The sequence below is a fragment of the Cololabis saira genome, chromosome 5, assembly GCF_033807715.1.
Source record: "Cololabis saira isolate AMF1-May2022 chromosome 5, fColSai1.1, whole genome shotgun sequence".
NCBI classification, from domain to species: domain Eukaryota; kingdom Metazoa; phylum Chordata; class Actinopteri; order Beloniformes; family Belonidae; genus Cololabis; species Cololabis saira.
Window position 1 is genome coordinate 13,058,383 of NC_084591.1, and position 144,179 is coordinate 13,202,561.

The following is a 144,179-nucleotide window of genomic DNA, read 5'->3' on the forward strand; positions in this document are numbered from 1 at the left end:
AACCAAAGGCATATATATGTGCATTATTACTATATTTAATATATATACATATATATACGCATACATATGCGTACACATACATAAATATACACATACAAACCCAGTGATATTTTTTTTTTTTTTTTGGGGGGGTGGGGGGGTGACGACATCTAGTGCCAATCCAGGAAGCAGGAACACACGGAGACACACGTCAAGCACTGGAAATCTGCAACAAAAAACCACAAACAAGACACAAAACCGACACGGAGCCAACCAAAACACACATATTAATAGTTAATACCATGCTGGTGCATATATATATATATATATATATATATATATATATATATATATATATATATATATACGCACACATATACATATATATACACATACGAAGCCAAATTCTTTATTTATTTATTTATTTATTTATTTATGTAAACTAGTCCCTACTTATGAACAAGTGCACAATAGTTCAATAAAGTGCAAAACATGATGCTGTGTAATAATAAAAAAAAAGTAAATATTCTTAACCACATTTTCTAGTCAAGTAAGTAAAAAATATTAAATGTTTTTTTTTAAAACTGGCTTCAAAAACAGTTGTAGATGAGCATTTTACCACTGCCCTGCGTCCCCTATTCTGTCAACAATAATTAAAGTCTGAGGTGTGACGAGAGCTGCTGAGATAGTTTTGGGAATGAAACGCTTCCCTCAAACCTTGAAGAAGAGTTTCAGTCTCTCAAGAGTTTGCCGCCTCCTTTACCAGACTCTTTTTACTTCACGGTTGTCCATATGTATCCAGGGGGCTGACAGGTCAGTCTAACAGTTATGCTCTTTAATCAAGGAGACTCCAGAACTTGTAGATATCATACAGCATTAACGTCGTCTTCACGGACGTGAAAATGCCATGTGCACTAATCCGCTTTGGCATCGTCAGGCTTGCTGGCTGATAACAAGCTGGATGGTTTTACCCCAGAGGACACGGCATCAATAATACATCTCGAGATGTTGTTTACACATTCTATGCTTTTCATTTCCATCTTACAGTTTTAACTTCCTGTTTCCAATCCAGTAACAAGTCCTCCTGAGCACATGCGGGTGTTTCCACTGTCATATCTGTTTTCAGTGAAATGCAGCCTGAGGGCCTGCAGTGTCGTGTTTCATGCTGTTTCGTGGGTATTGTTGTGCTCCTTGCTTCTCTGTGTTGCAGTTTGACCTCGTCTTTTGGGTCTGTATGTTCTGTTTTAGTTTACCCACCGTTTTATTTTGGAAAAGCTTGTTCTGTTTGGTCTCCTGCCTTTGTTTAACACCAGAATCCAGGTACGGATTGCCCCAAAGCTTGTTTGCTGGCCACCATCTCCCCGAGCATTCATACTTCTTGGTTTTCATTTTTCATCAGTTTGTTTGTAATTGTCCCCAGCTACGATCCTGCCCTGGTTCTCCGCCTGTTTGTCTTTAGTTTTTATTTTTTTGTCTTCTTATCAGTAGAGTAACACTGGACCCAGCGTAACTCCAAAAGTCTTTATTTACTTCAGGAAGACAAAGACATAGAATCACAAGAATAAACCTCCTGACGACAAGCAGATTTGGTCTGTGATTGGTTGAATTCCTGGAGGCTTGATATGCTGTAGTTAGAGCTCATCTAGAAGCATTAGTGCTTTTTTTGTTTTATTTTCCAGTTTTTTTTAATAAATTTTAAAAAAAGCAGTTTTTCCGCATTATTTGCTTCACTACCAGTTTCTGTGCTCTCTTCAAATATCTTTACTTCTGAAAGGCTTTGATTTTCTTTTTTTATACTAATTCACATCACTATCAGAAACACTACTAGGTGTTTTATCAGGTGTTTTAACAAAGCTTTTAATAGACCTCTTAGACCTAACTTGTGATGGCTTGAAATTACTTGAAATGAGGTGTTATCATCAAATTCAAAATTAGCACAATAAATGGATCTTATTAGAATATGGGCTGACTCAACCGACTCTGACATCATCATTCTTACTGAAACATGGCTTAAGGAATCAATTGCAAATGATATGATTAATATAGAATGATTTTTAGAACAGACCATGCTGGAAAAGAAGGATGAGTCACAGTTTGGCCGCGTTCAGACTGCAGGCAAATCTGATATATATCTGATTCCTTCTCATATCCGATTTTCAGGGCTGACTGTCCACACTGTTTTTAGCAAGTGTCCATATCGGATCTGGCTCTGTTCAGACTGCGCCACATCATTGACTGATCTGACGGGTTGCCGTAGCAACGACGTCGGAGCGGAGGCGTCACCCAGCGCGTGTATTGTGTGAAGTCATGTATTTTTTATATATAAAAAAAATCCCAAAATATCTGTACCGTTTCTGATTGGGTCGGCACTGCGCATCATTTTTAGACATAACAATGAACGCATACCGCAAAAGTTGTGTCTCGGTGGAGGGACCCGGCGTCCCAGCAAAATGAGAAACAGAGAAAAGTGTTCAGAACAAAACCACCAGCAAACTAACAAACCAACCAACAAAGCTCAAAGTTAACAAAACAAACCAGTAAATTAATAACTGGCAGCCCCGCTCCATAACCTCTCCTCCTAGGAGGAGAGGGGCTGACGGGCTGCAGGTTCAGGCTCACAGCGCGACTGAAGGCTGATTTATGGTGCCGCGTTACACCAACGCAGAGCCTACGGCGTAGGGTACGCGGCGACCCGCACCTACGTGGAAATGCAGTCTTTTTTTCTGCTATTAAAACATGACTTGTAATGTGAATTTGCAACACTTAAACTACAAATAATAGTTTTTGACGTGACATCAGAGATTGTACATGCTCTCTGTGAAAGGATGAGTAGCTCCACAACTGGAAATGGGCGGGTGGTTTGGAGCGTCTGGGACAGTCATATCCGATCTGAGTGTTTGGAGCTGTTCAGACTGACACGCATCTGCCCAAATGAGATAATGATCGGATATGAAACTACCTCCTGGAGGTGGTTTCCATCTGGTTTGCAAAAATCGGATATCATGCGGTTTGGGACTGTTCAGACTTCAAAAGAGTCATCCAGTTTCAATCTGGATGGGCTAAAAATCGGATATTTGCCTGCAGTCTGAACGCGGCCTTTATGTAACAACTTAAATAGCACTTCCATCCAGTCTATAACAAAGCCAAAGGGCTTTGAAATCACTGTGATTAAAGTATATCTTCCAAACGGTTCTGATATTGTGGTCAGATGCTATCGAAGCCACGTCTCTACTCTCCAATCTTCTCCACATCTGAACTAAATGTGAGATGGTTTTACTCTGAGACCTGAACTGAAACTGGCTACCGGACTTGTCAAATTATTTTATTCTTTGTTTGCAGATAATTAATTCACCAACCCAGTTAAATCAAAAAAACCTGAATAAGTCCACCTTGATAGACATTATTTAAAAAAAACGCACCCCACAGATTCTCTGCAGTTGGAACGTTCTGTATCGATGTTAGTGATCACGGTTTATTTATAAAAGGCAGTTTAAACGCTTCGATGAGCAAGCTTTTTTACATGATGTGTTTGATAGCGACTTATACATTGTCTCACAGATGACAGATGTTGTTTTAGCATGGGATTATTCTTTCAAATCCACCTTCTTAGCTACAGTATATGTGACAAGCATGCCCCTTTTAGAAAATGTAGGATAAGCGGTTAAAATAACCTTCTCTTATACCCTTATCCGGCACAGAAATGTCACATGGCCAAAAGCAAAGAAATCAAATACTCCCTTAGAGTGGGTTTTTTTTATAGAACACCAAGAAATAAATGCAGTAAATTAATTAGAAATGCTAAATGTGATTATTATCTTAATACAATAAATGAAAACATGAATAATTCTGCTAATTTTTGGAAGCTAGTTAAATCATCTTCTGGTTCTATTACATCAAAATAGTCTCACTGACCTTTTACGGGTGAACCAAAACGAAATGAAGAGTAAAATAAAAATTGTAAACAACTTTAATAATCATTTTATTTCTGCTGGCTCCAATTTTAAACTTTAGTACAGCTGGGGGGCATGATGGAGGGCCTGACCCTGACCCATGTGACCCTGACCAACAGTTGCACCCATTTTGACCTCTCAAGTTCAGATAGCTCTTATAAGCCTAGATGTAAAAAGAATTCCTCAGGTCCAGATAAGATAGAGCCGTTTTTCTTGCTGCAAGTATTATTGCAGAGCCTATTTATTATTGCAGAGCCTATTTCCTCCATTTTCAACCTCAGTCTCTGCACCAATGGAATACCCAGCTCATGGAAATCGGCTTTGCTCCTCCCTTTGTTAAAGGGTGGAAACCCTTCTGACCTAAATAATTACCGCCCTGTCTGAATCACTTATAAATAAGCAACTGAAGATATTTTTAACTGATAAACATTCTCAGTGAGTCTCAGTCCGGCTTCAGATCAGGCCACAGTAGTACAACAGCAGCGATGCTAGTCACAGATGATATTATCAGATGTCTAGACAGTAAGAAACAATGTGCAGCATTGTTTGTTGATCTGTCGAAAGAATTTGACTCTGTGGACCATGAACTTTTACTGCTTTTACTGCAGAGACTTCACTGCTTAGGCCTTAGTGAAATGGCTCTGAACTGGTTTAAAAAACTACCTATCCGAAAGAACTCAGTGACTGTGTTTACATGCACTCAATAACCCTTTTAAAACCCGAATATTGGCAATAACCCGAATTTGCACGGCCATGTAAACACCAATAACCCCTTTGAATAACCCGAATTTGCTCATATTCCGGTTTTTAAAATCCTGAATATGACCCCTGGGTTACTCCTTTTAAAACCCGAATATTCGGTCATATAAACACCAAACGGTATATCCCGATCAAACGGAACATGAATTTGTTTTCTGGGCATGCTCTGTTCGCAAGGAATCCTGGTCTTTTGAGTCCAGGAAGTTCTTCTAAACATGGAGAAACACAAGACCACGCCACACTTTTGGAGTGAGGAGGAGACTAATCACTTCATAAATGTAATGAAGGATATGAACATTTTGGCATTTGTAGACGGTAGAAAGTACGGGGTTGGCGAGATTTACAAGAAGGTGAGCGAAAAGTTGCGCGAAGCAGCATTTGTTTTGAATTTGGATACAGGAAGGAGAAGCGGAAATGACGCTAATTGCGTCATGATGTTCTCCGCGCGTCACTGGTTTGATCGTGATATCCCGAATGATTAATTACCATGTAAACAGGGATAACCCTGTTTGCTCACGCATGTAAACGGAATATTCCGAATGTGTCAGCAACTGGAATATTAGCAATAACCCGAATTTTGACTGCATGTAAACGTAGTCACTGTGTATCAGTAGAAAACTACACCTCAACCCTTCTTAATGTAAACAAAGGTGTCCCTCAAGGTTCTATTTTGGCCCCTATCTTACTTTTAAAATGTATTAATGATTTTGGTAATGGAATAAGTCCAGCACATTTTCATGTATATGCTGACGACACAATTATTTATACAATGGCACTTTTTGTAAATCAGGCCATAGAGCTCCTGCAGAATGCCTTTCAAACACTACAGTGATTCCTGCTGGAGTTAAAATTAGCTCTAAATTCAAAGCAGACCAAATTTATGACCTTCAATTGCTCTCGTCTTAATATAGTTGTCCCCACGATCTCGACATTAGATGGTACGTGTCTTGAACGAGTTACTTCTTACAAATATTTGGTATGGCTTGAGGACAGGACATCTTTTAACGTACACATTGACAGACTGCTGAGAAAGCTTTCGCCAAAACTGGGTTTTTTCTTTTATCTGAAGAAAAGTTTTTCATTGGAACTTGTGCAAAGCTCGTTCTTATCTGTTCTGGATTATGGAGATGTGATATATATGCATGCAGCATCTTCCCTGCTTAAAAAGCTGGACTCCGGTTATCACACAACTCGTTTTGTAATGAGTGCAGGCTCACGCACACACCACTGCACCTTATATGGAGTGCTAGGATGGCCTTCCCTACACCAGAGGAGACAAGCACACATGTTGACATTTACTTTTAAAGCATTAGTTGGTAAATTGCCATCTTACATCTCCACACTTCTGTATTTTTATACAAACACCTAGAGCACGAGACAAGCAGCAAAAGGGATGCTTTTAAATGTCCCCAGTCAGATCTTGATCAAACCTAATTTTCCTTCCTCTTATATGTATGTTTTATTGTCTTATATATGAATGTGTGCTGTCTTGACCGGGACTCAGTGGAAAAAGAGATGTTGTATCTCAATGGGTTATTTCCTGGATAAGGCTAAATAAATAAAGTAAAGTAAAAGCTTAAAGCAGCTCAAAAAGACATTGCATTGCAGTTCCTGCAGCTGATCTGTTGTCTCCTGACTCCATCTGGACATAGGGCTGCATGACTGCATAAGAACCAAATAAAGTTTTATTTGGATGAAAATTTTGAAATATTTTTACACTACAAACTTTAAATTTCCTCCACGAACATCCACAACATTAATATTTCAAATGTTAGTGGTGAAACATGGTTTAGGAAACCTTCAACTGAAATAGTTTCAGGAACCTCTATCTTTTGGTTCATCTGTCCATCCATCCCTCCATCCATCTTCTTCCACTCATCCCGGGCCGGGTCGTGAGGTCAGTAACCTAAGCAGAGAAGCCCAGATTTCCTTCTCCCCGCCACTTCGTCCTGCTCATCTGGGCGTATCCCGGGGCGATCCCCAGGCCAGTCAAGAGATTAGGTCCCTCCAGCATGTCCCGGGTCTTCCCCGGGGTCTCCTCCCCGTGGGCCATGCCCGGAAGACCTCACCAGCGAGGCGTCCAGGAGACATCCTCACCAGATGCCCGAACCACCTCATTTGGGACCTCTCAATGCAGAGAAATAGTGGCTCTACTCTGAACTCCTTCCGGATGACCGATCTTCTCACTCCATCTCTAAGGGAGAGTTTGGACACCCTGCAGAGGAAACTCACTTGTATCTGTGATCGCATTCTTTCGGTGACTACCCACAGGTCATGGCCATAGGTGAGGTGAGGGTAGGAACATAAACTGATGGGTAAATTGAGAGCTTCACCTTTAGACTCAGCTCCTTCATTACCACGACAGACCGGTGCAGAGTCCCAACCCCGACCTGGAGATGGCGCTTCACCCTTTTCAGAATCAGAAAAGGGTTTATTGCCAAGTTTTCACACGAGGAATTTGTTTTGGGGATTGGTGCAACACAATACAAATATAAAAACAAATATATAAGAGATGAAATAAAATGAAATGTATAAACAATAAAAAGTATAAACAGTAAAATAAAATGTAGACCAGAAATGTACAAAATGAGGTTTTAAAGTGCCGGGTGAGTCTGTACAAAAGTGACTTAGGAACTTAGGATAGGTCCGACTGAGGACCATGGTTTTGGATTTAAAGGTTCAGATTTTCATCCCAATTGCTTCACATTCAGCTGCAAACTACTCCAAGAGTTATGGTAATTACCCGATGAAGCCAACAGAACCACATCATCTGCAAAAGGCTGAGGTCACCAAACCAGGCCCCCTCCACTCTTCGGCTGTCGATAGAAATTCTGTCCATGAAAATAACGGACAGAACCGGTGACAAAAGGCAGGCTTGGCAGCCTTCAATGGTTTGTGTGACTCAATATTTGTGTTTAAACATTCTTCTCATTCCAGGACGTGCTAGAATATCATCTGCTGACCAGAAGGAGAAATCAGACGTACACCCGGCAGCAAATGAGTTGAAGTGGAAGGTTTGCCGTCTGAAAGTTTGTGGAGTTCATACACTAAGGCAGCGATGAAAGCTGGAACAGTCGATCCCGTATCAGCTGTGCTCCCCGTAGGTTAGCCAACGCCGGTCCAATTAAAAAGTGTAACTGCTGCTGCAGTCAGTGGAGTGGGGATCCACAGCAGAACTGACCTCCATCTGCTGTGGTCAGTTCTGGCGCAGAGTTGGCAAGACTCTCCAGAGGGCAGAGCTTAATTTGTGATAAAGCCCGAGTACAGAGACTACAGAGAGAGGGGGAGAAAACAGGTGAATGCAGCAGGAAGGAAAGTGAGACAAAGAAGAGCAGCAGGGCGAAGAAGTGAGAACAAACCTCTGCAACAAATAGGCTGCTCGGCTTTCGTTTCAGGGTGACAGGTGCATTACCGTAGGTTAATGAGAAGCCCAATGCTGCCTGTGGGGAAGCTTTTTACCTCCGCTTCCAGCTGCATCAATCAGACCAGACAGAAACCCTCATTCAGGTGCACAGACACGCAAACACATAGGTAGATAGTGTATTCCAAAACATCTAACACAGACTCCCTTGCAAACCCTCCGAGAGATCATCGTAGCTTGTGGGCTACACTGATGGAACAATATTATGGCTGCAATTTGGTGCAGGAGATTACGCTGTGATTAGGAGGTATTTATGGATACAATGAGGGATAATTAGCACTTCAAGCACAGCCCACAGGTGTGATCAAACTGTTGCTTCCACTGCAGTCTGCCAACTCTGTATGGAAAATGGTGCTGGATGTATTGAGATCCTGTAATTAGATGTAATCAAAGATCGAACAACAGCTTTTCATGTGTATGTTGTTCTGCTTTGTAGTAGCTCTTTTCCCAGGTGTGAAGTAGGTGCAGCCCCAATTGAAGTAAGTTAAGGACAATTTGCTTTTACTCCTGTTTACCGGAAAATTCTTCTGGCAGTCAAAGTGAATCAAAGTGCAACTGCACTGTTTTGACGATGCAGAACTGGTGATGTTTTTTTTTAAGTTCACAGAAATACACTGCTCTAAAAAAATAATGAAGGGAAGTTGGCTATCCTTCTAGCATTTTTAGACTGATCATAATTTCTGAATGATCATTCTGGTTGGTTTTAAGCAGAGGTGGCAAATCCGGCTTCAGAAAGTAAAAGTCCTACCATGTATTTGTTCTGCACATTCACTCAACCAGCTGATTCTAATCAGCACAGCTCTTCAGCCAGGTAGATGAGCTAATTAGTGAACTCACCTGGTTTTAGTGAATGGACAGAACAAATATATGGCAGGACTTTTACTTTCTGAAGCCGGATTTGCCACCTCTGGTTTTAAGAATACTGTGACATCACAGACCCAGATCAACTTCACACCATGTTTCGTTGCTGTTCCTCTTTAATTAGGTAATGGAAGACTACAACACCAGTTTTGATTGGAGTCCGGTAAAGTGGTGGACCTTAATTGACAACCAGTAGCTACAGTGAAGTAGTTTTTTAGACCCAGAAGGAACACCTGGTTTATCAAGTCTGGTACTTAAAACTTAACTCAGTTATCACAACCTACCTATGCCAGCTTAAAGCTCACGTTACACCGATTATGATTGGCTCTGTCCTCATTTCTACTGGCTACTCAACTCAACTGTATTCATGATGCACTTTAAAAACATGGTGATGTAGCATCACATTTTATAGTTTTAGTTTTATTCCATTTAAAATTTTTTAAAGGTATCTGTTTTATTTATTTATCTATCTCTTATAATGTTTTTACTATTTTTATTGTTGTGGACTGATTATTTTTTTTAGCCTTAATCCTTGAACCTTTATCTCTTTATAAATTTTATATATTTTATATTGTATGTCAGGGTGCATTGGTCTCCCAGTTTTTATTTGTTTATTATGCTTATTTTTCAATCAAAATGTCAAAGCACCTTGTATTTCATGTACTTGGACGAAAGGTGCTATATAAATAAAATTTGATTGATTTGATTGATTGAAAAACAACATAGTTGGCCAAAGTGCTAAACACAGACACGGGGGTCAAAGAAAAATTTAGAATTACAGAATTAAAACATGTCAAAAAAAGATAAAACATCAAATGCATAAAACAGTAAGGCCAACATCTCAAACTGAATTAAAAGCCAAAGTGAAAAAAAGTATTTTGAGAGAGTATTTACAAATGGGAAGTGTTTCCGTCTTCCAGATGTAAAAGAAATTAGTTCCACAATTTTCCGTCAGCAAATCAAAAGGGCGGTAACCTCTAATTGTCCTCTTTGTCTTAGAGGACTAACATGAACTGCTCTGCTGACCTTAGGGAGCGTGAAGGAGCTCACAGCTGAAGCACGTCAGACAGACCATGAAGATATTAAAAAACATAAAATAATTTTGTAATCAATGCAAAAGCAAATTGGGATCCAATGAAGTGGTGCAAACATTAATTTACCGGTATCTCATTTACAGCCTTCTTGTGCTGTTTGAGACTGCACTATGTTCATCTAACAACACCAGTTATGATATTATTAGTGATTCTTCTCAGTTCAGATATCAAATTCACAGAAAACAGCGAGTGCACTTTCCCATATTTCCGGATCAAGTGGGTTTATCCCCTCGAGTCAAAGCAAACCGTGAAAACATGTTTAATAAAAAGGCTGTTGTAATGCCCGTTTTTGGTGTTTGAACTAAAATGCATCACAGATTTGACGTTAAAAGCCCTCAGAAAACGTGTTAAGATTTTTGCAAAGTGGTAAAACATGTTTCCTTTCAACTTGTGTGACTGCATTTGGTAATTTTCAATTAATGGAATTAAACTTGTTTTTATCTACAATTAGTTGTCAGGTTTGAGTTATGTTTGTTTGAGGATAGGCTATACATTTAAAATATATATAATATATTATGATATAATATTTAAAAAAAATTGTAACAATGATTTATGAAATGTTGCTGTTTTTCTTCCTCCTTATTTTTCCTTAAAAATAGAAACTCCATAATAGATTGTGATAGAAAGCTTCTCTCTCTCCCCAACATGGGGCACACAGTGCATTACTGCATTGTTTGCCTACTATTGTTATTCATGTTCTTGCTCTAGTACGAGGAGTGCTGTTGGGTCTGGTGGAAACATTATACACACTGAGCTCACCTGGGAGCTGCAGGAGTTTCTCTGTGCACACAGGCAGAACCCCAAACACAATTCCCTCTGCTGATTTTGAAGTAAAAAAAAAAGCTGCAGTTATTACGAAATGCAAATGTAAACAGATAAAAGTTTGTTTTATGTGAAAGTTCAGGATTTCTGCAGACCTTTTGACCACTGTGCTCCAGGCACAGAACACACTGTGTTGCCTTTCGTTATAAATAACATATCATCAGTGGCCTGCTGTTTGAAGCCTGTAATGTATACAGACCTATTATGTGCACACACGAAGTGATATGTGGAAAAATATATACAAAGTTGTATAAAATGGCCTCAAAATATATATTCTTTTCTATTTGCGGCCACTCTGTGCAAGGCAGGTGACTATGCTCTCCTGCTGGGCTTTCTTACTCTGTCACTCCTAATTTGGTGTTGATGCTTTCACACCAAGCCCCCTCCTTCTTCCCACCTCCATCTATGTGAGCTGGAGTGGAAACCATGTGTTTTCACAGACTCTGCTGATGCTCCCCAGTGTTTGGGGAGGCGGTGGAGCTGTGCCAGAGTGATTTCAGCAGCATTTTACTCTGCACGGGCCAGAGAGGCCACATGGAAAGGAGAGCCTGCCCTTATCACAGCGGAGTTGCCCACAAGGGAAATGGAGAGGTAAAAGGAGCCGAGGCTAGAGAAAGGAAGGAGGTACGGAGTGTGAGTCACTCCATCATTCTTCTCCATTCCACAAGCCGCTGGGCAGGAAATGAGGCGGAGGACACCCACTGACCTGAAGCCACTTGCCGCCTCTCTGCCTATCTCCGAAACAATTTAAACAGCTAATGGAAGTGGGTTGATCCTCTTTCTATCTCACACGGGGGAGCTGGGACTCTTGCAGCTCATTTCTGATTAGAGCTCCTAATCTGGCCCAGACAGAGGAGAAACCCAGGCAGTTATGTTATTATACGTATCTATCAGGCACGCGTGTCTGTGTGTGTGTAACAGACAGAGCACTCATGCTTTGTTTATGCATGATGCCTGAGAGAGATTGCAAACAGGAAGGACAGTGAGGGTCCGTGCAGGGGGGAAGGACCCGTGCAGGGGTCAGTCTGCAGGTGGAGGTGGTGGGTGGAAGGTGCTGATGGGACATGTCCGTGACACAGCGTGAACAGGATGTGGGGAAGAGGAGCGTTGGCAGCTGGGGAAAGACCTCCACCATCATCTGTGCTGGATTGAGCACCACCGGAGCACCGAGCTCGTGAAAAACATGCTTTGATATGAAGACAAATGGTTACTGAGGGAATACTCTGGTAAACATTCATCTTGTTTCCATGCTGAGGTGTCAGAAGATGCCTCAAATTATATTAACATTTGAATAAAAGAAAGCTTCAAGTTGTACTTGCCAAACAAACCTTCCCAAGACATGCACTTCTTATGTACTAATTATTGTTCCTCTTAATCAGCCACAGTTGTGTGTTGCTCACTGAGCACAAACATGTGCAAAAGTTACTACTACCTCTTTGTAAGGCTATGGGGGTTTTTGTTTGTTTGTTATGCGTCAGTCTACATAGTAAAAATGATCTAATCATACTGAATATCTTTTTTTAATTATGTCATAATGTATTTAACAAAAATTAGCCAAAAACAAATATGTGGGCAATACTAAGTACCTCATGAGTTACCAGCTCGTAGATCCAGATTTAGCAACAATAATCTTTAAGTACTTGTTTCTGTATGGCTTTAACATTCCCTCACATCGTTGTAGAGGATTGTTGGTCCAGTTTTCTTTAAAACTTTATTTGATTCATTGAGGATTTTAGACATTTGCACAGCATCTCTCTGGAGGTCCCACCACAATGAATTAATGAATGAAAAACCTTTATTGTCCGCGTAGGGAGATTCGGTTTGTCAGCCAGCAACAGAACAGTTTAAGAAGAGTTAAAATAAGTTAAAAAGAGTTAAGTTAAAAAAGCAGAGTAGATTAGTTGTTAAAAAAAACTGTTAAAAAGAATAAAAGTCCAGTATATGTGCAAGAGCAAGTAGTGTGCAAAAAGTGCAAGTGTGCAAAGTCCTCAGGTCCCCCACCCCTGTCCGCGACAACAACAACATTCAACATTTCATTGAGGTCTGTACTTCGACTATGTCATTCCAAAACTATGATTCTTTTATTTTCCCGTCATTTGTTCATTGTCCTGTTGCATGACAAACTTGGGATCAATCCTCACATTTGTCCTTAGGTTAGTCAGAGAGTACAGATGATACCTAGAAAACAACCCCAAATCATCACCCTCCACCACCGTGTTTGAGGCCTTTCTGCTGAAATATATTGTTTGGTTTTTGCTAAATATGGCGTCAGACATTGAGGCCAAACAACTCCCCACTGGTTTCATCTGTCCATAAGAGACTGTTCTAGATGTCTTGTTGTTTGTTAAGATGAAGTTTGGGAAATCCTATTATTGCTTTTGAGTCTGAAGAGGCTTCTTCATGGTAACCCTCACGAACAAATGGTACCTGTAGGGTCTGGGGTTATGTTTATTATTTATTTACTACCTCTCTTATAGCATTGTGGGGTCTGATCTCAGTGTAAATTTGCTGGGATGATGTTTCCATGCACTAATCTTTCTTACTGTAAAATGTTCAATTCCATATTTTTTTGGTATATTTCTATAACCTTTTCCACATGGCTGCGCAGCAACAGATACTTGTTTACAAGCCTCGCTTATATCCTTCCCTCTTGGCATTGTGTTAGACACCTGAATTCCCCAGACCAGCAAACAGACAAAATCAATACTTTTGCAGAGGTGTACACACCTGCTGAGGATTAGTTCATGAAGGGTTGACGATTAGCGGCGCCTGGCAACAAGTTATCCTCCTAAATCCCGTGGAAGCTGCCAGGGCATATTTATTGCTCACTTCCTTTTTCCTTTATGCTTCATTTTTGTCAAATAAATAGCGGCATGTTGGGGAAAAACAGTTATATGTTGCGTTTTGTCTGATGTTTTATTTGCCTAATACCAAGACACACTAGGATCAGATCATTTTTATTAGCTTTTCACACGCGCAGGAATAAAAGAGGGAGTAACTTTTACTAACGCTAGTGTAAGTCATATCCTCATCATTCATTCTTTCATTTCAGTGTCACTGGGATCATGATGTGTCTCACTTCCTCTGCCCTTGACTCAATAACTGACAATTGTGCAGAAAAACAGATAGAGGAAGCTTCTTTGTTCGTTGCATTTGACATAAATAAACGGTGTGTGTGTGTTTTACAGTATTATGAATCCAATGTCAGCAGCCGCACACTCACGATACAAACTGCATGTCCTTGTACTAGAGTTTTTCTCTGAATCTATTCATGTTGAACTTCTTCCCTTGATTAATTCACTGACAGTTTAGTCCGTCAGATTTTAGCTTCGTCTCATCTGCAGTCTGGTGAATATTTAAATGGTAGCCATCAATTATATTATTGAAACAGCTTCGTGTTTTTGTTACTCTATAATTTGCTGTTTTCTTTTAAATAGATTAGATAGTGTTTCATACTTAATCTAAAATGGGACAAAAGGGAAAATAAAATCCACAAAACTTGCAACTTAAAAGGAAGAAAATGGTTAAAAAATATCAGCTTGATAATTATGTACAATTCATCAAATAACATTCTTAATCAATTGGATTTTGCGCAGCACCAAAGACATTTCACTGGCACCCAGCGTGAAACCATGATGCACTCAGAGTAGCTGATTTTAAACAAACATGAGGGCAAGTTGGTCATCTCTCAGCATGGTTCTTCCCTCCTTTCATGCCTGATGGATTTCAAGAGTTTTTGAGGTTTGAATTCAATGTTTTCCCTCTTCTTCTTGCTATTGCCCTCGGCTGTTGGCCAAGGTCAAAGCCAGAGTCTTCGTGAAGAGCCCTCTGACTAGTTCTGCATCGTTGCTGTGTCATTTTACTTAAATCAGTGTTGAGATATAAGCTTCTGGCTTGATAACATGGGGGTCTTTTCCTTTAAAAATAGCTGTTCTTATATTTTATAAGAGGGGCTATTTTGTACTTACTGCAAAGGAACAATCTTGTTATAGCAGTGAAATTTATGTATGTGGAGCTCTTTGTTCTGTGGAGCCACGGGGTAGTCGGGCTAAATCAACGGAAAACAGAGATGGGGGGGGAAGAAGGAGAGAAAAAAAGAGAAATGAATGTGCTTAGACACACAGAACTGGGGAGGTGGTGAAATGATTTCTGAAGGAATCTGGATGGAGCATATTATTACAAGTGCATCTTTTATACATTTTTTTTTAGAACATAATTAATACAGTCTTGAGGAATCTTGTGCTCTTTACTTGAAGCCAGAAACACAATTTGTTCTCATGTGAAGTAAATTCAGTTTCTCAAAGGCCGAAACAGTCAGGTATATACTGCCATCTTCTGGCAGCTTTGGGTACTGACCCCGTCAAATTAGTAGTAGTAGTAGTAAATATTTATTTCGGTCAATCACAAACAAAAATCAACAAACAAGATAACACAGGTTTTTCCCTGGTCAACATCGTGATTATTTGACCGAAAAGGTCTGGGCTTGAAGCATAAAGCTTATCTTGCCCACCTTTTAACAGAATAGAATATACAAAAAAAAAAACAAATGAAGTATCATAAGTCTACACAAAATAATAATAATAATAATAATAATAATAATAATAATAATAATAATAATAATAATAATAATAATAATAATAATAATAATAATAATAATAACAATAATGATGATGATGATAATAATAATAATAATAATAATAATAATAATAATAATAATAATAGCAATAATATAAAAATAATAATAATAATGATAGCTCTGAAAACAGAAAGTGAAAAGATGCTAAGGAAACCGGCAAAACAAATTTAAGTTGTCATTTTATCTCGTGCATGTGTACATTCTTCTTTGTTTGCTTATTGTGTTTCTATATATGTGTCCATTACCTTTGCTTTGAATAATATCTTGTATGCTTTTATTGAATTTGCGAGTTTAAGGTCATTTTCTAATGAGTTCCACAGTTTTACTCCTAACTACTCCTAAACCTAAACTCCTAATTAGACTAACTCTTTCAAAATAAGAGACATTCAAAGAGAGGTAAACCGATTTTCATGGGTTCAGGTTTATTTATAGTTCTTAATTACCAAAAAGACATGAACATAAGTTCTAAACATGGCTTACAGGTCCACATTTCTTTCTTCTAATAAACATCACCTGTGTAAAAAATATTTTAAACAATGAAAAAACCCTTCATTTGATCACGCTAAGTGACTGTGTGCCTTTGATAGGCCACACAGAGTGACTAACTGCTGCTGACGCTCCGTTTCCTTCTCTCAGCGTATTCGCTGAATACGATGAAATGAAAAAACAGTCGATCTACTAAATTTGTCACAATTTCAACTATTATAGTGTATTTAAAATGAAGCGGAAAGACTCAGGATAACACGGCAGCTAATACGTGAGAGGAAGTGTAAACATTTTTGTAAAATCTTTTTAGAGAGGAAAAGGATCATTGAGTTGATAAAGAGTCATTTTAGGTCAAAGTTGCCTGTAAAAACATGAAACCACTGCTCACATTTAAGGTTTTTCTCTTCTCTCTGTACCAGGAGGAATGATTTCTCTGGAAGCAAACAATGAAAATGGGAGAAAAATAATTTAAAATAGTAATAAGAAAAGGCGCTTAAATAAAGTTATTTGTGGCAGGAGCTGGTGTATGTTCTTCCCAAACACATTCCACATTGAAGTAAAGACAATATGGCTTTAAGAGTGATGACAGATGTGTAAGGGTTCCAATTTCTCAGATTCAGACCATAATAGTGCTGACAAGCTGCTCTGGCAGCTCGGCTTTGCACTTCATAAACAATAGAGAGGAGACAAAGAACAACATGACTTTTCAAACGAGAGCGTGTGGCTGAAACTTTCCCATATAAAACGCTGACTGAACACTCGAGTGCCCCAATCCCCTTGGAAGACATTTTTACATCTTAAAAAACAACAATGACATGAAGACATAAACTATAAAAATGAAACAAAACATTATCTCAGCACATCATACACACTTACTTCATGCAGAGCTGGCTGATTTGAAGGTTGCCAGTCGTGCACACCCAACAGGAAGACAAAGATAGGGACAGACGATGATGGAGGGGTGGAGGATGAGGTGGGTGTCAGCGGAGGTTAATATCAGGGTTCGTGGGTTCAGAGCTGATGACAGAAAAACCAAAACCCTCCACCGCAGCAGCCCTGCCCTGGGCTTTTCCCCCACCCTCGGCTACCAAAAATACCAGCTGCAGGATCACAGGGTGGCAATAATCTTCCAGAGGGTCTACCACGCCCCCGCGCACACCCTACAGTTTCTCTCTCATCTCTCTGCCTTGGAGTCAGAAGATCTGGCTCTCAGATCAAGCAAACGTCCCTAAAGTGCTCACTCTTACATCTCGGAAAGGCCTTCATTTAAGTCAGCCAAGACCAAAAAAAAAAAGAAAAAGACATGTAAATGAACATCTGCATAGTATCAAATGGGGACATTTTCAGGCATTCAATAAAATCCTTATAAAAAACTAAAAAACACTAACTGTAAGACATCAAATTCATGTCCAACAAGTGTGTCAAGCTTGATAGAGAAGATTGTGTGGGACATACTACAGTATGTTGGGGAGTGAAAACTCTGCACAGCCACGAGGACATGGGAGGCTGAAATGTTGGAGATCCCTGTGTGTGTGTGTGTGTGTGTGTGTGTGTGTGTGTGTGTGTGTGTGTGTGTGTGTGTGTGTGTGTTTGTCTGTGTACAATGTTGTGAGGGGAGGAGAAGGCGAGACAGTCCATCCATCTGTGTGGGACGCGAGGCTAGCCCCGTCTCCGGCTCAGTACTTGGGTACTTTGGTGTAATCCTCCTGGACGACGCTCTTGCACAGACACATGGAGAGGATCATCCCCAGGAGCTGCAGCAAACGGAGTCGGCAACTTAGTTTATGAGAGGTGAAACTGACCAACACCTACTCAGCATTCACTCAAACATGCGGCTACTTTAGCTGAAGACGTGCACATATTTACACTAGATACAAGCAGATGTGTCAAGTAAAGAAGTACAAATACTTTGTTACCTTACTTAAGTAGAAATTTTGGTTATCTATACTTCACTGGAGTAATTATTTTTCAGACGACTTTTTACTTTTACTCCTTACATTTTCACACAATTATCTGTACTTTTTACTGCTTACATTTTAAAAACAGCCTTGTTACTCTATTTCATTTCAGCCTTTAAAAAAAAAACTATCCAGTTAAATTGCTCCATCTGGATAGAGTGAATTTGGTTGTGGTTGTTTCAGATGTTCTTGTCCAGTTTTGTTCTTACATCCGTTCCCTCAGATTCCTGCAACTAAACTTGGATGTACATTCCAATAAAGGTTAGGATAAATGATAACATGCCTCTGAAGTTTGACTTTTTGCACCATTACAATACTTATAGGCAACTAGTCATCATATCTCCTGCTCTCTGAAACACATGTTAATGCTCAATAGTACACATATATGGTTCTTTAATATATTTGCATTATACTAAGATACATTCATTTTCAATGGCTTTTGTCCTTAATGGCTTTTCCCCCTTACATTACTTTTACTTTTATACTTTAAGTAGTTTTGAAACCAGTACTTTTATACTTTTACTTGAGTAAAAAACTTGAGTTGATACTTCAACTTCTACAGGAGTATTTTTAAACTCTAGTATCTATACTTCTACCTGAGTAATGAATGTGAATACTTTTGACACCTCTGGATACAAGATACTTTATTTCATTTATTCCCCCCCAAAAAGTTCATGAAGCAAAGGTTCACAAACTCTATGTGCAGCGTATCCGCTGTGGGGCTGAGAGACCTGATGGACGGGACTAACGATACTTTCATCTCATCAACATTTAAATCCCAGCCATTGCAAACTTTGTTCATCTGGAAGATTTAAAAGTGTGGTGCAACCAGCAGGGGGCAGGTTAGAGCCCCCTCCAACTCTTACACCAACATGGACTATCTTCCCTGTGCATGTTCACTTTTGCAGAGAACTTTCTTAAATTATGGTTCAGGATCCTGTTGGATGTGTAGCTTTAGCTTCTTTTGCATGTAAATTTTATATTCCAGGGCACGCAGAAAAGCTTACAAACATGTCATGAAGAAAAGGACACCAAGAAAATCCCGTACCTCCACGACTGCCACACCGACACAGATCCCGAGAATGATTCCACAGTTGTCCAACAGCCACTTCTCCACAGAGGTTATACAACCCTGCAGGAGAGCATGAGAAAAATAGGGTTAAGGAAGAGGAGGAGGAGGAGGAGGAGGAGGAGGAGGAGGAGGAGGAGGAGGAGGAGGAGGAGGAGGAGGAGGAGGAGGAGGAGGGGGGTGACCAGGGTGACGGGAGTGAGATGAATGAGTGTGTGATCCCAGCCGGACATGCTCAGAGCCTTTACAAAGCACAACTGTTGGCTTTGGACCGAGCCCGAGAGGGAAAGAATAACAGGGTTTTAGCTGAGCTGAGAGACTGTAAAGTTTCTGCAACACGCAGACCAAACAGCAGACCAGTGGACTTTTTTACTCTCTTTTCTTTTTAAATCTAATGTTATCTGGTGTTAACAAATTGCACAAACTTGCTTCTGCTGTCACTGATCACTGTGCTGATTGTTCTGGACCGCGGCGCTGCACAATTCAGTCACAGCAAGATATGGAACGATTAAAAGGCCAACGCTCGGTCAAAGCATCACCGAAGAAACACCAGCCGGTCCTGAATGTTCACACGACTGAACCATCAAACCATTTGAATGATGTGATCTGTTGTGGGGCTGGGTGGCAATAATCAGAGAACGATAAGGGTCGCTTCTGATCATTAATATAACAGAATCTCACCGAAAGTAAAAACGCTCAATTACTATCAAGTGAAGCTTCCTTTAGGGGTTATTTTCAAAAAACTTATTCAAGATGGAAAAATATGGAACTCCTATTAAGATTTTAGACTTGACATGTGTCATTTCCTGTTGGCTTTGAAGAAGGCAACAGTTTAGGACCCACTTGTGTCAAACTAAGGGCTCTAGGACATGAAATGTCTGAATTATCACATTATCAAGGGTGAGGACCCTCTGGGAGATGTTTGGAATTTTAGATGACTATTCCTGACTAAATCTTTGGTTATATATCATTAAACAAGACATTTCTTGGCTTGGTTCTGCTACACTGCAAAAACTACTTTTAAGTAAGAAAATAAAATAGTTTCAAGAATATTAGAAAACCATTTTTAGACTACTTTGCTAATTGTAAGAATTCTAGTCAATAGAACTCACACCTACAGGCTTTCTTCTGTTCGAAGCAATTAGCAAAGTAGTCAAAAAAATGGTTTTCTAATATTCTTGAAACAAGTTTGTTTTCTTACTTAGAAATCAGTTTTTGCAGTGCAGCAGAACCAAGCCAACACATTTCTTGTTTAATGACATATATTGGTACCCAAGGATTTAGTCAGGAATAGTCATCTCAGGAATAGTTTGTTTTATCGCTTGGTGCAGTTTGCTGTTCCAGTTGGTTTGAACAAGGTAACCACACTCTGCTGCAGACACGACAGCTGGACCAGGAGGTGGTCTGAATCTCAATAAGATGCTGAACTCTGGTGAGCTCTTCTTGGTAGGAACATGTAACCGAACCAAAATAAGAGCAAAACCCTAGAATCATATGATTTGGGGCACTGAGTCCAGCAAAGATTTTTGTTTCTGCGGGATCATTTCTGTGACAGTAATGTATTCAACCCCAAAATGTACAGGACTGTCTCAGAAAATTAGAATATTGTGATTTTCTGTAATGCAATTACAAAAACAAAAATGTCATACATTCTGGATTCATTACAAATCAACTGAAATATTGCAAGCCTTTTATTATTTTAATATTTTTGATCATGGTTTACAGCTTAAGAAAACTCAAATATCCTATCTCAAAAAATGTGAATATTCTGGGAATCTTAATCTTAAACTGTAAGCCATAATCAGCAATATTAAAATAATAAAAGGCTTGCAATATTTCAGTTGATTTGTAATGAATCCAGAATGTATGACATTTTTGTTTTTTTAATTGCATTACAGAAAATAAAGAACTTTATCACAATATTTTAATTTTCCGAGACAGTCCTGTATATTTGTAGAAAGATCTTTTTCATACTGAATGTATTTTAACAATCAGGCATAAGCACGAACCTCAGACTTATATCCACCATGGTACTTCCCAAGAAGGGGTTGCCATGCCAACCTGACTCCTGATATAGACCTGTACACTCAACCTTTTTCAAAGAAATGGCATTGAATATTTGACAGCGTGTTACACACCGTTTCATAGATGGGCTTTTCTGGAGACAGGTGCTCGCACAGACCCACTTCCTTCACCTCGCTGCCGGGGAGGGACTCGTTGCGACAGGAGCAGGAGTACAGATGCAGGCTGCTGTTCCTGATCAGAAGGTTCTCCGTCCAGTTGCCTGGATCGGTCCATCCGCAGCATTTCATCTGGTGACATGAAAGAAAAGGAAGATGTGAGATGTTGAGAGGAAGGGAATAAATTGTTGGGCAAAGAAGGCACACAGAGAAATGGATAAAAAAAGGGGAGGGAGGGAGCACAAGACGGAGGGGAGAGACGAATCAATGTGGAAAAAAGATGAAGGGAAAAGACAATTTCTCATTAGGAGCTGGTCCCATTAAGATCAGAAGAAAAGAAGCGTGGCAAGGACAAGGCAGGAAATAGGTGTAAAGATAAGGACTATGAGCTGATTATAAAAGCTCTGCTGAATTTTATCCTCAGAGTTTACTCTCTCGCTACTGCAGCCACAGATAACCTACAGTATATCAGGTAATGCAAACTGAAAATCTAATTCTCCTGCTGCTTTTACTCAAGACATATTCAGTGGAAAGTCATGGGGGGGCTTTGGTTGTAAAGAGGTTACTGGCTCTAGATGTGGGGCTGAAACAGCCAATAGTTGATGCAGAGGAAGCAGCACAATGAGGTGTTAGATGAAAAACTGCATGTGACTGACAAAAATTATGCTCCCGCTACTTGGACCGCGTTCAGCTGAAAACCAGACTGCTGTTTTGATAATTAAAAAAGGAAAAAAAAAAGAATGCTGACTGAATCACTCCTGACAGACGAGAGACTAACCTTTTAAAATGTTAACACAAGCTTTTGGTGTATTTCTGCTAAATTACACCCCCATATTACAAAATTGTGGGGACTCTAAAAATGTAAACGAAAACATAATTCAATGATTTGCAAAATACACAAACCCACATTTCAGTCCCAAGAGAACATAAACAACATATCAGATGCTGAAACTGAGACATTTGGTGGAAAATATTATCTCATTAAAGTTGGAACAGGCTGATGTTTACCATCTTCTTTTAACAACTGTCTCTAAAGGTCTGGGAAGTGAAGAGGCCAGATTCTAGAGATTTAGGAGCATTGTCTCAAAAGTCCAGGGGCTTTGTTGCTGGATTTATGTGTTGGTGAAAGGTCGGGACTGCAGGCAGGTCAGGTAAGGTCAGCACCTGTTGTCTCCTCCCGGGAAGCAACGTTGTTGTGATGGAGGCAGCGTGTGTTTTACCACAGACAGAAAAGTCTTGCTGAAATAGGCAAGGCCTTCCCTAATAAAGGTTGTCTGGATGGAAGCATATGTTGATCTAAAACCTTGATGTACTTTGGTGGATCACACTGTATTCACAGACAGTTAAGTGTTCCTGACTCCATGCAGTGATTTCCAGTAGAGAATCATGCCTGTGTTTAATGCAGAACTGCCTAAGGGCCAGAATATCACAGCAGTTTTGACCGTCATCCTTCTCCCGAACACAGAGATTCCTCCTGATTCTTTCAATCTTTTGAGGATAGGGCTGTGCGATTTTGGACAAAAATAAAATCCAGATTTTTTTCTCTGAAAACACGATTTTCGATTTCAATTTTTTTGGTAAAACTACAAAAGACAATGGAATAAATTGTTTCAAATATTTTTTCTTCATTTTGAAAGAAAAATAGCAAACAAATTTCCCTATTGGGAATGAAGTGCAATTGAAAGATACTGTAAATCCTCCTTGAGTTTAGTAAAGTGACAACATCGATGTGCGATTTTCCGATTTTCCTTTTTTTAACTTCGTGTTGATTAATAAATCCGATTTAGATTTAAAATCGATTAATTGCACAGCCCTATTTGAGGATATTATACACTGCAGCCTTCACAATTTTACATTAAGGAGCATTTTCCTGATAGTGTTCCACCATTTATTTGATGCAGTTTATTGTGGATTGCAGCTGAGAGGATTGGTGAACCTCTAACCATCTTTACAGCTAAGAGGCTTTGCCCTGCTTAAATACTCCTTTTACACCCAGTCGTGTTACTCACCTATTGTCAATTAACCCAATTAGTTGTCAAACACTCCTCCAGTTGCTTTGGATTGGGGACAATTACTTTTCCAGCCTTTTTGCTGCTCCTGTTCCATCTTAATGAGTTGTGATGCTGCCATCAAATTCAAAATGAGCTTCTGTTTTCCATGAAATGGCAAACTGTTTCAGTGCGTACATCTAATATGTTGTTTATGCTCTTTTGGTAATAAAATGTGGATTTTTGAGATTTCCAAATCATTGCATACTGTTTTTATTTACATTGTGAACAACATCTTAACTTGTAGTTCCTAAAGAACTGACTGCTTGTCAGCTTTGACTGCTGAATTCACTAAGACATCAGAAAATGTTTTATATGTTATCAGTTAGTGCTGGGCGATATGGACCAAAAGTCATATCTCAATATTTTCTAGCTGAATGGCGATACTCGATATATATCGATATTTTTTCTGTGCCATAATTGGGGTTTCCCCCAAAGCATTATAGCATCATAGCATCTCTGTTAGCTTCATTTTTTTCTGAGGCAAACCCTTAAATTTTAATTAAAGTTTTAATACAAAGCCTCGTGCCAAATGTCACACAGGTTCCTTTATTAACAGAGGTCTGCACAATATCAAAATGTATAAAACAAATGAAATAAAAATAAACTGCCTGCATATATAGAATAAAATGCTTCTTGAATAAAATAAAACATAACAATTAAATTAAAATACACTGTGCAATTAATACAATGTAGACAGTAACAGGCAGACTTTACCACTGAGGTTGACAGTTGTGCAAATAACAAAACATTTGTGCAAATCTCAAATAAAACATTCAAGTCAATTTGTCACAAAATAAGCTATATAAAAATCTTAAAAAAAAAATAAATAATTAAAATCGATATAAACGATATTGTCTCGTACCATATCGCGTTTGAAAATATATCGATATATATTAAAATCTCGATATATCGCCCAGCCCTATTATCAGTTTAAGTGGGTTGTGTTAGTCTGCTACTGTTTTGTGACTTAAATGAAGATTATATCACATTCTATGGAAACTTAATGTAAAAAAAAAAAACTGTTAATACCTCAGTCTTCATATACTTTTTCATTGACTCACCGTCCTCTGAATGTAGTCCCAGGTGTGCTCTGTGGTGCTACTCTCCCCTGTGTAGTTGATTATCATGCGCCCGATGATGTTAGACATCTCGTGTTTCAGCTGGAGACGAGAAGAAAGTTCATTACGATCAAGTGTTGCAGCTCTGAGTGTTCATCTGTATGGATAAGGTGTCGAGTGCTCCAAACATCAGACGCACCTCTGGTGAAGGGCAGACAGGCAAAACAAAAACATCCACACTATATATTTTTTTTTTCATCATCCACGTTTGAACTTCATGTTTGTAAAGTGTAAGCTACGACCCAGCTCCACGCTGCTTTGAAACAGAGTAAAATACAGCTGAGAGAGAGAGTGACTGTGTTTATGTGCGCGAGACCACAAAGAAATGGCCGCGCTGCAGCTTCTGAGCGTGAGCCTCACCCTATTCTGGGAAAGGGCACCACCCTGCCCTGTGGTGAGCCCTAAACACAGGGACAGTGCACAAGGCGGCCAACTCACACGTGCTATCACAGATGCACAAAGATACACACACACACACATATATCCTGTACATATGTGTATTTGTGGAGCATGTACTGTATGTAACCGAAGCATATATATATATATAACAGCTGACACCGCCTCCATCTCTCCTGGGTGGTGAGTTGTATCACAGAAAAGCTTTTTATGTCCTGGGAGAAACTGTCATGTTCAGAGCGGAACAGGTCTGAGACGCTCACATGTTCAAACATGACACTCCTTTCTAAAGAAACACACAAGGCTGGCTCACTTTTAATTGACTTTACCTGAAGAAACGGTTTAATAGTGTTCTGCAGTCGTGGTGTATTTGGTAACTCAGGAAAAAAGACAACGGAAGAACAAAAGTCTTCCCAGTAAAATGGTGCAAGTTTATGAGGAGTTTTGTAAACAAAAGCTTACGTTCCTCATGCAACCAGGAAGTGTGACGTAGAGAAACACTGTCATACCAGAAACAACTTGTTTTAAGATGTAATGACATGGGAAGAAACACATATTTGGATATATGTTTTTTGTGATACAAAGTAGATTAAACTGAACTTGTTTTGTTTTTTTATTTTTACTAATTCTACTGTATATGGTCTATTTTTCACCAATATTCAATATTTTTTCATTTGAAATTTCGAGGCTCTTTGATGTTATTTTCAAAGATTAGTTAAAGAAACATTAACACAGTTGCTTCATAGAAGAAAATCCCCGGTCTGGGAGCATGCATTCCCCGTGCCTGCATGGGTTTTTTTTCAGAGCAATTCTAGTCGCCTAGTTACTCTAAAGACCACAGGATTAAGGGGCGATTTGTCGTGGCTGTGTCCGTGTGACCCTGTGATGGATTTGCCCAGGTTTGTCATCAAAGACTCATGAAAAAGGTCTATTTTCATTTGTTTTGTCACTGTATTGATAATCACTATCTTACATAGGGTACTGTTAGTCATGCTTCAGCAGCGTCTTCACCAATCATGAAGCAGAGATGTGTTTCTTTGCAACAAAAAATCAAAATCAAATGTAATCCCTTTATTTTTAATGTATAGAGCACAGCTGCCGTTGTGCGTAGTTGTAGACCCAGGTTTTTGCCACAGAACATACTTCAAATCCGAATTCCCACACAGATATCTTTTTATCTTTTTTGTTTCCCGCTAGCAGAAGTCATGGCTGATCCAAACAAGAATCCGGAGCCTGAAGACCCTCCCTTATATTTAAGGTGTCCTGTTCGGGAACCCTTCAGTTTCCCGGTGAAAAGCAACAACGGACAAAGACAAGTAGCCCAGACAAGAGCAGTGTGCCGTCGTTGTTCACCAGCAGTGGGGCATGTTTCTGGAAACAGGTCAGACCTCATAACGAATATGAAGCGGCATGACGTGAATGTGAATATTGCTGCTGCGAGGAAAGAAACCAGAACTGTGTCAATGCAGCTACCTTTGGCATCTAAACAGCCTTTTACCAGTAACTCAGATCGAGCTAAAGCTATAACTAATGCCATTAATGTTGTTATAGCTGCGGATCTGCTACCTGTCAGTTTTTGAGAACACAGGTTTTAAACACATGTTGAAGGTGATTCAGCCCCGGTATGAAATTCCTTTGCGTCCTTATTTCAGCCATAAAGTCATACCAGCCCTTTATGAACAAGCGAAAGTTGCTGTTGTCCACGAAAAAAACAAATATCAGTTATAATTTGTAACTGATAGTTATTTGGTTGTTTTTTTTATTATTTTACATTCTTTGTACCATATTTTGTTAAATTTGAGGATATTTTATTTATTGGAGGACTTGGTAATAGATTTAAGCAGTATTTTATTTTAATTATATATCATTTTATTTTATTTATTTTTTGTTTTAATATGAAAATGTTTAAACCATTGTTTGAAAAAGTTGAAAATTAAACGAAGAGCGACTTTTATGTTTTGTTTTTTTCTCCCCTTACTGTCCCGAAAATGAATCGTACCGCGATTTTTGTGCACAGTTACACCACTAGTGTTCATAGTTTCTGGGTAAGAACTGTTCGAATCAACAAAGAAGTTCAATTATAAAGGGCAGAAAAGTAAACTGATATAACAGATTGGAGCTGGTATCTTACCCGATCTCTCTGGAAGTAAATGAGAACTCCAGCAGTGACCTGGCCAATGAGGATGAGCAGGAGGCAGGTGAAGTACTGTAGAGGGTAAAGACAAATGTATGCATTATTCACCATTTACAGTCTAGAATATTTAAATAATGACAACACAGCTAACCACAAAGGAAAATATAGTGAGAAGAGAAAATCCCAGAAGAGCCTTTTACTTTTATCACACAAACCTAAAGGGGACCTTTTATGAAAAACATGTTTTCTCTTGCTTTAACATATATAAAGTGGTCTCCCCTCAGCCTGCCAACTCAGAGAAGGAGGAAAGCAACCAAATTCTGCAGTGTCTGTACAGCCGCCCGGATGAGCCGTCCAGTGTGATGTGGCTTCTATGAGCCAATAAGATTCTGCTCCTGTCGTGATGTCACGACAGGAGCGATGCGTGAAACTATGGCTGGGCGATATGGCAAAAAAAGTGATCACGTTTTTTTTTCCCATATTGAACGATCTCGATTTTTAATCACGATTTTTTTAAATCAGAAGATCCCCCCCTCCCTTCTGGAATAAAATAGAAAGAAACCAGAGATTAGTTGTTTTTTTTTATTAACAAATAAAGCAAATAGCATGTTTTAACAAGAATCCAGAATGCTACCAGTGGTACCCACCGAAAAAACTAGGGATGCACCAAAATGAAAATTTGAGGCCGAAACTGAAGCGGAATAAAATGTAAAGACTTGGCTGAATACTGAGTACTGAATAGCCTACAGAATGCGGTTGTTCACAGTTTTTCATTTATTTTGCCATTTTTTTCACAATTGCATAGATAAAATTGCAATGACATTATTAAAAACAAAAACAGTAAACTAATATGAGTTGAGCCACTGTCAAGCAGCTGGCGATGCGGTTGCTTAAATTGACCAACAGGTGGCTCTCTAACATCACTGTTTGTTTACTGTGCGTGACTCTGACGCTGGTTGGTAATTAAGGAGTTAAAACTCACTCGCCACTTACGGGACTCAGTAGCCAGCAGAAACGGCAGTTTTATTACATTTATTAACTGTAGTACCGCTATTATGAGAGGTTATTTCTCACAGTATTAGCCTAAAGGGACTTAAGGCTGATTTATGGTCCCGCGTTACACCAACGCAGAGCCTACGGCGTCATCTGGTGAGCTCTGCTTGTTGCCTCCGCGTTCCGACACAATCACTCCGCTGAGCGCGCACACACGCACGCACCCACACACACCCATGTCGGGGCCGCGGAGTTTCTGAAGTCGGCGGTGATCAGAGTAATTTGTGGTACAAGCAGGGCGAATCACAACTTTAATGAGTGCGGTTCGAATACACAATACATCCATCACGAAGGGCATTTTGTGAATCCATCACACCCTCCTCCTGTACGCTCGGAAGAAGTTGTCCGGCGAAATAAATAAATAAATAACCGCTAACCGTGAGTCCCGGTCGGCTCGAAGCTAAGCTAACGCTAGCCTGCGGTTGTTGTCTTGTAGTTTTATTCTCTCTGGTCACGCTTGCTCCCACCAGTGCAGGGGAGGCAGATGTGACTAGTTTATTGCCTATGGTATGCAACTTGCCGCGGCATGTCATGCATGATCAATTAATGCAGACAGCGCGGTGCCAGGAAAGCGGGTTGTGATTGGTTGTCGTGCACTTTGCTGCAGCATGTTTTGCATGTGATCGAGAAAGTAGACCCACAGCTGATCACCGTGATCGAGCTTAATTTGGTCGCGATCACAAATCGAGATCGTATAATCGCCCAGCCCTACGTGAAACCACGCCCACAACTAACTACGCCGGCCGGAGCGTCCGCCATTTTTTCGTAGCGGTGTATCGCATCATTCAGGCAGCCAATCAGCACAGAGCCTCATTATCATAGCCCCGCCCACTCAGAATCCAGCACAGAGAAGGAGGTTAGAAACGGGTAAGATAAAGACATGGCTAAGAGACTGAATTTCTAATCTTTTTAGCAAAAACAATCAAAAGCTTGTTTTTAAGACATTCAAGGCCTGTTTAAAATAGGTATTAGATGCCATAATAGGTCCCCTTTAAAGCACTCATCAGCTCTGCAGATAACTACTTTTAGACCCACAGCCTGAAAGTTTTGATTCATGAAGCTTCCAGTTATTGTAAACTGCAGCAGGCAGCAGATTTTAGAGAAAAAAATCTCCTCAGTGACCAACACCAAGTGGTGCTGTTAATTAGGGCTGGGGATCGATTCAAATGTCAAGAATCGATTCAATTCCGATTCTTAAGATTCAGAATCGATTATCAAGATTTGATCCGATCCGATTCGATTCCGATATTGATTTGGGTTACTGTTATTAAAACTGTTTTTTGAGTTGTTACATGAATTATATGACTGTAGTTATGCAAAATATTACTACTAGTATTATATTGAGATTCAACAGCAAGTATTGGCAGCTAATGATGCTGTAAGGACCAATCAGCTCCCAGAATGCTGATAGAACTGCTTTCAGAAACATCATGTGGGTCAGAATTACCAAACAGATCCAGGGCGGCAAAGAGAGACGGAGGAAATCGGTTTTCTTTTTTCCCACATTCCGTTTTTATTTGTTCCATTTTCGGTCTATTTTGGTTTTTAATTTTTGAGCATTTGGTTTTTAGCATTTTTTGCAAATGTAACCCCAAGACAGTATATAAAGTAATGAAATATAGACAATATATGCAATTATAACCTAACACTTTAATGTTTTCATACCTTTAAACATATTTAAAGGCAAAAACATGGCACCTGTTATTCTCGTGTCCAACAAAACATTCCTTTTTTGGGGATAAACAAAAAAATAACCAAAAGTTGTTATGAAATGATGAAAAAAAAAATACATAAATAAATAAAAGAGAGAAAAAAAAAAATCGATCTTTAGACATATGAATCGATTTTTAGGAATTAATATGAGAATCGATTTAGAATTGGGAAATCGATTTTTTCAACACAGGCCTACTGTTAATACAGTTTTAAACTCTCTTTACTTAAAGTACTACTACTACTACTACTACTACTGTCATTTAGCAGACGCTTTTATCCAAAGCGACTTACATATGAGAGAACACAACACAAAAATCGCATATAAAATATCCACGTGGATGTCTTCTCTGAGAAAGCCTCCTGCCAGCTGGCCACTGTCACTGGGAGAAGTAGGTCATAGCAGTTCTTTAGTTAACCCCTAGCAGGTAATCTGAAGGTCAGGCACCCATCCCCACGCTCGCCCCCTACATTTCAGCAGCTTTATCTCTGCCCCCCCTCCCTCAGTAAATCCACACTCCCTGTGAGCTCCCGGCCCAACGCGTTAGCAGAAGAGCTGAGGCGCTTTAACGTCAGCAGGAATCTATCATGTGTTATTAGCTGTGCTTAAGACCCCCAGGAGGTGCATTTAGACGAGGGAGTCGAGCGGAAAAACAAACAAACAAAAAGTTGAACTTTTCTGTGTTTTAAGTTACAGCACGGTTAAGTGCAGACTAGTGATGCACCGATTGTTCGGTAACCGAAATTGTTCGGCCGAAAATGGCAAAAAAACGGTGTTCGGTGGAATAAGTGGGAAAAAAAAATTAATAACGGCGTTGTAATATAAGGAAATAGACCGGCCGCTCCCGTCGGTTGCGCACCACAAACATAAATCGTTGGCCAACCAAAAAGTAACCACATAAGAATTTTACCTAACATTCACCAGGAGGTGGAACCAAAACAACATAATGCTGGGAAATTAAAAAATGTTCAGTTTTTTATGTTCAATAAATATTTTCTACCTTGTAATTTTGTAAAATATTTTTTTCTTTGAAAAGCATGCCTAAATCAAATTTATTTGATTTATGCAATGGTGAAAAAATTGGCAAAATAAATGAAAAACTGCGAAGAACCGTGTTCGGTATTGTTCGGTATTCGGCCAAGTGTTTATTATTATTTCGGTAGTTTCGGTTTCGGCCACAAATTTTCATTTCGGTGCATCACTAGTGCAGACGTATGGTAGGACGTCCCCTTCAGGCACAGAATATGTCAAGCCGTTTCCTTTACTGAGAAGCTGTAAAGACGACCATCGACTTTCACACAGGCCCGTGTCATTCTCCTGGAGAAATAAACAAAGCCGTAGACATGTGGCTTTAGAGCGTAATTCCTCACCAGACCCAGCAGGCATCGGACTTCGTAGATGGCTCCTATGCAGCCGAAGAAGCCCATGGCCATCGACAGCGAACCGACTCCGATCAGGATGTACGAAGCCACTTTCACTGTGTCTGACGACTCTTCTGGAGAAGATGTAAACAGACAGAAAACAGACATTTAAGGGGTCTGCCAACAAGAATCCTGCTGTTACACAGTAATATCAATCCCTTGTAGCTGGACTCAGTTTGTTGAATCAATTCTATCAGCTAAAAAGTACAGCCTCATGCTACACAGGATGCACATCTGCAAACAGACCATCGGACTTGTGATATATATAACTTTGCAAAAAAACAAACAAACATTGAGGCACAAATACTAATACAGAGCAGCCCAATAAGAGCATTCAAATCATTTCTCTGCTGAAATATATTTTAATGCAGCACTAGGCCACCAGAGGGACTTGGAGCAGGATCCGTCCTCTTGTGGAGGCATTAATTCATTTCTCTTTGGTGTGTGGAGTGGGAGAGATTTGGTGGATGAGGGGGCAGCCGAGGAAAATGATTGCAAGGTTGATTGCAAGGAGGATATAAACTGAAAGCATGCGTCTCCTCTCATCTAAGACACAGTTCTGTCTGCAGATGAAGCCAGAATCCGACCTTTATGAAATGGCTCCAAATTATAAAGACGCCTGGCCCAAATGAAGCTGGCAAGGCAAATGAGATCAGTCCAAACCACACCGTCTTGAAGCTGAGTGACACAGCGCCCACCCCCCACTACTCTAATACCTAAGATTATAATGCCATACTGCTTTTTGGCTTTCTAAGAAGAAAACTGAGTAGATATACTGTAGAGTATGTGCCCAGGTATGGATATTTAACAGGTTCTTATTACAAAAGCAACTTTATTATACTACTTTTATCTGCTACTAATTCATCCTTTACACTTCTCATCACAGGAAACAGCCTTCCTTGTTATCACAAGGATAAATAAGCTATTTTTAAGTCTACAGAACATTTTCCGACCAAGTCCCAAATATAAGTGACCCTTAACTCGGATTTTTGCACATGGATGAAAAGATTCATTGAAACATTCACACCCAGGTTATTTATCAGTAACGATGTTGAAACAAAAACCAAAAATATTTTCCAAATATGTAGTAGCTTAGTGAAAAACCTCTGAATAAATGTGCAGCGTGTGCACAGAAGTTATCAAATGCATGTTCACTGCTGACTCTACACGAGTTACCGCAGCAGGGCATGCCACGGTGGTTGAAGAATAATTGAAAGCTAGAAGAACTTGGCTCACCATAAGGCGAGTGTTTATGTGGCTATAAGGTAGCAATTAAAGGCAGGCTGACATGAACACTGCATGTTCTATATGCAGAACATGGCTGCAGCATGTTATTTTAGTCTCTAATACACGCACACGCACACACACACGCATCAGTAGTATCTGCAAAAGCAACAGATGTCCACAGGTTTCTTTAAACCACTAATTATGTGGGGGATTTGGGGACATGTGAGAAATACTTTAAGTAAAAGCCTGAAAACACGAACCGTCAGGAGACCAAGTGAGAGCTACTCCGAGCACATGTAATGTTGCAAAACCCAAGCATGTAACTGACGCTCTAGATACGGCTGTAAAAGATCAGTATCTCGCGCATAAGAGACATAACATTTGTTGATCTGATATAAGACACAGCTAGATGTCACAATTTCTTATGCAATGATTTGTCAAGGTTCCTGCACTCAAGGGACATTTATTCACACTGTCATCTAATTACTTTTCATATAGATGATGACTAAAATTATTTTATTGGAATTATTTTGGGGAAGTAATACATGAGGTATTAGTGTGGGAGATTAAGTGATCAAGAAAATGCCAGGTAAGATAAATATAAGTGTTTTTTAAAGGCTAAAACAAAAGTAACTTCTCTTGATTGCACTGAGACACAACCAAGGATTTTTCATAAGTCTAACAACAAAGAGCTGCTTGAAGGAGATCCCTTTGTCTTTGTTATCTGCCTTGAAGAAGGCCTACATGGCCGAAACATGTTGGCATTTTTTAAACTTTTACTAAGCCATGATCCAATAAAGGCTTTTTATATTTTTCTAACTTTTTGAGTGCTTTGGTTTTTCTAAATTGTTTTTCAAGTATTTTTCATATTTGCCAATTTGTATCAAATCTTCTCTAAAGACAGTCCTTTAAAACTAAAACTCTCTCTGCAGGTGAATCTAGCTTGTGCAGCAACATACTGTATATTTCCGGTTGCTCTGTGAGTTTCTTCGTGGTAGATGTTTTCATAAGAGATATTCTCAGCATGCATTTACTGCAATGTTCTGTCACAGTCTCAGAGGTCTCTGCTAGATACCCTGTAATAGTTCGTGGAGTGGTTTTCATGGAACTTTCCATTTATAGAGGAAAGAATCATGGTGCGCTTGCAGAAGGCCGCTGTGGGAGGAGGGAGACTGCTTGGCATCGCAGGTCCTACTGTAAACATGACCAGAGCCACACATTGAGCCTGCACACAGATGGTGAAAACCCACAGTTGACATTATGTCCAGATTTAAAAAGTAAACACAAGTGGATAAACTGTGTGCTGGATCTCAAGTTTGTACTGAGCATAAATGCTGCAAGGAAAAATAATTCTACAAACAAGAACTAGCTTTCTCTCTTGAAGACTTTGCAGAAGTTTCTGAATTAATATGAGGCATATTTGTGAGCTGGAAAACTCACTGGTTCATTTCAGGGCTGACTCTAATGTATAAACATGTAGCAAGCTGTCTTTTGGCAAGAGGCAGCAAGAGAAATCCACTGGAGTGAGCTATTAATAACCCTGGACTGATACAGAGGGGTACACATTGAGGGGAAACACGTTCTTTAACTGAAAAATTAAGGGGCCTTAAATCACAACATCCTCCAAAGTTTCTCTGCCTGAGGTCACGGGGACAGCTGCAAAAGGTCTCTGCTAGCACTTCTCATAAAGAATGGAAACTGAAAACACACAGATCCTGTTTATAACCAGGCAACAGTACGACTGAAGGGAACCCACAGAGTCAACAAACAGAGCTGCGTTCAGCCTTTGTTCCTCTATACATTTGCAAGACATTTTTAGTGCCGCCAGTATCTGGGGAAGAGCAGAGGAGCAGAGGAAGACTCAGATGAGTTACAGGCTACAAAAAATACATGCAGCAGAGACGGTCATCAAGTCATGCAGAGAAATTATCATTTTATGTTTGGAGATAAAAAGAGATACTGAATATGTGGTTACTAGGGCTGGGGATCGATTCAAATGTAAAGAATCGATTCGATTCCGATTCTTAAGATTCAGAATCGATTATCAAGATTTGATTCGATCCGATTCGATTCCGATATTGATTTGGGTTAGTGTTATTTAAAATGTTTTTTGAGCTGTTGCATGAATTATATGACTGTAGTTCTGCAACATATTACTACTAGTATTATATTGAGATTAAACAGCAAGTATTGGCAGCTAATGAGGCTGTAAGGACCAATCAGCTCCCAGAATGCTGATAGAACTGCTTTCAGAAACATCATGTGGGTCAGAATTACCAAACAGATCATGGGAGGAAACAGAGACGGATGAAAACGGTTTTATTTTTTTCCCACATTCCGTTTTTATTTGTTCCATTTTCGGTCTATTTTGGTTTTTAATTTTTGAGCATTTGGTTTTTAGCATTTTTTGCAAATGTAACCCCAAGACAGTATATAAAGTAATGAAATATAGACAATTTATGCAATTATAACCTAACACTTTAATGTTTTCATACCTTTAAACATATTTAAAGGCAAAAACATGGCACCAGTTATTCTCATGTCCAACAAAACATTCCTTTTTTGGGGATAAACAAAAAAATAACCAAAAGTTGTAATGTAATGATGAAAAAAAAAATACATAAATAAATACAAGAAAAAAAAAATCGATCTTTAGACATATGAATCGATTTTTAGGAATCAATATGAGAATCGATTTAGAATTGGGAAATCGATTTTTTCAACACAGGCCTAGTGGTTACATTGTAACCGTGGTTCTCTGAGACTATCTTTCAATCCATTGGATATTCCACTTTTGATCAGCTTTCCTGTCAGAGTGGACAGATATTAAGATATACCAGCTTAAGAAACCAGTTAACCAGGTAATACTTCCTGGTTAACCTCTAAAACACCTGTCCAAGGAAGAATCAGCAGACTTTCCTGTCTCTAGCTGGGACTTCAAAAAGAGTAGGATCGGCTGACCTGTCGCTGAATCAAGGCTGAAATATGCTTCTGCGTCACACACACGCAGAGCACACGGCGCAGTCGTGACGCCGTCACGAACCGTTCAGACTTCTCCGTCTCTCCATTTGGTCGCGGTGCAGTACCCCCCGCGGCCACTAGTTAGCGATCTTTTTCTGAATGGTTTATCCGACTATTTCCGGTCACAGTAAATCAAAGAAATAAGGACAACTATTGTGCAAAAAACAAAAACAAAAAAAATCACACATAAACGAAGAAAAAAGCCCTGGAAGTTCCCTACTGCTTCAAACCGGAAACCGGAAATGCTTCGCTTTCAAACGAACCAATCACAGCCCTCTCGGTCTGCGTGTGGTCGGCGTCTCCTCGACGCGTAGTTACAATTTTCGGGAGGTGCACGTCACTGACGGCGCATGTGACGGCGTGTCCTCTGCGTGTACAAAAACCACACGCCGTAGACACGGCGTCGTTTTGACGCAGAAGCATAATTCAGCCTTAAGGGTCTGGTGAATCCTACACCGGGCTTGCAGGCATGCGTTGGATGCATGTCAGAGAACACAGAACTATAACAAAAGGCAGGAGCTGGATTCTGAAAAGTCTGCCCTCGAGGCCAAACCTCTAAAAGTGCTAGTGCCCCTATCTGTGATGGTTCGCCTCTCTCTGGGAACAGTCTGCATTCTTCACTTCAGAGGGTGGAGCAACTTGATGAGGCCCCAGAGGTCCAGCGGGGGACAGGGTCCCCCTCTCACAGTTGGGAACCAGGAAGTATCGGGTTAAAAAAAAAAAAAGAAAAGCTGTGTGATTCCCAACCTCCATCTCCCTTATGAGCCCCTTCTTCAGATGGGTTGGCTAGTTCTATTAAAAATACTCCCTGACCCACATGCTGGGACCTCTGGGGTTTTTCTCTGGGGTTGTTGGAGGGTCGGATGCCCTGGTCTACTTGGAGCCCACGGTGCACGTTCACAGACTAGCAGACAATCCTTCTGCACGGCTGCAGTTTTCTCTGCAACAACATCTGGAGCAAACGTGGCTAAAGGATCTGTGGGCAGTTTGGCCAGACGAGGACAATCTCAACTATGGCCTAAAAAAACACCAGGCCTGCGCTGGTTTTTAGAAACATGAGAGATACTGAGCCGGTACCCACTTGTTCTTTGTCATATATGTTTCAAAGCCTATGGCATGAAGATGACCACGTATTTGTAGGTAACACTCAACAGACGAATCAGGTGATAGAGTCACCTGAGCTGGTGCTGGAGACACAGATACATACTCTTCAAACATAGAGAGGTCTGCAAGAAGAGCAACATCCACAGCTCTGGATAGCAATGATAGAATCAACTTCAAAACAGCAACCTAATCCTCTTTCGTCGAGCTAGTACCTGCCACGTCCCGTCCACAGGACAGACCATCATCCCCAGAGGAGGAGACACTTTCAATATCTATATTTCCATCGTCTTCCTCCTCCCTGCTTCTACTTCCAACACTGAGGCTGAGGAAAGGGGAGGGGAACTAGGAAGCATGATGGATGGAGGAGTTAATATGTTTCATTATGGATTCTAATTTTGTTTTTATTATTTTCAATTTGAGCTGTAAATATCAAAACCTTTTCAACCTGTAACATCAAGCTGCTTAGATTAACAACCATCATTGTCCTTTTCTTCATATGCATTTCTTCTTTTGTGAAGACTTACCAGACTCTCACCGAAAGAAAAATGAAAGTTGTCAGATGATAAAGTGAAAGAATTCTTTGTAAATGGGAAAAACTGCTTTTGGAAACACACCACATGGGATGGATACACTGAAGGCATTTATAAAAAGATTTATGGCAACTAACATTTTCCATCCGTAGCTCTCTTCTTTTTTTTCTCAGGCAGGGCTGGACCTGGGTTTAATTAGGATTTCTTTCAATGCTTCCACAAAAAAAAAAAAAGGCTAAGCGAGGCACATTGTTGTCTTTAAATAACGCTGATAACCCCGGCCACTTAAAGCATGCTATTTGGAGACTTTACTTTTTTCTCACTCAGGTCGACAAATCTAAATTTGTTAGAGTAAGAGGTGTCTGTGTGCCTCTGCCATCTAGGCAGGTTAAAAGCAGAACTCTGTGGAAACTAGGGGGAAATAAAACTGCTATTTTCCAACCTAAGATGAAGCAGCTTTGATAATCAAAAGCGTTCCACCTCCCACTGACTAACCTATTCTCCACAGATGTGCCTGCCGTTGCACGTCTGTACGTGAAGAAGACAGGGGTTTGCTTTTCCTAAGAGAGTCAGTAAGATAAATCAGAGTCACAGTTTTATGCAGAGTGTAGAAAATAGGTCAGGAATTTGAGGACTTCCTGGATTCTCCAATCTCTTGTTTTCACGTATACTGTTCTTAAATCCCCTCGATAAAAAAGTGCTCAGTGCTTGTGAGTTTTATCATAATTAGAAGCAGGAAAGCAGGTGTGCGTGACTGTTAATTCACTTACGGAGAACAGCAATGAAGCTCTGGTTATCAAAGAGAACCCACAGTCCAAAGCCCATGATTAACGCTCCAAATACCTGTGGAGGGAAAAGAGAAGAAATAATCAGGAACCAGATTTTTATAAGAAAGTAAAACACAGAATCAGTGCTGGTACGTATTAAACAGTTAAACAGAGAGGTTTCTTTTCACATCTGTTAGTAATCAGATCGCAACTCTTCTCTCTGTTGTTCTGTTTGCGTGTCTTTTCCTCTCATAGCAACACTTGGAAGGAGGGACAACGTTGACAGAATCAAGAAAAAAACCACTGCGGACTTTTCTCACAACTTAAAGTGTTGTGGGTGTGGGGATTCAGGGTTTGATAACTATAAAAGGTCAAGACTTTCAGGAAAAAAGGACTTTCCAACTCTATTTTAAGATAATAATAATAAAGTACCAGTTTAACAAAGTTTACAGGAATTACCATGAATAAGCACACAAATGCAGAATCCTAATAGCAAATAACAGAAAAACAAAAATAGCCATGACATTAAGTGCCTATATAGAATATTTATACAACAGAGCTACTGGAAACACTGATTGAGCATGGCACATAAGAATTATAACACACAAGAACAAAAAAAGGCAACAACTGGGGTTTGGTTTAGGTGGGTTGAGAAGTATATACCAGATTTCATTTCATTTCATTTCATTTATTCCATTCATGGTATATCTTCTTAACAATGTTGTACAAAATTCCAACAAGTACACATTATCACCATGAAAGAAAAGGAGCAGGAAGAAGAAAACTTATGATACCTGCCCCTCTCTGTTAATACAATTACATTGACTTGCTGAACACCAATCTATCTATACATATATAAACAAGAAAACAAACAAAAATACCACTCTTCTATCTATTTTTTTCTCTTTCTCCTTCTTCTTTTTTGTAGGCACTTATCTTTTCTTTTTTAAACATTTTCTTAAGCTGACACAAACTTGTGCAACTTTTCAGTTCCTTGCTTTGTCTATGCCATAATTTCACACCTGTAACAGAAATACACATTTGTTTTATGTTTAGCCTTGCAAAAGTATGTTTGAAATCAAATTTAAGTCTGTTATCCTCATCCTCCAATCTGAACAAATTTTGTAACTGTTCTGGTAATGATCTTTTTTTTTTGCTTTAAACATTATTTTACTTTAAACAGATCGTGCCAGGACGCAGCTCTTTTTACAGCTCGGCCTCAGACAACGATGGGCTTTACATTCAGTAATAATGAGGCTCAGGCTGTAAATGAAGCGGGTCCTTCATCAGAAGTGGTGGGGTGTCCTTAGATGAGAGGCTCTGTTGATCCACCAGCTTCCTGCTTGTATTGTTGCCCCCCACAGTCCCACAACAGTAATTAGTACCCTGGATAAGAACTGTTCATTTAGGGAGCCCACCGAGTGCCCGGCGGCCATCATTAGCCCACCACTTCCTGGTTCCCTCTCGTCTCCCCGAGCACAACTCGTCCAGATGGACAAACACTTGACGCAGACGCTTCCTATTAAACCAGCTGAGTGTTCACTTCAAAAGCACTGGGTCAGGTTTATAGCAGAGGTGTTGTGTTGGAAAGGCCTTTTTTTTTAAGGTGCCAAAGGTTTTATCAGCCACTGGACATTACCCCAATGTAAGAGAGGCAGAAACAAACACAAACCATCTGCTTGTGTTTAAAACTGGCTGCACTGTAGTCTCTTGTACCAGGAAGAGTCATACGTACTTATCAATATGCATCTCCACTAATCTCCAGGGTTATTTCAATAATGCAAATGTTTTAAAAAGAGACACATTCAGCTCAGATAATCCTACATTTCTTATGTTTCTGCCTCATGTCAGCAACGCTATTTTCAAATTCCGACAGTCCATGCAGTAGCTTCAACTAAACAGTCATTTAAAAAGTCATTACTCACAAAAAAGAGGAGGTTGAAGAGGAATAAAAAGTATTTGATGACTGTGATGCATCCTTTCCCCATGGTTGCAATTCTGGAGGCCAAAGGAGAAGAAGAGGAGATGACAATGCTGCGGAGTGAAGTGGGTCTGAAATGAAAAGAGAGAGAGAACAAACTTAAGAAGAAGAAAACAGTCAGCCTTGGCTGATTGTAGGAGCAACAGAACAAGGACACAGGAACATCTGCATTGCTGGATCACTGATTAAACACACAGTTATAACCTTTAAAGACAAAACATTGGCCTGAGTCATTCATAACAGCAGCATGTCTCTGGTCTTAAAAACAAGACCGCATCGATAATACCAGTGTTGATGGAACAATAGACGTTCTCTTCTCTTAGGACATTTGAGTTTTACAACTATTTTTACAACTATTATTGAGACCTTTACAACAAAGGATCCACCCTGGTTTAAAGGGGTCTATGAAATGAAGACCCATGAACTCATGATAACATCATATGTGGTTAAATATGTGATTGTCAACATAGGCAAAGAGAAATAAAGGCCATATACAACTATGTTTACTAGCAACAGCAAAATATGAATGATTTAGATGATGTTTGAAATAGGAATGGGTGATTGTTTACCGTTCACGATTTACCGTCAAAAGAAAGCCCCACGGTAAGAATTTGTCATCTCACGGTAAAAACGATAAATTCCCGTTGATGACGTTTTTGTGTAAAGCCTGAATTATGGAAGGAAGGAAGAAAGAAAGAAAGAAAGAAAGAAAGGAGGAAGGAGGAAAGGAAGGGAGGAAGGAAGGAAGGAAGGAAGGAAGGAGGAAAGAAAGAAAGAAAGAAAGAAAGAAAGAAAGAAAGAAAGAAAGAAAGAAAGAAAGAAAGAAAGAAAGAAAGAAAGAAAGAAAGAAAGAAAGAAAGAAAGAAAGAAAGAAAGAAAGAAAGAAAGAAAGAAAGAAAGAAAGAAAGGAAGGAGGGATGGAGGAAGGATGGAAGGAGGAAGAAAGAAAGAAAGAAAGAAAGAAAGAAAGAAAGGAAGAAAGAAAGAAAGAAAGAAAGAAAGAAAGAAAGGAAGGAGGGATGGAGGAAGGATGGAAGGAGGAAGAAAGAAAGAAAGAAAGAAAGAAAGAAAGAAAGAAAGGAAGAAAGAAAGAAAGAAAGAAAGAAAGAAAGAAAGAAAGGAAGGAGGGATGGAGGAAGGATGGAAGGAAGAAGAAAGAAAGAAAGGAAGAAAGGAGGGATGGAGGAAGGATGGAAGGAGGAAGAAAGAAAGAAAGAAAGAAAGAAAGAAAGAAAGAAAGAAAGGAGGGATGGAGGAAGGATGGAAGGAGGAAGAAAGAAAGAAAGAAAGAAAGAAAGAAAGAAAGAAAGAAAGAAAGAAAGAAAGAAAGAAAGAAAGAAAGGAGGGATGGAGGAAGGATGGAAGGAGGAAGAAAGAAAGAAAGAAAGAAAGAAAGAAAGAAAGAAAGAAAGAAAGAAAGAAAGAAAGAAAGAAAGAAAGAAAGAAAGAAAGAAAGAAAGAAAGAAAGAAAGAAAGAAAGAAAGAAAGAAAGAAAGAAAGAAAGAAAGAAAGAAAGATCAATTCAATTTAATTGGTGTAGTTTAGTAGTATTTAGTATCTTTTTGAGCAGTGTTTTGGAGGCTCCAAAGACTGAATGTGGTGATAGATTTATAGTTACAAAGGTGGAGTTGATTTGGTATTTTTTTTTATCGTCATTCTTATCGTTATCGGGATAAATGCCAGAAATTATCGTGATACATTTTTTAGTTTTTTAGTCCATGCCTAATTTGAAACCACAATCAGTATATTACCTGTTATGTAACCAAGTAACGCAAAACACAGTAATGTTGTTTATCAGATGGTCCGGATAAGTCTGTAACTGACATTACCCGTATGAGCATGCTGTGGGTTATCGTCAGTTTTCCTAGTAATACAGTGACATTGTGTTTCCTGTGAATATGATCACATCTGAGAACTTTTGTGCGAGTACGCATTTCCTTTCCAGAGCACACCTGCAGCCCTCGCAGCCATCACCGCGCAAGACTTCATGAAAGTGGCAACACAACTGAGTCAGAACTTTACAAGTCCAAAGAAAACATCCACTGCAGGACTTTCTGCTTTAGTGGAAGCACCAAAAATATAACCACCCATTGTGGTTATTTGAGGAGTCTGAAAATATCCCATGAAGACAACTACTGGTGGATCAGATGACAGCGGCTCCTTTCTCTTAGTCTAGTTTGCATGAAAAAAATTAAACAAAACTTAAAGTTCTTCCTAAGGTCTGCACATGTAATAGTTTGCATTTAGTTTTACTCTTACAAATCACACACAAAAACTATTTTCTGATGTTTATTGTCCCATTAAATCACAGTTACTGTACTTAGAAAGGTCCAATCCATTTCTTTCTCCAAAGGCTAATGTGACAATATGTGATGTTTAATGTAGATTGCCTTTAAACTTTCTTATCTAATTTCCCCAAACAAATTTTTCTTTTTTATGGCTCGTCTTATTCATATATAGATATCTTTCTGCCTCTTCAGCTGATTTATGGAGTGACTGAGAAGAGAGAACAGAAAAACATCACAGCTACTTTAAACATACGCAGATCATAACAGGAAGTAACTAATGGTTTAATTTCAATATGGAAAAAGGTAACACTTGTCTAAACTAATATTTAGATCAGCTTCTGTTTTATTTACAGTTATCTCGCCACTGACCCCCCCAACCTCACCCACCCCACCGTGTATAACTCTAGACAAATAAAGACAAGAAATGGCACAGGAAATACAAAACCAAGATGCTTTCATGCTGCGTAGCATACTGTAGATGTTTGTTTTACAAAAACAAAAACTTCCCACTTCCATGCTTGACCTAGTTTTCTTCAAGTAGATTTTGGAGTCAATAAGATGAATGAAACCTGAAGGCTGAGTTTTCCCTTGTAATGTAATTATTGAACTATTTGCTTTGAGTAGGTAAATGCAAATACAGCCAGCTGTTCTCACGAATGCTTTGACCCATATTAGTGCATTTAAGCTTTATGTAGCGCGTGCAATCTGCACAGCAGGCCTCTCAACAGGCAACCGACATTAAAATTACTATTACTAACCATCTATTAAATCTATCCTTATGACCTAAATACCAACAGAAATGTATGTTTACAAAACTGAAGACAATGCAAAGCCCAAAGCATTGCAGCAAAGTAGATAATCCTCAAAGACTGCTGTCTAGATGATGAGCAGCAGTGCGGATTAAAAAAGGCTTAGTTGTAATAATCACTGTTTGGTGGCTGAGCCCAATCACTTCCTGACACTCCGTGCCACCTATTACATTTTCTCAACAACACATTAGTGGAAAGTTGTACTCGTATTTTCTTAAACTGGGCTTCTTTTGCTAGATAGTTCATCTACTGTAGTTCTAATTCTCTGAACAATAAGAATGATGCCTTTGAGCATGCCATGAAGTGTAAAAAAACAGTACATTTACATGCACAGCTTGGTTGAGATACAGCTGTAGTTTGACTAGACCGTTTGACCGAAGTCATAAGTGTGCTGCAATATAAATGCACATAAATGTAATCGATGTATCCCCCAAAAGTATGTTGCAGCCACAGCGGATCATAGCCCGCTCAACGGTTTGGCCTGTCTGTCTCTCCTGGGGAGATAAAAAAAACAGCCATTCACGCCAACACAAACCTACAGGCAATTTAGGATTGACAATTTTAAATCTAAACATCCATGCTTTGGACCATGGAAGGAACCTGGATTACCCAAAAGAACCCACGCAGGTACTGGGAGAACATGCAAACTCCACACGGAGAGACTACTGCCAGGCCCAGGACCAGGAACCTTCTTGCTGTGAGGTAACAGTGCTAACCACTTAGCCATGTGGTACCCATTGTATTGATATGTAATAATAATAGTAATTAAAGCTGCATGCAGCGATGAACGGGCCCTCACGCGTGCAATTTTCACCAATAAAGGTCAAGGACTCAAAACTAAGTCTGATGACACCACCCATGACTCTTTATGTCAAACCATTCAAAAGTTATGGCAGAAAATAGGAACTATCACATATTGATCAATCAGATGAAGGGGTGGGGCTAATTCACACCAATTATGGTCAAGGATTCAAAACCATGTCCGATGACACCACCCATGACTCTTTATGTGAAACCATTTAAAAGTTATTGCAGAAAATAGGAACTATCACATATTGATCAATCAGAAGAAGGGGCAAATATGATAAGATAAGATAAGAAATCCTTTAATAGTCCCACAGAGGGGAAATTTGCAATGTGTAATAACTTCAGGGCGTGTCACTTATGAAGCATGAGAAATTTGGTGCAGATTGGACAAAGTATGCCAAAGTTATAGCAGCTTCCTTTTTCATGGTGAGACATGGAAATTTGCTGTGTCGTCACGGCAACCAGGAATAACGTAGGAAAACGAATTTGATAACTTTTCATCTCCAATGTCTGAAGATGATCCTGAGTGAATTTGAAGTCGGTGTGATAAAATCCCTAGGACTAGTTCGTTCAAATATGATGTGTGAAAATGGTGAACAATCGGTCATTTGATTCAAGATGGCCGACTTCCTGTTGGTGTTACAGTATTGGTCCAAGAGACTTTTTGGTGCGTCTTATCATGTTGTACAGTCTAGTGGAGCGAATTTTCGTTTTGATTACAGTATGTCAATCTGTGGCGACGGGCTCGATTGTATAATTGTATACATTTTCAAGGGGGCGCTGCAGAGTCATTTTGCCACGCCCATTAATGCCATTTTTCGCCAGACCTGGCTTGCGTGCAAAATTTGGTGACTTTTGGGGCACGTTTAGGGGGGCAAAAAGGCCCTCATTTTCGTCAGAAGAAGGAAAAAATAAAAAATAAAAATTTCCTACAGATACAATAGGTCCTTCGCACTGTCAGTGCTCAGACCCTAATAATAATGATAGTCATAAATTGCATTTATATTGCGCTTTCCTGGACACTCAAAGCGCTCACAATGGTTCCATTATTCATTCACTCCTCATTCAACGGCCTCCCCGACCATCACCAGCACATTCATACAACATTGACACACCAGCGATGCCCTGACTTGGAGGCAGAAGGTGAAGTGTCTTGGCCAAGGACACAACGACACATGACTGGTAGGAGCGGGTTTCAGACCGCCAACCCTTCAATCCTTGGACAACCTGCCTGAGCCACTGCTGCATTGTACTATGAATTTAATCATGTAAATCATAACTTATGACTCATTAACTTGTAGACAATCTTCCCAGATGGATGTTTTAGAAACTTCCTCACAAAGAACTTTACTTTAATGAAAGAATTGGCAGACAGTTCAAAAGCTGAAACTAAAGCTGAAAAATGACATTTTGGCCTTTTTAGATTACTTTTTTTTTTTTTTTTAAATTGTCAATTATAGTTAGTAATATTTTGTCTCAAATTTTTTAAAGTCATATTTAACAAATTGCACAGTATTTCATATGACATTTCACACAATCCATATATTTTCTATATCAATATCTTGTTTGAAGTGTTAGAGCAGCTTCACCTCACTTTATATTTCTGTTGATATAAGGTTAAAAAGAGGCTTCTGAAACAGTGGAAAAAACACCTCAGCTTTGCAGTATATTTCTGAATTTGCATGAAAGTAATTACTGTTATACTGATTAAGCAAAGCATCAGTTTCTCAAAAAGTGACCAGAAATGTCCTTTTGAGGGCTTTTTAAACGTATTTTAAGGGCTATATTCATTTTGATGACCTCTAATATATTCTAGTTTGCAAGTTTGCAAGTAAGTTTTGCTTGCTTCATATCCAGCTTCAACCACCAGCCACAAGGGAAGCAGAAGCAATCTCGAGTCATTAGCTTAAATAGTTTTGTCGATCTAGTCTCAGAGTTGACAAGAGCATGGCAACGGAATGGTAAAAACATTCACTTCATACTTTCGCACGGAAATTTGTTGCCTGAATTAAATGCAGCTGTTTTGAGGTTGTCGGTTGTACTGGTGTCAGTTAACCCCTGGATAAGTCACAGACATCTCTGCCCCTGTTCACTATATAACCCTGAAAGATACAGTAATAATAAAAATAGAAATAAAAAAAAAAAGTTAACTATTGTTTAAAGAGGTTAAAAGCCAACCTGAATCTTTGTAAATAAACTCAGTCACACTGGACTCCTTGAATAAAAGGAATCTGGTCTGAAGTAAAAATAAAGACCAGGAGGTACAGAGAGATGGAAATTCGAAACAGAGCCAAACTGCAATGCCAACATTATTATTATAACATTGTATAACAACTACTGTGTATTGCTGCTGTAATCAAAAGGAATTTAAAGAAGACTATGTTTATTTGAAAGAAAATGGCTGCACAAAAAACAAAACCAAAAAAAGAGGATATGTGCTGCACAGAAATGACTTACAATATTATAAATAAGTCACCTGAACTTACCAAACTCTGTGACCTTGGAGACACTTTTTATTTTTTTTCTCTCTGCAGCAAACATTTCCTGCTCGTGATTTGGCCTAGTGAACATTGTCAGAAAGCAGGGTTTGAAGTATGATAAAGTTCAACAAATATATCAGAGCTTGGTTAATGTACAGAGAGCCAGATCAAACTAAGTGAGAGGCAGATGGAAGATTTACTACACTGTAGCGTTGCTAAACGCAAAAAGGCAACCAGTGATCCCACATTCTGCCAACTGCTTTCTCCTAATATTCATATATGCCAGGTCATGCCGCTGGAAAAAAAAAAAAAAACAGCCTACATCATCCTCATACCACTAAAGCCTTTAATACCATGCAAGAGTCCTGTTTTAACATCTCCAACAATGCTGTTGATCCTTCTGTAAAATCAGGAGCCAGCTCCTTGTCTGCATGGCATTCTGGTGATGTTACTACTGTAGTTGAGCATTTACATCTCTAGTAACAGTTTTTCATTTATAGTCAGTTTTACAAATAAGTAACTTATTGTTGGATAATGTTTTCTGCGAGTGCTGACTCTTTTCTATGAAAGAGTGTTGTTTTCATACATAAATGCTTAAAGTTTTTTGGGCAGTGGGATATCTTTTGTCTAGACCAGTGTCTCCCAGCCTGGGGTCCGGGCCCCCCCTGGGGGGGTGCCAGAGATCTCTGGGGGGGGGCGCAAAACTTTGTCTGCTTTGAAATTATGCAGTTGTAAAAATTATATTTGCGAATGAGTCATTCATAAGACATTGTTAGGAATAATTTATGAATGTCTTGAATATTTTTTATGTTTTTTATACACTGGTGACAAACACAGGAAATGATTTAATTCCTTATTATTATATCATTACTCAACATTTAATCTACTCCGACAGGTTGTTAAAGGAAAAATGTTAAAAAATGTTGGTCTCATATTAAAAGAGAAATTTTTCAGAAATATTTTTATGTCCTTTTGTGCTTATTTTATACATTGGTGACTTTGGAGAAAACAAAAGTCATATGTATACAGAGTAAAACAAAGAGAAATGTATAAAAAAAAAAAACATAATTCATGTTCATTTTATCAATTAAAAGACTATTTTGGTCCTAGTACGTACGGGTCGGGGGGCCTGGCTAGTCTTAGACACAAGTAGGGGGGGCTCTAAGGAAAAAAGGTTGGGGACCACTGGTCTAGACAATACCTCTGTTGAGTCACCAGTTTACAAGGAGGAACTTCCCCCTTTGACATCCATGAGCTCTTGAGGTATATGACAAACGTGCTCAGAATCCCAAACGTGGTTAACTTGTACTGTTGTAAGCATGTGGCAACAAATTAGATGAAAAGATTTTTATCCCTTCACAACAGTGCTTTTTTCACAACAATGTTGCTCAAAAGTTTGCTGGAAATGCACGTGGACTGGAGGAGAACTGTTGTAAGTGGATGTGGATGTGGTGGTTGTGTACAGCTTATACACCACTTCCTCTAAATTAGTCTCTTAGCCACCGGTGGCTTTTAGTTCGATCTGCTGTAGTCAGGTTAACAGTTGCTGGCCTTATCAGTAGATTGAAGTGACGCAAGTCCTTCAGCAGTCAGTGAAAGTGGAAGTTATTTCAAGAGAAAGAAAATAATCCTAATATTATTCAACATTTTTGCACCTTCATATATATTCTTTATGTATCAATGCAACAAATGTCTGAAGCAATCAAAGCATTGTTCAATGGTAGTCACATTAACATGACTACATTACCGAAACTCTTTTAACTTATTTTTGATTAAATTAGAAGGTGAATGCAGGTTATCTTAAAGCCATCAGCTAAGATGCTGATTATAATCAGTTTATCACTGGATACAAGACCCCCCACCCCCCACCCCAGGGGCTGAGGATCCTTGATTTGAGACACTGGCTTAAATTCCTGCTGATGATGCATCTCCCAGCTTTGAAATACGCAAATGATTTGGATCATTGCTGCAGTGGTTAAGGAAAAAAAAGTCTCCAACCAAAGTGATGATGATGATAAAAAAAGAAAAGAGTAATGTGGACAGCAGCTGAGAAATACTGTGTTTTACAATGATATAGTATCATAAAATGAATAGAAAGATAAGATATTGATTAATAATGAACTGGCACTGAGAAACAGGCAGGCTGTGGACCACCTGAAGGGACTTCACTGGCTACTATAAATAATTTGAAGCAGCCATTTTTCTGGCACGTTGTGTCTTTTAATGTTCCCCATCAAAGCGAAAGCTTTGTGATTACATTTTTTTAAGAAGCTTTACAGATTGACTGTAAAGAAATAAAATAATCTAAGTCAGGTTGACTGATTACAACCTTTGTACTTGAATGGTGTGACGTGCCAGGAGGATTAATTCCTGCTTTATAGCCAGTGAGTTGGGTCTTTGCTGGAAAGTTTTGTGACATAATCATTTCCATGGAGGGAGATGCGTGGGACATCGCTACAAGGGAGGCCAGAGCATGGCCAAGCATCTGTAGGAAATGGAATTACAACACAGTTCACCGTATAAAAAAGTACAATACATGGTTTTATTTTATAATAAAAGGTGGGGGTCTGACTCTGAAGGACATTTTTTGGAGACAGTTTACCCTTTTCCAGAAATAACAAAAGTCTGATGGAGTCTGAAGTATACGGTTTGTTACTATAACTACCAATTTACACACACTTAAACTGCAAGTGTAGCATACACCCATGGGAATTTTACACCATTACTCATATAAGTACCATTTGGCAACCTATCAACTCCTGAAGTTATTTTGAATTAAACCCATATTCAGAACATGGGGACCAACTGTTAATCCAGCCATAAAGCTTTAACATTTTTAGATGTTCAAATCTAATTCATCACTGCAGCTGACTTTTGTTATATTGCCAGTAGGCCTATATAAATGTTTAACTTTATGGTAACTGTTGCCTTGGCCACACAATTTGATATAATATTAATATTAATAATAATAATAATAATACATTGTATTTATAACGCACTTTATATTTGCCAAAAGCTATAGTTATCCTCACCATACTCATCCTCATACGTCGTCATACAAATGTATCATCCTGTGTACTAAGAAAAAAAAAATGTGTGAGTAAAAGCTATAGTGAAACTAGAGAGTAGAATAAACACATTTCCGGCAGCTCAAACTACCCACAAGCACAGCATTCAGACTGAATGTTAAGGCTGATTTATGGTTCCGCGTTACACCAACGCAGAGCCTACTGCGTAGGGTACGCGGCGACGCTCACCGTACTTGGCGCGTCGCCGCGTAACCTACGCCGTACCCTACGGCGTACATTCTGCGTCGATTTAACGCAGAACCATAATTCAGGCTTAAAACGTGTGAACGTGGGACACTTTCATGAACCGGTTAACTCAAGTCTGAATTGTCCTCTTTTTTCTACTTCACGCCGAAAAACTCAGCAGTAAAAAAAATGACCAAGTGCATTGCTAATACAGAAGACCATTCACAACATTTCGGTCCATTATCAGCTACTAAAAGCCCCACAAGTTATTTCTTCTTGACTCCGTCACTTAAACGGCAGAAACAAACACACGTGTTAAACTTGACTTGGTGTAAGTCAGTAAACTTGGCAGAAACTTACCGTGAGTCGGAGTTCTGCGGCGCTGGCGCTTCAGAGTCGACAGTCCGCTCTTTACCTCTTTACCCTGAGACCTGAGAGTCCTCTGAGGAACAAAGTGTGAGCTACTCCGTGTTTCTGCGTGGTGGGTCTGTGGACAAGTGTGGTTCACTCCCCCACCATGTGGTGGAAAAAACATAAGCTGCTTTCTGCTTAACCCCTCCTTCCCTGCTAGTCACGGATGATATTACAGCACACTACTGGTGTGCTCTTATGACTTATTGGTTGAATCATATTACTACTGCTTTCTTTAATTAAATAAAGGGTATAAAGTTGCACAGAGTTGGTATACACTGTATAGTATACAGTGTATACCAACTCTGTGCAACTTTACTGTATACTATACAGTATGGATAGTACAGTAGTAACTACACTGCAAAAACTCAAAATCTTAACAAGAATATTTGTCTTATTTTTAGTTAAAATGACTCATTTTTAGTAAAAAAGAAATCTCATTACACTTAAAACAAGACTCATCACTGGAAAAAACAACAATTTCCACCTGTTTCAAGTAGATTTTCACTTAAAATAAGTAGAAAAATCTGCCAGTGGAACAAGATTTTTTTGCTTGTAATGAAAAGATAAATCCTGACCCACTGGCAGATTTTTCTACTTATTTCAAGTGAAAATTTACTTGAAACAGGTGAAAATTGTCAAATAAGTTATTTTTCTGGTAATGACTCTTGTTTTAAGTGTAATGAGATTTTTTGAATAAAAATGAGACATTTTAACTAGAAATAAGACAAATATTCCTGGTAAGATTTTGAGTTTTTGCAGTGTATTACTATAAAATACTGCTTTCTTTAATTAAACAAAGGGTATAAAGTTGCACAGAGTTGGTATACACGGTGAACTCTGTGCAACTTTACTGTATACTATACAGTATGTATAGTACAGTACAGTAGTAACTACAGTTGCAAGGAGAGGATACAGACTGGGATAAATCCCAGAGTGCCATTGAATTCAATTCAATTCAATTTATTTATATAGTGTCAAATCATAACAAAGGTCATCTCATGGCGAAAAACAGAGATAAAAGTGATCAGATATAACACATCATAAAATAATGTATAAAAACATAAGCATCAGAAAAAGATCAGCATCAGTGATAATAGTGATCATATATCACACTTCTTCCCTGCTACAGTCGTGGATGTTACAGCAGACTACTGATGTGCTCTTATGACCTAATGGTTGACACATACAGTATTACTTTAAAATACTGCTTTACTTAATTAAACAAAGGGTATGAAGTTGCAGAGAGTTGCTGTACAGTATGACTCTAGTAAATACAGTTGCGATGAGAGGATACAGACTGGGATAAGTCCCAGAGTTTCATTGAATTCAATTCAATTTATTTGTATAGCGTCAAATCATAACAAAGGTCATCTTATGGCAAAAAACAGAGATAAAAGTGATCAGATATAACACACCATGCTCACAGTAGCAACATGTGCAATATCTGTCTACCTCATAAACATCCTACCAGCTTTTTTTGCACTGTTTTTCTTTCTTTCTCGTACTGCACTCCTTTTATTTTCATTCCACTGTATATACTGTTTATATTTTGTAATTATATATTTTTTACTTTTTTATCCTTTCGCTGCATGTGTGTGTTGTGTGTACTGCTGCTGCACAAAGCGAATTTCCCCACTGAGGAAGGAATAAAGGACCATCTAATCTAATCTAATCATAAAATAATGTATAAAAACATAAGCATCAGAAAAAGATCAGCATCAGTGATAAAAGCGATCAGATATCACACATCATAAAATAAAACACAAGCATCAGAAAACATCAGCATTGGAGAAACAAAAGAACAGCAAAACATCTCCAAAACACAGTAACATCAGGCTAGCTGACTCTAAGCACAGGATTTTTCATAGAGGACGGTTTTAAGCCTACTCTTAAAGAAAGAGTGTGTCCACCTCTCATTACATATATTCACTATCTAAGCTCCCTGGTTGTTGAAGAGTAGATTTTTTCTTGTTATAATTATTATTTCTGTGTGGAGTTTCCATTTTCTCCATGTCCTTAGGTGGGTTTTCTGTTACTCAGCTTCCATGTGACCCCCGAATACGCGAGTATAGATAATGATGCATGGATGGATGCTGATGATCTTGCAAAAGCCATAACGAATCCTTAGATCAAATGAAAGCAGACATAACCCAACCAACATTAGCACATGGGGCCCATCTGTGACATGAATAGGCTGAAAAATGTGGGACATAGGATTGTGCATGGGTTTCATGTTGGCCACATGTGAATGGCTGGCAATGTTTATGCTCAGGGATCCAAATAGGTGTCTTATCTGGGTCCCACTTGGACCAAACACATAAATGACCACAATTTAGCAAACCACATGGGGCTGCAATTAAACCAGCAGATAATCACATATGGGGCTCCATTTTTCCAGCTCATTTATAACTATAATTTATAAGAGGGGCCCATCATACAAATGTTTGCTGGGTTAACACATGATACACAGTAATAAACGCTTCAGTACAATTGAAAGTCAGTTGGTGGAATCCAACCAGCAGCCACAGGATACAATTAATTATTTTCATTATCAGTTCATGTTCTGATGACTCTCTGTTCATTTTGAAAAAAAAAGTGAGAATCATAATACTGACTAAAATCCTTATAATCTAGTTATAAAATACATAAAAAACAGTAAATGAATCCATTTAAACACTGAAACTGTGGAAGCATTTTATGAAAAAATTATTTTATATTTAGCAAATGGTCATTTATACATCTATTTAATATATGACACAATATTACACTACAATTTATGAGCTTTTACTTGGTCAAAAACCAAAATGTGTCAGTTATCAAGGGAATAAAGTTGTCAACGAATTAAATATTTATAGGTATATTATCATCTGAAATTTAAAATGGGTATAAAAAAAATAGAAATACCCAAGTACCACAATTTAGTTTAGTATTTATGTAAAACTTGAACAACTGAATGAAAGTCCTATTTACATCTCAACACATAGTAGCCTAATAAAAAATGTTTCAGCTGTGTTGGCAGCGACACTTACGAATATAGAGACTGTTTTATCTACGGATAAATGATCAATGTATAGAAAATTCAATCACAGAAAGACTGTCTCTTGTGAGTTTTTTTTAGCATCATTTTTTTAAGTATCATTTCATAATTTAATAATTCTAAAAAGAAACGGCACAGCATAATATCTGGAACAATTGCCTATAATTCAATAACCGACATACCAGTTGATGATTGTGTTATTCATAAAACCATTCCTGGACAACCGTTAACAGATGTTTTACATCCTTAAAATGCTGTTCGCCAACATGCAATGAGAAGTTAACCAAGATCCAGTATACATGGTGAGAGCTATGGAGAGAACGCATACACACAGGGACTTGTGGAAGTTGTTTTGCACATAAACAATCCAGACACATTTCCTGAGCTACACAAAACCCCTTTTCATGCCGAGCTTAATGCGTCTGTGTTTGTGGAAGAGGAGGGCAGAATGCTGGCATCGGGCGGGAAAATGTCAGGTATGTTTACTTTTTTGTTTGAATGAAGAGATGATGCTCAAGTCAAGACATGCTCTTTCAAAATAGAAAACACGCAACAAGAGCACGATTGCATCAGAGTTCTTGAGTTTTTTTGTTGAGACACGTTGGAACAAATCTGTAGTGTCTGTTTTAGGAGAGATGTGTTTGCTTGCCATAAAACTTTGCTCCACACCCACACGCCCCCTGTAATGGCTATTTTAGGTAGGAGGAGGACATTTTGTAAGCTGTACACCATCATATTAATGAGTGTACACCTATGGTTAAATCTTCTAATTGCAGCTAAGCATCTGTTCATGGTTCACGACAGAAAACAGAGCTAAGCTCGGCCGGGTTTCAGTTTGAACATCGATGGTTTAATCCCCACCTTCTCCAGTCCACGTGTTGAAATCTTCTTGGGCAGGACTCAGCTTCATACATACCATCAATATTGCTCACTTGTAAGTTGCTTTCAATAAGTGTTGACTAAATTGATGTTTATAAAACAGGGAGTGGTTGTACTTGTTTTGGCTAAGGTGCAAGATCTTCTTAAATTTCCCAAATCAGAAAACGCTCAAATCAGAAAACGCAGATGGTATGGAAATTTTAAACAAAATGCTCCTCACATTTACTTTATTGGCATACAGTATGAGTGTTTATTGTGCCAACGTTTCAGTCATAGACCTTTTTCAAGGCAGGATGCCTTGAAAAAGGTCTATGACCGAAACGTTGGACCCATAAACACGAGTACGGTGAGAAGAAGGTGTGCAGGAGTTTTCTTTTTAAAATTGGCTGCAGCTTTCCTCCTCCGACGCACCTTTCTGCATATCCGGTGTGCTAAAAGTTTTCTACTTCGCATACAGTATGAGTAGAAGATACATTCTTGTAAACTTTGTTAATATACATCTGGAATAAAAATTCCGTATAGCCAGGAATCGAAGCAGAAACCTTCTAGCTGTAATGCAACAGAAACTGTCAAGGCATGATGATGCCTAAGGTGTCAACAAATATGAGAAAAAAAATCAATGTAATGTTTAAAAACTCTATTCTTTCAAGAAATATTTGAAATATGTTGCGTATTTACCTCTCTATGAGAATAATATTACTAAATTATTCTACTAAATTAATCTGGAGGAATTTGAGGATGTGTAGAAGGCAAGTTGCTATACCAGGCTGTAAACACCTGATATTACAGGTTCTGACCTCCTAATGATGATAATGACATCCGCTCCAATAAGGATAGTGGCAACATGTCAGTCTTGGTCTCACTGGACCTCAATGCTGGATCTGACACGGAGCTGGTGGGAACTGGGTGGGACTTTCTGGCACAGCACTTGCTTGGTTAGAGTCCTATCTAAAAGACAGGGACAATTTTGTAACTACAAATCAGACCCAACAAAAATAAGTCCCTTAAGGCTTAATCTTGGGGCCTCTGTTGTTTAACATCTTTATGCTCCCACTTGCTCAAATCATGAAAAAAACAATATGTGTTGCCACAACTACCCAGATGACACACACATCGATATAAGCATGAGAACCAGGAGACTATAATCCAATTCAAACAGGGATCAAATGCATTGATCAAATTAAAGAGTGGATGTGTCAGAATTTTTTTCAGTTAAATGAAGATAAAACAGAAATAATAGCATTTGGATTCAGGAAGAAATATTAAAAGTCACTCAGCTTCAAGCAGTAAAGTACAAACAAATAGTCAAATCAGAAAATCTGGGAGTGGTTATGGACTCAGACCTGCATTTGAACAGCCATATTAAGACAGTAGTGAAGTCAGCTTGTTATCACCTAAAGAACATATCAAGGATTAAAGGACTGACTTCTCAGCAGGATTTAAAAAAGCCTGTCCATGCTTTTATCTTCGGTAGACTGGACTACTGTAACGCTGCTCACGGGTCTCCTGAAAAAGTCCATCAAACAGCTGCAGTTAATTCAAAACACTGCTGCCTGAGTCCTCACTTAGTCAAACTTTTATTGCACTTCCACATCAATTTATCTAATCTAATACTAGAGTAATCTCTCCGAATTCAATGGTTTTCAAATCAGTCGTCAAGGCCCCCATACAATTAAATATTTTTGTTCGGTCTCCACGACTAAAGCTACTAATGGTCAAGAACTTAAACACTCTGATCAGGTAGATGTTCTTCATTCAATTAGGCCTTGATTGAATAAAATGTGCCAGAGTTGAGCTTGAATAAATTCTTGCATGACATAGGCTCAATAAAATCTTTCTCCTTTGTATGTCCACTGGTTAGGTTTTATAGGTTAACATATAAGACCAGGAGACCCGAGTCCTCACTAAGACCAGGAGAGTGGACCATGTAACTTCAGTTCTTAGACCTTTACACTGATTTCGTGTCTGTCATAGAATAGATTTTAAAACCCTGCTGCTGGTTTATAAATCTCTGGTCTCGGGCACAAACACATCTCTGATCTCCTGGTCCATTATGGACCAACCAGAACCCTCAGGTCGTCAGAGTCACGCCTACTTTCTGTTCCCAGAGTTAAAACCAAACACGGTGATGCAGCGTTCAGCTTTTATGCCTCTCACCTGTGGAACAAACTCCCAGAATGCATCAGGGCTGCTGAAACTCTCATTTACTCCAAGTCAAAGTTGAAAACCTTATTAACTGCTGCATTTCAGTGATCTCCCACAATGCACTGCAACCCTTTATTTCTTGCATCTCATTCATTTAAATTTTTTTTTAACTTTAATGTCTGCTTTTCTTTTACATTTTAATGCACTTAAAAATTATATGTTTATGTACTGTATAGCACTTTGAATTGTCTTGTACATGAAATGTGTTACACAACTAACTTTGCCTTGGAATGTTTTTCAGACCTTCGGACCTTTAACGGCGTAAACAATGTATAATTAAAATGAAGTTGAAAGAATGAAATACCTTGGTTTCATACATTATGCAATCAAATAAAAGCCTAAGTGGAACTCTTGCATCTAGAAGGATAAACAAAACAAAACATTCATTATATGCAATACCAGCTTTGTTGCTTTTCTTTTGCCTCATTAGCCAGTGCAAGATTATATAAAAACAAGCAATTTTAGGAAACCCCAATGTACTTGGATAAAAATAAATGTCTGCTCTATAGTTTATTGAGACAGCACGAAGAAAAGCGATTACATCAATCTTCAAGTAGTCAAATAATAAACAATAGTGCCTTTATTTCAAATTTAACAATGGGAATCCATAACAATCCATTATTGAGGTACAATATACCACATATATACATAAAAACACGTTGCTACCACTTGAAAGTTTGACAAAATATGCTAGTCATAACAGCATGACATATGTTGAATAAGGGAATGATTTTCCCGACTAAGATGTTGCTTCTTTTTCTTCTTTTGAATTTCCAGAACACTAGTTACCAGTATAACATCCTGTCTAATTTACGACGGAGAAGCAGCTCGATCAAAGAGTCTATACGCCTCCTTCATTCTGCCCCATCCCCCACCCTTCAAAATTGCTTCTCTCTCCAAAAATATCCTGCTTCAGAGACCTTTGAACATTTCGCAAGGCTGATCATTTGAGGCCTGCATTATTGACGGAAACGGAATGACATTTTGCTTGAACCATAATTATCATGCCAGTCAAGAGAGAGCAGTGCTGTAGTTTGGGGGCGCACAATGTTACTTGGGAGGGTTGCATCTAATTAAACACTGTAAAAAAAAAAGATAAGTACTACTTTCCAGGGGCACAGGAGACCTCACCCATGCTTCACGCTGCCTCTCTGAATTAAAAGCTCGCCCAAGTAACGAGCACATCTGCCTCAGTGCTGGAGTCGCAACTGCAAACTAAAAAAATCCCTCAGACCTCAGGACCTTTCCCTTCTCGGCCAGGATTCAATGTGGTCACTTCTAACAACGTAGACCACCTTTACAGATCTAAAATATGTTCCCTGTATATCTTCCCCTATGGTTATTGCCTGTTGGACTGACCTCAGGTGCTCAGATTGAGTTCACAGATGATAAACCAGCATTGCTGGCACCGCCTCAAAAACTGAGCCAGGACGTCTCGCCAGGTATTGAGAGGTAGAAAACTTGTTGAACAAACTGCCTGGGTAAAATCTGCAAAAAGGTTTTTTAGGTACACGTAGTTTGACTGCCTTACAAAATAACTTTTTCTTGTTTAGGAATCATGTTTACCGTTTTTTTGGTTGCTGCATCCATTCACTGTCATTAATTCTCATCTTTTTCCTCAGTTTTGCACTAATTGGTCACAGAATGCTACAAAGGCTGTGCCATTTTCATTGGTGGATTATATTGCATGCACAATGCTAAAACACAGTCATTTAAATAGGTACAAATAAGACAAGTCAAGAGAAAGATTAACCTTTGATAATCATGTAACTAATACTGAACATGTTCCCTGTTTGGTTCACAAGAACACCAGATAATAGTAAATCCTTTTATTTACATATGTACAAGAAGTAGGGTACAGTGTTGATGACTGTTTCTTTTGAGACGTTTTAAGGCAAGACTCCGAATATGGTGCAGGTATAAAAAAAGAAAGAAAGAAAGAAAAAGATCTACTTGTCTAAAATGGAGCCAGCTGAGGTTTGTTTATCCTGCACAGCTCGACTTGTCAAACTGGCTTTACTATAAGGTCATAAGCTGAAGTCTCTTGATTATTCACAGGCAGCAACATGTCTTTCTTGTGAAAATCCACTCAACTGTGCATTAACTAACATTACTTGTACTGTTTTTAGATATAAAATATTCCGTAAAAAATATACACTTCCACGCAATGTGCTCGAGCCGCTAGACTGAAAGTCTGATGGGGGAAAAAAATGACTGAAAATTCAGCCTGACCTTTTGGGAACTATGAATATGACTGATGACCGTAGTTGGGAAAGAATAAAAAAAGCGGGAAAGAATAAAAAAAGCAAAAAAGAAGCGTCTTAATTGTGTTGACCAAGAACGCACGTCGGCAGGGAAAAGGTTCATCGTCAGTCATCCAGCATTGTTCTGACCCGAATGGAAAGCTACTGTACTTTATGCACAAACAATGCTTTTTCTCTACCTGCTATGTTCAGTGGAAAGCTGTCCAAGAGTTCACAAATTACAAATTCACACCCAGAGCATCAAATGAACTAAACACTAGCACAAACTCTGGGTCATTGAGCATGATTAAGAAAACAGTGACAAGAAAGAGATTCATGTAACTATACATGAATAACAGCCTGGAGTTTGAAAGCCCTGTCTTGAACATCTAGCTAGCACACAAATGCACTGACTACATACTGCTAGCTCTGCACAAAAGAGCGCTGCACAAAAAAAACAATGTGTGCCAAAAGGAGCTCGACCTCACAGCCCAACTAAAGAGTATTTCAATGTCACTATGAAGGTTTCCCGTTCTTGTTACACAGTCTGCATCGTGACACTGTTCAATTATTAAATACTGGGGGGTGGGGGGTTTGTGAAGGTGTGTCCCGTGGCAGCGGGCAGGGGTTTTTACTGGCAAAGTAACGCTCCAAGCCCCATCAAATCATTTTCCAAATCCTCTGACCCTGTGTTTGTGCTCTGCGCTCTAACGTCCCCTCCCTGAAGCATCGCACGGCCGGCTCAGATCTTCTTGGGCTTGCGGCCCAGGTGGTAGTAGTAGGCCATGGTGACGGCCACGAACAGCAGTCGACTGAGGAGCAGGAGTACGGCGCCGTTGGGCAGGACGCCCATCTCCATCAGGGTGATGGACGTCACTGAAACAGCAGAGTGACATGTTTGGGGATTTTCATTTATTCTAAGCAGACACAGGCACAATGATCAACAATTTAACAGTGGTTAACTGAACAAAATAGATTTTTAAAACACCATTTTAAAATAATGTAGTCAAAGTGAGAAAATATGGGATCCTATATCTTTGCACAATGTTAAATTAGAAGTGAGGTTATTCAATTCAGTCAGATGAGGAAATCTTTAACAAAAAAGGTTGTAACCAACTGTTAAAGCCTTAAAACTAATCTTCCTTCAAAGAACATGATTCCCAAATTTATAATGAACACTTAAGTGACCAAACACAGTTTTATTGGACATTTGAGCATTAAAATGAAATACAGTACTTTTAATTTACGGTGAGGCTGTACCCTGCAAAAACTCAAAATCTTACCAGGAATATTTGTCTTATTTCTAGTTAAAATGTCTCATTTTTAGTCGAAAAATCTTATTACACTTAAAACAAGTCATCACCAGAAAAATAACTTTGACAATTTTCATCTGTCTGCCAGTGGGACAAGATTTATCTTCTCATTACAAGCAAAAGAATCTTGTTCCACTGGCAGATTTTTCTACTTATTTTAAGGGAAAATCTACTTGAAACAGGTGAAAATTGTTTTTTCCAGTGATGAGTCTTGTTTTAAGTGTAATGAGATTTTTTTTTGACTAAAAAAGACATTTTAACTAGAAATAAGACAAATATTCTTGTTAAGATTTGGAGTTTTTGCAGTGTAACTCCTCAAAGTGAACACAGGAGGGCACCAACAGCATGCAAGTAACTACCAGAAAGGCTTGTAAACATATGGTTCGTCTCCCCTCATTGACTAGCGCGGCGTTCTCTTGAAAACGTGAGGACACAGAGACGAAACCTTCACCGTAAAATTGTGTGGTAATCACCTAGAAACTGGACCGCAAAGTAGCATGCTTCGCTGAGGAGGGTCCACTGGATGATGACCTTTTCTAGTGTGTAGAGACCGTTCCACATAATGAGGGCAAGGCCTAGAAAAGGATATGATCAAAGGAAATGGATAGGTTAAAGGTTCAGGGGCATGGGAAAGAAAACAGGGCAAAAGACGATGCTCAAGGGGAAGACGACTACTAAATTTGAAGATCGGCTCACAAAAATACTGTACAACAAAAACAGCTGCAGTTTATTTGTAGCAGCAAAGCAGCTGTAATCCACAACCACATGTACACCGGGTGGTAACTGACCCACTGACTCGGCCAAATGCTCTGACTCGTTTATTTTTGTTAGATAAAAGCTTGCGTTCAACCACTTCATTCCCCACTTTCTTAAATTTTACTCCCACCGACACAGAAGAGGGAGGCAGTGGAAACAAGAAAGGGTGGGCAGAGAGGTGGGAGGGCTGATGGACTGTATCCCCTCCCTGCCAGGATCCATCTGTGTGGCAGATGAGGCTCCATCCTCCACACCCCCCCACTACTGCACCTAGTCTTGTAAGACATCACCTTTTCTCTTTGCTAATCCCTGAAGCTCTGCTGACATTTATAATAATGAAGCCCATTTTCTGTTGGCCTTTTGCAGCTTAAATAGAGCTCATTCATACCTCCGCTTACACTGCTCTGCTTAACACTTCATCCTTCCACAAGCAACATTTTAATACGTTTTTAGGCAAAACGTGTAAATGTGGAGCACAAGGACAAATAGGATGTAAGGGCTGCTCTTCTCACACATGTAGGTAGAATTTACTCAGTTATACTGTCATGCTTTTTCCCACCATTGCATCTTTGTTTTCGATGTTCGTGCTCAAGTCTTTAATAATGTAAGAATTTGTGTGTTATCAGTCCCTTGCTCACGAGTGCTCACCTGAATGACAGCCCCGTCTCTAATTAGGGTTGTTAAAATAACTGCTATTTCTAATAAGCATTATCTGTAAGAGGGAAGGAAAGCCCAAATTAGCCATAATTATAACCATTATCATTGTCTGTCACTTGTGACAGATGGGAAACAGAAGAGGCAGAAATATCCACTATCTCAAATATCTACTGACTTTTTTTGAGCGAGCACACTACAAAGCTGGACCTGAGTAAAGTACGTTTCCTCCCCTCTGAGTTTCAAACCAACACACACAAACAAGCACTTATACATGCACAGTCTTGCCATCCCCCACTAGGTTCCCACCAGATTTCAACTTGATATATGAAGCGGCGGGAGCAGAGGTGGACTGGGTCTCCGACATGCCTTCATAGGGAACAGCACGAGGTTGGAGACTACAGGAGCGACTCTGAAGCTGAAAAAGGGGCTCCAGGCTACAGAGTCTGAATTACTCTCTGCATGTGTTAAGTGGCAATGAATGCATGGAAAGGCTTTCATAACATCAGATTTCATGCAACTGAGCAGTGTATATTTTTATCATTTATATTAATAAATACTAAAATTGTGTGCCAACATTAGTGCTGCACAGTGAAAGCATTCTCTCTTGCAGAACATTAACTGTGCTGTGGCCGTGCGCGATGGGAGCATGAAAAGCTTTTTTGAATGCATTATCTGGGTGTCTTTCTTTGGACGCTGAAATGAGAACTTACTAAGCAACGCTCCTCCGTAAAGCCGAACAGAGATGCTAGTCTTGGAGAGCTCCTCCTCAAAAACAAGCTCATATAGCTGGTTGGGAAACACAAGAGCCTGTTTGGGAAAACAAAAGCACAACACAGCTCTGTCGTATCAGTACAACAGCATTCTGTCCTCCCCAAAGTCTTCGGGTTTGTGAGTCGGTAACACTGTATGTCCAGAACACAGAGGATATTGACAATTTAGATGGTATGGCTGACAAAGACGGAGCTGTTTCTCAAGATGACTGCGAGTGATTAGCAGGAAAAGGATCTACAGTAGCTGAGCAGCTCGGTTCGCTGGATTCCATTACCTAACGAGTCATTTTCCATCCCATAAATGTGCAATTTCAGCTGATGAAGGGAACTTAAACTTGATTGATGGGAAATATTTTAACTGGGTTTCTCAGGAATACTTACCATCAGAGCCATTACTGTGAAGCCCACGGCTGAAATGAGTATCCACACCCTAAAAAGGAGAGACATCACACATTTGTTTGCTTAGCGTTTCACAGATGTTGAAAGCGATACACAGATGAGCGTAAACAGTCCACTAAGTCAGCTATGAGCTGGCAGGGTGCAGTGAAGTCTCACCTCAGACCAATCGGCTCTCGTACTGTGAACTTCGTCTCATTTCCGAGCATCTGGCTGATCTATGAAGAAACGAGGTGAGAGAAAAGAAAAATATTTATCACGTGACTACATTCTGATGAGCACCTTCTAACTAAAGGCCCTGACACACCAAGCCGACTGTCGGCCGTCGGGCCGTCGATGAGAGTCGGTGTGCGTCTGTCGGCATAGTTTCCCCGGTGTGTCCCGCACGTCACCACAGGTCGGCCGCCCGTCGGCAGCTTTTCAGCCGATTCAACATGTCGAATTGGCGTCGGCCGTCGGTCAAACAGCTCACTCTGTGATTGGCTGTTCAGGTAGCGAATCGGTGCACGAGTTCGGGTAAGCTCCTTGAGCCTGTTACTGTTGTATCCATGATTTCACCCTTGTAGTGCGGTTTCTTCTTATTTTTCGCCTCCGCCTCCTCTTTTCTTCTGGCACAACGCCAGTGCCAATTCTTTATTCTTACGCATTGTGGTAGCGAGAGTGGTGTGGAAATGTGGTGTGAATATGAAGCCTATTTGTTTTATTTACAGCTTCCCAGAGCTTCTGGTTTTCCCTTGTTTTTGAGTGAATACAGACTAGCGCTGGCTGCGAATGCGCAGAACGTACATGCTAGTTGGCCGTCGGGTGTCGTCTTTGCGGTGTGTCCAAGTGCTTCTTTTTGAGCCCGACCCAGCCCGACACAGGCGACGCGAGGCGACACAGCAGTCGGCCGACAGCGGGCGACTGCTGTCATTGGTGTGTCCTCGGCTTAAGAAAGAAAATCACTCTCGATGTGTTTGTGATGTGGCTAAGATGTTGGAGAGAAGTGCATCAAACAAAGCTGATGACACGTAAGAGGCTGATTGATATGCTAAATACACCTCCTTAATCACCTCCGGAAGATTAAGACTAGTTGACACAACATCTAACAACTCTTTTACTTTAAATAGCCGCCTACTCCACCTCCACCAGAAGAAAAGCTAATTTTCTATCAAGTTGTGTAATGTAATAATCAAACTGTTCCTCCTGGAGGCCTGAAGCAGCTCGTGAGAGAAATGTTTGACAAATGACTCTTTGAGTTGTACAGTTGCTCCCAATTTTACACAATGTTTAATACAAAGACAGACCACAGATATTTTATGTAATGTGATGTGACTTTCATCATGCAGCAACAGCGAGAACGCAGAGTCAAACATTTCCAAGTTACCATGATGAGCATTTCCCATCACATCTGATGACGATACTGGAATGTTCAAACAATACCCCATTGTACACAACATTCATCTCCATCTATCCGAAAGCTGTAACGACTGACTTTCACCTAATTTCAATTCATTTTATTTGTATCAATCAGAGCAAATGCCATCCAGATTCAATCTAAATCTGATACAATCAGTAATTTGAAGAGAAGACTTATTTTAAATCAAAGTCATGATTCAATTAGGAATCAATTCTAAATTGGCTTTAATTCAAAAGGGATTTTTAATTCAAAAGGGATTTAAAAAAAAAGGTTCTCAATTAAAAAGCACAAAGGAGTGTTTTTTATGTTGAAATATCAGTTTTGAGTTGGTTTGAAGGATTACTAGTCCTCTTCCAGGTCCGCTCAATTATGGAGGATAAAAACTGTAAATATTCAAACCACGACTTTTAAAAAATGTTACATTTTATTTTTCACAATGTAAAAATGTTGGCTTTTCCCCCGTTACTTTCAATTGAGGACCACATAAAATTTCAGACTAAAAACTGATTCAGACCAACAGGTCAAATAGTGGTAGATAAATATCCCCGTAAATGTTTTTGGCCGCAAACACCAGCGTGACCTTGATATTACGTGCCAATCCCTCACCTACAGTATGGTCGGAGAGACAACCAGGGTTAGACATTTAGGAGATGACGTAAGAGACCAAAGTCAGTAAATTTGGGACATTATTCACATGGTAGAAGGACGTAGGAGATGGAGCTGCCAGTACAGAGAAAAGGAGGAAGACCATCCATTCAATCATGTTCTACACCCGCTCTTTCCTATTCAGGTTCAGGGGGATCTGCTGGGGCTAATCCCAGCTCTCTTGGGTGAAAGGCAGGGGCAAACCCTGGATAGGTCGTCACATCTGGACAAACACTCCACACTCAGCAATCAACTCAACTTTCATGTTTTTGGACTGCGGGGAAAAAGCCAGAGAACATCCAAACTCCAAGACTCCTGGCAAGAGTCAAACCAGGAACCTTCTTGCTGCAAGGCAACAGTGCTAACCACTAAGCTACTGTGCTGCCCTATTTACTATATTTAAAAACATTACTTACAAAAAAGGCAAATAGTGATGAATGACCCATTCAATACGGGTGTTACAACACTTTCCGCAGGAAAAAATAAAGTTTGGACTAAGTATTAATAAAGCTCCCTCCCTTACCATGTGATTAATGAATACTGAGGGATATTTTCTAAAAGTGTGATATTATTATATAAGTTAATGATGTAGGCCAAGTGTACTTATAAATGTGTGTGAGTCAGGTTCCTGCGTTTCTTTTTTAGCAATGACCGTCAATATAAGATATAGAATGAGTCATGTCTGGCTCCATCCTGCCTGAAGCATTGTATAAAAGTACACCCAAACACTTGCCTTCACTGATCACGAGACTGGTGGCTTTTCTTGCTCGAAAATACTGTTTAAAGGAGCATGAGGCTCCTTTTAAGAAATGAGACTCTCTAGCGCCACCCTTCACCAGGACTGCCGTCGGGGGTACTGCAGCCAACAGCGAAGCCGGCATGGGAGAACGTGCATGACGTCACATCTGCAGGACAGCGCGGGAAATTCGGGCCCAGAATTGCAGAACATTTTGCAGCACACAGCCTGTTCAAGGCAACGGACTGATACGCTAGAGGGCTCATTCTTTTTGGTTTGGAACGCTTCATCTGACATTATTACTAGAAAACTTAAAACGTATACGAATTTATTTTCATAAATCCTGCCTCAATCCTGCCTCATGCTCCTTTAAAATCTGTAGGCTAACTCAAAGACCACGTACAGAAACAGTTTAACAGTTCCTAATCAGCCTCTGGCTAATTTTAGCAGCATGTAATTTTAGCAGCATGTAACCAATGTCTCCAAAATGAAGACAGTTTGGAAAGCTGCACAAACATGCAATAAGTCAACACTGTTTAACGGGGGAAAAAAAAAGAGTTCAAACACAACCTGTCACAGTCTAACCACAATTGAGAGAAACTTGAATGACAATTTAACTTGCTGATTCTTTTCGTCGGACAAGAATATTTAGGTTTTTAATTACCCGACATGTTTCAGCGATTATTTCAGCCTTCATCAGAGTCCAAACTCTGATGAAATTGGAAAGCCATGGACAAAATTAACTTCATTAAAACTTAAATGACACTTCCCTCTCTCTCACCTAGACTTGGTCTCTCAGACAAACCAAAGTTGTTGACTGGCCAAAGGCCTTCACACATTGTTTCCAGGTCCAATCAGCTCTCTAACATTAATTGTATCAATAATATCCCTTTTAAATGTGGCATGTGGGTATAGTTAGACAGGAGTATAGAAACTAAAAATACACTGATGCATGAAAACCACCAAAGCAGAGAAGTTGAATCATTTTCTGGCAAGAAATATTTACAGCGTGTTAATTGCTGAACTGCTATCTGTTTCACAGTCCTGCAAAATGTCAAACTGGAACATCAAACTTGAATGTTCAAACCAGGGTTTTCATTCGGTTTGCTGTTTGACATTTCTCCCTATGCAAATGTTAGTAGGTATCTGTCTGGGTTGTTAAATAAACACCTATTCAACTTGTTGTGAGAAGTATTATCTCAGACACACTACAACAAAACCAATGATACAACAACTTATTTGGACAATGGCATTGGATACAATGTTGTTCTGGGCATTCATTTTAGACAGACAATACTGTACCTTAGAGCTTCAGAAAACTCAATAATGGATTGGTGCGCCACTGCTGTGCAGACTTTATATACAATCCACAATATCCAGAGCTCACAGGTGCACACATGCAAGGGTTATGGTTTTGCATATCAGGACATCATTTAAAAAAGTAAATACAACCTCAAATAACACACAGCATTTTACACCTTGTTCAAGAAGCTGCGTATGAATTATTGGGGTGCATTTTTCATCTACAGGGCCTAATTTTCCTTATTTTTGCAAGAAGAATACTATGGTATATAAACAGGATTATGGTTGACTTATTGACAGCAGTTCCTGCGGCTGCAAAACAATTCCAAATCATCACCCCTCCGCCAGCGGGCTTGACAGCGGGTATGAGTTATTTATGCACATCTGCTTGTTCTACACCGAATGTGGTGCTGTGCACTATGACATCTCTCTTTATCCACATGAAAATGCACTCTTTAAAGCCATGCTTTCAAGTAGTGCTGTTGGCCAACCTTTCGAACAAGCCATTATTGTGCATTCATTTTCTAACTGCACTCTCACTAACTAACATTTAACAAGGTAAGTGAGGCTGAGATGTAGCTCTTATGCAATTTCTCCAAGTATTGCACTTGGGCTGAACTTGCTGCCATGTTCCCTCCTGAGATGAGTAGGAACTGTGCTCACACTTGCTGATGATCAATTAACCAAATGCATGTCATTCGCAGCACCTGGCTGTGACTCACTCTCTTATTATTATTGGCGTGAGCTTAGTTTCACACAAACTGCTTTTAGATTTTGGGTTACATTAGTAATGAGAGTGTAATGACAGTTTGTCTTAATTCTGATACATATATAACCAGAGGTATGGGTGCGAATAAATCTTCTTTAAAAAAAAAATACTATATTACTATATATTATTAATGAATGTGTTTACACAGGACTTGATTATTTAATTTATTATTCATTTTTGTTCTAGTATTGATAGACATATGTTAAATGATTTTGAATGATGTAATCTATTGACCATATGAGGGAGGGAAGGGGAGAGGGTGTGCTGTTGTTTTTTACTTTTATGTACTTTTTTTTTTGTTTGTTTTTAATTATTATTATCATTTATTTATTTTGGTTTAATTAATGTTATGAAAAGTAAAAAAAAAAGGGGGGAAATATTGATAATTATATCAATCAAATAGTTATTGTAAATCTTATTTCTTTTTTTTAATGCCCTCAATAAAGACATCTATACAAAAAAAAAAAGAAGGTTTTTGTGGGTCTAGTGGCTTTATTTAGAAAGTGGGTAGACAGGAAACGGGTAAAGGGGTGGGGGACATTGCAGTATAGATCGACAGGCCGGGACTATAGCCTCTACAACCCACTCAACTCACTGAGCTATCCAGGGCCATGAGTGCTGGTAAACCTTAAACGCCCTTTTAATTAGCTTCATAGAAACAGCATTTTATCAAGTCAAAAACAGAAAAAGATGAGGAGATGGAATGGTATGTCTGAAATGTAAAGAAGATTTTTTTTTTGCCTTTCTCCGTTAGATTCTGAAGCCTTTGCCCCTGGTTGCTACTATCCGTTTAGAAGAACAGCACTGAAGCCAAACCCATCCTATGATGAAGATGAACAGTTGCCCACAGAAGCCATTCCAGTCCTGCTTGCATCGCAGCTGAAGTGTCTGTTTGTGAATTCATTGGCACCAGCTGCGACCACATGATCAGGTGAATCAGTCTGCCGGTGCCATGGTTCCAGCGGCTGGGTTTGACAGGAACACATAAATATTCATGACTGGCATGACAAATACACAAGAGGAACTGAGCATTAACTGCCGGAACTGGGTTGGCTTGGGGGCATGAGGGAGAAACAGGAAATGACACAAATACATAATATGAGCTATTTTTGTGAAAATATCATTTGAGTTGGGTTGAAAGTCAGATTTATTAGGACAATATTGGGCAACTTTTCAGTTACTGAGCATAGAAACCATCTCTCAGTTTATTAAAGAGTTAAAACAGTCTCAATATTCACTAATGCACAGAACAGGGTTCACAAATGTATTTCGGATGTACACACAAACGTAACCTGATTTACAAACGGCTTGTGGTCTGTGGATGTGGTAGTATTTCAGTGTAAATTTTGTCTCAACCCACAAATCTCTTTTTTCAAACACGGAAAGATCTGCAACCAATCAGATATCTTTGTTGTTTCAGCCACTCATGACAGAAAATGGTATATACCCATACTCTGGTGCATAAAGAGGATCATACTGCAACTCCTATTTAGCTGGATTTTATCCGTAATAAATCTTTCCCCCAAATCTAAACTTTTACATATACAGTGCCAATTTGGAGAAATTGTAGTTAAGTCATTTATAATCTGTGTTTTATTATTAAAACACAGTTACATTTTCAATCCAAACTAAATAATTGAAATACAATTATTTTGTATTCCATCAATTAGAGATCCTAGAAAGAAAACTGCAATCTGAATTTCAGAATTGTACAATAATTGCAAGGCTCATGTGGCCGAGGCCTTGGTATAAATCTACAACCTCTGGCAAAAAACTATGAAATAACCACTTTTGGAGGATGTTCATCCAGCTGTTTCATATTGTAGAAAAAAAACAGCAAACAGGCAAAATGACACACTTTCTCTGGGTAATTACATTTCATTTTGTAAAACATAAAACAATTCATTATTCTTAGATAATTAATGGCCTTCTTTCTCTTGTTTTTCTGTTCATGTAAAGAAAAAAAGAAAACAATGATATAATATAGCAGGTTAAATCACAATAAGTAGGCTATTTTGTTGTATTGTTTCATCTCCTGGCTTTAACGACAATTCATTTTCTTTTTAAAGTGGGTACGGTCACAAATGGAAAACAATATTTATTTATTTTTCAGATTTCCACTTTCCAATAAAGCATTTGACAGGTTGTCATGGACCATTTTTATATTTCAAAATTATTTTTTTATGAGGCTTTTTTTTTCTTCTTCACAAAATAAAATAATGAAAATCCTCCATGGGTGGTGCATCCATATTTGTTACTCATGTACACTAGTAGGTTAAAGCCGTCGACAGACGAGAGGCAGCATCTCTCGATGCAACTCGGCGTGCTCTGATATTAGGCAGCAGAAGCACAAATAACCACGCCGCCTCCATACGATTTGCAACAGGAACAGTATTTTTATCAGTAAAGGAGAGCAGGAAGAGATGGTCGTGCAGACGACAGGAGCACTTCCCTCTTTTGTTTACAACGACCACCAGGATAAAGTTAACCATTTCCTCCTCATACCAACTTGTGCAGCAACTTTACTTCAAGATTGGATCCCATGGGCCTCTTATCCGTAAAAAAATGTGGCAAGGTTGGAGGGAAGAGCAAGAGAAAGAAAACAATAGGCGCTTGGAGGGGTACATTGTGAAAAGAACAACAATTTTATTCTAAATTTGGGTCAATGTCACAAATAAGGAAGCCCACCTTCAAAAGCACAATTTTAATCTGTCAATTACTGTGAGCGGGTATTCAACCTCAGAAATCTCTCTTTAACCAAATAATTGTCATTAGCAAATATAATAAGGCATTAAATGTTTCACTTAATTGATATATTATTCTGTCTCCATGTATGCTCCGCGAAAGATTTATGTGGCAGATGTCTGGGTTAGGCTCCGTGCTAAAAAACAGAGTGAAAACAAACACTTGAGGAGGCTGAGAAAAAGGGGCTGACATCTCATCACAAGCTATCAGCCGCCACCGTATGCCTGCTCCCTTCTGTTCTGCCTCCTTCTCTAACTTGCATGATTAATATTTCAGTGTTGTGGTCTAGCAAAAGACAAAAATATGACAACAGACACAGAAATCTTGAAGTGTCCAGTGACAGAGAAGTATGTGATGGTGTTTCTCCATGAACGAACCAACAAGTGTGCTGCTGTGTGTTGTTACACCCGCGTCCATATCTATGTACAAATACATGTGAGGAAGGAATGCAACATATGAGATGAAAGAGGCAGTGGCTCTCAAAGGGGAGCCAGTCACGTCTCAGTGGAATTGCTGGAGCTTAGTGGATTATGTGATCTGCAGTCACCGAAGCAGAAGTAGCAAACGAACACTAAAGACCTGGTCCAATTAGTAGCCTACTGTGGCTTCAAAATTAAATCTGAAACTCTTTTCAGTGTTCGTTAATGCAACTGTGGATAAGTGGCATTTTTACTGATGCAGTGATGTAACATAATGCATTTGAACGATGACTGTTTCTCTCAAGTGGTTACATTTCAAAACCAAGCTGGTGGTTGGTGTGATGTCCTTGCCTGCGGAGTCTGTTGTCAACATTAGAGTCTATATTGTATAAATCAACTGCGATGTTCATCTTAAGTAATCTGACCTTTGAGCGGTGCACTTCGCCATCGTCATCCTCGCCACCGACTCCGAGGATCTTGCGGCTCTTCAGACGGCTTATCAAGTCTGTCTGGCTGTGCTTCTTCATTAGAGGGGGGTGACTTTTGGACGTCATGGTGCACACCTGACACAGAGAAGGAAATGGGAGCATATTGTTACTGTTAGAGGAAATAAAATAGTTAAATTTTTCAGAGCAAAATCAAAAATGCTCCCTGACCCAATACAGAGGTTCTTTTCAATTCAGGAAACTCCCTATAATCTTAGACGTGTCTGCAATTTCACAGTACAAGAAGCTAAAAAAGGTATGAAAAGGAGATGTGTCTCCATTGCTGGAGTTAAATTCTGGAATGATGCCAACATAAATTTAAAAACATGTCATTCTCTTTTTGTTTTTAAGAAAATGATTTGTAAAGCTATTTTTGAAGCTTATAAGTGCAATTGACTATCTGTAAATGTTTCTTTGCTTTTCTATTGTTTTTTTTGTCTTTTGTTATTTCTTTGCTTTTCTATTCTCTTTTTGGTTTTCTGGAGGTCGGTAGCCAAAAAAAGAAAGTTGGTACTATAGGATAGGCTTTTATAAGCAGTTTGCTTAAGCCTATGCCTTTTCAGTCATTGTTCAACACATTTTTGGTTTTGTATGAAATGTTAATGCTGTGCACAATGTTTTTTTTTTGTGTTGTTTTGTGTTGTCATGACTGAATAAACTTCATTCATTCATTCATTCATTCATTCATTCAAATATATCAGATGAAGTACAAAGAAAAACTATAAAACTATAAACATTTCAGAGCCAGGTCTGATTTCCAATTTTATCAAAACCTCTGACATTAGACGTTTGGCTCGTTTATTTTTTCCTAGAAAAACAATTAAAACATACGGTGACATCATCAACCAGTGAACGATAGCTGGTGTGTGTATGAGCACCGTTTACAGTCTCCTAGCCGTTGTTAGAATCAGAGTAATTAGTCATCAGGGTGACGGTCTTTTAACAGCTGCATTAAGTCTGTTGTCCCAGACCTTTAGGCTATTGTCCCTCCGTGGGATATTTTTACTTTGTAGGCTATTAAAATTTCTATCCTTGGATTTTTTCTATTGCCAGTGATAGTTATCAGTCACAGTGAAAAACCCCATCTGCTTCCATTCCCCAGCTGATCGGTCGGTGCATCCGTTGAGCATTTGTTTTTCCTCCCAGAGGCCATTAATATGAAAAGAAAAAAGAAAAGAAAAATACCAGCATCTCTACGGCACAGAGGAATTGGTGTTTGATAGTGTTGTTAATTACTATCAAATGCTTTCACTCAAATTAAACGATCTGAAGCTATACTTTAGAAAAAAAAGATAGTGTATTTTAATAAATGTAGCATTAGATTGATTTCAGTAGAGACATAGTGATGGATATGACTCCATGTTTCTATGTTTTAATGTCTGATAACTCTGACAGAAGGACACACTGCAGAATTGATGGCTACTCCATAGGTGGGTTTACTGGAGCAGGAAAACAAGAACAATTATTGAACAGCTTTCCCAAGGACAGGGACACAATTTCTCACAGGGGGAGGGGGGCTAGCCAGTTCTAACAGGAGACTCCTCAAAGTCTGATAACTGTTAGACACAGTAGGCGAGGGAACAAACTAATACTTTCAGTTTTCTCATGGAAGTCAGACTCCTCAGCTCCGCAATACTTGAGGAGAGAGATCATTAAATTAAAAGCTCCCCTAAACTCCCGAAAAGACGAAAAAAAGGAAAAATCAAGGCTAGTCTTGCTTATTTATTTGTTGCATCATTTTTTTTCCACCTTGTTGTGTGACAGTTTACGTCCTTACTTACTGATTTATTCAATTAAACTGCTTTTTCAAAATGAAAAAACCCTATAATACAGAAAGTGCATGTTCTTAGAGAAAATAAATAAATGATACCCCTCCACCAGTCTGTGCCTTTCCCAAATTAGAGCAAAATGAACATAAAATGTTAAATTATCCTTTCAGAATAATAAACTTAAATCTGTGCAAAGACAATATCACTGTCAATGAGGCTGAAAAGAGCCTATTTCCTACCACACATTTGTGCAAAAAGAAGAAAAAGTAATGCAAGTCTCAGTACATACATTTTATTTAAGCACTTTTCACAGACCTGAGTCACAATGTGCTTCACAAAGCACATACAAGACAATGCAATAGATTAAATAGAGTACATTTAAAGCACAGGATTACAACTATTAACAGTGACCCAGTAAAACCATTTGTCAACTAAACGTCTGTTTAAGAAGAAAAGTATTTAACTGCTTTTCAAAATCATCAAGAGAGTCCAGGCAAGGAATCAACAGAGGTAGAGTGTCCCATAGCCTTGTAGTAACCTCAGACCTGCTGACCTCAGAATGCAAATCAGGATGTAACGCTGCAGTAGGGCAGACATGTGCACGTCGGCTTATTTTCCACTGAAAATCATGTAGGGGTAGGTGAAAAGTAACCTACAACAATCAATCTAAAACTCATTTGCACTGTTTTCTGGGTGTTTCATGACATCCATCCATCAGTCCCCTCTTGTATCAGTCCCTTGGCAGCCGTAGCTCACACAGGTAGATAAGTGGAAAAGAGAAGCAAAATATTCCTTTTCCATCAGGGGATAGCGAGCTTCCAGCCCAGTCCCTCTGCCTCCTCACCTTGGAACGTATTTGTTTTGTGTAACCCAAAAATGAGTCTTAGTTTTAAAAAAATTTGTCCAATGTCTAAACATTGCAGGTCACACTAAAAGAGTGGTTGCTTTAGTCAATTATCTCGTAAAAATACCAGACTCGCCAATATCAAAGTTGCTTTTATAATGCTAGAGACGTTTAAACAAGATAATAACATAACATGTGGAAAAAGGAATTGGTTCTTCTAATTTTCCACTTTCTGTCACTACTTGCACGGTGTGAAGACTCTTAATTTAAGGCCATTTTTTTGAGTTAGACATGTATAATCAGAGAATTACCTTGTGTGTGTGTGTGCACACCAGGGTTATAATAGTTTTGAATTTTTCATTTTAGTTTAGTTTTATTTTGTTTTGACTTTTTCTTCTTCAATTCAGTTAGTTTTAATTTCGTTTTTAGTGTGGGTTTGCTAGTTTTTATTAGTTTTTATATTTTCAAAAATGCTTAGTTTTAGTTTAGTTTTTATTAGTTTTAGTTTTGTCGTCACGGACCGTGAGGCGTTAAGGTGCCGTAGCTGCCTGTTGGAGATAAACGGCCAGAGCGGAATAAATTGATCATACCAAGAGGCTTACAGTATATTGACAGGGACGAAAACGGAGGAAATCATATCTATAATTTCAGTTCGTTTTAGTTAGTTTTCTAAACAGGCAATATAGTTTCAGTTAGTTATCGTTTTTGTCTTTTAATTTTCGTTTTTATTTAGTTCAGTTAACGAAATTGTTTTTTCAATTTTAGTTTTCGTTATTTCGTTCGTTTTCGTGAACGATAATAACTCTGGTTTACACATGCAACCTTTTTTCTGATTTCAAATATTTCACCGAGACTTGGAAACCAAGTCCAAATCCCTTTCCTTTTACTAACCCAGCTCTCTCTTTTGTGCACTGCCACGTAAGATGGGGTGTCTCATTCATTTTTTGGGGATCAATTGGTAATCTAACTCTTCAAATGTTCAACTGACACGAGCGTCCTCAGACGTGGGGTCCAGACAGAGATGAGACAGAGTCTACAATCGCGTAACAAATTCAAAAATCAGTCCATATATAGAATAGAGCCAATGGTGGTTAGAGGGAATGAGATTTAGACTCAAACCACCAACAACAAAAAAGAAAAAAGGGAGTAAAAATAAAACAGAACCAAGCGCTCTAAGAATAACTGCAGAGATGCTAAATTGTGTGGCAAGATGAAATGAGCATTTGAAAAAACAATCACATGAAACAATCTTTTACTGGTTTTTCGTGATTTCAAGTCAAGGATAAAACAGCGGGCACAGATATTTACAAATTTCTTTATGAGAGCTACTGCCATAATGTTAAATAAACAAACAAATAAGTAAAACAAATACATAAATAAGGAATGTTGAGGTATTGCAAAAGAAAACCAAAGTAATGGTGAAATTAGGGCTGGGCGATATGGACCAAAAGTCACATCGATATTTTCTAGCTGAATGGCGATACTCGATATATATAGATATTTTTTCTGTGGCATAATTGGGGTTTCCCCCAAAGCATTATAGCATAGCATCTCTGTTAGCTTCATTTTTTTCTGAGGCAAACCCTTAAAAAAACAGTCAGTTTTAATACAAAGCCTCGTACCAAATGTCACACAGGTTCCTTTATTAACAGAGGTCTGCACAATATCAAAATGTATAAAACAAATGAAATAAAAATAAACTGCCTGCATATATAGAATAAAAATGCTTCTTGAATAAAATAAAACAAATATCCCTTTCCTGCATAACAATTAAATTAAAATACACTGTGCAATTAATACAATGTAGACAGTAACAGGCTTTTCCACTGAGGTTGACAGTTGTGCAAATAACAAAACATTTGTGCAAATCTCAAATAAAACATTCAAGTAAATTTGTCACAAAATAAGCTATATCAAAATCATTAAAAAAAAAATATATATTTATTTTTTTTAAATCGATATAAACGATATTGTCTCGTACCATATCGCGTTTGAAAATATATCGATATATATTAAAATCTCGATATATCGCCCAGCCCTAGGTGAAATGATCGATATGTTGCTTCAAACCTTTTCCCATTTCATGTGCTACATAACATATTGTATCCAGAATCCTTTTCAAGGAAAGGTAAACAGACACACCATCATGTCCTCTTTCATCACCATTTCAAACGGCTTTTCAGAGGCATGTGGGATGCATTATGTCCTCACAACTCAAGCAAAGCTCCAGCGATGACTCTACAAGCCTTTTTGTTGTTGATCAATACCTGGAGGAAAAAAACCCAACAACAACAACCCGCACACTCACACACACACACACACACTGGGAGATCCAACATTTCTTGCTAAATACCCTTGGATGTCTCTCGCTTTGAATGTCCCCACCAGTGCTCCTTGACTTGCATGAGTATTGCTGATACAGTTGCCTAGCAACTACCAATGGAAAAATCACTTCTTAACTGAAAGCACCTTTTAATGGTTGAAACCCTTTGACAATGGTGCTTAGTGGAGAGCCACTGCCGGCCCTGTTATCTCCTTGCAGTCAAAAGGACAGTTGGAGAGACTTGGATTTTTACTTAAATAGTCACTCAAGTACTTACTAGCACTCTATCTAATGTGGTATAAATAAAAAAAGGACAAATTATGGGGACAAAAAACCACAAATCAATTTCACCTACAATAGCGTGACATTTTTCTTACTGCCAGATGAAGCACTAATGAAATAATACAAAAATGTAAAAAGAAGTATAACAGAAAAGGCACTTTGGGCGGTCTGATGATGTCATCTGGTCTTTCTCCTGTTTTCAGACCTTAATGAGTGATTGGGAACACCTGGGTCTTCCCACAGTGGAGGCCCTGGATTTCTCCTCCCACCTTAGTTTGATTTAGGCTATACCAGGGGTCGGCAACCCGCGGCTCTAGAGCCGCATGCGGCTCTTTAGCGTCGCCCTAGTGGCTCCTGGAGCTTTTTCAAGAATGTCTGACTTTTTTTTTTCTTCTTCTTTTTCTCTTTTCCTTTTTTCCATTATTTCTCTTTTTTTCTTCTTTTCTTTCTTCTTTTTAATCTCGACATTTCGACTTCTTCACAAAATTTTGACTATTTCCTCGACATTTCAACTTTTTTACTTTTTTCTCGACATTTCGACTCTTCGACTTTTTTCTCGACATTGACTTTCTCAACATTGACTTTTTTCTCGACATTTCGACTTTTTTCTCGACATTGACTTTTTTCTCGACATTGACTTTTTACTCAACATTGACTTTTTTCTCGACATTGACTTTTTTCTCAACATTTTGACTTTTTTCTTGACATTTCGACTTTTTTCTCAAAATTTTGACTTTTTTCACGACATTTCGACTTCTTTTCAAAGGGCATAATGAAAAAAAATTTTTTGCCCCCAGTTATAACTAATATACAAACATGCAGCATGTGTTGCCTTCATTCTAAGGCTGATACAAGACTTTTCATTTTTTTCGGCTCCAGACATATTTGTTTTTTGTGTTTTTGGCTCTTTCAACATTTTGGGTTGCCGACCCCTGGGCTATATGATACGACATGCTCACTTCCATGTGTTCACTCATCCATAATTACCTTCACTCCTGATCTCACCGACTGCCACACCTCATAGTTGGTTTTGCTCTTTATGTTGTCTGGTTAAGTATTTGCTTATCCCCGTCTCCTGCGTACCTCTACCTCCCTCTTAGTTTGGCATGGCTTTTGAGTCGGACCTGACAGTGGATGTCGTAATTAACCAGAATATTAAATACTTCCCACATCACGAGTCCCAGACAAAAGTGCGTTTATTCCTTCTGCACGCTGTAAGACAGACCACATGCTGTGGAGATGAAAACCACTGAACACAGGAGGAAGTTCTTGTGAAACTCTTGAGAGATGTGGGGTTAGAGAATTAAAAAGACGTTGCGCAGGACTACTTGTATCACAGGAACAAAGCAATTTGTGGGTGTGCAGGAACAACTGATCAAACATGACACACCCAGGCTAAGCACTCATTTAGTCACTTCACCACCACAACTGCAATAAAAAGAGCATTGCATCACTACTCTAGGAGGATATTCATTCAATGGTTTTATTTTGAAGAACCTTAATATTCTGGCTTTTGTGAAACTTGGCTTAAAACTTTTAATCCAATTGGTTTAATTAATACCAGACTGTTTTCCAGATAGAACAGAGAGCAGAGAAAAAAAATTGAGTTTTGTAATCACCTTATAATTAGCACAACAATGTAGAAATGATTCTGCACTGGAGCCTGCAGACTCAAATGAGCTGTTGTAACTGGCTGATAGTCCAAACAAGACCCAAACAAGAGTCATCTGTTAAAACAATGCAACATGTTATAAAACCCCACCAAGTTTTACATAGAAGCCAAATGTAAAGTATAAATCAGCCCCTGAAGCCACATAAACAGTGAGGTAAAGAGAAGCAGTTCTGGACTATGAATAGATTAAAGTTATATTCAGTGATGAATCATCTGCTTTGAGTCGAAATTATATTGCAACTTGGGGCAGATTCAAATAATATATCATGATGACTCCCCAAAGAAAATAAATCCACTTTCCACAGTCAATATTGATAAAGTAGCATGTCTAGTAAAAGGACCAAGGGAAATGATATCCATTCACTCTACAGTAATTAGTGATGCACCGAAATGAAAATTTGTGGCCGAAACCGAAACCGAAAATAATAATAAACACTTGGCCGAATACCGAACAATACCGAACATGGTTCTTCGCAGTTTTTCATTTATTTTGCCAATTTTTTCATCATTGCATAAATCAAATAAATTTGATTTAGGCATGCTTTTAAAAGAAAAAAATCTTTTACAAAATTACAAGGTAGAAAACATTTGTTGAACATAAAAAACTGAACATTTTTTAATTTCCCAGCATTTCTTAAATATTCCAGCAGACATTATACCAGCAAAGAACAATAACTTAAAATAAATAAATTAGCAAAATAAATTTTTTGGCCATCTTTGAGCTTACGTTAGGCTTAACTGACTGAACATTGTAACATAGGCCTTAAAACAATAAAAATGCATTAAAGCGCTCAGGGTTTTTTATCATTTCAAATGATAAATCAAACTTGTAGTGCTGAAAGACTTTGCAGATGTGCCCCCTCTAGATATTTGAGCAGAACATTCATTGCAAACAGCCATTCTTGTATTATTCTTTGCCACTCTAAAATACTTCCACACTGCTGACATGTTTGCACCGCACCACTTCACTCCACGCTCTTCCACGTTTGATTTCCTCATCTAAACGCACCTGTAATAGATTGATTTATGTTGTTCCACCTGCTGGTGAATGTTAGGTAAAATTCTTATGTGGTTAGTTTTTGGTTGGCCAACGATTTATGTGGTGCGCAACAGTTACGGAGCGGCCAGTCTATTTCCTTATATTACAACGCCGTTATTAATTGTTCATTTTTTTCCCCCACTTATTCCACCGAACACCGAAAGTGTTTTTTTGGCATTTTCGGCCGAACAATTTCGGTTACCGAACTATCGGTGCATCACTAACAGTAATGCCCAAGTGAACATCAAAACTTTGATTACTTTTATCTTTTCTTCATTTGAAAGTTAGCTTATTGAAGATGACGCCATTCCTCAGTACGGTAATGTGCCTTGCCACACAGCAAAGATCGTCAGGAATTTTCTTTAGGTGGAATTTATCAGCTTACATGGATCTAGTTGAAATTCATGGCAGATGTTTGGGCATAGGGGGAAAACATGGTCCAAGGCAAAGCTCAGGCCTGCAATGCTGACCCGTCAGAACCCTGAATGATGAAGAATATCGTTTTCATTTGTGGCCATGCCTAAAAGATTTCATAAAAGGTCGTCCAATGATCGGAAGGTCGGCGGTTCAAATCCCGCTCCGTCCCAGTTTGCTGTCGTAGTGTCCTTGGGCAAGACACCTTGCCCCGTGTGAATGTGTATGAATGTTTGGTGGTGGTCGAAGGGGCCGTTTGGCGCGATATGGCAGCCACGCTTTCCTCTGTGGCTACAAAACGTAGCTACCACCACCAGTGAGAATGTGTATGAATGAATAATGATATCTGTAAAGCACTCTGGGTGCCTTGAAGGCTGCTATATAAAACAAAGTCATTATTATTATTATTATTATTATTATTATCATTATCATTATCATTATTATTATTATGCCAATTATCGTATAGTTTTATTGAATTGGTTTGCATTATTTATACAAACCCAGAGTGTTAAGCTATTAAAAATCGCTTTTCTGTCAAATCTGTTTTTTCCTTCCATAAATAAAAACAGATTAATAAAAATCTTCCACGATTGGCATTTCTACATATCTTGCCTGGGGTTGTTTATGGTGTATAGATTAAATAAGGCATAAAACCACATATTCTTTTACTCCAGAAAGTAGTAAGAGCATATCAACCCAAAGAAAATGTTTATTTCAGGCACCCGATTATAAATAGTTACTGACTGCAGTCAATGCATTACCCATTCCTCACAGCCTTGACGAATACTGTAGCTGCAGCAGAGCAAACGGCTACTTTAATGTGATGGACAGGTGTTCTGGTAGAACTAGATCAAGTATCCTTGACCTTGACAATATTCCAGATCCTTTATAAGTGTCAAAGGTGTTAGATCACCAAAATATCCATCTCCGGGGCAACAACTGTTATTCCTGCCAACTTCTGCTCTCAAATCAAAAACATAGTCAAGCACAGCCATGAAGGAGGTTTTCTTGTTTTCACAAAGCTCAAACTCAAAACTTTACCCCGGCAGTCAAGGTTCCTGCTTGACAACAAAAATGTCCTGCTGCATCTCTAAACCCTGTTTCCACTAGGGATGGGAGATATTTTACCGTTCACGATAAACCGTCCAAAAAATTCCTCACGATAAGAATTTGTCATCTCGCGGTAAAAACGATAAATTCCCGTTGATGATGTTTTTGTGTAAAGCTGATTTATGGTTCCGTGTTAAATTCACGCACAACGTACGTGAAGGAAGGAAGGAAGGAAGGAAGGAAGGAAGGAAGGAAGGAAGGAAGGAAGGAAGAAAACAAGGAAATGAGGAAGGAAGGGAGAAAACAAGGAAATGAGGAAGGAAGGGAGAAAAGAGGAAGGGAAGAAGGAAGGAAGGAAATGAGCCAGAAAGAAAGAAAGAAAGAAAGAAAGAAAGAAAGAAAGAAAGAAAGAAAGAAAGAAAGAAAGAAAGAAAGAAAGAAAGAAAGAAAGAAAGAAAGAAAGAAAGAAAGAAAGAAAGAAAGAAAGAAAGAAAGAAAGAAAGAAAGAAAGAAAGAAAGAAAGAAAGAAAGAAAGAAAGAAAGAAAGAAAGAAAGAAAGAAAAATTCCCGTTGATGACGTTTTTGTGTAACAAACATGGCGGATCTGAGAGCGAGATAGATTTATAGTTGAAAAGGTGAAGTTGAATTGGTATTTTTTTTATCGTCATTTTTATCGTTTTCGGGATAAATGCCAGAAATTATCGTGATACTTTTTTTAGTCCATACCGCCCATCCCTAGTTTCCACCCTCACATTCACCATCGCTTGTGACTGACCGGCTACCGCTGGTGATCCGTCCAGGGTGTTACCTGCGACAGACTCACGCCACCCAGCTCCAACCCCACTGTAGTGACTAAGTCCGGTTCTGTGTCACTAGTGGCTGCTAGTTGTTTGCTGTTAGGCATGATTTGTACTCGGTACAAATCAGGTCTTACTTTTGATGTTTAAAAATCACATCAGCAGAACGCCTGGGCGATATCGTGCGTTTATCGTTATCGAGGTAAAACCATCCCAATGTATCGTGATATTGATTCGAGCTCATATCGCCCAGCCCTAATCAGCAGTATACTTTCTTTCCAATGTCTACTTAAACTTTCGAATATTCATTTATCCTTCCGTTTCCTTTAAACGAAAGATTGGACAAAATGTAGGGGAAAAGCAGAAAAAACAACTTACCCCTTCCAATTATCAACACCTGAGTAGTAGGGCTGGGCGATATATCGAGATTTTAATATATATCGATATATTTTCAAACGCGATATGGTACGAGACAATATCGTTTATATCGATTTAAAAAAAAAAAACATTTTTTTTTTTGGATTTTGATATAGCTTATTTTGTGACAAATTGACTTGAATGTTTTATTTGAGATTTGCACAAATGTTTTATTATTTGCACAACTGTCAACCTCAGTGGAAAAGTCTGCCTGTTACTGTCTACATTGTATTAATTGTACAGTGTATTTTAATTTAATTGTTATGCAGGAAAGGGATATTTGTTTTATTTTATTCAAGAAGCATTTTTATTCTATATATGCAGGCAGTTTATTTTTATTTCATTTGCTTTATACATTTTGATATTGTGCAGACCTCTGTTAATAAAGGAACCTGTGTGACATTTGGCACGAGGCTTTGTATTAAAACTGACTGTTTTTTTAAGGGTTTGCCTCAGAAAAAAATGAAGCTAACAGAGATGCTATGCTATAATGCTTTGGGGGAAACCCCAATTATGGCACAGAAAAAATATCGAGATATATATCGAGTATCGCCATTTAGCTAGAAAATATCGAGATATGACTTTTGGTCCATATCGCCCAGCCCTACTGAGTAGTAGGGGTGTCACGGTACACACAAGTCACGGTTCGGTACGTACCTCGGTACAGGGGTCACGGTTCGGTACGGGTTCGGTACAACGGAAAAAAAAATACAAAAAGTCCTAAATGTATAAGACGAGTTTGTGACCCCCGTACCGTGACGGTACGGGACGAATACAAATACCGTTACACCCCTACTGAGTAGTATACAGAAGACCCTAAATAACCCTGCAGGGCTGCAGGCCAGAGTCAGTCTCAGGCAGAATCCATAAATATAGTACAACCTCTTAAGTAGTTGGGGGAAAAAAAATCTTAATATAAAAATGAAACATGGCTCCTATACCCACATAATGAAGGGAACTTACATGGAGTTAACAGAGGCAGTCACTGTAGCTCAACTCCAGTCATGTCAAAAGAAAGTAAACCCATAGAAGTTTAATGTATCACACTTTAAATATCAGAATTTAAACAAGGAAAAAAAAAGTTAACTATTGCTGCTTCTTTTATATTAAAATATTGCACCTTCAGGTTGCCACTTCAATTTCGTTGTATAGTTAACTGTGCTATGACATTAACAGGCTTGTGAACTTTGAACTTCTGAATTGGGTTACATAACAGCCAGGTTGTCCTAATAAAACACAATTGATTAACTAATCATCAGCAAGTGCGGTTTTCTGTAAAAAGCAGAAGTCTTGAACATTCTGGTGTGTGCTAACACAATTCCAAGGAGAAAAGACACCAGCTATAATTTTAGTGAAGCAATTGTTGCAGCTCATCAATCTGGGAAGTGTTTAGGCAAAGTCCCAATTAGGTAGTCCATCAATCTAAAATGAATAAAAAGAGAATCACAAACTAAAAATGTTCAAGATATCTGCCAGTTTTTGAGGGTGAACAACTCTGCAAATTAGCCCCAAGGTCAGAAAATGCTTAGCGAAAGTGCAAAAGAAAAGAAAACAACAACCAAGAACCAAACCAGGAGCCCCAGTCTCCATCTCAGACTCTACAGGCCTCAGTTAGCTTGTTAAATGTTAGATAGATTATGACATCAAAATCGGGAAAAGACTGAACGAGTATGGCTGTTTGGAAGCGTTGCAAGAAGAAGAGCTTTTATTACAAAAATGAACATGTAGCACACTGAAAATATGTAAAAATGTCATCTAAATAACGGCAAGCCTTCTGGAACAATATCCTCTGACAAGACAAGACTGATGAGGAGAGATTTGGCCTTAATGTACAGTGTCATGTTTGTCAAAAACTACACATGTGAAAAAACGTCAACACCTCAGAACGACTTTCATACAATAACAATCTGGACTTGCTTTGCAGAAGCAGGGCCCCGTCTTTGAAGGCACTGGGTTGACCCTGACATTTTATACCCAAATATTCTTCAGTAGGCTCAAATATGATCATGAAACAGGAAACTGAAGCAAGCTAACAAGCCAACCTACTGCAGAATGATGGCAGGTCTCAACCAAAACAAAAACCTCAATGAATTGAACAACTTTCGGAATAAAAGTGAGGCAAACTTCTGCCACAATAATGTGGCAGATTATTAGATGCTGTACAGACAATCTTCATCTCAAGTACCGTAACTGCTCCATGTAGAGGCTGCTGAATCATGGGATGGACTGGGGTTTGGCAAGTACGGTAATCGAAAATTAATCAAAACTGACATTCGGACCCGTAACCAAAGTAATCTTGTACAAGTAATTATTCTTCAATTCGCCCACTGCTTTCCCCTCTGTGTCTTCATGTACTCTTGTCTTAAAACATATTCTTCCTCTACATTGAAACTTATGTCTGCTAGATGTCTGCTATGCTTCAGTTGTTCAGTATATTTAAATTATGTCCATAAATCATGCACATGTTTATTCCCCTTCAGTTATTTTGAATTCAAAAAAGATATGTAGTCCTCAATATAAAAACACCAACGTTTCTACAGCTCAGCATATTTACATTTAAATATCTACAAAATTGCTCATTATTAATTAATCCTAATGAAGGTTCAAGTAATTATCAAGTTAATTTGAAATAATACGCCCAGCCCTGGAATACATTTACTTTTTTATTTGGGATTATAGTTCCCTAATTTTAGGACCCAGTAAAGACAGTTTGGTTTAATATGATATTTGGAGGGCTGATGTGTAAAACCCATTTAAAGGAGCTTGAGGCTCCTTTTAAGAAATGAGACTCTCTAGCCCCACCCTTCACCACGACGGCCGTTGGGGGTACTGCAGCCAACAGTGAAGCCGGCACGGGAGAACGGGGAGAACGCACATGCAGCGTTATGTGACGTCACATCCGCAGGACAGCGCGGGAAATTCGGGACCGAATTGCAGCACATTTTGCAGCACACAGCCTGTTCAAGGCAAAGGAGAGATACACTAGAGGGCTCATTCTTTTGGGTTTGGAACGCTTCATCTGACATTATTACTAGAAAACTTAAAATGTATACGGATTTTTTTCATAAATCTTGCCACAATCCGGCTTCAAGCTCCTTTAACACACTTGGCCATTGTTTTCTTCTTGTTACTAAACTTTGGAGAAAATACAAAAATACCTTAATGGCATATTTAATGCTACCCATGAAACTGACATCATTAGAAGATGATTTCTCTAAATGAACGTTCACCACCTCTTTTAGGGCAAATAAACTGGTCACATGAACTTGTTGAATGTAAAATATTAATTGTTCCTTGTCTCTCCCCAAGGCCGCACATTTACTCAACATCGACGTCAATCAGCGAAGTCAAAACAAAGCCTTCACTGGCACAGAGATGCACATTATAAAGTGTGAATGGAAGGATTGATCTTTTACACAGCTATCCAGGAGTGTTGAAACTCAAATACTTCAAATCACCTAAAGCAATGGTTTTTCTTGCGTGACAGATTTCCCTGACACAGTCTGAACTGCAAATGAGATCCAGTTATGTGTAAAGGGAAGAGAAGGCACATGAACAAGGAAAAAAGTGACTCTGACAGCTGGCCGTAAACAAAGGACAACAGAAAAGACAGTGAATTCCTACGTTGAGTCAAAGCAGGTCACCAATGCAGACTGTGGAAATTATACTCTATACAACACAGAGAAGATCTGTGCAAGCAGTTGATCTGAGCGCGAACTGCAGCTCAGTTTCCATCAATGGATTATTGTGCTAAACCGAACAGATTACACTGTTTTTCAGACAGTTAGGGAGGAATTGATGGGACAAAGATGGATTCAATTGCACGCCATCATACAATCAAAATGCAATGGCTTTTTAAAACCAGATAATACCAAACCCATTCTAAGAAGCCGTAACAATCATCTGACTTAACTAAAGAATACCTTAAAAGAGCACTGTCTGCAAGACAGATCTTAAAGCAGAAGCCTGATGTGTAAGATTCTCCTTAAAAGTCTGAAAAAGCTGCTACAATGAATGTTAAAAAGCTATGAAATGTGACAAATGGGGCTCTACTATGTGCTGAGTAATACTGGGTGCTGATGTAAAAAAGTAATGATTTATATAACTATTAAAAAGATTAATTATGTTGTTTTTTTTTATTTTGGAAGAGGCCATTTTTTGATTGCATAACTTTTCAGTGAAAGCATTTTTGACCAAGGTTAACCAAACTATTGGACCCTGTTGTGTTTGTACCGTACAAGCAGTTGATCTGGGAGATAACTGCTCCTCAGTTCCCAATAACGGATTATTGCGGCGAGCCGAACAGCTTACTGTTGGATCATCTGTGGACAGTTGGTGTGGAATGAACTGGCTCTGATTGTTGGGATTTGGAGTTTCTCTGTTTAATCTTCAGTTATTACACCCAGATACAACCAGGAGGAGAATGTACTCTCTCCTTGGCTGGCCCAGCCCAAACCAATACTTGACTGATTAATAAAGATCTTTAAAGATTTTTAAATTAGATGAAAAGTAAGATGATAAAATAAATGAAACAACAATAAAAGTCTATAATTTTTAAAAACATCCCTGTATGCTAAAGCTGGCATCCAATTACAATTAAACACCACCATCCCAGTATAAAATAATTATTTAAAAAGTATTGTTCAATTCAAGCGGGAAGAATAAAAGACTTGCTTAGAAACATGAAGAATAATTGCTTTGTTCCTCTCCCCCCTGCTCAAAAATAAACTAAATTAAAACTGATAGATTCAAATAAAAAGAAAGAAAAAAATTTGTGTTTTTTTACATAAACATTGTATGAGTTTCTTGTTTGTTTTATGAAATCAAAAACTGTAAAAAGGATATTAACTACACAATGCAAAGGTTTTTATGAAGTCCTCAGAACATAATGTTCATATTAAGGCTTCTTCAGTTGTTATAATGAAATGCCAAATGATGCACATTTATAAATAGAAGTTATATAATTTTATAAATACTCTGACTCCCCAAATGTTCAGAAGTCACGGTGTCCTCCAAGCAGCCGAGTGGCATTCTGAAATTTAAAATAATTGCAGCCCACCAGGCAGGAAAGGCTCTGAGAACAAAGCATTTGAAGGAGCCGTCTCTTCAGCCCCTAATGTCATTCTGAAATGGCATTTAGGAGGAATAGTGGAGGTTAAGTCAAGTCATCAAAGAGCAAGAGGAACTGCTCCTGGGTTCCTCAGAGGAGCAAATCAAAGCCACATTTGATCACGGAAGAACTTAAGCAATAGCTTGCTTTTTTTGTTTGTTTTTTATACACACTGCACAGCTAAACGTGGGCCATCATGACCTTCATGGAGGAGTCATCAGGAGAAAACTCTAATCCTCAGGACACAATTGCTATTCATTCAGTTATAGTAATGAAATCATTAATAGGGAGATTTTCAACATGAATGACAAAACTAAAAAGATACATAATAGCCTTATAATTTTATTACTGCCTTATACTAATAACAAAAAAGAAGCTTTGTTATATAATTCCAAGTCAAGTTATTTATGAAGAGCTTTAAAAACAGCAAGCACTGACAAAGTGCTGAACATAAAATACACTTTACACTACTAAAAGACACAAAATCACGTGACCATTTTGGTGTTATGGCAGAGGACAATAGTAGGTTCAGATGTGTTACTGGAGTGAACATGTGAACCTTAATACAAAAAAAAAAACAAAAAAAACAAAACAAGAAAAACCACATGCAGCATGTAGAATCTGCTTTTTAAGTTAAAATCCGTATCAGGAGCACATATCAGTTTTTCGTCCGTTAAATCCACCAAGGTGGCTGCGTTAGTTGCGCTGCCCAATCCAGAGAGGCAAGAGAAGCATCAACTCTGCGGCAAACTCGCAGCTAAGGATCTAAAGACGTATGTGGTTCTAAGGAACACCAGTGGCCAGCTTCAAAAAGGGAAGGATCAACAAAGTGAGTTAAACTTCTCACTCGGTCGGGTAAATCTTGAGATGAGTAACTTCATGCTGCTGATTTCAAATGGGGGGTTTAGAGTTGGTTCAGTCATTTGAACACTAAGAGGAAGCTCCACAACTATTAAAAGGCATCAGTGGAGGTCCGATTCAGTGACTCGCCATAATAACGTCATCTAAATGAAAGAGATCCACCAATTTTCTCCGTCAGAAATAAAGCATTAGTTGCATATTATTTGTGGGTGACAGTCTCTAGGGATTTACTCAAGTAGGTGACTCAAGCATTTCTACTGAAAACATCCATCATTTTATATCACATCACAATTGCCTGATTTTTCAAAATACAAAATAAGAAGGAAAATCAAATTGCTATTGGATGTGTTTATCATTGAAAAAGTAGCTATGTGCAATTAATTTGTAATTATCTTTACTTTGAAGATCCAAGATACTGCGATATATGTCCGGATGCACTGGACCGTGAACAGGTGAATCACAACAGAACTGAACCCTGATGCCAGCAAACCAGCAACTACCAAAACCTGATCCATTTTGGACATAAAAAAGAAAATGTTAAGACCTGCTTAACTTAAAGCTGAATTTTGTAGCTACAGTGCTGAAAGTTATATTTGGAGTAAAAAGTGAGCATATTTTCGTGAAAAGAACACCTCTCCAACTGTTAAGCCTGTGGGTGGACGGATCATGCTGTGAACTTGTGCTGCAGCCAGAGGCAGAGGAAACACTAGAGAGGCAAGAATGGATCCAATACCAGAATACACTGTGTGCGTATATGTATATATGTATATATATATATATATATATATATATATATATATATATATATATATATATACATACACACACACACACACACACACACACACACACACACACACACACACACACACACACACACTCTTTTTGCATAATGAATGGGTAAAATATTTCCTAAAAATAATTTGAAAGTAGTTCTTAAAAGTTTCCCTTTTTTTTCTAATTGCTAAAAAAAACAATGATTCCCACTAAATGTGAAGTTAGCAAGTCCAGACCAAATTGGTGCTCACATAAAAAGGTAAGCTATCAAAAATACATATCATGTTCACTTTCAAGCCATTTGGAAGTCAGGTTTTCTATTATTTGCATCATAGCAACACATTTAGAGTTTGCATGCATGCATGAAAGAGTTTGTTTAGGGAAAAAGGTAGATATAAGCTAGTTTATTTTTACCATGTGCTGCGCCGGTCCAATTTGGAGCATGACAATGGGAGGGAGAGGCTACATAGGTATGAAGTCACAGAGGTCTGCCAGCCGTTGTTTGGCGTTTCTATCTGTGAAACCACCCTGACACAGCAGGCTCACTGTACAGCCGACGCAAAAGCAGCAAAGATGCGGTGAGGTGAAGCACAGCTGACAGTTGGTGCACACATGCAGCTGCGAGGTGAATTATCCCTTTTGAGGAGCAAAACCACCAGTTCTCAGCGGGGATCAAGCGCAAATGGAGGAAAAACAAAAGCCCAGATCAACGATCAAAGATCAACAAAGCTCGCAGAAAGACTCAGCGATCTTTGACTGCTGTACTGCAAGACACAGATTCAAAAACAGCTAACCAGTAATTATTACAACTTACATATAATCAGTATTTTTCCAGTAAGATTTGCTCATATCTGCATCAGCGTATTATTGTACTGTGATAGTGGCTGTGTTAAACTGCATTATTTTTAGCTGGGTATAAATAATACACTAGAAATTCAGGGCACAGTAATCATCACTGTTTTGCTAAATTGCATGTGCTGGAAGAACTGAAGGCTCTGGCAGTGTAGAGCAGCCACAGGTGCCTTGAAATACCACAAGAAGAGACCGTGTTGTTCGTGGTAACCATTTGCTAAGGCTAATTAAATGATATAATGAAACAGACTTTAATGACGCACAACAAATGGTTATTAGCAGATTAAATTCTACACGGCAAATTATATCTCCATTTAGACTGTTGCCACATAGCAGGAGGTGTTTTTAGTGGCGACATACCTTTCACCACCCATCACACTCACACCCATTCGTGCTGCTGCACTTTGTAGATAAAGTGAATTTCAATTTACTGAAAGAGCGTGATGCCTTAATACACTCCTGAATGTTTTTACAATTAGCACACAGGCTTTTATAAAGTGCTGAAAATCACTCCATGTTTGAGAATCACACAAGAATTAATATATTACTGCAACTCATCTACATTTGCATCTTGCTCACTGTGCCGCGAGATACACCAGTAACTGCACAGCAGAACACAAGTTGGCTGTTTCTCTCTTGCAGTGGAAAGATGGAAAAATCAAAATAGGCACATTCAATTATTTCATGATTAGGAAAATTAATTTCTGTTGTTCACTTGAGACGACAAGTCGTGACTTCGTAGATCCGCTCCACTTTGCACACAGAAGATGGGCCGTTTAGGTTTGGAAATTAAGGTGGAAACACAACGAGCATAGAAACACATACATACTAGATTTGTGGTTAAAAAAAAATAGAAAAAAATCTAGAAGTTTTTGATTTTATGACAAAGGCTGGCTTCTGCATATTATATATACAGTATATAGATACTCTGTGATACAAAGCACCTCACATTTTTTGAGAACAAAAAAATTAAGGAAAAGCTGACAGCACACAAGCATTCAACCTTCCAAACTGAATACAGTCTAACAATCTACATTGTTTCGCTGATATCTTGATGATCATCATGCTGAAGTGGAATATCTTGAAATATTTAAAAGCAAAACTTTAATAACAACGTATTCTTCAAGGAAACCAGCAGGAATGAGGGAGTTTCAGCGCCGTGAAAATGATCCATTTTGTTGCTTAACCTCTACTCCAACATCATCTCCTGGCTGCAACATACCCAGTCAGAACCAGGTCAACACCATAACCAACCCAGCAGTTTTTCAGGGCCATATCGAAATACCTAACTGAAGGTTGGGACTTATTTCAGCCCAGTAAACATTCCTGAAATGTCTCATTGCAAGGCTGTTCCTAGTAATGGAGATACGCAACAATCAAGGCCCTGAACATGTATTCTGGACTCTCGATAATGGAAACCCTCCTTAAGGATATTTGTCCTTAGAAAAGCATGTTATTCAACAAAAACCCTTTATGATTTCATCTGAAATTAAATGACAAAAGACGTGTTGAATATCCACTTCAATCACTTACAATACCTACAATAAATGACCTGATTGACTAACCACATAACTCTGTCCCACAACATATGATGAAGATGTCACTCTTATTTGATAGAACTATACCATAAAAAGGCATCTGAGATGCAGGCTTAGAATAGATGTATAATAAAGAATATTGGCAAGACAGTAATCTCAACTGTGGTCGTGCCGCTAGAGCATGTTCTGCTTTTCTTCTTTAGCAATAGAAGTCAATACTTTCAACAAAGTCTTCTTAGACTCTTAGCTTTGCAGCTTTGCATCTTTGGACAGCTGAAGTGTGGTCTTAAGAAAAAAAAGAAAACCCTGATATGACATGCTTTGAGTGGCAAACGTGCCATTTCCCAATAAATAAAAGAAGAAGACAGTAAAAAAGTGCTGTCCGTTTCTGCTGCCTCCATTGCATGGGTCTAGGATTTCAGATGAAACACAATGGATGATGGTTGATTTTGTTTTTTTTATGCCTGTTCAAAATATAGGAGTTTAGTAATATAACCCATTTGTGTTGATCAGGAACTGTAAGTTGTTTTACTTCTTTCAGTTTTCGGTAATGGCAGACCATGTGCGCTAAGACAATCTCACATATAAAGTGAGACAAGTCTATAGTCCCTCTTTGCTTGGCCACTGGTAACCAGACATTAGGACAGACCATGCATGCACTTACTCTGGATATCTCAGGAAGCAACACGTGGTTATATGTCATTCCTGCCTGACTGCCAGTGGCAGTAAGCAAAGTTGATGTATATCCTCAGGCGCTGTGCAGGTCAGAATCTTATATAAACACAGTCATGTTAGTCACGTGGAGGCTCCTGCACGCTGCAGCTACAGTAGGAAGGAACACTACGTGAGAGTCTGCATATTTACATCTGGCCCACATGATCTTGTCATGGTTAACCCGTCATTCTCTGTGGGTAAGTGGCTCCATAGATCCTTATTCTGATTAATTACGTTCTGCTTGCAAGTCCGAAGGAGGGAGTCATACTTTGTGTTGATAACTAGACAGCCTAATAGACAGTGCTTCAGTAAGAGATAAGAAAGAGCTCACTCTTTCCCTGATCTTTCTTTTTTTTGTATAGATATCTTTATTGAGGGCATTCAAAAAAAGAAAAAATAAGATTTACAATAACAATATAATTATCAATATTTTCCCCCCTTTTTTTACTTTTAATTAAACCAAAATAAATAAAAAGAGAAAAAAAATAAGAAAAAGAAAAAATAAATTAAAAAAAGGAATACAAAATAAAAAATAAATAAATAAAAAAATAAAAATAAAAACAACCCCCCCCCCCCCGATCTTTCTTTAAAGAAAATAAAAGAAAAAAACTCATTGGGCTTTCCCACCAGCCTTTACAAATATCAAATGATGTACAATGATTGACGTACACTATGCAGACTTTAATCCACTTCCGAGAAAGTCAAGTTGAGTCAGCGCGGGTTGACAGCAACAGCGATGACCGTAGTGAGAGTTCAGCTCAGCCTTCCCCTCGAGCAACACGTCAAATTCAGTGTTGATGCTACACACATGACGTGGAGGCGATATGTTTACAGGTTACATGTCCATGTATATATATAAAAAATGTTTTATAAAGCACAGAAGAGATATATTATATAGATACAATATTATATGTTATATTATAGCAGCCCCACGTATATGATTTACGGCTTATTTGCCTTATAATTGTAGCAGAACTCAAGGAAACCACTGTGGTCTAATTGTTAATGAGGAATTCATTTCAATTCAATAATACTGAGTGAAACCCAGAATAGAAATTAATGTTGCATTTTAACGAATATTAACGCGTTTTGGCAATCCCCACATAAGCAAGAACATCAGGATGAAGGTTTTTTGGATGGGTTTTGCTCCTTCCAAACCCCCAGTTTGTCATCTTTGTGTCCACTTGTTCAAACAATGGACCATCCTTTGTGGTTCTGGACAAACGCCGGGTTTATGGCGTCCTCGGCTCCGAGGCTGAGTAACTCGCGGACCTCCTCGTCTCCCCAGTTACTCATCTTATAGATCCTACCTGTGACGTCCTGCTGTTGTTACTCTCATCAGCTGTTTCCTTATTTTATGTTTCCTTATTTTATACAATAATAAATAAATAAAAACTTCCCTGGTGGGTTGTACATGATCAACATACACCTCCCCGACCCGCCACCCCGGGTTAGTTCTGTTAGGTCTGTTTACATTAGACCTGACCCGCGGTTAAGACCACCCTCGGAGGAGAGTGATTTGTGGGGCAGCTCGACGCGCTAGATCCGTGCGTTAAAAGCAGGGTATTCAACAATTTAAAAAGGGGCTTCTGTGTGGTGAAGAGGATGTTCAGAGTTGTTCATTACATTCTTTATCTTATGAAGCATCTTTTTTAGAGTTGGGTGCAATTCATCGATGTGTCGATGCATCGCGATGCGTCACGTGACGATTTGGAATCGATTAATTTAAAAAAAAAAAAAAAAAAAATGTTTTTTTTTTTTAAGTTATCCTATCCAGATCCCAGACTGAATAAGCTGCTGAATCATTTCATTTTCAAGAATGCACATTTCTTATTGTTCATTTGAAATATGGCAGATATGTTTACACTAAATAAATTTGATGGAAGTTCATATCTTGTTTACTTGAATTAATGAACTCATTAAATCCAGGGCTTGACCGTTTTCAGTGTTTTCCGCCAATAGAGGGGGTTCTCATGCAAGTGCAGCTTTCCCTGGTCAAAGTTAAAGTTAAGTAAGTAAAAGAGCAAATGTTTACATAGTCATAAAATAAATTATTTTGCGTCTTTGAAAAATACATGTCAAATGTTCAAAAAACCTTGTTATTTACTTAATGAGTGTTGTTAGAGGAACTGAGTTAATTGATTGGCTATTTATTTACAAATGTAGCCACAGATGAAGACAAAATCAATCTTGTATGGAAAAAAGCATTAAAAATCACAATAATCGAAGAATCGTGGCACCAATAATCGAATCGAAAATAGGTATAATCGAAGAATCGAAGAATCAAAGCCCCAATAATCGAAATCGAATCGACTCGTGAGGTACCCTTGTTTGCACACCCCTAATCTTTTTACAATCCACCCTACAGGCTCCAGGAAAGGCCAGTCGTGTTTAGCAGTTTGTGACTTATGCAACATCATGTTCCATACATTGAAGGAACCCAAGCTTCCTCAAGAAATACAGTCAGATCTGTCCCGTCATGCGGAAAACAGACTGGACTAGAGGCACAAGTTCTTTTATGAGCGCAACACTCCTAGTTCTAGTCTGTATCTCCGCACTCCTCCGCATCTCGTCCTGTGAGACTACTCCTTCAAAAACAATGAGAAAAAAAGATTGTGACTGTAAAGAAGATGGAGAAAAACCTCTGACAAATGAATGCAACTGTTACTACTGTTGCAAAAACAGTCCGAGGATGAAGGCAGTGGATGATCATTCAAAGGCAAAGGCCTGATGTAACACAGTAAAACATAATGATGAAATAGAGTTACAGCCCAATTACATCGTATTAATGAGGAAAAAAAGCTGGACACTAGATTTTGATGACTTTAGATTGACTTTGTCACATCCAGTGCTGCCAGAGACGTGCAACCATGCAAGACGTGTTTCCATTACACTTTATCGAAACAAAAACAATGCGAAAAGAATGAAAAAAGTTAATACCCTCACTGTTTAATATGTTTGATGGGATCCTCCAAGAAAATAACCCAGAGGCCAGGCAGACGACAAGCGCAACCGCTCAACAGTTAGAGGGTTATCTGTCAGAAGTCCCCATCCCCAGGAGCGATAACCCTCTCGCATATGGGCGGACCAATCAAGGCCGCTTTCCTGACTTGGCACAGATGGCACGCAGGTAATAATAATAATAATAATAATTATAATAATAATTAAAGCTGCAAGCAACGATGAACGCATGGCCTGAGGTTGTGCTTGACTTTTGTGATAAGAGTTTATGAAAACACTATCAGTACACAGTTTGTTCAGTGTCATCTACCCTCCTCACAATGTGTAAGTAATTACATGAATAATTAAAGCTGCAAGCAGCGATGAACGGGCCCTCGCACCCTTGTGCACGTTCAGACGTGCTGCAGTGGAAGCGCTTGTATGACTTGCATGTAGATTCTTCAGGCCTGGACATTTAGCGGATGACACCAGCCACGACTCTATGTCAAACCATTCAAAAGTTATGGCAGAAAGTAGGAACCATCAGATATCGACCAATCAGAGGAAGGGGCGGGCTAATTTGCACCAATTATGTTCAAGGACTCAAAACCGAGTCCGATGACACCACCCACGAGTCTTTATGTCAAACCATTCAAAAGTTAGGGCAGAAAGTAGGAACTATCAAATATGGACCAATCAGATGAAGGGGGGGCGCGCTTTTTGGTGTCTATCGTCGCCACGGTAATGCTTTTGAAAGAGAAAAGTAATGCTTATTGCCGCAGGATCGAGACGCACATTTTGATGTATAACACACCTGGGTGCACGTTACGGTTCGGGCCGCATTAACGGCCGAAGAAAAAGGCTTAAATATTCCAAAATTACACGATTAATTAAAAATGGCCAACTTCCTGTTCGTTTCGGCCATGGTGCCAAGAGACTTTTCTTTAAGTTGCGACATGATACAGGTGTGTACCGGTTTTCGTGCATGTATGTCAAACCATATTGTGGGGCTCAAAGTTTTCTAGGGGGCGCTGTTGAGCCATTAGGCCACGCCCATTAATGCAAATCATTAAATATCAAATTTTTCGCCAGGCCTGGCTTGCGTGCAAAATTTGGTGACTTTTGGGGCACGTTTAGGGGGGCAAAAAGGCCCTCCTTTCGTCGGAAGAAAAATAAAAACGAGAACAAGGAAAACGATTCCTACAGATACAATAGGGCAGGGGTCGGCAACCTCAGGCACGCGTGCCATGATTGGCACGCGGCGGCATAATCATTGGCACACTAAATCAGCCTTTATTCACCGCACTACCCGCCCGTGCGCTCATGAAAGAAACTCCTAAAATAAAGAGTAAAAAGACAAGTAAAAGATGGGGGATTACTTGTAATTTTCCTATGTTTGTAGTTTCTAAACAGAAAACAAGCTTGATATTGTGATATTTAAATGTTCTATTTTCATCCTGCCGCTCGCATTGAAAGCCGGGGGAAAGCGCTGTAGGAAACAGTCATGATGAGGAACGGCTGATCCAGTTAGTTGAAATGAGAAGTTATCTCTATGATTCCTCCTCATTTCAGCACAAAAACCTCAATAAAGTGGCAGAAAGAAATACTATCCTATTATCATATAGGTCCCGGAACATCGGGAGGGAGAGAAAAGGTCCTGTAAGTGGGGAAAAAAACGTTGATTTAACGCAGTACCATAAATCAGCCTTCACAGACAGACAGCCAGGACGCGGCAGCAGCAGAAATGCAGCTCAGTTTAAAACACATTTTTGCAGCGGGACAAAAAAGCAGCAGCTCTGCTGTGTTGCAGGTAGGCTGTGCAGAGATGAGTATGGGCTTGCCACCCGCCCCTTGAAATACGGAATTGTAACGTAATTGGGAATTAAAAGTTGCGTTCCGTATTGAACCAATAAGGAACCCCTTTGAGCTCCGTTGCCTAGTTAAGCCTCATTTATGGTTCCGCGTTAAATCGACGCAGAGCCTACGCCGTAGGCTACGCGGCGACCCGCAATGTACGGCGTAGGTTCTGCGTTGGTCTGACGCAGAACCATAAATCAGCCTTTACCTCTCACTGCTGCTAACTGCACCGACACGCGCGACTTTAAACAAAAAAAAAGTCAAGTCAAGATGTCTCCAGGCTCCAGACACCCCACCTCGTCCTAAAAGAGGAAACAGGTCTCTCTGAGGTGTGTCAGACAGCATGCTGCAGGAACCTCCATAAACGTAATATAACATCCCAGAGGAGCCAGGCATCTGTTGCACAGTTCCTCATACCTGAAACATCCCCTGAGCTTGATGTGGTGTGATACGGGACATATATTATGCTCTTATTTATTGGTCATAATATACAAGTGAAGGTCGGAAAATAAGAATATATTGCTAAACTTAATTAGTTTCAGTAAATTCAACTAAAGGTGAAACAAATATATTATTTCCCACTACATGCAAAGTGAGATATTTCAAGCCTTTATTTGTTATAATTTTAATGATTATGGCCCACAGCTTATGAAAACCCCAAATAAAAAATCTCAAAAAATTTGAATATTTTATGAAATCAATAAAGAATTAAATAATCAAAATTATAACAAATAGTTCAGTGGAGCTCCTCGCACTGAACTTTGAGCAGACCTGTTCGGAGTTCCACACCACAGTTCTGAAAGACAAGGAGCTGCTTGTCTTTTGTCGTTTTGTCAATTAATTTAGGTGTGAAAGGGGGATTCTGGCCATTGTAGAAGTTTAAGATATGATTATCTTGATTTCAAGATTTATTCATGCATGAAGCATTACCCATGATGATGAACGTGTTATTATGTTATCAAAATGCATCATTCTTTGCAAAAATTCTGATTTTTTGTGTGTATTCTTGCATTGATAAAAGATGTGATTATGGAGCTATGAGACCACCAGAATGCACCATTTTGAGTCTATTTTTCAAAATTTTCCGGGGGGGCATGCCCCCGAACCCCCCTAGAGGGTTCGGGCGCGTTGCGCCCTCACTCGTCCGCATCAAGAATTTTCCTCTTTTTTTAGGACAAGCTGTTCTGATGCCTGTAAAATATGCTTGCATGTGGCCTGTATAAAATATAATTCCAGGTGTGTTGGAAATGTTTTTGTATTTTGTGTCATACCGTAATCTAACTTTGTTTTAGCCTACTGTTGATTATGGCACATTCATTGACAAGAAATTTTCACACTGGCACTCCATGTCAAAAAGGTTGCCGACCCCTGCAATAGGGCCTTCGCACTGTCAGTGCTCGGGCCCTAATTAGGTAGACTACTTGTATGTGAAAGGGATTAAGATTTTTGATATGCAATGGTGAAAAAATTGAAAAAATAAATGAAAAACTTCAAAGAACCATTGTTCGGGATGTTATTCGGTATTCGGCCAAGTGTTTATTATTTTTGGTTTCGGCCACAAATTTTCATTTCGGTGCATCACTAGCTATTGGAATATATTAGTTATCTTGAGTCAAGTACAATTCTTTTAAATGCTGCTGCTGTCTGCTCCGTCTCATCTGTCTGTGTGCCGTCAGCCTGCTCTTTTCACACTCCAAAATTACCAGCTTTTAATTTGCTTTTCACCATTTGAGAAAACAGACATGTGCCATGACAGATGACAGGATGTGTTAAGGGTCAACTGGCACCTCAGTCTCTAACTACATTATCAGCAGCATGATTTTGCTGCGATGGAGAATGTCTTATCTCTGCCACTGAGTGTTGTCGACTTACAAACTGACTCACAACAACCAAGATCAGAAGACACTTTTGTGCGGAGACATTTCTTTTTAACTGAAAAGCACTATATAATAGCATCAACTTGAACAATAACAATTTATTTGACGTTTGGCACATTTTACTGACAAATTTGCATGTGTTTTGAGAGCAACAAGGTTTGAATGCTTTATCATTTGACGAGAAGCGAGGTTAGTCACAGCTTTCTGCAGCTCACACAACAAGCTCAGTGAGGGCAATTCAGTTTCAATTCAAAGCATTGATTGTCATAAGGAAACAAGTTTCCCTGCGCAAATACATTCTTTCTTTGCTGTTAACACTGGATGCCCTGAGTATGGAATAAACATCAAGTCATCTAACAGAAGGAAATTACAAGTGTGATTTCCGAATGTAAAGCTGACTGAAAAATACTGCTGGAAAAATGATTGTTTTCTTATGTATTTCATAACAAGTCATTTCTCTGCATCCTGTATATCAAGGAAGGGAGGAAGGTGGTTCATTTGGGGAAGGAAGGGAAAAGTTGCTCCACTTCCTCAGAAGCATTAATGTGGCTGGAAGTGACTGAGTGTGACAGTAAAGCTGTTCTTACCATTGTAGTCGAATCATTAAAACTTTAAATTGAACACTGAGACTTTGACTCTGATACCCCATGTTTTTGCTGAAGGAGGAGAAGATGGGAAGTAAATTTAAAAAATAAAAAATAAAAATCAAGTCCAAAGAAGATCTTGAAGGGGCCATGTCATGTAGGTAAAGTTTCAGAGGGGTGAGTTGCATTTGGGACCAGGACCCACACACATCCTTCACATGGGTGTGGTCCACCAAGCACAGTGTTGAGACTGAGGTCTTCCAGTGGTTAGTGATGCCTAAAAAGGTGGTGTGAGTGCAGGCGTACATGTCGTAATGAAAACCACCCCGGTCTGATCAGCTGCAGGCAATTTTATGCACCAAAAGAAAAAATAGGACACAACAAAAAACATGCAAAGCTAAATTCCAAGTGTACCTTATTCTAAATACGAAAACGTTACATTGTGTTGTTAAATAAAATTGCATATGGGGATGTTGACATGTTGCAGGAAATGGACTAAAATCAAAAATCACGTTATCACGCACAGAACTTAAATCACTATAAATTGCATGATTAATTTAACTTTTTTTGCCAATTCCAAGTAAGGGCAGAACTGTTTCATTGAGCAAATATTTATGGATTCTTTTCTATGTCTTCTTCTTCTTCTTCTGAGACATATAAAAAAAAAGGTTTCTTATTTCTTATTTATATTCTTATAAAAGGTTCCCTATTCCTAAAAATAGGGGTTGCATGTATCTTTTATGTTAAAAAAAAGTATTTACAATGGATGCATTTGCTTTCTAAGGCATAATAATCAATCAGTAATATGTATACGCTTCCCGGCTCAGATCCATTGACACAAATCCTTGTATCATTACTCCTATCAGTAGACAAAGCACCTTCCACAAACAATATACAAATGTCTGCCCTCGTGCCAACGCATTCACACGCTGCTCATGTTCAGACTGTTTTGTTTCGTCCTGCATGTTCCCACACAGCAAACACAGCAGAAATAATTAATATTCCCTGTGGCAGAAAATCAATACTTGGAAGCAAGAATATCAGACCCTGTTTAAAACCTCAGCCCTGCTCTGCATTGTCCGTAGTAAATACAGTTGAGTCTTTACAAATGTGCTGTGCATGACGGCATGATGCCATTCAATATCAGCTATAACTCAAGAAGCAAGCTGTTATTGTGTTTGGTGAGGATATATTTGAAAACAGAATCTTGGTCAATTCCTGCATGACGTTGTTTCATCTGTTCTTGGAAATGGTATGTAAGCACAGGAAATGGAACTGTAGCTTTCCAGAAAAACTGGACATAGTTCATGTTACAAGTAAACAGCTGAGGATAAACACTGTTATTCAAAGAGTACTTCTGTTTTGTTGAAAGGTTTCAGCACAAGACCTGCACCTCTCCTATTGCTCCAGGTTTGTATATGTGTGTGTGTGTGTGTGTGTGTAGCACTATGTAGGGATATCAAAATGTTACAGATGCATTCAAGGATTACTAACGTGTCAGAAAAAGAACAGCTAGTTCATTTCCTAGAGGGAAGAATCTGTAGCCTGCAGCACAAGCAATCTGAACAAATTAAATCCCTTTTTATTTTTACTGTGATGAAACATGAATGGAAATGTAAAACTAGGGTGCAGAAGTAAGTTTGTTGATGTAACATATATTTGGTTTATATTCTACAAAATAAACATTTTATATTGAACATTGATTCATTAGACAGACCCTTAAGGAGAGAAAGTGAAGGTGTCATTTATTCTTATTACTAGAACAGAATCTATTTTTTTTATCCGCACATGTAAATTATAATTAAAAAGAAAATCTGTTTTACAAAACAATTTCCTTTAACAAAATGTATATATGTCCTTAAATATACAATGATGATTATGAATAAAGGAATAGGAAGGAATAAAAGATCATTTAAAAAGACAAACAGAAAAATGTGTTTCTAAGAGCCAGGTCCAGTTGATGACTCATCTCGTAATCTGGAACATAGATTCATTGACCGTACTGACGGGTTGAAGTGCAGTTTTGCACCTGAGCCAAGGACAGAGTATAAAAATACACAATTTTGAAGAAACATAATAAATAATATCATCATAAAAATTCATTGCATCTGAAACCACCCCAGGTTACAGTGCCTTCCCTCTCCATCACTCAAAGTCCTAAAAATAAAGTAGTCCAGGTCACCGGAAAGAGATATCTGTGCAATAAAATCCAACTGACATTAATCCTAGTATATCCCTCCATCTAATGTCTGTTGGAAAAACTGACTGCTGCTTTGGGAGTGGCTTTCAGTAAGCTGTGTGTGTGACGTGAAGGGGGTCGTAAGCCAATGTTTGAGAGGAATCGCATCATCGGCTCTGTATCATGTATGTTGGGCTCAAGTGATGCGAGGCTGCTGCGATAATTGCAAACTTGTAATACAGAGGTATTGATAGGTCATCCGCAAGGGATGCTACGCACCCAGCACAACTACAGCGCTCACTCTTTACATCAAGTGACCGTGGATATACAGGAGGAGGAAAATACACGTCTTTCAATTCGAAGGTCTTTCTTATCCGGCTAAATTAAAAAAAAAAATTCTTGTCCTTACAAGGTCTCAAAATTTGGTAAACACAACCTCAGGTGAGCAATAACCCATAACATATTGCACTATTCAAATTCAATAGATGATAAAAATATCATGAATCATCAGTCTTCATCCATTTTCATCCGCTCTTCTTCACAAGTTTACTTCAGTTCACTGAGGTTTGCAGGCATTTGTGAATGCACACAGAATTCTTAAGGTCATGGCGCAGCCTTTCAGTCATCTATCCAAAGAACATTGTTCCAGTCTACAAGCTTTCCAACAAAATTTGAATTTTGCAAAGCTGATTCTCTTGCTTGTACACCCGTGTCTATGCTCACAGTTGAATGCACGTACGCAGCCTGTTGATCAGGTTTTTACTAAGCCCCCCTGATGTCATGCAGGCTCGCTGATGTCATGCAGGCTCAGATGAGTTTACTAGAAACAAATGAGGCAATCTAGCTTGTTCGGTGGCAAATCAATGCGTGCACAGAAAAAAAAAGGAGGCACTGTCGTCTCCTGGCCACGTTCAATTCGATTACACGCATTGCAGGAGAATCGAGATGCAATTGTGATTATTTTATATTATCTCATTTAGAAGTATCAAACTTCTCCCAAACAAGAAGTTGTACGTTTTTGTGACTTTGTTTTCCTACAGATAAAACAACATATTCCACTGAAAGTCATCAATGCCTAAAGTTACGGCAAAAACAGATCTTTGGAGTGGCCAATCTTACTTGCAGATCATTTGAGCATCTTCTGAGGTAGAAATCTTTATCCACAATGTGAAACACAGTTTCTTCAACTGCTTTGATTGGGCTCATGTGATCACATGATAAGTCATACATACTGCTCCCTGCACACTTCACTGTTACAGACTGCCTCTTACGTACTACCCAGAGGTAATAAGATTAGCTCTGGACCTGCAGTAATTCTACAATTACACCCCTGACATCTGTATTTAGTTCGGCACATTCAAGCTTATTTTGTGACGCAGCCACATGTCATCCTCTTGTTGCCGTTCTTCTGCTGATCTGAGTTTCTTGTTTTAAACATCTCTAAGTCAAGTTTAATGTTGATTAATTTCTTTATGCATCTGCCAAAACATCATATCGTAGCCTAAAAGGCATAATGTACCATCACACTATATACAGTATCTGCCATTATTACGCCGGTAAAAAGAGGCAGAAAAAGTGAGAGGAATTTTTTTTTAAGAATTCTGCCCGCACATCACTGAATTACTGACATGGGCATTAGCATGGGAGTAAAATAATAGCATTAATAATATTAAACTATATTTTTATAGCACTTTTAAACAACGCTACAGTGCTTGAACAAAACTGATAATTCAAATAGATTCAGCTTTAAAGTCCACAAAAAAAACTAGAATTAGACTCGAAATAAGTCCAATTAAAATATAGCCAATAAAAACAACAATAATAGTTGCGTAGCTAAGGAAACCAGCAGATTGCATCAAAGCTTTCCTTTGATACAATCCCCTGTCCTGAGCAACCACCAGGTGACTGTCGAAAGAAAGATGATCCCCTGACCTCTGCGTTTGCTGAAATAGGTTCGGTAATTTGCGGTGGAATTTTTACTTGACCACAACACAGAGATGGTGCTTTCATACTGGATTCAAATCACAGATGTCCTCTGTAATTATTACAAATTACCCCTAGAAAATGTGAATCCAGAGCTAAGCGGGCTTTAGATAGAACTACCACTACATGATAATCAGCTTTTGGACAACAGGCTGTAGCAGACATGAACTAGGTCCAGATAGTTGGTTACTGAACAGATGTGTTTTAATTTTCCATTTCTACGTGAGCCAAGATACACAATTTACACATTTTATAGCAATATGATCTGATGTGTTTTTAATCACCCCATTTTTCAGTAATGCCACTTAACTGCATCAGCCTGGAACTTTCCCCCTGTATCTGCAAGCAAAGAGGGGACTTGCATACTGAAAAATAATTCCTCCTTATTATTGACAAAAATGAGTGGTGGGGTTGGGCTGGGAGAGTGTTATAGACTGTATTAACCAGTTTCCTCCATTTCAGTGCCAAGTGTGAAGTCTATATTCTGACAACCACAAGATTTACAAGATTACATTTTCATCCCTCTCCTCACATTTGACAAACGAGATGTTGTGAACTCTAAGCTTCATTGGAGGAAAAACAAGTGTTGCTGCCATCTCAAAAAAACAATTTTCATCTTTGAAGCAGTGTGTTCTCATTTCGTATCCAGTAGAGGCAAATCTCTGCACATGTGGCCGGCCGGCAACACCACTATCCAACCTGTCCAGCCGGCGCTCCCAGCTCACGCGCCTCCCACTGAAGATGAATTAAACACTAGCGAGTGTCGGTTCCCCCGTGATAAGTGGGCTAATCAGAAGAAAGGCAACAACATCACCAAATGGAAAAAAAGAGGCAACCAAGTGAAGATGAAAAGTGATACTGGTTGCTAGGCAACAGTGGCAGGAAGTTATCTGAGATAGCACAGAAATATCATGCAGCATCAGTGGTTGATAGAAATACAGTCCAAGAAGTTGGTAAAAGTTCATAAAATGTCATATGAAAGTAAAAAAAGAAGGATTATGTAACAGTTACCCACTGTAGCTCTAAATGGAGGTAACCAGGCCTCCTTTTTATCCAAACATCAGCTGAGCAACTGATTCATTAAAAGTACTTTTGGACGTGTTACAGAAAAAGAAAAAAGTCAGAATTGACAGATTAAGAAGTTTCGGGGTGAGCTTGTGCTAGTAAGGACAACCAGTAATGGAAAAATAAATAAATAAAAAGTGATAATATTAGGAACTGATTTGGAACAAACAACGTCCTTGTGAAAGGCTGGGTCTCTGATGAGTAAATATGGCATGAGGATCTCCACTTTGTCAAAAAGAAAATGAAATAATCATTGAAATGTTTAAGAACAATGTTCCTCAAGAAAAATTTGAAGAGATTTTAATATGTCTCCTTTTAAAATACAAACAAACAATTGTCAGCAATGCAATGAATCTGGAGGATTTTTCCTGCATAAAAAGCAAAGGTGCAAACCCAAAGCTGGAAATCTGGACTATGTTAAGAATCTTCATTCATAACCAAATGGAAAAAGGAATTACTTTGGACGATCTTTGTTGGGCATCACAAAAAGGAGCTTTATTCACAAATGCCACTTAAAGCTGCAAGAGAAAGAAGCTTTATGTGAACCTTATCCAGAGGCAGCGCCAATGTGTTCTGTGGTACCAAAACACAAATTCATTTCAAACGGAAAAAAATCCAACAATCCATTACTGTTAAACATTGACCATATTTGGAGGAAGAGTGGGACAAAATAACTTTTGTTCACAGAGTAAAATGTATTATTTGTTGGCATTTAACAGAAAGATTTATCAAAAAGTGGAAGAAAGAAAATCATAGGATTAAACTAAGAAAATCATCGTTAGATTAAATCGACAGTAAAATAACTGTTAGTGGCAGCCCTACAAGAACCGGGATGAGAGGGGTAAGACAAGCAGTGAAGAGCAACATGCTGGGATTCGAACCCGCGCCGCCTGCACAAGGGCGATAGTTGCTGTACATGGGGCATCCGCTCAACCCACTGAGCTATCCAGGCCCCAAAATGTGTACAGTTTAATTCAATTAAGCGGAAACAACATTGTATTCATACTTTCTGCAAATAAATAAAAGTAAAATCTAACGTAAGAGTAAGTGCTCTTTTTTTAACCCATCTACTTTTATGGCTTGAGGTTGTGCTTGAGTTTTGTGATAAGGTTTTTATGAAAACACTGTATCAGTACACACTTTGTTCAGTGCCATCTACCCTCCTCACACTGTAAGTAATTAGATGAATAATTCAAAACAATGTGAAAAGTTACTGCATACAACAAAGTATGTAATTTCAAATATGTATAACTCTTAATACAGAAAAGAACATTTTGACATTTTCTCCCAAATTTCTCAACGTAAGGAAAACATAATTTTTAAACTCCATATGTTCCAAGTTTTCTTGTTTTTTAACCAACACACATGCAGTAAATATAAAGTACAGTACATCAAAGTCAGAAGAAAAGATCTTTTGAAGATGAAAAGTCTGGGGAAAAGCTTAAAGGTAGGTCTTTCATCTCCAGACCAAAGGTGATGATGGATAGATGTTGGAAAGAAGAGTCGAATATCCAAGTCTACTAGATGATATATTTCACCCTCGTGACATGTCCTATTCCAAGAGAAATCCTGTCCAAATTCACAAAATGTAGAAGAATAATGCTGCTAGATACCTATGTGATGATAAAGGATTACAATCTGAGAAATGGCTTTTGTTGTTTTACTTAATGACAATTAACTCCCTGGATTTCACTGAAAGCGATGATGCAGAATCATGATCAAACAAGCAAATGAATCAACTTATTCCTGAAAATGACCTAAAGGTCATTAAGCTAAGATGGCCTGTATGATCATAACGAGGCTGGGCAGCATTAGTATTGAGAATCGGAGCTAAACTGGTATGGGCTCCAGATTGGTTTGTGAAAGCCGATAAACTTCAAGGCAAATGGTTCTGCTGTAAGTATTAAACCTAATTTCCCTCGGGTGGGGAGCTAATAGTGAGATATCTCTGTGATTTCTTTAACTCTGAGGACCACTTCAGCACAGCATGCATTGCTTCTCCAGAGCTCAAGCACCAATGACATTTGCCAGCATCAACATGCAACTTGAAATATGTGAAGCTCCTGGGTTGGTTCGGGTGTGTCTTGCATACAAATGCAAAGAATTACTAATAAACTGTTCAACATTGTGCTTTGACCCAGACTTTAAGTTTGTGTCAGCTGTGCTCACAATTACAGATGACTTGTTTTTTTAAAACTTATGATTACTATTTTCTACTGTGGAAAGGCCATACTTATGAAGTAATGTGTTTTTGAACTTCGCCTTTGTCAGCTGATCCAAGGCTTGTTTGTGTATGATTATTATTTTCTGCTCTCCTACCATAATATTGGTTAGAACTACAGCAGGAAATAGCTGAATTAGTGTTGTAAGGTTTGGAAAAAGCAGCTAAAAAATGTGTCCCTTCGAATGAGCAGATACACTAGAAACTGTTGGAGTCATTGCAGATCTGAGGTAAGTAGTTTTAAACCAACTAAAGACAGTGTGAACATAAAGGGAGCAGCAAAAATGAATCTCCACCATTACCTTGGTGCCGAGTAGATAAGTCATTAAATGTTCTGCAGACCAGTGGCGTCGTTAGGCCTATTTTAGGGGGCTTTTACTTATTCTATTTTTTTTTTTTTTTTTTTATAAATGCAGACCAATTCAATATAAAGACGCACGGATATGAGTTTAAATAAATAATAATATAAACCTGTCACTATTCACTTAAATATGATCATAAATCTGTTGGTCCCATTGATTTACAGTGTTAAGGTAGCGTCAGTGCTTCGTTACCCAATCCGTTCCAGTTGTTCATAGAGAACGCCCACATTACTGAAAATCCAGTCCACGTTTTCACTGCCACTTTACACTCCGCTGCATCTACACATACGGACACACTAGCTACGAGCTGCACACAGCCAGACAACATGGATATACGCAGGTTTTTCAAGAAAGTAAGTCTTCATCACTGCTGGTAGTAACAATTAGTTATCTCCAGCATCCAGCTAACAGCAGAGAGTCCCATGTAATTAATGAACCAGGTGCTCCCCATTTTGATAAATAAAAACCTGGCTAGCACACTAAACTATCAACTGTTAAACTGTTAGCATAATGTTGATCTCTGTCACTTGTTTTAGCTCTGAAAAATCGAACTGATCTCATTCAAGGTATGGTTATCATCAGTGGAAATAATAATAATACACTAATCTTTCCATCCCTATTAAACTGTAGGAGTGAGAGGGGAGAAACCGCTACTGGAGAGGTGAAGAAAGGATTTCACAGGATGGAGTCATTTGTGATGAAGACAGTCTGATTAGAATTTTATGGAACTTAATATGGATATGAAATATGAAACATGTCAGTGATGGTACACCATATAAGACTTCTTTAGTTCTTTATTTTCTGTAATGCAATTAAAAAAAAAAAAAAGTCATACATTCTGGATTCATTACAAATCAACTGAAATATTGCAAGCCTTTTATTATTTTAATATTGCTGATTATGGCTTACAGTTTAAGATTAAGATTCCCAGAATATTCTAATTTTTTGAGATAGGATATTTGAGTTTTCTTAAGCTGTAAGCCATGATCAGCAGTATTAAAATAATAAAAGGCTTGCAATATTTCAGTTAATTTGTAATGAATCCAGAATGTATGACATTTTTGTTTTTGTAATAGCATTACAGAAAATCACAATATTCCAATTTTCTGAGACAGTCCTGTATATGAGTCAAATTAGCCTGACCCAAATATTTTTGAGGGTTCTATTTTAATATTACTTTAATTCAAGTAATTTAGTAATATTTTTCAGGGCTTTAAATTGCAACCATTTTAGTGACATATGCACCCAAAATGTAACCTGTGTAACTTCAAAATATTTGGGAGCAAAAAATGACTGTACTGTGAGCAAAAGTCATGACATGCCTCTATGTTGGATCAGTTATCAATGCAATATGTTTTAATGTATCATGAAGGGTCAGGCAGAAGGAGAGGCTGAGGGAGAAAAAGGTCAACAGGCAAGTTCACGTCAGAGAGAGCAAGGAGAGACAGAGGAGCTGCAGCAAATGGATCGAGAGGCAGAGGAAGATCAAGTTATTACAGAGAGGTGAGAGCAAACAGGCCAAGAGAGGGAAAATGATGAAGCAGCTGCAGCAACTCATTCCACTACAGGGTTTGATTTAGGTGACAAAGACACAGGGCCCAGACAGGTAAAGCTGAAGAGCTACCCACATGATACTTTTGGTACACAGAAGCGAGCATTTCACCACAGCTGGTTTGAAAAGCACAACTGGTTAGAATATTCAGTCAACCAGGAAACAGCTTTCTGCTTCCCATGTAGAGTGTTTGGCAAAAACATGATAGTTTGGTCAGTAGGGCTGGGGATCGATTCAAATGTCAAGAATCGATTCGATTCCGATTCTTAAGATTCAGAATCGATTATCAAGATTTGATTGGATCCGATTCCAATATTGATTTGGGTTGGTGTTATTAAAACTGTTTTTTGAGCTGTTGCATGAATTATATGACTGTGTAGTTATGAAACATATTAATACTAGTATTATATTGAGATTCAACAGCAAGTACTGGCAGCTGATGATGCTGTAAGGACCAATCACCTTCCAGAATGCTGATAGAACTGCTTTCAGAAACATCGTGGGGCAGAATTACCAAACAGATCCAGGGCAGCAAACAGTGGGCCTATGAAATCGGTTTTATTTTTTATTTTTTCCATTTTCGTTCTTTTTCGGTTTTAAATTTTGGAGAATTTTATGTAAATATAACCCCAAAACAGTATATAAAGTAATGAAATAGACAATTTATGCAATTATAACTAAAAACTTTAATGTTTTCATACCGTTAAACATATTTAAAGGCAAAAACATGGCACTAGTTATTCTTGTGTCCAACAAGAAATTCTTTTTTAGGGCAAAAACAAAAAAAAAAATATCAAAAGTTTTAATGATTGGAAAAAAAAATCTTCGGACACACGAATCGATTTTTAGAAATTAATATGAGAATCGATTTAGAATTGGAAAATCGATTTTTTTTCAACACAGGCCTATTGGTCAGTAGTGATTGCAAGAACTGGAAGAAAGCTTTAGTCATCTTTGGCAAGCATGAGATGGCATAAACACATAAGGACAGTGTTGTTGCATGGAAAAGCTTGTGCTTGTGCGCTACGTTCACTCGTATCCTGTGCATCTCTTGGGGGCTAAGCCTCCCCTGTCCTTAAAACCTAGTGACGCTCCTGCTGCAGACTATTAGTCAGTGCATTGATTGCTTAGGTAAGATCCATCTGTGAAAGCAGCCTACTGTCAAACTGTCAAACATAAGACTGATTTAAAGAAAACACACACACACAACAGATTTGTTGCCTTAAATGACAGAATAAGTCGCTAAATGTGCTTCATATGTTGAAGGCTGTGCTTTAATCAGCAGTAAATTGCCTGTAGGCATCTTCTTTTTCCTCTGAGTCAAAGTGTGTCCTCTGTGGTGGCCAACACATGTGTGAAAATGATGCCCCGTTCTCTCTGAACCACTCTCTCAATTTGAGTCTGATGCATCATGATGGCCTTTTCATCTAGAAAAGTAAGCTGACCTAATTTCTTTTTTTTTTGGTCAGGGGGGGCACAAATTGTTGCTGAACCTAGACATGGCCCAGTGAAGCAGCCCCAGGTCATTAAAAGTGTTGCGTCAGGCTTGTCCGGTAGACACTAGGCACGATGGGGGTATCGCTTCATCATCAGACCACATGCCTTTTTTCCATTACTCCATAATGAAATCTCAACGCTCCCTGGACAAGCAAAGCATTTTTTTCCCTTTACAATCAGCCTCACTGACAAATGGTTTTCTTACGGCGAAACAGCTATTGAGAATACCTTGAATTATCCTCACATTGTGCACGTGGAGATCTTCTCTTTCACTATTCAGCATTGGTATGAAATGTGCTGCTGATTTAAAAGTTTCAAAGGATTCAAAGTTTCGAGTGACCACCAATCATTATAATTTTTTTTTTTTCCTGCTCACATATTTCAGATTCAGATTAATTTTATCGTCATTGAGTCAGCGGCCCGACAGAGCAAAACTTGTTCCAGTACAGCCCGTCCAAGAGAACAAAAATAGAGACGATAAATGACAACATAGGACATAGACAAGTGCCGCTGCCTGTTTTTCCCTCTAATACGATTATTCTCCACTATGTTTCAAGGTTTTAAAAATGTTTGACAGTTTTTAACCCCAGTTTTCAGCTATATCCTTAGTTGTTTTGTTTGCTTGATGTAAAATGCACAGCTCCTTCCTTCATGAGCCAAAGTGAAAAGACATATTGCTGTCTGAAACACATTTATTGGTTATCGTTATTTATCTGTTTTACTCCTGAAGTGTACAGATGACACCACCCTCGTTGGCCTCATCTCTGATGGAGTCAGATAGACTGTCTGGTGTCATGGTGCAGCACGGAGAATCTGGAGCCCAATGCTCTCAACACAGTGGAGGGGATTGTGGGTTTCAGAAAGGACCCGGCTCCCCTCCCCCTAGTCGTCCTCTGTGAATCTCCGGTTACCTCCGTTCAGTCTTTCCGCTTCCTGGCCAACACCATCACCCAGGAACTCAAGTGGGAGCAGCACATCAGCTCACTCACCAGCAGAGGATGTACTTCCTGCGGCAGCTAAAGAAGTTTAATCTGCCAGTAAAGATGACGGTAAACCTGCACACTGCCATCACCGAGTCAATCCTCACATCCCCCATCGCAGTCGGGTTTGCTGCAGCCCGGGTCAGGGACACGGCCAAGCTGCAGCACATCATTCATTCTGCTGAGAAGGTGATCGGCTGCTCCCTCCCAAATCTCCAGGGGCGGTACATCTCCAGGACTCAGATATGCTGCCAGGATTGCGGTCAGCCCTTCTCATCCTGCACGCAAACTTTCTCAGACCCTCTCCTCTGACAAGAGGCTCCGCTCCATAAGAACCAGGACCTCATGCCACAAAGAAACTATTTCTTCCCCATTGCCGTCAGCCTACTGAACACTGTCCCAACACCCCCCAGGTGATTCCCCCAAAATTAAGTCAACTCTCTCCCACTGTTTTTTATTTAATACTTTTTATTGACTCTTTTCATCTTATCTTTTTTCTTCTGTTGTGTTTATATTCTATATTTGTATATTTAAGACGACTTTCTTGTGATTTTTGCACTATTTTTGTTTGTATTTGACACTAGGACAAATTCCTAGAACTGTAAAGTGTTCTTTACTGTACCTGGGAATAAAGGTTTCTGATTCTCATGTGCCACATTTGATAATAAGCCTCCTCCTTGGGGCAAAAACACATCTATTACTGTGTAACACTCTTAAGTAGTGCGTTATTTTCTTTTTTAGGGGAACCAGGGAGTTGGTAAATATCTGAACCTGAATTCCAGAAACTACTTTAGAGAGGCAACTTTTAGATGAACCCAGAATGTTAGGTGACCCATAATAAAATACACTATTAACAGTTATGAGTTCAGTGGGAACAAAATGTTCCTAAACATAAGACTTCACAGCTGGTGAGGTCTAGTGTTTAAAAAACAGTGAGCAAATGAAAGAGACTGAGGGGACGGAGCTTGTGGAAGGATGCCTCGGAGAAGACGGGATGAACCTCTGGTCAGATAAAGCTGCCCAAGTCTTAACATTTAGACGCTTAGATTGCACATCTGAATCCTTCCAGTGACGAAAAACTTTGTTAAGAAGTCAACTAGTCGACAAAATATTAGAAGAGATTAGGGCTGTTCGATTTTGCCCAAAAATAAAATCTCGATTTTTTTCTCTCAAAATCCGATTTTCAATTACGATTATTTTGTGAATTGACAAAAGGCAAAGAAATTATTTCAAATATGTTTTTTTTAATTGAACATTTGTCCCATTGGGCTTTAAGTGCAAACTTTGCTCTTATTAAACCAAAAATGAATGAATAATGTGCAAAACTCTGTAAAATAAGTTGAAAAAAATTTTTAAAAAAATATAATAAAATATAAAGTTTTATCTCTGAAGAAAAACCAGCAAATCAGCACTTGCAAACATACAGTAAGTTATATTTCCAATTAAATAAAACAAGACATTTTCTAATTAAACTAAACTGGGTCTTTGCATGCTAAATAATAATGCACTAAAGAGCCTCTCCGATGGGGCACTTGTCACAGGTATTGAGAGGTATTTCCATCAATCATTAATATGGTATCAATCATTAATAAGTGTGCAGACAAGGTAAAAAAAAAAAAAAAAAAAGTGAAAAATCGATTTTACGAGTTTCACGTTTTAACATCGTTCTAATTACATAATCGCGATTACGATTTAAAATCGATTAATCGAACAGCCCTAGAAAAGATGTGAGAGCACTTCTGAAGACTTTGTACAAATGGCAAAGAGGAAACCTGAAACTGTGCAACACACAAAACAATCCCAATGTTTCACTGTGAGAATGAATATAAACAGACTCGCCAGTCTCCTCAGTGAATCTCTCTGACCAGCTGGACCAGAAACTGCATCCTGCACCAAAATATAAAGTTTAGTTTTTGTCCAAGAAAAGGAACATAACTGGCATTTTACTACCGGAAACCGCTGATACTGGCAGGTGGACACCATCTCTCAGAGACACAAGGTGTTTTACCACCTCCACATCAGTGAAATAGCTCTTCTGCCTCCAGATGTATTTAATGAATGCGCAGACATCACTGCACAAACAACAGCCGAGTCTGGAAGGCAACATATGGTCTTGACCTTCTAAAACCTTTTCCACTCGTCCATTTTTGCTGTGTTGTCAGCACACTGGGATAATTAACAAGGCAAAATGAGGGGGGGGTTACTTGTGTTTTAGTGAGCCAGCAACTAGCTGGTGGGGCTAGTTTCGGACCATGCAAAGTTCAGACTCTGCTGATCGCAGGTTTGTCCGGATTACCTGACTCCTTTTTCTGTACTTGGGACTCTTAAAGCCATTTCCCTGTTCACATTACATGACCCATATCTAATGGAGGGTCACATGTTACTTGATCTGACAACGAGTCTCCAACTTGCTGAAAAAGTTGATTATTTAAAATTGCTCAGACAGAGAATGCAAACATTGTATGCTATGAATTGTTCATACCAAAAAATTATAAATAGAAAAGACAAAGGGCATGGTACCAAAGATTGTCTGTGCTACAGAGACAATTTAAGGTAAGTTTTAAAAAAGATTCTTATAAAATGAAACAGTAGCTCACAGCTTATATTTTGGTGTGTGTGGAGAGTGTGATATTTGGCCTGTTTAATATGGGTGGATGATGGGCAATGGGTCTGTGATAAGCCAGCTGACGTATTTCAGTTGTTCACACAAACAAACAAACAATCTCGTGCCAACGCCTGACTGTCGACTACCTGCCAATTCTCCACCGATGCCTCTGAGCTCTACAACTGGCTAATCAGGCTTAAAATTGTATGTCAGAAAGAGCCGTGTGTGTGTGTTTGTTTTTGTGTGTGTGCTAAGAACTCTCCAGCACTGTATTGAGTCTTACACCCTGCCTCATGGCTTTGACGTGCACAGAGAAAAACGTGCGCAGAGAAAAACAACCATTTACATCAGGGGTGTCCTAAGTTGGTCCTCGAGGGTCAGTGTCCTGCAGGTTTTTAGAGGTTCCCCTATGTCAGCGCACCGCAATACAAATGACTGTCATTAACAGACTTGTGCAGACCTTGTTGACATGCTCGACCATTAATTAGTAACAGGTGTATTGATGCAAGGAGATATCTAAAACGTGCAGGACAGCAGCCCTCGAGAGCCGACTTTGAACACCTTTGATTTACATGATCCTTCTCAACTGTCAGAGAGAGATATTTCAAACCTCACAGTCCAGCATTGTACATGTGCAAATACACTCTGAAACACTCAATTCTCGAATGCAGCCATTATATATTCATATTTGTTGGACAAATATTGTGTACATTTCCAAGACAGTGTGCACCACTTCCACGTGGCACAGCAAGCCATGAGGAATTCTGCATTAAAAGGTCTGTGAGGGGGTAACTAAGGTGACAGGGCATAATCAATTATGTTGGTTATGAAAATGATCCATCAATCGATAAAAATCAAGTAAATGCTACCGATAATCTCAAGTCTTTCCAGCTCAGTGGTAAATGGTTAACTTTAAGTGGAAAGCAGTACATGAAGTGCTGGGGGCAGTACAGCTTCCCTTCCCTGCCACAATAACCACATGTGGCCTAGGAAAGAAGCACAACATGGGAATGATTGGCAAAAGAGGGAAAGGATGCAGATCATCAGAATGAATGATAGGGAAAAAAAAGAGGAAACAATTCACAGAAAACATGCGAGCAAAACAAGTGTAACACAGACTGTGAAAGTCCCGTTCTTTCACGGCAGCTTTACAGTAAATCAAATAAACAGTAAAAAAGCGACATATTAGTATTTTGTCAAATTAATAATTGGTTACAGCTCTAACAACAGAAAGATGCAGCAATAAGATTTATGGGAAAGAAAACGTGTCCAAGGGTCGTCATCATTGCGCACGATCACTCCATCACACCATTTTACAGTCTCCATTCAGAAGTGTCTGCTACTATGTAAACAATGTATAATGGGCTGGTTAAAAGGACGGACGGTCTTTTAAACATTCACCTGAACCTTTTACGAGCCAGAGCTTGTAAAAGGCTCCAGCCACACAACTGAAGCATTGTCAACGGACACCCACTGCAGTATAATCCATACCAACTTTTTTTTGTTTTTTTACATAAAGCAGAACATTTTTTCACCGCAGGCATTGAGAAAAGAAAGGGGGAGCTTAGCTTGTTCTCATATGCTCTGGCAATTCAGATTATTGGCAAACATTTTCCATTTAGTCGAACTTGCTTGGCAAGTTAAACACTTCAGCCACTTGCCCAGAGGACAAATGGTTGAGAAAGTTTCATGTCAAGTTCTGATTCATTTTCTATTTCAACTTCAATCCCCGGAGGGTCAAAGGGCTCAGCTAGAGCCTTACCCAGTTGTCACCAGGGAAAAGGCGGGGTACATCCTTGATAGGTTTGATCATCTAACACAGGACCTCATTTCTCTCAAGTATATTATCTTTTGAAATATGACTCATCCAATTCTGCTCTGCTTTCATCAGTTTATTAGTTTATGTCTGACTGAAACCAGTAAGTTCTGTTTTTGTTATTAGTTCAACTGTGTTTGCCATATCAAACACTGGCTTGTCAGTTGTTACTAGTGGGCCTAAACAGTGTGGAGTCACTTTGTGGGGGGGTGAAACAACTGCTCATTGTCTGTTCTTCTGACAAGGGCGCGCCACAATTTCACAGAAAACAAGTTAAAGCAGAAAGTTCAGCCATCTGATGAGCAATCCCCATGAGAAATGGATTTCAAACTTCCCCTGCAATCTGCTCCACATGCCCAACGTGACTGGGTGTGCGGCAGGATTGCTGAACTTCACTCAGGACAAGTCTCGACACACCAAACACTCCAGACAACTGTAAACAGACACTATTTCCAAGTGATTTAACTCTCACAAGATTGAACAGCAGCTAAAACGACGTCACTGGTGTAAAACTGATTTGTGTAGCATGACAGAAAATGATGTTATTTGAATACATCATTAGACAGAAATGTGACTGTCTCCCCTCTTCTTACTGATAAACACAGCTGTTTCAGTAATAACCCCCCCTTCTTTTATACCTGGGCAACATCCAGCAAATCTATCCAACAAATGCAACCATTTTAAGATGATAAAAGCTACAATTAAGGAATAAAATTCAACATTGAAGAAATACTACAATCTATTTAGTAAATAACAAGGGATTATTATTTTTTTGAAAGGAATTCAAATGGATAAGCAAATTGATTATTGTTACTCCCTACAATGTTTCATTACAGTTTTTCTCAATTGGTTTGGTACATTTCTCACATCAGAATTGAAATTCTCAAAAGTTCTTGTTCAGTTTTCACATCATCATGCCATTTGTGCAGATGAAAAAGGCAGTTTCTCATTGCATTGAACAAATTGCAAATGCTTTTGTCCATCCATGCAAATGATTGTGTACAATTCTCAGTTTTTTCGTACATTATCAATTGATTTTGTCATGCTAATCAAAATTCTTTGTTATAGGAATCTATCAAATAGTCTCTTTCCCCAAAACATTTAGGCTATAGTTCATCATATAAGTCTTCACATGCAAAATGATTTACCAAGCCATCATAACATGTCAAGCATATATACATTTCCATAAGACATTTGTCTGTAAATATGATCTAAATTGGTAAATTCCTCCCAGGTGAATCTAGACTTCCTCTAATGAAAAGAGTTGATCAACCAATGATCGACAGTTTTCTGAATGAGCTCAAGGGAGCATCTCATGAACAATCTACTGGGGAGTATATAGGTAACCAGAGCACAATAGAAAGTTACAATGTCTGACAATGGAAGGACAACAGCCAAGAAGAAGGAGAGGAAGAGGGGTGAGGCTGCGTGGTGGAGGAGTAGGAAGAGGAAGAGGCAGAAGAGGCGGACACATGCGTGTTCCTGATGAAATCAGAGCAACACTTGTAGACCATGTTTTGAATCATGGGCTGACTATGGCTGAAGCGGGAAGAAAGGGTGCAGCCAAATGTTGGCAGAACAACTGTGTCCTCAATTATTCAAACTTTCCGCAGAGAGAACAGGTGTGTAATCTAACAGTATGTGCTGAATTACATGGAGTTTACTGTATTTACATGTCAATACAGTAATGCCCCATACAAAATTACAGTAGCCTATTCCACTGATGCTCTATACAATGCCATTGTGTCTTCCTCAAATTTGTTTTGGTTTACATTTCTATTTTCCACATAGGACTGCAAGACAAGTACACAGGGGTGGTAGAGGGCGGATTTTCACACCACACCAGGAGATGGCTATCTGCAACATTGTTGTTGAAAACAACGCCATTACACTGAGATAGATACAGACTACTATTTTGCAGGACAATGACACATTTGCAAACATCCAAACAGTCAGTATCTCTACCATTGACAGAGTGCTAAAAAAACAACACATGCGCATGAGACAGCTATACACTGTCCCATTTGAAAGAAATGGTGAGAGGGTGAAGGAGCTGCGCTACCACTTTGTCCAGGTACAACTTTTATTCCAAAACCATATATAGATATGTCCTCGTTTGTAAGTCGCTTTGGGTTTACAGTAAAAGGTGTCTGCCAAATGCAATGTAATGTAAAGATGTACACTACACTACTGTAAGTGTGGCATTTGCACATATGCTATGGCTGTAGAAAAGAAGATGCAATATGTCATATACGTTTGATCTAACTTCTTTTGCAAATGCATGTAATGCAGTAATTCCAAAAATAACATTTTGTCTTCTGTATTTAGCGCATGATGGAACTGGAAGCTAGTGATCCACCCTGTCACTTCATTTACATGGACGAGGCTGGCTTCAATCTGACAAAGCGCAGAAGACGGGGTCGAAACCTTATTGGACATCGAGCCACCATTGATGTGCCAGGCCAAAGGGGTGGCAACATAACTATGTGTGCCGCAATATCAGATAACGGTGTGCTGACACACATTCCACTGATGGGTCCATACAACTCTGAATGTCTAATAGCATTCCTAGACACTTTGTACAGGGATCATATACTAGGTGGCCCAGCCGAGAATATGGCCCAGCCCAAATATGCCATAATATGGGACAATGTAAGCTTCCACAAGTCAAACCTAGTAAGGCAGTGGTACGCAAACCATAACAGAATGGTGATGGAGTTCTAACCACCATACTCCCCATTCCTCAACCCCATTGAGGAATTTTTCTCAGCCTGGAGGTGGAAGGTGTATGACCGAGAGCCACACACACAAGTGACCCTTCTGGCTGCAATGGATGCAGCATGCCAAGACATTACTGCAGATTCCTGCAGAGCATGGATTAGGCATGCAAGAAGATACTATCCACACTGCCTTGCACGGGAGGACATCAGGTGTGACGTGGATGAGAATTTGTGGCCTAACAGACAGGAACGGGAAGAAGCTGAAGATCAGGATTGAGATTAGAATTTGGGGAGTTCATATTTTTTTGTTTACCTACTGTATGACCTATGTTTATATTTTTGACCTATGTTTACACTTACGTATTGTATTTCACCTTTGTTATGTGCAGTGCTGTCTTTTTTTTTTTCTTTACGGACTGCAATGTCAATGTTTACCAATGAAGAAGTCGTTCTGTAAATGTGAATCTTGTCTTTTCCAATCAATCTTACACGTATACATTATATGAGGTCAAATGTACAACACTTGTCATCACACCTAAACCACATTTTACATCATGTCCCTTCAAAGTGCCTTCAATTGCCAACATGACTAATGAATTTGACTGTCTTATCTGTACACAATGACACAATGATTAAACATTCTGATGGCACTGACAAGTATATTGGCACAAAAACTTGCTTTTGAGGGATGGACTAAGGATTTTGAGCAAGAGACTGGCTTTTGCAGGTGATCCACAGTGTTTTGCTATTTGTTCAAACTGTTTTGAGAAATGCACTTGATCTTCTGCAAATTACAAGAATGATTGGAAAAATGTACCAAAGTGATTGAGAAAAACTGTAATAACAGGAAGCTTTGTGGTTTCAGAGGGGGGGTGTTGCGGCTCAACCGTTAATAGAAAAGGAAAACATTAAAAAGTATAATAAATATAACTTTTCTACTGTGGAAATGAGTAGTTTAGCTTCGGTGGATGTTTTGAGGGATGATTCAAAGGTAGAGTTTTGACAGAGCTCAACTTCACTCGTCCAGCTGTGATGTCACAATGAACCAAGCGTGCTGCTCCAAGTAAAGGCTGATTTATGGTTCCGCGTTACACCAACGCAGAGCCTACGGCGTAGGGTGCGCGTCGCCGCGTAACCTACGCCGTAGGCTCTGCGTCGATTTAACGCGGGACCATAATTCAGGCTTTACCCGTACGCAACACAATATTAACCTCCTTATTGATCCCCGGCCGCAAAAACTGTTATAAACTCACTAGCCGTAAATTATTAACTAAAAAAAAAAAAAAAACGTGGACGGAGAACAAAAAGAAAATGCGTAAAGCATCTTAAAGTAAAACTAGTTTGTTAGAAAGACGGTGGTAAAAACTCTTTTTTTTTTCTTTTTTTTTTTTAAAAAAGGGAAAAACGTGCAGAGATTTGAATGAAACTCACTGCGGGAAGCGGAGTGGTCTCCAGAGTTTGTTTCCAAGGGGAACCGTGGACGTTGTTACTGGGAGTGTGCAGACCGCTTACTGGGGAGACTCGCTGCTGCGCTCCGCTCTTTCACGGACCCCAACAAACAATACACGACCGTAATGACGGCCACTGGCGGCGGGACGCACCCACAAATGCTGCTACCGTAAAACCGAGACTAGCACCGCCGGTAGAAATGACCTGCCTGTAAAGACCCGCCCCCAATACGCACAGGACAGGAGCCAATAGAAATGGAGTATCAGCTCCCCATAAAATGTCTTAAAGGGGACCTATTATGGCATGTAATATATATTTTAAACAGGCCTTGAATGTCTTAAAAACAAGCTTTTGATTTTTTTTTGCTAAATACATTAGAAATTCAGCCTCTGAGCCATGTCTTTATCTTCCCATTCTCTAACCTCATTATCTATGCAGGATTCTGAGTGGGCGGGGAGGCTATGATAATGAGGCACTGTGCTAATTGGCTGCCTGAATGACGCGATACCAGCCCCCCAGTCTCGCGCTCAGAAGGTGTGCCGATTTTTCCCAGTGGCCAGCCGCGGTACTGCAACCAAAAATCCCATGGGGCCCAGAAAGCTTTTTTCCCATAGACCGCAATAGTAAAAGAGAAGCCTCTAAAACTGTTCACAGGACACTCCAGCTGTAATCACCGGCAATTACTAATCTTTGTATTCTATATTTTTAAGTCATGGACTTTATATCCGTCAAAAATGTTTTATAACGGCCAGAAAAGTCAAAGAAAAGTCTCTTTCTGGGCGTGACGTCACGGCCGTGTCGGTGCCATTGATGTTGCCCCGGGGCATGATGGGAGGCCCCAGAGCATCATGGGAGGTGACTCAACTGCGCATGCTCTATGGGCCCGTGTACACGGAAGTAAACCAGGAAGTCCGAGATTTTTTCGGCACATGCGCTGGCTGAGCAGAATGCATTGAAATTAATGGGCGGCCATTTTGGGCACTGTATCCAGTTAATATTATAAATCCATGCGCGATACACCGTTATGAAAAAATGGCGGAAGCTCCGGCCGGCGAAGTTAGTTGTGGGCGTGGTTTCACGCATCGGAGGCCAACCTATGTAAATCGCTCTGTCATTACGTAACAAAAGGGAGCAGAATCTGAACGGCTCATAGAAGCCACGTCACACTGGACGGCTCATCCGGGCGGCTGTACAGACACTGCAGAATTTGGTTGCTTTCCTCCTTCTCTGAGTTGTCAGGCTGAGGGGAGACCACTTTATATATGTTAAAGCAAGAGAAAACGTGTTTTTCATAATAGGTCCCCTTTAAGGTCCCAAACTTGATGTTTTTATGGAGTTTGAATACCAAAAGAAATTAAATAAAAAAATGAAAATGAGTTTCATTGAGATCTTTCTTATGCAGTTTTTAAATATGTTGAGATTATGTTGTATCTCAACTTGTCTGTTCATTGGCTCCCCGTCCGTTATAGGATCAATTTTGAAATTATTAGGTCCCGAGCACTGACCTGGCCCTATTGTATCTGTAGGAATTTTTCTTGTTTTCTCGTTTTTTTTCTCGTTTTTTTTTTCCCTTTTTCCGACGAAATGAAGGCCTTTTTGCCCCCCTAAATGTCCCCCAAAAGTCACCAAACTTTGCACGCAAGCCAGTCCAGGCGAAAAATTTGATGGTGTGCATTAATGGGTGTAGCCTAATGGCTCAACAGCGCCCCCTAGAAAACTTCGTGCCTCAAGCCCCACAATACGGTTTGACGTACATGCACGAAAATCGGTACAAACCTGTATCATGTCGCAACTTAAAGAAAAGTCTCAGGAAGTCGGCCATTTTGAATGAATTGTGTAATTTTGGCGCAATTTATGCCATTTGTTCGGCCGTTAATGCGGCCCGAACAGTAACGTGCACCCAGGTGTGTTATACATCAAAATGTGCATCTCGATCCAGCGACGATGGGCATTACTTTTCTCAGTCAAAAGCGTTGACATACAGAGTCGTGGGTGGTGTCATCGGACTCGGTTTTTTAGTCTTTGAACATAATTGGCATGAATAAGCCCCGCCCCTTCTTCTGATTGGTCGATATTTGATAGATCCTATTTTCTGCCATAACTTTTGAATGGTATGATATACAGAGTCGTGGGGGGTGTCATCAGACTTAGTTTTGAGTCCTTGACTTTTATTGGTGAAAATTGCACGCGCGAGGGCCCGTTCATCGCTGCTTGCAGCTTTAATTTTATTTGTTTTTAAATCTTTACATGGTCTTGCACCTTCTTATATCTCAGGTCTTTGAAATGTCCACAGACCCAAACTCTGGACCGAGCTGCCACTGCACATACGCCTGACTCCTTCTATGGCTGTTTTTAAATCTCATCTTAAAACTCATTTTTACTCCCTCGCATTTATGTATTTTATGTTTTACGTTTTCCTGTTTTGTTTTTATTTTCCTTTCGCTTGTCCAGAACTTTGGTCAGCTGTTGTTGTTTTTAAAGTAATTTATAAATAGACTTGAATTTGAACTTGAACTCAACATACCAACAAACTTAGGATAAGTGCCACAGGTTTTTAAAGTTTCAGTAATTAAAAAAAAAAAACTCTCTTCACCCAGACATTTAAGGTAACCAATTTCCAACCTTCCATTTGTAAAAGGTAGTTGCAAGCCAGTTATGTGACCATTTGTATAGAAATGATCTATTTGAAGTTTTTCAGTCAGGGTACAGAATGCATCATAGCACAGAAACAGCACTGGTTCGAGTCACGAACAACTTTCTTATAGTCTTAGAGTCTCAATACTGGGGAGAGTCTCAATACTGGTTCTGCTGGACCTCAGTGCTGGTTTTCACACTGTAGATCAGCATTTTACTGCACTCGCTGAGCATGTTGTTGGGATTGAAGGGACAGCTCTAGGTTGGTTTAAATCATATCTATCTGACAGATTTCCAGTTTGTTCATGTTCATGAGGTTTTCTTCAGTACAGACAGGGGTCTGCTACGGTGTCCCGCAGATTTCAGTGCTAGGGCCAATCTTCACCAATTTATCAATCAATTTATACATGCAGCCCTTGGGAAGTATTATCCAGAATCACAACATTAATTTCATTGCTATGCTGATGATATGCAGCTGGATGTGTCTATGAAGCCAGATGAAACAGAAATTGGCCAGCTTCAGGCATGTCCTAAGGACATCAAGGACTGGATGTCCACTCATTTTTTTTGCTTCTAAATTCCAATAAAACTGAGGTTAATATTTTTGGTCCAAAACACCTCAGGTAGGAATTAGATGATGTTGTGATGGCCTCCATTACTACGGTGCGAAACTTAGGTGTTATTTTTGATCAGGACTTGTCGTTTAAACAGCATAATAATCAGGTTTATTAGACAGCGTTTTTCCATCTCATTAATATCGGAAAGATGAGGAACATCCTCTCCCAGAGTGATGTTGAAAATGTAATTCACACATTTATATCTTCTACACTAGATTACTATAAAGTATTATTAGCTGGATGTCCAGTAAGTAATTCTCTGAATAGGCTCCCGCTGATCCAAAATGCAGCAGCACAAGCGCTGACAGGAATCAACAAGAGAGACCACGTCTCTCTTGTGTTAGCCTCCCTCCATTGGCACCTCGTAAAACTCAGAATCCAATTCAACATTTTATTACTTAAGTATAAAATCCAAAACGGCCTAGCTCCGTGATATTTGCAAGACCTGAGAGTACCTCATGTTCCCAATAAAGCTCTCTGTTCTCAGAGTGCAGGTTTACTCGTAGTTCCTAGAGTATCCAAATGTAGATTTAGAGGATGGGCCTTCTGCTATTAAGGGATAGTTAATACTAATACATTTTGTCATTTGTACTTTTAATAGTGTGTCTGTCTCTCCTCTCTCTGTTGCTGTAATCATTCTCTCTGTCTACCTTTTTTCTGCTCTGCCCAGCTGCCCTTCGGCAGGAGGGTGTCACGACCTGATGAAGGAGAACACCAGTCAAACTAATGCCGCACCAAACGTTTTAACACTATCCGTTTACCTCAAAAAATTAGCCCAAAATGGATTAGATAAATAATTAATGCTCCCCAAACTAACAAAACACTACAGTCATGTGTGTAGCCAAAAGTAGCCAAAAACGAATAGGCTACTACCAAAATGTGATCGGACGAGCCCCCGTTTTGTCACGACCTGGCTCAAGGAAGGACAAAATGTGGAGACCACACAAGACTCTTTAAAGTTCAAATACATTTATTAAATAAATCTAAAGTAAGTATGGATTCAGTTCATCAGTAATGTGTGTAAAGTGTGAATGTATGAACCTATAGGATGTAAGAAAACAAACCCAAATCAACACAAAATCCAAACAAACCAAGTAACCCAGAGAGGAGAGAGCGACTGACTGCTCAGGCCCCCATACTGTATATACAGTATACTCCTATATATATATATATATATATATATATATATATATATATATATATATATATATATATATATATATATATATATATATATATATAGGTGAGCCAACAAGCTAACAAGCCACTCCCCAGATCCCAGCAACCAAACAAGGGTCTCCCTTGTGAGCCAGGTCTTGCTCAAGGTTTCTTCCCTCCTAAACGGGAGTTTTTCCTTGCCGATAGATAGATAGATAGATAGATAGATAGATAGATAGATAGATAGATAGATAGATAGATAGATAGATAGATAGATAGATAGATAGATAGATAGATAGATAGATAGATAGATAGATAGATAGATAGATAGATAGATAGATAGATAGATAGATAGATAGATAGATACTTACTTACTTTATTAATCCCAAAGGAAATTTGGTTTAAGGTTTTTCTCCCACTAGGAGAGATTTTAACTGCTTTGTTTATGTAATAATAATATGTAATAATTGCTCGGGGGTCATGTTCTGGGACTCTGGAAAGCGCCTAGAGACAACCTTTTTTATAGACACTATAAAATGCAATTGAATGGACCTGTCATATTTTGGTTCATGTTTAAAGGTTTTTACTCCAGTCCAAATGCAGCAGCAATGTGAACATGCTCACGGCTGTCATTGGCCAGCATTAGTGTCATGTTTCCATGGAAAGCTGCCTGAAGCAAAGAGATGAAAATCTTAGTGATAAAACAACTACACATTTTGACCCATAGTTGGCTATTTTGTCTGTGTCTATTCTCTAAAGTTGAGCATAATTTATAATTTATAAAATTTGTACCAACAACTACACAATATGTAAACGAAGCGTGACTGTTTGACAGCTAGCTAGCCTTGCCTTCTTTAGCCATCATTGTCTTTGTAATCATCTACAACACACTACCCAGTTGTCTACAAAAGCCTTTTTAGCTCAGATATGTGGAGTTTGACTGTAAATGGGTTGAATCAGGGCCAGGGAGCTGCCACTCCACCACAGCCACACCAGAGCTGACTAATAGACTGACAGAGCAAGTGTGAAAATACTTGTTCCAGGTATAAATCCAAACAAGACCAAACTAAGTGCCTGCTTTGGATTAAGCTGCCAATTTGAAGCCCTGAAGAGCAACAATGTCTACATTTGTTCTACAGTAAATTAAAGCAAAAATGCTTTCATCTATGATAACATTATCCAAGTTATTTAATTTAGTTATTACATTGCAGTCTTTAAATAGAACCACAGTCGTTACCACTGATAAATTAGCTAGCTTGCTCCACAATAATCTAACGTCAGGGCCATTAGTCTGAGTTAACCTCAGAATTGGGAGCTACCAAGCACTTAATGCAAAGTTAAATGTTTACTGCTAGTGATAGCAAAAGGAGTATTATACCTTGATAACTTTAGATCTAATGCTCACTTCAGATTTACTTGGGGTGCAGCAGCAAATGTGAACTTGCAATAACTTGTCTAACACTAAAAAAGCTTTTGTTCAATCCTCTTCAAAGTCAAGATATTCTTTGTTTTGAAGAGAAGTCTTGTAGGACAAGATATGAAGGGTTATGGAGATATGAAGAGAGAACTAGGAGAGTTATGCAAAAAAAAAAAAAAAAACACTGTTCAATGGAAACGACAACCCACCTGCAATGATACCTTTTATTGTAGTTTCAGAATCGTCACTTTGGTTTTGCAAATCCACCTCATGGACTTAGATAAAGGTCAGAACAAATATTTAACCCTTTTTGCACTGTAGATTTTCTTATTTTACAGATAATAATGATAATTGTTGGGGCAATAAGTACCACCTCCTGCTTCCATAGGGTTTAGGAGGGTAAGTTGCAACCAGATGCTGCTAATTATCTGCCCAAGATGACAGCAACGACCTGCTGAATCATGGGAAGACTTAGTGTTGCCCACATTATTTTGATTTTCTCTATGGCTTCCTATTCAGTCAAATGAATGATGACTGCGGCGGTGGGTTGTGGTTGGGCTCAGCTGCAGAGCAGAGGTGAGTAGGTGGCTCCGGGAGCAGTGCCAATTAGGGCCAACCTAACAATCACTCCCTTCCCTGTATATAGTGACTGCACAGGAGCACAGGTGGGGGCCCGGAGGAGCAGCCTTTATGAAGAGGCTCTGTGGTGTTTTGCACTGCAAAATGCTACTGAATAAAAGTCCGGCGATTCAGCTGCAGTCTAACTGTGATCATTTCCTCACGGTACCCGGACCCGGACCGCTCATGATGACACTATGAAAAAAAAGAGAGAAAAGAAAACAGTTATTTTTTGTTGTTTTTGTGAGGTTAGATCACAGATCTGTACGTTTAAAGCTAAAGAAAAGAATACCGGTACCACAATGCAAAAAAAGTCTTGCAATTAAAAATCATGCATTGAATAGAAAGTACAAAACCACATAGGCTACACCAAACATATACTGACCAAGAACAAAAGCAGTGAAGGGAATCAAAACAATGTGCCTGGAATAATGATTGACTGTTCTATTTTGGGAAACTATTTCTCATCCACATCAATACCATGGTCAATTGTAGCATGTTCCTCCCCCTGAGAGTAATGGGTTAGTCCAGAAGAGACTCCAAATGCAGTAACTGCTGTGATACAACCGTTAAAGAGCTGGACCATCAAGTAAACAAGACAGGAGAATATATCAAGAGCAAAGAGAAAACAGAGAGTAGAAATAACTTGCCTGCAGTCTTTCAGAGGGATTTATTGGGATTTAGCATTTTCAGATCCAGCTTTTGTGTCTATGCTTTTACTAAGCAACTTTTTTCCACAATAACCCGCTGCACAATACTTGCTTATCAAAAATTATTTGACTGCCAGCAGAATTCTTCTTCTTTTTTTAAATTACTGTCAATAAATATTCATTTTTTTTGTTTGGGGAATGGGTTTGTTGAAGTTTTTTCAGCTTGAGTAATCCAGTGTCTGTTCACTGAGTGGCAGAATTACAAAGGAGTGGCATGACAGTTGACAAGGACGTGAATATGAACAAAATAAAGGCATTTTGTTATTTCTAATGTTATGGTAATATGCTAATGAAAACAAGTGGAATTAAAGCTGCAAGCAGCGATGAACGGGCCCTCGCGCGTGCAATTTTCACCAATAAAAGTCAAGGACTCAAAACCGAGTCCGATGAGACCACCCACGACTCTCCATGTCAAATTATTCAAAAATTATGGCAGAAAATAGGAACTATCAAATATCGACCAATCAGCTAATAGTATCACTTCCTGTTTAACGTTGAAGTTTGACGCAGCGCCACTGCCACGCCATTTCACAAAAACTCACGATTTAAATCATTTGTCATCGTTAACATCTTTTGTGTCTCCTGAGCGAGTTTTATGTCAAATGGACAATCCTGCTAGGAGGAGTTCGTTAAAGTAAGACATGTGAAAATGGCATACATTTTGCCAAAATTACACGATTAATTCAAAATGGCCAACTTCCTGTTCGGTTTCAGCCATGGCGCCAGGAGACTTTTCTTTAAGTTGCGACATGATACAGGTGTGTACCGATTTTCGTGCATGTACATCAAACCGTATTGTGGGGCTTGAGGCACAAAGTTTTCTAGGGGGCGCTGTTGAGCCATTAGGCCACGCCTAACATGACACGCCAGGCCTGGCTTGTGTGCAAAATTTGGGGACTTTTGGGGCATGTTTAGGGGGGCAAAAAGGCCCTCCTTTCGTCGGAATAAAAATAAAAATAAAAATAACAAAAATTTCGCCAGATACAATAGGGCCGTCGCACTGTCAGTGCTCGGGCCCTAATTATTAATATGAGCAAAAAGCATGTTATCCATCCATCCATCCATCCATCCATCCATCCATCCATCCATCCATCCATCCATCCATCCATCCATCCATCCATCCATCCATCCATCCATCCATCCATCCATCCATCCATCTTCTTCCACTTATTTGAGGTCATGGCACGGGGGCAGCAGCCGCCCAGGCTTTCCTCTCCCCAGCCACTTCATGCAGCTCATCTGGGGGGGATCTCAAGGCATACTCCCAGACCAGCCGAGAGACATAGTCCTTCCAGCATGTCCTGGGTCTTCCCCAGGGTCTCCTCCCAGTGGGACACCAGGGAAGGGTGCAGGAGACATTCTATAACCAGTTGCCCAAGCCACCTCATCTGCCTCCTCTCAATGTAGAGAAGTAGCGGCTCTACTCTGAGCCCCTCCCGGATGACCAAGTTTCTGACCCTGTTTATAAGGGAGACCCCGGACACCCTGCAGAGGAAGCTCATTCTTTTGGCCACTAACCCCAGCTCATGACCATAGGTGAGGGTGGGGACGTAGACAACTGGTAGATCGAGAGCTTCGCCTATTGGCTCAGCTCCTTCTTCACCACGACGGATCGTTGCAGAGTCTGCATTACTGCAGACGCCTTTGATCTCCCGCTCCATTCTTCCCTCACTCATGAACAAGACCCCAAGACACTTAAACTCCTCCACTTAGGGCAGTATCTGATTCCCAACTCAGAGAGGGCACTCCACCCTTTTCCGGCTGAGGACCATGGTCTCAGATTTAGAGGTGATTATTCCCATCCCAGATGCTTCACGTTCGGCCGTGAACCGCTCCACTTAGCATTGAAGGTCTTGGCCTGATGTCATCTGCAAAAAGCAGAGACCGAATTGGGAGGCCACCAAATCAGACCCCCTCTATTCCTCAGCTGCATCTAGAAATTATATCCATAAAAGTAATGAACAGAATCTGTGACTTTGGGCAGCCTTGGTGGAGTCAAACCCCCACAGGAAATGATTCCGACTTACAGCCGTCAATGCGGACCAAGCTCTGACATCAGATGTAGAGGGACCGGACAGCCCATATAAGGGAATCCACAACCCCACTGAGGGTGTAGAGCTGATGCACTGTTCCACGGCCGGGACAAAAACCACACTGCTCCTCTACAGTCCGAGAGTCGTCTATCAGGTCTGAACAGACCTTACCAAGGAGAAGTGTGATCCCCCTGTAGTTGGAGCAAACCCTTCTGCCCCCCCTCTTAAAGCGGGGGACCACCACCCCTTCCTGCCGCACACGCGATGTTGCAAACATGTTGTAGCATTTCTATTTTCATCATCTCAACTCAACTCAATCTTTATTGATATAGCACAGTTTAAAAACAACCAATGTTGAACAAAGTGCTGTACAGTTTAAAACAGCTGAATAAAAAGCATATATTACAAAGATAAAATAAATAGAATAAGATGAGTATAAAATACAAGAATACAATGTAATAAAAATAATAGTAAAATAATAAAAAATTAGAATATGTTGCCAAAATCCACTAAAAATAATCAAACCAGGGAGAAAAAGTATGTTTTTAAAGCTGATTTAAAAACCTCAAGTGATCATGCAGCTCAAACATGAAACGGCAGGTTATTCCTGCCTCAGGCACTTTTTCACCTTTGGTCTTCAGTCGCGTTTTGGGGGCAAACCAGTAGCCGCTGATTGGAGGATCTTAATGACCTTGAAGGGTTGTGAGTATTGAGGAGCTCAGTCAGATAATGGGGGTCTAGTCCATTAAGAGCTTTAAAATCAATCAATACAATTTTTAAATCTATTCTAACAGCAACAGGGAGCCATTGCAGTGCAGCTAGGACAGGGGATATGTGGTCAAGCTGGCCAATAAGGAGGCGGACAGCTACGTTTTGTACCAGCTGTGGGCAGTGCAAGAGTGAGTGGTCCAGGCCAAAATAAAGATAGTTGCAGTAATCCAGTCTGGTGTTAATAAAAGCAAGCAGTCTCTAGATCTTTTTGTGGCAAGTATCCTTTTACTTTTGATAAAATCCTTAAATGATGAGTTTTTTATAATTGAGCTGACTTGGCGATCAAATTTGAGCCCATCATCAAATATCAATCCAAGATTCTTTACAGAAGACTCAATGTGGGGTGTAAAGGGACCGAAAGTCTGCTGGACCACATCCAAACATTATAATATCGGTCTTATTTTCATTTAGATGCAGAAAGTTTGGGGTCATCCAGCATTTAACGTCAGCTAAATCTATATATAGACATTGCTATATCAAGCAATGTCTTTATAGAGTCACTGGATTTTGGTGTCGATGGCAAATACATCTGCACGTCATCGGCATAACAATGACAAGAAAATCTTGAAAATTGACCCTAGCACCATCCATCCATCCATTATCTATACCCGCTTTATCCTTTGCAGGGTCACGGGGGTCTGCTGGAGCCTATCCCAGCTCGTATTCAGGCGAGAGGCAGGGGTTACACCCTGGACAGGTCGCCAGTCCATCGCAGCGACCCTAGCACATACAACAGAAAAAAGAACTGGTCCAAGGACGGACCCTTGAGGGACCCCAGGGGTGAGAGGGGCTGAGGATGAGGTGCATTCACCTAACTGCACTATAAAACTCCGGTCAGACAGTTTGGACTGGAACCATGAGAGAGCAGTGCCTGTAATGCCCACCCATTGCTCCAGTCGTGCTAAAACAGGGGTGTCGGACTCCAGTCCTGGAGGGCCGGTGTCCCTGCAGGTTTTAGATGTTTCCCTGCTTCATTGCACCATGATACAAGTGACTGTGTCATCAACAGAACTATCCAGACTTTGATGACAAGCTGGTGACGATGATTAATTAGAATCAGGTGTGTTAAAGCAGTGAAACATCTAAAACATGCAGGACACCGGCCCTTCTGGGATTCAGTTTGACACCTTTGTGCTAAAAGGACCCCGTGGTCCACCGTGTCAAAGGCAGCTGTCAAATCAGAGCACCAGCATAGCAGGGTTTCCTGAGTCAATAGTTACCAATATGTCAATAAAAACTCTCCGCAGTGCTGTCTCTTTGCTATGGGATGGCTTAAAGCCAGGCTGGAAATTTTCATAGATGTCATTGGCCCCTAGGAATTATTGGATCTGAATAACAACCACCTTTTCTAAAACGAAAAAGGACAAAAAGGGCAGTTTAGAGACTAGACTGACTTAGTTGGAAATGCTAGTGTGAAACATTTCTTTTTCCAGCAGTGCCCAGGTTTGCCATAAAACCTCTCACATACATGTAACAAAGGTATAGTGACCTGTGAAACTGCTCTGACGATAACCGTTTAAGATTTTGACAATGTTATGACAGCATAATTAAAAAAAAAAGTCAAAGTGAATAAGGACAAAGCTATGATTTAAAAAAAAAAAAGGAAAAAAGAAAAATGCACATCAACTAGTTCCTGTGGCTTCGAGAGATTTCAAGCCAAGAGGAGATATTATAACTGGACTAAACAAGAGAATATTGTTGCACGAGTAATTATCTCATAAAACTATCTTGTGATCTTTTGTAAGGTGCTTATAGCCTGGCTCGTAAAGTGAAATTAACTACCAACTACAAAAAAACCCTCTAGTGCTACTCTCATCGATGGATGGACACATGCGGGGTTATTTGTCTGTTATCACCTGCTATTGTAACAGTGCAGCACTCATCCAGGTGTTAATAAAACCAGCTCCGCAGCTTTGCCCAGAGGTGTTGAATAAGTTATGGGGAAAATACCTCAGATTTTTTTTGCATGTTGGCAGGAAGATGAAGTGGCATGCATTAAATAGAACAGCTCTATGGCAACATTCTGTGAGAGAAGCAACACGCATGCTTCTGCACACTGCCATTTGGAAATAGAAGACAAAATCTTAATCTTAATTTTATTTAGAAACCCTGAAGAAAAGACAACTACCCAGTCCATCATTTTTTACTCAGATCTCACCCCTTTTCTCATTGTGCATCTTATTATAATATACTGATGCTGTCCTCCTGGGAAATGTGTGGGATCAAGATCATGTGTTTTCTAATTTATGATTGTGTGAGAATCAACATTTTAGTCCAATAAAACCATATCCATAACTCTTGTAATAAGTGTTCAACACAGAGACAAGATGTTATGTAATCACATAAGGAGGATATGGAGAACAGCTGGAAACTTCTGGAAGTTCACCAAATGGGCATAATTAAAACCAAATGAACAGAACTGATCTTCAGTATGTGAAATATATATCAAGTTAGTTTGATATTGTCTACAATAAATTAGCAATGAGCTGCCCCAGCTACGTTGATATGATACTAATGGATTGACATTTTTCCATCTGGTGTTTAGTGTTGTTTTAAGCAGGTCATTAAAACATCTTGTTGAAGCAGAGCTCATTTGGAGCAAAGAATCCACTTTCCTTTCGTATTTTTTTAATGACGCGAAACAGACTCAGCTCACTGAGCAGTGTGCACACAGAGCAATCACAGTAATGCAGCCAAATTCACTCATTACCAGAGAAGTAGACTTTCCAGGAATTGCTCCAAATTCGACCTTTAAACATTTACGTTTAGAAGAGAAAATGGGTACTCCTGTTAATTAATAATCTCAGTCATGGCACTGTTCCATCAGAGGATACTGGTGAACATAAGGTGTGTGTGTGCGTGTGTGTGTGCGTGTGCATGTGCGTGTGCGCGTGCGTGTGCGCGTGCGTGTGCGTGTGTGTGTGTTCTTGTTCTGGTTGCAATTTTTCCACAGTTGCATGACTGTAACGCCTCTCACAGGTTTGTCAGGATACTGGTCACTCAAGGGAAACGGTGACATTTGAGACGGAGCGGTGATGGCAGTAGGTGGACGTTCCAAGTAGGTGGATGTTCCAAGCTGCATTAGTCTAGATGTGAGAGGACACATACTCAGAAACAAGATGTTTTGATCAAAAAGTCAAGAGGGTTCTGGCGGAGGACTGTCATCTCCGACATTGTGGGACATTTTTTTCATGTGTACTATTTATAGCCTGCAGACACAGATGTGCAATTTGTGCAATGAACTAGAAAATATGAGTCTCAAGAAAAGGGGCTTGAATGCACGGGGGAGGCTTGTGTGCTTTGTCTTCACCCACACTCAATCCTGTCAAACAAACGCTATTCTCTCACCCCCCCTCATCTCACAGCAACCAAACAGGTCCCAGTATTACAAAACTCAATTTCTCTCCTTATCTTTTCCAACCAAGATTGTTTGGAACAAGGCTTCTGAATGAAGACGGTATGCTTCACAACCAGTGTTCTGTCACTGGTTTGTTATGTAAGATGATGTTCTTAATAAAAAAAAGGGGAACTGGAACAACAAGTACAAAAGGCTTAATTTTTCTGCAAGCTTATGTTGCCATGGTTCATTTTTATATTGAATTAGATATCTTTCCAGTACTGTAGGAGAAAAAGGGTTCACAGAGGACTTTATGTGATTTTATCACATGGCAAGAAGCTTGTTTTTCATTTTATTTGCTGTTATTTAGTGGAAAGACTTTACAAATCTTTCAAGAAAACTCACAGCCCATTAGCTTTATATACCTAACACCTTAGTGCCCCTTTAGTGAGACCCTTTTATCAGCTCCCTTCCAGACATCCTACCTCCTCAGTTAATCTTGTTAAACAGTCTTCCAGCCTTTCGTCTAACATTCTCCTGCTGCACCTCAGCTCCCTCATCATCTCACCCTCCCAGGATGTCTTTAAAAGCTTGAGATGTCCCTCACATATGGTAATCATGTGGCCTTAAAAATTCATTAGGAGTGCTTCAAAAAAAAAACCTTGTCCCCCTTGCTTCAACAGCAGGATACGTTAAAGTAAATACATAACAGGGATGAGATATTTCTTCCACTTTGAAGGAAGCAGTCATCTCAACAGGAAGACGGGAAAAATCAATGACAAGAAGACTCAGCCAATACTGCCCACAGCCAACTATGCCAAGTGAAAGGATATAAAAAAACACATTTTATAATAGGAAGAAGAACTCTTCAGAACCCTGAGGTGGAGTGCCTCAGGGTTCTATTCTAGGCCGTCTTCTTTTTTCATTATTACTTGATTCCACTTGGATCAGTTCTCCAAAGACATGGAATTTAATTCCACTTTTATGCTGATGAGAGCCAAATTGATATTCCACTGAAGCATGAAGAAACTAAATATGCGAAATAGTTGATATTGTGCATTGACGAAATGAAGGAATGGATGTCAATTAATGTCTACACTTTAATCAAGTTCTGTTATTTGGGCCTAGTGATGCCTATAAAGTACATGTCAACTTGGCTTTTTTAAGAAAACATTTGAACCTGCAGCAACAAGCCGAGGTGTAAAACTGGACAGGAACTTCACCTTTATTGCACATTTTTTCAGTGATCAAGTCCAGCTTTTTTCACCTATGCCAACTGGCTAAGGTTAAGCCTTTTTTTATATGTTGGGGTTAGCCAGTCACTTGCTCGATTGCAATTAGTTCAAAACGCTGCTGTCCGACTTGTAATTAATGCAAGAAATGAGAGCATATTACTTCACTTAAAACATTACATCATTACTTAATTTGGCTCCTAGTTTGTTTAGGAATTGATTTTAAAATTATTTTATTTGTTCTTATCATAAATGTCTTCATGGTCTCCTACCAAAGTATCTAGTCGACCTACTTCAACTGGACAGCTGGACTAGATCAGTTGTTCCAAGGGAAAGCTTAGAGGTGACTGCGCTTGTTCCGTTGCCGGTTCAAAACTGTAGAACGAGTTGCCTTTTCACATCAGGCAGATGCATTCATTTACCATTTTTAAATCCTCTCTTAAAACATATTTTTTTCACAATGGTTTTAACTCAGTTTGGGATGTTGGCTTTACTGTTTTATTTTTGCTTTTATGTTTTTTTTTATACATATTTTTAGTTTTGTAACATTTTTCTCGGAACCCAGGATTGTGTTCAGCACTTTGGTCAACTATGTTGTTTTTAAAGCGCTTTATAAGCTGAGTTGAGTTGAGCAAATAAAAAAAGAGGATATTGTCTCATATACCTTTGAATAACTTAACATGCTTGTCGTGGAGCGGAGGAGTTGGCTGGAGGGCTCACAGCAAGCGGCAGCCAGCTGTGACTCTTTACCATTGGAGAAGGTCAAGTATTGCTCAAAAGCTGAGTTTGTCAACCTCTTTGCTCTGCTCTGTCTGCTGGCGTGCTTGTTGACTTCTGTCCATGGGATAATTGCCAAGCCAGTTGATAATATCCACAAATCCTCCTTTGCTGTCAGATTCCTCCATATTTTCCTCATCTGATTTTGCAGTTGACTAGTAATTGGGACAAAAACTAATTGATCTTTCCAAAGATTAACCCCCAGAAGAAAAAAAAACAGCAATTGAAAAGCAATTATACATAGTGAGGAATCAATATACAGTATTCATTCATGAACACTGCATATAAATGACCTAATTGAGTATTTTTGCATGATGAGTTAAATGGAAGCATTTTTTTTTTTTTTGCAACGAGTGAGCTCTGAGGGTGTGGATGCAATGGAACCAATTACATGTTTATCATCTCAACTATCCGAACAATATTATCCCCTGTTTTGGACATAAATACAGTTTTTTCATTTGTCACATCTGCTTAACTGGGTTCAAATTCGTTTAAAGCGGAATAAAAAAACAAAAACCAAAAACAATCATTCATCACTCGGGAGGCCGATGACACCTGAAAAGGTTGAAGGTTAAAAGAGTTGTTTGAAATACAGGCTTAATTCCGCTTTGAGAACATTGAAACCCTGAGATTGGCGATAAAAGTGGATAACCATCTTAAATCAAACTTAAATCAAATGCTCTATGAAGCTATATGAAGAGCAGGCTCTGACGGGGGAAAAAAGCACATCTATAATAAAGACAGCAGCACTAACAACCAATGTGCCAGCGGCCCTCTCCTACGAGAAATTAGAATAACCTAATTATAAACAGATTAATTCTAATTAATTCTGCATCAAATCTATCACAGGTGGTGACTGTGCCATTAGCTGAATGGAAGTAAAAACAAGACTGTGGTTGGAAGGGTAGGGCAGTGTTTGAACTTTGCAGTGAGGTAGTGCAGCAATTGTTTTATTGAATTGCCTTGTTGCTGAAATTTGCCATATAAATAAACTTGCCTTGCCTATTTCATCATTAAGGAAGAAGTCTGTTCACAGAAAGATGTGAATCACGTCGTGGCTGGTGTGGGGTCTCTTTGTCCCCTCGTTCACTCAGTAACACGGAAGCAAACACACTGCGTTCACGGTAACAAAACACAGTGTTAATATTTAATTAGAACACTTTTCATCCTGGTACAATACACACTTGCCTTGTATCTCATTACATGCATTTGCATGTAATGAGATACCAATTTGGTTAGACCAGACTAAAATACAACCTTGATTACAAAAAAAATTGCAGGAGGGCAGTGTAAAATGAAAATAAAACTAGTTAAAACTTTATATTGCATATAAAAATAGTACAAAAACTGCATATTGAATGTGAAAGTAAAAAAAAAAAGAAATACAAGTGTGCAGCAGAATGTGAAGCTAAAGTCCAGCTCGGAGCCTACGATGAAGCACAAGTTAGAGTTATCGGCTAAATAATTGACAGATTGCAGGCTCTGAGCTGAAGCTGTGACCGGGTGAGCAGCATGGATTTGTTGTTAGAGTTCACACTTCAGCAGTCTTCAGAGTCTGCGGGCCTGCTTTTCGTGCATTGTTGAAATATTGGCATTTTGGATCCCTGCATGTACTATTTTCTGCTTTAATAAATGAGTAAAAATCTGATAAGTTTCAGCCTGTCTCATGCCGTGAACTCCTAGCCGAGCGGGTTGCAGACCATCTCTCCTCATCAAAGATGTTCTCGTGTAAACGCTCGCATTGATTTGTTCTGAATCCTGCTGACAGGCCGGTCGGCCTATTGATGAGGATGGCGAGGACTCAGGGTACTGTATATTACTTTCCTCTCCAACAGGAGGTGAAATGAGACCCGAGCTGACATTCTGGAGGTCCCTGTGCGGTCAGATGATAATATAACAGCTCTCCCAGGATAGAGAGGGACAGATGACTCTTATATTTCTCTCCTCTCTGCTGAGTTCTTCAGCTCTGGAGCAGGCTTCCGCCGTGAAGCAAAGGAAATGTGTCAGGGTGATCACCTCTTTCTGACGGTTATTTAGGCATTGTCTTCAACATCAATCACTCAAACCACTCCTGGAAATAATTTAAAATTTGTGAAACCCTTCACACAGACTTTATGTTATGAAATATGTGCTCCATGTTTGCTTTTCTCTGTTTGACACAACAATATTCTTGCAGATGAGGCCCAACAGCAGCTTTGTATTTGAATTTGCTCCACTTTGTCCAAATACAATTCTAGTCCAAAACATGTTTACAGTTAAAAAATTATGAGTAGCACAAAACAGCCGATCAACACACCAGTCATATTTGCTCTTTGACAAACCGATCTCTGGTTGGCGAGCTAGATTTAGCAAAATATCTGACAGAAACTACTTATTTGGATCAAAAGTTGGGAAAATAGGCTAACTAGTGATACTGACCAATAAAGAATATTATTATTATTAAGAAGGGATGATATTAAATGTTAGGATAAAGGGAGTCTATTTCAGACAGCGTTCGTGATCCCAGTGCCCTGAGTTGCAAAAAGTGTCACAAGGTGATAAAAACAACAATGCAGCTTAAGAAAGATCTGAGTTTTTGAAATTTTTTCCATTTGAGTACACTGAGTACTAATGAGCATTTTTAGGGCCCGAGCCCTTACAGTGCATAGGCCCTATTGTATCTGTAGGAATTTTTTTTTTTTCTGACGAAATGAGGGCCTTTTTTTTATTTCACCTTTATTTAACCAGATAAAAAGACCCATTGAGGTCAAGACCTCTTTTGCAAGGGTGACCTGGCCAAGGAAGGCAGCCCCCCTAAACCAGCCCCAAAAGTCACCAAATTTTGCACACAAGCCAGGCCTGGTGAAAAATTAGATATTTAAAGGTTTGCATTAATGGGCGTGGCCTAATGGCTCAACAGCTCCCCCTAGAAAACTTTGTGCCTCAAGCCCCACCATACGGTTTGACGTACATGCACGAAAATCGGTACACACCTGTATCATGTCGCAACTTAAAGAAAAGACTCTTGGCGCCATGGCCGAAACCGAACAGGAAGTCGGCCATTTTGAACATTCTGAATTAATCGCATAATTTTGAAGCAATTTATGCCATTCCTTCGACAGTTAATACGGCCCGAACCGTAACGTGCACCCAGGTGTGTTATGCATCAAAATGTGCGTCTCCATCCTGCGACGATGCACATTACTTTTCTCAGTCAAAAGCGTTACCGTGGCAACGATAGACGCCAAAAAGCGCGACCCCCCTTCATCTGATTGGTCCATATATATTTCCTACTTTCTGCCATAACTTTTGAATGGTTTCACATAAATACTCATGGGTGGTGTCATCGGACTCGGTTTTGAGTCCTTGAACATAATTGGTGCAAATTAGCCCCGCCCGTTCTTCTGATTGGTCGATATCTGATAGTTCCTACTTTCTGCCATAACCTTTGAATGGTTTGATATAGAGAGTCGTGGCTGGTGTCATCCACTAAATGTCCAGGTCTGAAGAATCTACATGCAAGTCATACAAGCACTTCCACTGCAGCACGCCTGAACGTGCACAAGGGTGCGAGGTCATCGCAGCTTAATTTTTTTTTTTTTTTTATACCACCGTGCATTCGTTATCCCTACCCTTAAAACCCTTTACTTACTGTACCAGCTGTTCTCAGGCTTCTCCTCTCAGACCACATCTGCCCCCTGTACCGGGGGCTGTGGCGATCAACAGGCTGATATCTATTATGGACTGTGGGAGACGTTGGAGGGCCTGCGGAAAACCGATGCAAGCCGGAGAAAACGCTAACTCCACACAGAACGACTCCTGCTGGGATTTGTACCTTCTTGCTGTGAGGCAGCAGAGCTAATCACCGACCAGCAGCGTTTCTTTTGAAGAATTTTTTAATCCTCACTAGTTCTATGAACCCACTCACCCCCCCAAAAAAACAAAAAACCAGCAAGCTGTGACCCAGGAGGTCAACTTTCTAATGGTGCTACAGTTGTGCAAAAGCAGATCATTTCAAAGGAAGAAATGCACAGAAATGCCATGTTGTTGGTCATCAGGTAACAATACCCACAGCCTGCAGTCAGCAGTTAACCACAGCTTCATTTTAATTTTTTATTTTATTTTATATGTTAATGACATTTGTGAGGTGTCAAAAATATTACAATTTGTTTTGTTTGCAGACGACACAAATCTTTTTAGTTCAGGAGACAATTTGAAAATGTTGATGGACAGCATTGAAAAAGAAATGGTTAACTTGAAGAAATGGTTTGATAAGAATAAGTTATCACTTAATTTAAAAAAAACTACATTCATGGTATTTTCTAAACAGAAAAGGGATGAAAAGGTGTCTTTGTGTATTGATGGATCTGCTATTGAAAGAGTGTATCAGTTTAGATTTTTGGGTGTAATCATAGATGAAAACCTCAAATGGAAATCTCAGTTAAATTATGTTAAAAATTAGGTATCAAAGAATATTTTTGTTTTGAACAAAGTGAAACATGTTTTAGATTATAAGACAATGCGAATTTTGTATTGCTCACTTATTTTGCCTTATTTTAGTTATTGTGTCGAAGTTTGGGGAATACATACACAACAAATATCAAGCCTTTGTTTATTTTACAGAAGAGAGCAGTACGGATTATACACAAAAAGGAGGCAAGAGAACACACCAATGAACTTTTTATCAATGCAGGATTAATTAAACTTAAATATATTGTTGAGTTACAGACTTTATTAGTTATGTTCAAGGCAAAAAGCAGAATATTGCCTGAAAATATACGTTTTTTTGTGTTTAGTTCAGAAAATAAGGACCATAGGAGGAAATTTGATTTTAAACATCCGTTTGCACAAACTACTTTAAAACAAATGTGTATTTCAGTATGTGGTGTAAAATTATGGAACTCCTTAACAACTGATTTAAAGGATTGTAAAAATATTCACCAGTTCAAGAAATTGTATAAAGACAACATAATCAGACAATATGAATTTAACGGGTAAAATATATTTTGTTGTTTTTTGTTTTTGTATTGTTGGTGAGTTAGTGTGTATGTTTTCTTATTTCTTTTTTTTGGTATTATATAAGTAGTGACTGTTGAACGGACAGACCATCTTCATACGAATTGTTTTATTTTTTTTGAGAAAGGGGCTTGGTATATAAGGCTTTCTTCTTCTTGCCCCTTTTCGATCATGGAATGGAACATGTATGTGAACTACCATTTCCATGATACGGAATAAATGAAAAATGAAATGAAATGAAATGAAATGAAATAATAACAATAATAAATCTTTATTGTCCACCGGGGTGGAAATTCATCTTTGGCTCACCAAGATACATACAGACAAGACATTGTGGGGTACAATACAGCAGTGAGGATCACATTGTAGAAAAGATAAAACTGCACTAAAAAGAAATATACCAACATTAAAAAATGTTTCATAATCACCATCATCATCATAATCATCATCATCATCATCACCACCACCACCATCACCGTCATGCAGTTGGTCATTCTGTCAAATTAAAAATGTTGACTGCTTTGGGGACAAAAGACTTCTTATAAATATTTTTGGTTGCCAGAGAAACTCTGTAGCGCCTACCAGAGTTCAGAAGTGGGTTAAGTGGGTTTAATTGTTTTCCAGTGCCTGAGAGAACCAGCATCAGTTGCATGAACTGATTATTTGATAGTAGACAATAAATTAATTACTTTAAATCAAAATAATGACTCTCAGTTATTACATGACAGAATATGGAGTAAGATAGCTTTCAAAAAGATGTGTCCATGTTATAAATATTGAAGGAATGATGAGAAGGAAATGATGGAAATGATGTGAAGGAACCAGACCTGTGAAGGAAAATCAAATCTGCCAGGTGAAATCAGGGCTCTTTGAAGACCTGCACACTGAACGCAATCACCGGACATTTGTACATCCTCTGACCAGAGGCGATTCTAGGGTCTGTTGGGGCCCTAGGCAAAAATTTCTAGGGGGCCCCTCAAACCAGCATTCATCACCGTTATGTTATAATAAACTGACACCAACGAAAACTTTATGAAATTTTGTTTTTTATTCCAAATGTTTTTCTTTACCTTCGGCTGAGCTGAATTGGCTCCATTTAAAACTTCCAGAATGAACGTTAAATTCTGTGCACACGACACTGTGTGTAGTTTTTTTTTTTTTTGACACTGTGTACAGGTGGATGATCCGTGGTCATGGGAATGACGACATGGGGGCCCTTGAGAGAGGTTTCTTACTGGCTACTGAGATGTCATTGATAAATGCCCTATGTTTGTTTAAGGAGGGAGGTGTGGTCATTGCGGTTACCACATTTTGATATCTGTGGAGTAAAAACAGCCTTCAAAATACTTTTTTAGTCCTCAATACCCCTGACAGGAAACACCTTTGTTTATAGTAATAATTAATTTTTTTTTTTTTTTTTTTTTTGGGGCCTCGTGGGCCCCCCAACAACTCGGGGCCCCAAGCAGTTGCCTGCCTTGCCTGTTCACAAGCTGCGCCACTGCCTCTGACATGGACTCCTCGGCTGTCTGACATATTTTCTCCACCCTGATGGAGGTGAAGGATTTGCTCCTTTAAACAGGATTGTAATATTGCTGTTTGTGCCATCGGAACAAAATTTCTGCATGAATCATTAATTTATTGCAGTTTTTAGTGAAAACCAATAATTCCAGTTCCCATGGTGCAGTCAGGGTGCCCTCCAGCCGTCTCAAACGCTGCCCTTCATCATGATGTGGCAGGTTTTCATCATCTCTGTAATGGGCAGGCCAGTATTTGTGGAAGCTGGTCAATTTGGACGAGGACATTTATGATAAATGTGTTGCACTATTTTCCTACAGAAGCATGCTCATTAGCATGACATCCTCGCCCATCTCACAATTTCTCTCCTTTATTCTCTCTTGGACTTGGACCCGCCTCGCCATCTCGATCTTCCTCTCACACTCTGTCATTTATCTGGTCTGAGCTTTTGCTGACTTGTGTGATTGAGTCACATCTCAAATTTAGACTCATGGTGAAATGTGAATGGCGTCTCAGACCCTGGGGCAGCTGGCTAGTCGCAGCTGAATACACTGTGAGCCAACGTTCCTCCGTCCATGCCTGTAATTAGGGTGTGCTGAAAAATGAAGCCGGTGGGCGCGCCACAAAATGAGAGTAAGCAGCTCCCCACTAATGTAAGAAAAACATCACACTTTACAGTCCGAAACACTTCCAGCCTACGTTATAATGAGTATGTAGGCATTTGCCACAAATTACTGTCCATTAAAGTACCCTATGCATTAAACAAGACTTTTTTTTTTAAATTCAAAATTGATTTTTTTTCCACTATTGGTTATAAAACAGCACTTTAAATCACAAAGCAGAGCTGTGAAAGAAAAGAGCTCAAGAGGAGGAAATGTAAATCAATGTATACTCAATTAAGCTCTCTTAGGAATGGGTATTTATTGCACAGCTGACAATTTCTTAATTGACATAGATGTCACATAAGCAGGTATATTCCTATCAGACAGATGTTTATGTGCCAGAGCAAAAGGCTTGTTTACTTTCTAAGTATCATCTTTGATTTTATGTAAAAGATTGTCTTCATCGTGTAGCTTTCAGGGTCTGCTCTTACTGCTATAGGCACAAACTTCCATCCTGGTTGTCTCTTCCAACAGCTGCATATACTGTATATACCGCACATCCACAATGATGATTCTCAAGAAAGTAGTGATGGAAGAGGAAATTAGATGTATTGGTGAAACAAGATCACTTCCGCTCTTCTAGATGAGCCATTGAGCCATTGAGCTAAACATGACAAAAAGGTCCTTTGTTCTGCTTTTAAGCAAAATGTGATATTGTTGCTGGGGTGTGGCTTTGGCTCAGCTGTAGTGGGAGCTATAGAGCAGCGGGTCAGGGAACAGCACCAGATGAGCCCAACTAGGTCATCTTAGGTCCAATTAGGTCATCCTCTGTCTTTTTAATACAGTGACAGCACAGACAGTAAAAAAAAAAGAGAGAAAAAAGTGGGAGCTGGAACCCAGGGAGGACGGACACATCAAGGCTGCGAGAGCTACATTCTCAAATCCTCTGAGTTATTAATAACTGGCGGCGTTGCACAAAGTGCAGCACGTTGGTGCTGCTGGATATTGTGTGTCGGTGGCTGAATCCTGATTTTTTTTCTTTTAATATGACCAGTGATTTAAAGAAACCTTGAATATTAAGCAGTAATTGACAATAATACCTCAAGTTTTCAGAACATCCTTGGACCAGTTGCACCGCTGGTTAGCTTATGAATAATTTAGCTCGTCTCATTTGGAGTTTCATTTAAAGGTTCAATGGGACTGTAGAGTCATGACAGGAGCAGTTTCCAGCCAATCCTGCTTTAAAATGTCAGAGAAAAAGAAATCATGATGCTGAAGTTTCGTCACCATTTTGCTAAACTCACAGCACGCTGAACTGAAAATTGCAAATTGGAGACTTATTTAGCAATTTCGAAGTACGCCACACTTTTGAGATATAGCCTCTGAAGTTAATAAAACCTACATGAAATGACTATTTTTATTTTAAGGCTTTTCTTTTGAATAATCCTGGCTCTTTCACAGCAGTCAGGGGTATCTGCTTTGCGTCAAGTTCGCTTTTGATGATGTAGGCGTAAGACAAATGTGATCACGCATCTCCCACTTTTAACCACCGAGAGTTGTGCTGTCATGTAATAATTGAGAGTTATTGTTTTGATATAAAGTCATTAATTTATTGCCTGCTATCAAATAATCAGTCCATACCACCACTGCTGGTCCTCTGAGGTACCGTGAAACATTTGCTCATTAAACCCACCTAAAGTGAAGCTGTGGTTAACTGCTGGCAGGCCGTGGATGTTGTTTCCTGAGATGATCCGGCACCAGTTTTAATGATCTGCTTTTGTGCAACTGTAACACTGTTGAAAGAAGAATTGTTGGGTGCATATTGAAAGAATTTTAAAAGTGTGTTAATTAGTGAGGTTTCAGTGTACTCAAACAAGACATCTTTTAGAAACCTGCACATCTTTCAAGCTGCTTTTCTTATTTAATTTTTTCATACAACTCCCTGTCACAGCTTTTGTAACTCAGGTAGACACTGAATGCAAAAATTAGAAATATACCCATTAATCCTAATGTTTGGACAACACGACCCCCTCTTTCACAAACATATTTGCTTTCGATAGAACCAAGCCAGCTGTCAGATGTTATACTAAAGTTAAATTGCAGGCTACAGATGGTTTATTGATGAACACATGTGAGAACTGGGTCTGGTTTTTGTCATCTGCCATTTACCTCTGAATTTGGAAGTCATGCCAGGACGTCAAACACCTCAGTTGGGGTTTATTTCAACGAGCTGGAAACCAGTTTGACTAGGCAGGTTAGTGAAGTTCTTGTAAATATTACAAGCTGCAATCATGTTTTATTTAAGAACAGAGGTGTCAAAAGTATTCACATGCATTACTCAGGTAGAAGTATAGATACCAGAGTTTAAAAATACTCCTGTAGAAGTTGAAGTATCAACTCAAGTTTTTTACTCAAGTAAAAGTATAAAAGTACTGGTTTCAAAACTACTTAAAGTATAAAAGTAAAAGTAATGTAAGGGGGAAAAGCCATTAAGGACAAAAGCCATTGAAAATGAATGCATCTTAGTATAATGCAAATATATTAAAGAACCATATATGTGACTATTGAGCATTAACATGTGTTTCAGAGAGCAGCAGATATGATGACTAGTTGCCTATAAGTATTGTAATGGTGCAAAAAGTCAAACTTCAGAGGCATGTTATCATTTATCCTAACCTTTATTGGAATGTACATCCAAGTTTAGTTGCAGGAATCTGAGGGAACGGATGTAAGAACAAAACTGGACAAGAACATCTGAAACAACCACAACCAAATTCACTCTATCCGGATGGAGCAATTTAACTGGATAGTTTTTTTTTTAAATGCCGAAATGAAATAGAGTAACGAGGCTGTTTTTAAAATGTTAGGAGTAAAAAGTACAGATAATTGCGTGAAAATGTAAGGAGTAAAAGTAAAAAGTTGTCTGAAAATTAATTACTCCAGTGAAGTATAGATAACCAAAATTTCTACTTAAGTAAGGTAACAAAGTATTTGTACTTCGTTACTAGACACCTCTGTTTAAGAAGCAGTTATCTTGGATTTTAGGTGGATGTTGGTTCCTCAAAAGGAACTTCAGATAT

At 39.1% G+C, this 144,179-nt stretch overlaps 2 protein-coding genes across 3 annotated transcripts; both read right to left on the reverse strand.

Moving 5' to 3' along the window:
* Positions 1 to 15,925: 15,925 nt before the first annotated feature.
* cd82b (CD82 molecule b) lies at positions 15,926 to 49,867 on the reverse strand. 2 transcript variants are annotated; one of them, XM_061720956.1, is made up of 9 exons: positions 49,728 to 49,867; positions 39,674 to 39,800; positions 37,752 to 37,824; positions 31,049 to 31,170; positions 26,912 to 26,986; positions 24,328 to 24,426; positions 21,174 to 21,347; positions 19,015 to 19,098; positions 15,926 to 17,762 (listed from the first exon to the last, which is right to left on the reverse strand). In XM_061720956.1, exons 2-9 carry the CDS (start codon positions 39,734 to 39,736, stop codon positions 17,685 to 17,687), a joined length of 768 nt encoding a protein of 255 aa, XP_061576940.1. In that variant the 5' UTR covers positions 39,737 to 39,800; positions 49,728 to 49,867; the 3' UTR covers positions 15,926 to 17,684. The 2 variants fall into 2 exon arrangements, with proteins under 2 accessions (XP_061576940.1, XP_061576939.1); XM_061720955.1 differs by having other exon boundaries at positions 31,049 to 31,173.
* Positions 49,868 to 56,467: 6,600 nt separating this feature from the next.
* On the reverse strand, positions 56,468 to 118,789 carry LOC133443761 (tumor protein p53-inducible protein 11-like). The gene is made up of 7 exons (XM_061720957.1): positions 118,666 to 118,789; positions 70,478 to 70,615; positions 62,197 to 62,255; positions 62,023 to 62,071; positions 61,582 to 61,678; positions 59,932 to 60,033; positions 56,468 to 59,021 (listed from the first exon to the last, which is right to left on the reverse strand). Exons 2-7 carry the CDS (start codon positions 70,604 to 70,606, stop codon positions 58,888 to 58,890), a joined length of 570 nt encoding a protein of 189 aa, XP_061576941.1. The 5' UTR covers positions 70,607 to 70,615; positions 118,666 to 118,789; the 3' UTR covers positions 56,468 to 58,887.
* Between the last annotated feature and the right edge of the window lie 25,390 nt (positions 118,790 to 144,179).

Bases quoted from the DNA above. Each gene is read 5' to 3' on its own strand.
- cd82b (XM_061720955.1), bottom strand. From the start codon at position 39,736: ATGGGGAAAGGATGCATCACAGTCATCAAATACTTTTTATTCCTCTTC. The intron at 31,174-37,751 runs GTAAGTGAATTA...CATCTTCTCCAG, and splicing joins GAGCTTCATTGCTGTTCTCC to AAGAGTCGTCAGACACAGTG. The intron at 26,987-31,048 runs GTGAGGAATTAC...TACCCTCTACAG, and splicing joins TCCGATGCCTGCTGGGTCTG to TACTTCACCTGCCTCCTGCT.
- LOC133443761 (XM_061720957.1), bottom strand. From the start codon at position 70,606: ATGACGTCCAAAAGTCACCCCCCTCTAATGAAGAAGCACAGCCAGACA. The intron at 62,072-62,196 runs GTGAGACTTCAC...TCTCCTTTTTAG, and splicing joins CGAGAGCCGATTGGTCTGAG to GGTGTGGATACTCATTTCAG. The intron at 59,022-59,931 runs GTGATTACCACA...CTGCTGTTTCAG, and splicing joins CTTTGCGGTCCAGTTTCTAG to TGACGTCCATCACCCTGATG.